The 144179-nt window shown below is 40.4% G+C and overlaps 3 long non-coding RNA genes and 1 pseudogene across 4 annotated transcripts; 2 read left to right on the top strand and 2 right to left on the bottom strand.

Moving 5' to 3' along the window:
• The first annotated feature begins 32890 nt into the window (after positions 1-32890).
• Positions 32891-96243, top strand: LOC111562265. Its single transcript, XR_002745340.2, has 10 exons — positions 32891-33002; positions 33751-34692; positions 35069-35141; positions 42188-42255; positions 42674-42753; positions 45452-45498; positions 47485-47590; positions 55334-55475; positions 83465-83671; positions 95862-96243. It is a non-coding gene; the product is annotated as an uncharacterized LOC111562265 (long non-coding RNA).
• Positions 84761-85973, bottom strand: LOC123380009 (annotated as a pseudogene).
• A 6519-nt stretch (positions 96244-102762) lies between the features above and the next one.
• Positions 102763-127802, bottom strand: LOC109503550. Of its 2 annotated transcripts, XR_006585219.1 has the most exons (5): positions 127659-127802; positions 118314-118455; positions 116457-116483; positions 107167-107284; positions 102763-103448 (listed from the first exon to the last, which is right to left on the bottom strand). It is a non-coding gene; the product is annotated as an uncharacterized LOC109503550 (long non-coding RNA). The 2 variants fall into 2 exon arrangements; XR_002162620.3 differs by lacking the exons at positions 102763-103448; positions 107167-107284 and having other exon boundaries at positions 115567-116483.
• On the top strand, positions 127245-132730 carry LOC111562362. The gene is made up of 3 exons (XR_002745577.2): positions 127245-128034; positions 128624-132162; positions 132396-132730. It is a non-coding gene; the product is annotated as an uncharacterized LOC111562362 (long non-coding RNA).
• The last annotated feature ends 11449 nt before the right edge of the window (positions 132731-144179 follow it).

Raw genomic sequence — 144179 nt, 5'->3', positions numbered from 1 at the left:
AGTCAGTGGGTGGGGGAGGTTCTGACTCAGGCTTTGCAAACAAGACATTGCTTGAACCCCTAGATCAACGCTGCCACAGGATTCTGGAGAAACAAAGCTTCCTGCTCCATTGCATGGCACCATTAACCTTGGGAATTCCGGTCGAGCTGGGGAGGTGGCGGCACAGGTGCAGGTCTCCTGAGGCACATGAATGGAATCTCCAGAGTTCAAAGAGGTTTTGAACTTTAGGTCTAGGCCTTTTAGCTGCATTTAGTCTATTTGGTAACAGGTTTAGGTCTGGAATTACTAAAACAGAAATTCCCCAAACTCTCACTTATTTTTTTTTATTGTTAATTTTAAGGAATCGGATTATGTTAGTGAACAATTGGAAGCCTCCTAGTATCCGATATAGGGGATTGCCAAATAAATTCTAATACGGCCATTGATGGAATAGTACGTAGCTAGTAAAAATGATGCAGAAGGTAATGGAAAAGTTTCAAGATATATTATACAAAAAAAACCTCCACAGGTTATAAAACTGTGGTACAATAGTATCCCATTTGCGGGGGGCGGGAAAGGAAAAGTATAGAAGAGAAAAAGCTCCACAGAGAAAAATTGGAAGGTACATTTCAAGATGTTAAAATGCTAGCATTAGTTATCTATGGGTGGCAAGATGGCAGGGAATTTAATTTTCTTCTTTTTGTGTACCTGAATTTTGAGATACAGAGAATGTGTGTTACTTTGGTAAAAATTATAACGATAATAATATAATTTAAGAAAAGAAACAAATTACATGGTGTTCTTTGAGCTTCCCACTTGTGCCTGGCGCTTGGCACCAATTTAACAAGAACAAAATGTGTGGTCTACTTGTGGAAGGATCAAATGATAGGAAACATGCAGAAATTCCCCTACAAAGCCATAGCCTCTAGGCCTGAGTATGTTGGAACTTGGCACCCATGTTCATTTGCCACATTATGGTAAATGGGTACAGTGGCAGGGTATTAGCATAAGCGTGCTGGTTTGAGATTTCATAAGTCAAGGGGAAACTGACTTCATCACAGAAAGGAAATGTTTTAGTCAAATATTTTTTGCCAATAAAATCTGAGGGTGCAAAACTTCGAGCCTAGATGTTTGAGGCTGAGCTAGTCCATTTTAGTGTGTACAGGTGTTTTGGTTTGTTCATGAGCTTTGCCAACTCTTTGCCCTATGGACGTGAGGAAGGTGAAAGGACAATTGGGCTTCAGATCTCATGAATGGGCAGCAATGTTTTAGATAAGCCACAGAACACAAATGCAGGACTCCTTAGTGTCCCTCAGCCAAGCGATCTCGAATCTGACATCTTCTGTCTTTCCATTATTTGCTTGAGTCAGCAGGGCTTTTGGCCTCCCTCCATGAAGAGGCAGGCTGTCATCTACTCATGGCCCACGTGGACCAGGCATTTCACATAGCTTGTCTCATCTCCACACAGACTCGGGTTATCCTTCCTTTAACAGAGGAGGAAACTGAAGCTCAGAGAACTTAAGTCATTAGGCTTGAAACTTGCTTGAGAACCCACATCTGTCTGGTTGAAAACCTGATGCTTATACAATCAATACAGTAGACTCATTATAATCCCAATCCTATGGCTTTACTTGATTATTTTCAAGTGACCTATTCAGATCCAGCTGTTAGTCTATATTATTTTCTCCTTACCTGAGCCTTATGCTCTCGTCCTTGTCTCCTCCTTCCTTTCATCTATTCCATTCTCTTTTTCGTATCTTTTAAGCAAAGAGACACGACATGTAAATTTAAGAAGAAGCAAAGGTGATTTCATTCATTGATCTCTACTCTGCAGCCTACTAAAGTTCTCTTTTAAAATTATGCGTGTATAGCTTTTCTCTTAAAACCCAGGCTATCATATTAGACTTTTACTTTACTAATTAAAGAAGAGCTAACATTTATTGATACTATTTATTTAAAAGAATCCTCTTTATTAAGGAAGATTTTAGAACATATACAAACGAATAGTATCATGAACCCTCACGTACCCATCACCACTCAGCTTCAACTCAGACCACTCTTACTTCATCTCAATCCCCCACTTCCCATATTATTTTGAAGCAAATTCCAGGCATCATATCATTTACTCCACAAATGGTTAAGGATGTGTCTCTAAAAAATAAAGGCTCTTAACAAAAACACACAATACTATTATCAGATCTTACAAATTAACAATAATTCTTTATCATCATCAAATACCTCGTCAGTATTTTAATTTGCAATTGTCTCATCATCTCATTAATTTCTTATTGTTTTTATGGTTTATTTAAATCAGTGTCCAAATGAGGCCACACATTATGATTTGTTGATGTTTTTTAAGTATCTTTTAATCTGTAGGTCTCTCTCTTTCTCTCTTTCTCCATGTGATGTGATTTATTTGTTGAAGAAACGAGGCCAGACCAAAACAGTCTGGATTTTGTGGATTGTATCTCTGTAGCATACTTCACATATTCCTGTATCTTCTGTCTATAGTTCTTCTAAAGTAGTGTTTGGATTTAGAGGCTTGGTCGGATTCAGATTAGATTTTTTTTGACAAGTTTATTTCACAGGTGGTGTTGGTTCTTTCATTAGGAGTACATATTGACTGACTCTTTTGTGAAGTTAGCAGTTGTTGACAATCTTTAATTCATTTAATTCATTAATTCATTAATTCAGTAGTGGCTATAAAATGGTGGCACTTGGATTCTATTATTCCTACTTCATTTATTATACTATTACTGTGGGCAGCATATATATTTATTAGTCAGAATATTTCTATAAAAAGAAACTCACTCTCAGCTCCTATTTATCGAACTGCTACCATACGCTGAGTATTTTCCAGATAATGTTTCCTAAGTCGAAGTGCTGGTAATTCTCCCATAAAATTATTCCCGTTGTCCCATAAAATTAATTTTTAGGCATATTTCATTTGGTTGCACTGTATTTCTTCATCTTTCCATCCTTCTTTTCTCCCTTTCCCCATTCCCTTTCTTCCAGTTCTCTTTGGAGAACTTTTTTCCAGGGGGGAACTCTCCCCCCACCCCCTTTTTAATGCTTATTTATTTCTGACAGAGAGAAAGCATGAGCGGGGGAGGGGCAGAAAGAGAGGGGGACAGAGGATCTGAAGTGGGTTCTGCTCTGGCAGCAGGGAGCCCAATGTTCAAGAAGAACCATGAGATCGTGACCTGAGCTGAAGTCGGGCACTCAACTGACAGTCCCACAGGCTCTCCTCTTTTTCCCCCTTGAAATTTGTTTCTGCAAGGACATAGTCACATCAGTGGTCACTACTGGATCATGAGGAGAGTTCAAGATTCTGAACGTGCAGAAATGAAAATTTAATGTTCAAGAAAATGTAACCTTTCCCAACAGCACTTGCCACATGCAGGTGGAGATGTAACTGCTCTGGTCAGGTTTTACCAGAATCTCTGATATTTGGAGGGTAAAGCTCATTCTGGAATTTATGTGTTCAATTTTACCTTTTTTGGGGGTGACTCACTATTGCTTTCAGCCCATTTATGATATTTATGAGTAGATATAAGTAAGTTGGTTGTTTTTCAGAGTTTAAATCAATATTTGTAGTTATAGTTGTCTGATACAAGATGGTCTCCAAAACCAAATCAAAGATTGCTGGGATTTCCCACAAAATTGCTCTTGGTCCACAGAGTCTGGGGTACTTTAAAAAAAATCTGTGCAGGTTGGGGGCTCAGTCCTTGTTGAATAGGTGGGGCCCAGATGTGAGGAAGAAGGGACCTTTTTAGGAAAATGAACTTTTAAAGAAAGGCAGGGCACCTCAAAGGCTGGGTTGAGTTAAAGCACTTCACCCAGAGTCCTGATCAGTCCAGGCTGGGGGAACCGGTCTCCTTGAGGTGAGCCTAAAGCAGAAACTTGAGTGAAAGGACACAGAAGTAAGGGCATCATGCAGACTTGGTTCAAGCGCTGGGACAGATACTTCCTAAGAGGGACTATAGACCGGAAGACTCTCAGCCTCAGCTTCTTCATTTGTCAAGTGGTGATAAATACGCCCTCACCACCTCTCCAGGGTTGTTATGTAAATCAAATAAGATAATGCTACTGTTTTGAAAGTTTTATAGCCTTGTTTAAATGAAAATATTTCAATGAATATTTATTTCTTTTAATAGTGAAAAATAGCAAAATTCGGAAAAGATTAAAAAAATATATATCTGGTTTCCTTAACACCTTTTTATTGTTGTGTATTATTTCTGGTCATTATTCACATGCCAAAGTTTTACAGACTTGACGTCATGCTAGAATACCATTGGATATTTTGCATTTGTAGTTAACATTTTATTGTTAATATGACTCGGTTGCTGCATTATCCTTATAATTATTGTTTCTTTGTTATAACCACAGTTGAACATTTAAATGATTTCACTTTTACACAGGAAACTGCCATGAACATCTTTGTACATGAATTATTTCCTTAGAATAAATTCCCAGGGGTGTGATGACTGGGTGAAAATATATGGGCATTTTTATGGCTCTTAATAGATTTTGCCATATTGCTTTCCAAAGGCTAGTAACAATGAACCTGACACCAGCAATGAATGTGTGTCATTTACAGTGATTATTTCAAATCAATTATTCACCAGCCATATGTGAAGGCATGTCCCAGGATCCCTGTCTGCCAGGACCTTCCATTTCTGACTCATTCATTCATAAGAAATAAGTAGATGAAACAAGGAGACTGTGTATGCTGAATAAATGAAGAGTTCTTTTAGTTAAGATTCTAGAAAAGCCAGAGGGTTGTTGTTCAATGTGATACTTGCTTGCCTGTTTGATTTTACAGATTTGGTGATTTTTTTGCAATTTTCCTGGAACCTACAGAGAACCAATACATGCCACTATCTAGAATCTTTTATACAAGCATATATAGAAGTAGGAGTTCTCATACTAGTTTTCAAGAATTTATCTTTTTTTTTTTTTTTTGATCAGTCAAGATCTTTTTTGTTTTGCTTTGTTTTGTTTGGGGGCTGTGGTTAGGTAGGTCATGATTCAAAAGCACAACTGAACCCAGAGTAGATATTAATATGTATAGTTTCAAACCATGGAATTATAATAACATCCACCATTTGTGAATACAGATCTTTTAACTTTCAAAGCTTTTTCCTGTGTGTGTGTGTGTGTGTGTGTGTGCACGTGTGTGTATTTTATTTGATCCTTGCAACCACTGTATATGGTAGGCCGTGGTGGCATTATCATCTCAGAGTGACTGAGATGGGGAGACTGAGGTACAGGAGCCTTGTCTAAGATCGCACCACATCTCAGCTGCCACAGCGCCTGACTCCCAGCTCCTGGCCCTTTTCACCCAAGTGTACGCTTTACAATAGTCTTTCGTATCAGTACAGTGCTGCTCAATTAGCATTTTAAAAATATATGGTCATATAGAATTAGCTTGTGGCTTGTTCTCTACAGCAGTTGTGGGGAGAAGGAAGTTTCTTAGTTAACGTTAGCAATAGTTAATATGATTAACCTACATTTTCAGTTAATGACAGCAATACCTGTCACATGCTGAGTGGCTAGTGTGTGTCAGGCCCTTCTTACCGTTTTAATCCCCGTCACAGCTCTGTGAAAGAGCAGGTGTTATCACTCACCATGTTACAGGAGAGGACACTGCAGTTTGGAGAAGTAAAGGAATTCTCCACTTTCATAGAGCTAGGAGGTGACAGAGTTGGGACTTGAACCCAAATCCGTCTCAATTCGAATCGAATGATTTTTCATCTGTACCGCACAGCTTTGCTCAAGGGCCACTTTTCAAATACTGAACATAATATAAATTAATTTTTTATTACAAAAGAATTATATGTTCACCAAACAGCACTTGGAAATATAGAACTTACATTTAAACAATGTCAGGCTGTGGTTTTTCATGCAGAGTACCCGATGTAAGATGCTACAAAGACTGGTATTTAATTAGCTGTCATCTCAGAGACAGAAGCATGGAGTTTAAGTGTCCAGTGAGCCATTTTTTGGCCGCCTCAAAGTCTACGTTTCTGTGAAGCTTAAAGGTTTAACTCGTTGAATCCCACCTACCTAGTTTATGTACTCTCTAGTTTCCGGTCTTGTACTTACTTTATTTGCTCACTTGGGAAGAAAGCAAACACAACAAAAAGAAATCAAGCTCTGACTTGGTACAGTAGTTAATAGAGCATCTTAAATCAACACAGCCAGGGGAACTTGTACTGATTCAAGTAATTACTTTTGTCTCTAGCATTTCACATTGTCTCTGCTACCAAAACTTCCTGATACGTAGACGTGGGACAATGGGAAGCCCAGCTGTTTATTGGCACGGCACTCATCTTCGGCTTATGAAAAGAAGATGCCATTCCCGGTCTTGTCTCCTAGACCTCCAGTGTCACACCCTTTCCTTTGACTACAGTAAAGTGGTAGCAGAAAGCATTCCTCGAGACACAATAGAGCACCTTAGCAGCCACTCCAGAGTTGGAATTGGTATTAGGTTACCATTCTGCATTTTTTTTCGTACCATACCCGTTTACAGGAAAGTTGGAACGAGGTCAGGGAAAGTGCGTAATTGTTATCAGCTTTGCTGAGGCCACACCTGAATGAAAAGTTTGGGGCTGAAACAAGATCGAACTTGAGTGTTATTTGGGACTTAAAACAGGAAACATCACCGTAGAAGTGAAACAGCCTCATAGAATTGTAAAGGGGACCAAAGCCCCACTGGAGCAAATTAACTTCAATTTGGTGGATGTTTCTTGTGGGCCTGTTGCGTGCACCTATTTGTGCTGTACAGCCCAGGGTGTGCCTGTAGAGCCCAGACTGGCCAAGCTGGGCGTCCCAGCAGTTAGCAGCTCAGGCCCTGGCTGCACGCACTCTCGCAGAATACTACTTGTTATCACGGTGATTCGGATCTAAAACAGATCTGCTCCTGTTCTCAGAAACAAATTCCATCCAGCAAAAGCTTGATAGAGCATAATTAACCTATATCCTGTTCTGTCCCCTGACCCCGGTGATATACAGATCTTTAACATTTTGCTCATATTCTAGCGGCTGGCATGCTGACTCCTTTAATGAAATTCATATCTGGTCTTGGGAGCTGTCATTAGATGAAAATTATTACTGAGCCTGCAAGCAACTCTCAGATGATTTTGAGAACCTCCAGAATTAATTATGTTTAGAGACACTGCAAGCTACATTGGGTCAATCTGTTTCTTCTCATTTCAATTAAATTGAATTTACCAAACATTCATTGCATTCCTACTGTGTGCCAAGCACTGTGGTTACAAAAATGGATGGGATGCGGTTTGTGCCTGAAGGAGTTCTTCGTCATTGAGCAAGTTTTGGAGTCTTTCTCCCTTGCTGCCATTACAGCCGTATTCCATTCTCCCCGCCCCCGGTCTTTGGGTGTGTGTGTGGGTGCTGTTTCTTTTCTTTACACCACATGTGGGTGGTTTCCCCCCTTCTGCTGTGGATAAAACTCTCCCCAGTCCCATTCCTAACTCTGCGGTAGTCTTCCTAGTTCTAGGGAATAGCAGCATTGGGAGGGTGGGCCTGTGCCTCTGGATTTGAAAATGAGGCCAGTTGTCATTATCAGACAAGTGGAGCCAAATGCTTGGCGAAACATGGGTTTGTCAGGGGGGGAAATAGTTATGCTGTGTTTTTTTGAGTTATGGGAAAAAAAAGTGGTTGTGATTTGAATTCCCCTAAAGCATTTGCAGGAAAGGAAGAAAATATGCAGAAGACTCCAGTCTTTTCATTTCTGTCTCCATTTAAAAGATTCCCCAAGTCATCACAGACCATTGGCTGGCCTGGCTAAGGATGGCTGTTTAGAAGTTTTAATTGAAAAGTTGGCTTGGATTTTTCAGTTTGGACCTACAGATGGGAATCTACATTTTGAGGCACAATTCAAAATGAGCAATTTGCCTTGAAAACAGGCATATTTTCCAGCTTCCTATGACTAATGGCACATGAAGGGAGTTTAGTAATCACATAATTAGTTTGCCATTACTAAGAAATCATTTTCAGAGACCAGGAGATGTGGTTTGCAATAACTTCAGTGGTTCTGCACCAACGACGTAGACTTTGGAGGCCTGCATTTGAAGAGAAAGGCCCAATTTTCAATGATAGAGCTCTGGGGAATTCTTCTAATTGGGGGATAAAGCTTGGTTTAACTCATTTTCTTTTTATTTTGTTTAGATTCCAACCCTTGGACCAGGTTTGGGGAAAAAACTTCTTAAAGTGTTTGTAAACTTTACAAATCTCAGGCCCTACTCAAGTTCATATATGTACATTGATTCCATGCTGAGTTTGAGAATTCGATGGATCATATATCTTTTGTAAAATTATTGCACCGTGTAATATTATAAACCATGCTTCCAAAAAGATGGAGCTCTGTTTTCAATTTTTATTTTTAAAACCGGCTAAAGGGAAGTAAAGTGTGAGCCGTATTTGTACGTTTGAAAATAATTCCTGGTATTTTTGAAATTTTATTCAGAGAAACTCAAGTGATCCTATATGACAAATACATTGAAGAGGAATTTATTAAAATTTAGGGTTAACCTTTAGAAGATTAGCTACACATTCATAATTATTGGAGCTCGGTGATGGATATTTGGGGGTTTCTATTTTCTCTAAATTTTGTATGTTTGAAATCTTTTATAATAAAAAAATGTAAAATTCCAAAGAAAGAAGAGTGATAAAGATATAAAAGGAAATGAGACAGAAAGAGAGAGGAAGATGAGGACGAGGAGGAGAAAGGAGGAGGAAAAGAGGTGAGTTAACCTGCAATCACGTGGGAAAAATACCACATCTCTGGAGCCACTGGTTGAATCAGCGAAAAACAATAATAGTTACTAATAACGGTCTCTGACAGAATACTTAACATGTACTGGGACCGAATGAACATTACCTCATTTAGCCTTCACAACACTCTTTGATGTAAGTAGCACATCAAGGTCTGCATTTTTTTTTAAATTTTTTTTTCAACGTTTATTTATTTTTGGGACAGAGAGAGACAGAGCATGAACGGGGGAGGGGCAGAGAGAGAGGGAGACACAGAATCGGAAACAGGCTCCAGGCTCTGAGCCATCAGCCCAGAGCCCGACGCGGGGCTCGAACTCATGGACCGCGAGATCGTGACCTGAGCCGAAGTCGGACGCTCAATCGACTGCGCCACCCAGGCGCCCCAAGGTCTGCATTTTTAAACTTGTAAGCCCCGAGGTTCGAGGTTCAGGTTCGGAGGGTTTACGTGAATTGCCCAGGGTCACACATCAGTAAATGGCAGATTATCTGCAACCAGAGCCCCGGTCCCAAGCAAGGGGCTATTTTACAATGGCCTCCTGCAGGGTGAAGGAGCTTGGGTGAGAAGCACTCCTCATTTAGAGTCATGAAGGTACATTTCCGTAAAGATATCCACCAAAGTGCAGTGGAAACACTGTTGAACTGGACTTTCTTCACCTTGAATCCTACATCTGTAGCTTAAGGCTGCGTGACCTCAGGCAAAATGGAGCACTCCTGAGCCCTAGTTCCCTCATCTGTAAAACAGCACACAGTAGGTACAGGGGCACAGAGTAGGCACTCGGTGTAGAGCACACCTATCATTTTCTTTTCATGCCCTGGCTCCGTTCCAGTGAGTGTCCACAATGTAGCAGCTTTTCATGGTAGAAGAGACCGTAATGAGTGAACTTTAGAATAGTTTTTGACCATGAGAAGAGGCTTAAAAATGGATCTTGCCTTATATTAATAGAATATGGAGTCTAGGTCTACGTGAAATGTACTTCATCAGCCACACAGCGGTATTTTTATAATTGCTTGTGAGACAATGGTGAATCATCTTATTGCTGCTGAATCATCTCTCCACTACTGGGAGAAAGATGAGCAAGGGCTCATCAGGGCTGACCTGAGCATTCCTCAGAAGTCTGGCAGTTGTTTGGATGGGTTTGATTATTTTCTTATTCTTCCTATGAGCCCCAGATAATTTTGGGGGACATAGTGAGTGGCATGGTCACGGTTACCTACTCAGTGGCTAAATGTGCTTATACTTATTGTTCCAATGAATAAAAACCACCCAAATTGGTTAATTCGGTAAAAAATTAGGTTAGCCACAGAAGTTGTTTGAAATAACTAATTTAATCAAAACAATAACTCAATAACCCCTACAGACCAGGCTAAAGAAAGTAAAATTAACTTCGTATTCTTAAATGTGTCATGCCACATGCTGAATTGATAAGAACATGCAAAAGGAGGACGTGTGAAAGACAGAGGATGCAAGTTTCTTAGTGTACCATGCTTATATCTACAACATCAGGAACCTCTCTTGACTTTACTTCCTTCACCACGATCCCCAGCCAGGACTGTGTTACTTAGATATGAGCTCTTAACTATCGGCATTTAAAGGGTTTTCTTCGAATCTCCTTTGAGGACTAGAACAAACATTTTCAGACACTTTGTTGGACAGGCTTTCTTCCCATATAAAGAAAGCAATACATAATTATTTCCAAGTGCTGCAGTTCACTTCAACTCCAAAATTTGGCTTGCCATGATGTGGACATGGCTTGTGGTAATAGGTCAAGTACTTAATTAAATTGGGGACATCCTAGGTAAAGAAGCTGGTGAAAGAATTTTTTCCTGTTTAAAACAGACATTTTTTTTTCTTGTAGGAAGCCTTTCATATTCTAAGTCATTTATATTATAAAACAGTTTCTTATTTACAGCTTCACTATTAGATATTGACAGGGTAGGAAAGAAGACAGAATAAAACATTATCAAGTAAAAGCAAATGGTGCCTCTTAAATATTACTTGGTAATTTTGAAAGTTTAATCTCTCTGAGGAGGGAGGTTTTTAGCTACTTTGCAGAAACCACTCTTGTTTATAAATTAACTACCTAACTTACTTCGTCTTTGCAGCATGATTTAGTAGTTCCTTGCTTGATCGAATTCCCCTAAACATCACTGGAAGTTATGACTCAGTAACTAGTTCAAAACTAGGCCCAAAGCAGATTTTTGAGTGGGAAAATTCTAGATAATGTGTGAAATTTTGGCGTCTGTGTGTCAGGTTGGGGAGGGGGACATGGAACCTCCTAGCTTCAGATAGTAATACACATTTTATTTCGGTCCTACATTTGGTGAGACTGCTACAGAACACAAGGGGGTTCCTTGTGGAGGCCACACGTGGTCATATGGAGAAGTGAGACTTTGACATGTGTGAAATCCTGAGAATTATCCTGAAAATCTGTTTTCAGAAAAAACAACCCTTATTCAACTGCCCTTCCCATACAGGTGGTCTCCCAGACAGCTTTTTCTGTGTGAACAAATGAACAAGTGGAGGAATCTGACTGTTCCATTAGTGAATAAGCTGCTTTTGCAGAAAAATGCAAACTGGATTAAGGCTGGATTTTCTAAGAAAGAGGATAGGATCTAAGACCTGGAGATTGGTATTTGGTTTTGACGTACACAATACCCTTTTAGCGATTGGTTCAGTAGTTGGCTGTAGATCTGGAAAGGAAGTGTAGGCAGCTCTCATCTACTTGAGAGGAAGACCCGAAACTAGCCCCTTGGGAGCCTGGATGCGCTTGAAGGTTAAGGGTTGGGCGGAGCTAGCCCAGGGCAAAATTGTGAAGAAGGGAAATCTTGATTTTTCAGGTGCATTCGCACTCCCAACCCAAGCATCCAGTAACTTCCAAAGCGGGTGCCAACACTGTCATTTCCTCCCTAAGCCTAGATCGCTTGGTTGGGATCCAGATTTCAAAAGAAGCAAGAAAATAATAAAACAAAAACAAAAGCCAACAGTTTATGTATTTGCGATTACAAAATAGTGGATGCTAATTGCATAAAACCTGGAATATTCAATAAAGAATAAAGACAATGATTACTCTCCACCCATTACTCAGAGATGATCACATTAGCTTTTCTGATTATTCTATTTCTATTATATGTCACGTACATTTTTAGTAGGAGTGAGGGTATCACAGTTGGCCCTTAAGATTATTTTTTACCCCCTTCCCAATAAGATTTATTTATTCTGAATCTCTCTTTTTAAAAAAGTGTATTTACTTATTTTGAGAGCAAGAGAGAACATGTGATTGGGGGAGTGGAAGTGAGAGAAAAAGAGAGAGAGAATCCTAAGCAGGTTCTGTGCTGTCAGCACGGATCCTGATGCAGGACTCAGTCCCATGAATGAGATCATGACCTGAGCCGAAATTGAGTCTGAACTTAATTAACTGAGCCACCCAGGTGCCCGTGTATCTCCTTCTTTTAAGATCCTGTTGAATGCTAGAGATACAGTCAGTTCTGTTCTAATGTGATATATGCACTTCTGAGAATATACATATTCAGCACAGCTGTACAATAAAAACCGTAGTCCTTATGAGAAAATGAGATTAAAGGGAAAACACTCAAAAACATTGTCAGTGACACATAAAAAGACAGAAACCCAATAAAGTGGTAGCACAGTTGTACCCATGTCAAACAGTGATGAAATGTATAAACACTACAATACATAGGGCACTATATCTAGAAAAAAGAGCTGATGTTTACTTGGAGAAGTATGTATTGGGAGGGCTGGCTCTTGTGAGTTATTATGAAATGCTACAAGAAAGGTTATCTAAAATGTTTTTGGTAACTTAGCTTAGGGAAAACTTGATCCAGTTTAGGTTCATTTGTCAGCACCTGGTTTAAACTGACGTAAGGCTCTTTGTTTTGCACAGTGTGAATATTTATACACTTTGCTGCAAAAATATTTTTGTATTTGACAGTTAGATGGTATCTCAGACCCTCCTGGAGGTTTAAATAATATACGGCATAAGCAATCTTCTAATATCCCCTAAATTCTGAATTCTGAAATACATATAGCCCCAAGAGTTTTAGATAAAAGACTGAATCTGAAGGGGCCAAAAATGTGTAACTCGTTTTAGATAACAGCACATTTCCATTGTGACAGGGACCTTCAGGGCTGTAACATTTAGGGTCAGCCATCTTGGGAAGGCTGTTGTAGAGAACGGTGTGACTGACCATTCTTCCCTTGTTGAAGCTGTCTTATTTGTCTCCGGGAGCTATATTCTAGTCCTACTTTTTCTACTCCAGCTGCTCTTTCTTAGATTTTATTGTGTTTCTTTCCCTCCGCCCATCAGTAACATTAGTGTTTTTTTTTTTTTAAAGATTTTATTTTTAAGTAATCTCCACACACAATGTGGGCCTCAACCTCACAACCTTAAGATCAAGAGTTGCATGTTCTGCCAACTGAGTCAGCCAGGTGCCCCCAAATTAGCATTTCTAAAGGTGTGGTCCGAGGCCTGTCAGCATCAGAGACATCCAGCAAAATGCAAACTTTCAGGCCTCAGGGCAGACTTTCTAAATTTGAAACTCATAGAGTGGAGCCCCGTATTTTTAACAATTTGCCCCATGATTCAGAAACGTAAATAATCGTATACCTCAATATCCTTTCCTGTATTCACTTCTTAGTCTTACTTTGGTCTCACTCGATCAATGGCCACGTGTATGCCGAACACTTTATTGTTTATGGCACGTCAGCATACAGTATCTTTATCTTTACTCCTGGGCTTCAGATTCCTATGAGCAGTTGCTAATGTGGATGTCTCAGGGGCATTGCAAAGTTAGCTTATTCATACTGGACTCCTCTTCTTTTTACATTTCAGTGAATGGAGCCACAACCATCCCATTTTCTCCAGCCAAAACTCTCAGCTCATCTCAGCTCTCCACTTCCATACCCTTCTTCCACTTTCAAAACATATCTCCAAGTTTTCCACTTTTCTCCTTCCCCTAACCTAGGCCACCACAATCTCTTGCCTCGGCTACTGCAGCAGCACAAGCTTCCCCTTCCAGACTGTTCTTGTCCAATCCATTCTCCATAATGGAGCTGGACTGATCTTGTTAAAATGTAAGTTAGAGCATATTAGTCCCCAGCTTAAAAACATTTAAGAGAATAAAAGGTCCTACCTGTTGTTACTTGCAAGAGCCCAAACGCCTTATCAAGACCAGCAAGGCCCTGGTTAGTCCTCCAGCCTCAGCTCTATGGCCCCTGTCCCCTGTGACACCCTGCCACCACTCTCCTCCCCCCGGCCCCCCACTGCATTTAGGTCTCCCTGCCATGTGCTCCTGTGGCACCTCATGCTTCCCTCTCAGAACACTCATTGAACTGTATGCAATTACTTGCTTAATTATCCGTTTCCTCCATCATCAGACTCTAAGCTCCATGATAGCAGGACCCTGTCTTTCTTATTACGGAGTATTCCAATGGAAAGCACTCAATTAATATCTGATGAACAAATGAATAAATGAATTATTTTGGCATGTGTGGATGTGAGGGCAGGGGTGGGGCCTTTTATGCTTCTTAAGCAATATAAGTGAGGATGGATGGCCAATTCAATTTAGTTCAAGACAACTCAATTTAACAAACAGTTATTATTGAGTATTTATTATGCTCTATTGGGCCTGTCACAAAGTTGGAGAAGACAAGGCCTCTGCCCTCAAAGACCACTGCCCTAACCTAACTTGTCACTTGCTGGCATCCTGCTGTTATGGACAGATGGCTCAGAATCACAATGCCACTGATGCCCTGACTTCAGGAACTGCCCACGCCTCTAACCCCCACTTGGTGTCCTGCCTGTTTCCACTTCAGGTGTTTGGCCAAACTAAGCCTGAATTTGCTACATTCATTAGCATGAGCAAAGAACTGTTTAATGACTAAATTTTCTTAAGGACATTCCGACTAACTCCCCACTGCTATGTGCCCTTGACCATTGGGCGACAAGCAATTTCCATATAAGATTACATTTATAGAGGAAGTTACAGCAGAAGCAGGAGTGAGGCAGAACTCTCAATTCCAACTTTTAGTGGTTTGTTGACCGTGGGCAAGTCTTGATTTTCTTACGTATAAATAAAGAAAACAATAGCCAACTCATAGATTTTTGTGACTTTTAATGCTGTTAACCAAAAATAATAATGGCAAAGATTTCTAGAGTGCTTATTACATGCTGGGCCTTGCCCCCAGGTTAGCACCAGAGTCCACGTCTGCCGTCACTGCGCTATTTCCTTGGGGGTAAGCTTAATTGAAGATGTGGATAACCTTCTACTCTGGTATTGGGGAAAATCAGCAAAACCTTTCTTTCTTTTTTGTTTTTAAGTTTATTTATTTTGAGAGAGACAGAGACAGCACAAGTAGGGGAAGGGCAGAGGGAGAAGGAGAGAGAGAGAGAGAGAGAGAATCCCAGGCAGGCTCCATGCTGCCAGCGCAGAGCCTGGCACAGTGCTCAAAATTCACCAAACCAAGAGATCACGACCTGAGCCGAAACCCAGAGTCAGATGCTCAACCCACTGAGCCACCCAGGCCCCCCAACAAAACATTTCTGAAGGGATTTATTTTATTTTACGTGAATTCTCTTATTTTCCAGGGCCCAGAGAAAATGTGCTGTTAAGTTTTTTACAGAACAAATGGGTGCTATTAAAAATAACATGCCACCGTTCATGTTATCTTCAGGGGCGCCTGGGTGGCTCAGGTCATGATCTCAAAGTCGGTGAGTTCGAGCCCCGCGTCAGGCTCTGTGCTGACAGCTCGGAGCCTGGAGTCTGCTTTGGATTCTGTGTCTCCCTCTCTCTCTGCCCCTCCCCCGCTCATGCTGTGTCTCTCTCTGTCTCAAAAATAAATAAAAACATTAAAAAAAAAAGTAAATAACATGCCAGTGTTCATGTTATCTTTTACTTGGCTTTTCCTTCTTATGTTACTGATGTATTATCTGTTAGGTGTAGTTGGATTCCACGTGGCCTGGTCTTACATACGTTCAGCCCTTTGGAAGTTACTTTGGAGTAACTGAGCATACTGAGGAGGGGAGGGGGAGAGAACGTACATCTTTTAGTCACTTGTTGAAGTAAGTTTAGCAGTCAAGTTAATTCTTGAGTCTAACGGCTGTCTTCGAGCCAGATTTTTGCTTTATTTGATATATTATTATCTTGATTATACAGCATAACTGGAGTAATTTTACATCACAGGAAGAGTTTTTGTTTAAGTGCTTGCAGGTATACGGTGACTCTAGAGCAACATTCCAGCTCACAGTATGGTCCAAAGGGAATTATACCAGTGTTTTAAAAAATATTTTATTTTTTATTTTTAAAATTTTTTTCCCAGAGGAATCTATCAAACATTTATTTTTATTTTTTAAATATAATTTATTGTCAAATTGGCTCACATACAGTGTATATACAGTGTGCTCTTGGTTTTGGGGGTAGATTCCCGTGATTCATCGTTTACATACAAGACACAGTGCTCATCCCAACAAGTGCCCTCCTCAATGCCCAGCACCCATTTTTCCCCTCTCCCCCACCCCCCTTCAGCCCTCTGTTTGTTCTCTGTATTTAAGAGTCTCTTATGGTTTGCCTCCCTCCCTCTCTGTTTGTAACTATATTTTTCCACTTCCCCTCCCCCATGGTCTTCTGTTCAGTTTCTCTTGGTCCACATACTCACAAGTATCTACTAGACACTAATGATTTCTAGATTATAAGAATTTGGGGACACAGAAGGCATATTAGTGACTGAATGTGGCTAACACCCATTATCCTAAAATATTCCTACAGTCTTACTTCTACAGGTTTTGAGCTTTTTTGGGGCATAATATAGGGCTTTACTGTGATGAGACACATTTAAAGGAGATAAATAGTTGGGTCGAAAGCCCAGTCCATGGCACGTAATTGACTTCACTGGAGTTCATGTAACCAAATTTCCTTGGTCACATGTAGCTCAGAATAACTGAGGCCAGCTACCTCCATATTCATATCGTGTTTTCTCTAAGAAAGATTCAGGATAGTGGCAGGAATATAAATAAATATGCTGTAACTTCATAAATCTATGTATGTGTATATATTTGTGTTCATTCAAGTTTGGATTAAAGTAGAAATTATTGCAGTAAATAAGTCCATCAGCAAAGGGTACCTTTCATCAAGTAGCTGCAGCATTTAAAGAAGTTAAATATATTTAGGCTTCTATCCATTTGAAGGCAGATTCTGAAGTACTGACACGAGGCCCTAAAAATAAATGTGAAAAGACATATGTACTAAGTAAATAAGATTGCAAATTTGGTGAGATTTAACATAAGCATTTACAGAAGCTGATGTGGAAGGAGCAGAGGCAATCTATAACTCAGACTATGGAGGGAAATGTCTCTTAAGTGGTGTTATGGGCTGAACTGTGTTTCTCCAAAATTCAGATGTGGAAGCCCTAATCCCCAGAATGTGATTATATTTGAAGAGGTAAATTTTAAAAAGATAATTAAGTTAAAATGAGGTCATTAGGGTGGCCCTAATCCAACGTGACTGATGTTCTTATAAAAACAGGAGATTATGATACATACATGTACAAAGAAAAGACCCAGGGGAAGACAGAGAAGACCATCTATGAGTCAAGGAGAAACGGTTCACAGGAAATCAACCCAACCAACAGATGCTTTGGTCTCAGACTTCTAGCGTCTGGAATTGTGAGAAAATTCATTTCTGGTTTTTGGTTTTTGTTTTGAAAGCTACGCATTCTGGGGTACTTTGTTATGGCAGCCCTAGGAAACTATACAAGTGGTTTTTACCACTTCTCACCCCTTGGCCCTCTTGCTTTGTTTTTGAAGACACAAGCATTGTTTCACTTCTACTTGATTTGGCTCTGAATATGATGTGACTCTCAGAATTGCTGATGAGGCACAAGAATTTCATTGCTACACGGAAATGCCGTGTTAGCTAAGTTTGATGCTGAGAGACCCTGTAAATATCTTCAAGTGTATTCTTGAATGGGAACAGAGAAAGATGCTTATTATATTTGTAGCTAACAAGAAACCAGACGGTACGGACCAACCCGAATCATCTTGGTTGGTTGAACAAGGAGCTGAACGGAAGTAGAGGAAAATTCAAAAAAGATAAGGATAAGCTCTTGAACTTGGATTTAAAAATGTCAATTGCATAAGCACAAGGTAGGAGAGAAATTGGTAAGCAGTAGTATGTATTGAAAGCTCATTATGAGTCATCTGATTCATGAGAATGCCCTCATACCCAGTATTCTTATAAGCTATCATTTATGGATTCCATGTTTTCAGGGGTGCCTAGTAAGAACATGAGCTGCCTTTGGAAGCAGGACTATGAATTTCACATGGCTGGAGGTGTCCAAGCAATAACTGGGCAGACACAGGGATGTGGCAGAGGATACCTAGTTAACTTGACACACTGGTGGCTGAAGTTAGACTCACACTAATTGCTGCCTGAGGAATTCAAGACCACCTGCCCCCACATAATTCTGAGTTTTTGGCATTGCTATCTTTTAAATATTAGTGCTTAGAAAAGCTGGTGGAGAGAAATGGAGATAGCCCTGAAAGCCAATGACACCAATATTAATTGATTTTTAGCTCCGTTTGCTTACATCTTCCTTTGAGATAAATCATTTATTTAAATGGGGACTTGGAAACAGTGGTCTTTGACTGTATCGAGGGTCTGTCCAGCTTGACAACTCCAGATATTGGGTGAATTTGATTTATTTGGAGGTTACTATCTTAAATGATGGTATGTTGATCTTGGTTTCACCTCTATCCTCTGTTGCTTTTAAGATAAGCAGAAACAGATTGATCCATAAACCATGTGTTTACCTGTATACACTAGTGAAATCTTATGCTGGGAAAAGTCCCCATTTTAATAAGCTTTAAACAAAAAATTCTACCTTAGGTGCTAATTAGAATCTAAATTCAGGTGTTAACCTCTTTGACTGAAAGTGCATGTTGAGTAATTGCAGGAAAGGGGCCAATTTCAGGCACAGCAGTAATTACTGAATTAGTAGAAAAGTTCAAGTAGGGCTTCGGATTTCAGATCATTACTGAGCTTTCTGAGGAACAGCTAATCCTGGAGTGGTTGGGCTTCTCACACCTGTGCGCGCGCACTTGTTTGTGTGTGTGTGAGCATGAGTGAGTGTGAAGGGAGCTCCACTTAGATTTCAAAGAAATAACCTCACAAATGACCACAGAATTGGATACCGATATTTCCTATTATTTAAAAATATAATTTTAAAGACCTCTGAGTTGACCTTTACTGCTTTTTTACCCTTTACTTCAAATCAGGGGAAAAAACAGAGTCTGTTTTATCTGATAAAATGGTTTTATTCTTAAATTTTAATCTGTTGCATTATTTACTTCCTTAATGTCCTGGGAATTAGCCTTTAATACGCCAGGGAGTATGAACCTCTGACGTACACTCTTCATTGAATTTAGTTGTTGCCAAGGGTTGATTAAGCCCTTAAACCTACTGTAGTGATATTCTCCAATGATGTAGAAGAGGAAAACATGAGAGACTACAGTTGCCTTGTTGGTACATGGGGTGCTTGCTGTTCAATCAACGTTCTCTTCCACCTTCAAACAAAATCTAATGGTCCTAAGTAGAAACAAGATCCGTAAAGACAAAATCAACCCAAATCTTCAGGGCACAAAATAGCTTATGCCCTCCTTCACTATGGTGACTGTTTCTTTACCTTGGGTGTAATTTCAAGTATTAGCTCTGATTTATAAAGTGTTAAATGGTCTGTAGTCTTGTAAAGAGCTTCTCGCTTACCCTAGGAACAATGGTGAATTATTAGCATCTATTCACTGACCTCAAAAGTCAAACTGTGGAAATTCGCGGTACCCAACTGTTTACGAGCATTTTTCAAGGAGACTCTGCACACATTATTTTTTAGTGTTTACAGCGTGTGATGTAGAAAAATATGCCATAGGCTTCATGCCCTGATGGAGAATTCATAATCAAATAAGATATAAATAAGAGTAGAGTTAAATAGTAATACCAAATAGAATAAAACTGAAATAAGGGTAGCTATTCATCAATATGGAAATTGATAAATAAATTATGGGACATCCATATACTGAATGGGATACTGTGTACCCATTAAAAAATTTAGGTAGGTCTACATTAGTATATAAAGAGCCTCAAGATCTATCTTTGAGATTAGAAAAAAAGCAGAATATGGATATAGAATTAGCTTACCTGTACGGTTTTTTTTTTTTAAAGAAAAGGATGTCTATAAATAATGTGTATGCTTATTACTTTTTCTTAATGTTCTATAAGTATTATGATAGTAGTTATTTTTAGGTGATTGGGGATAATTATGGGAGGACAGGAATGTGTGAATAAGGAAAGAATTACTTTAATTTGTATCTTTTGGTATGTTTTGATTTTTTTTACCATATATTTATTGATCTATTTTAAAAATATAAGTAATTTCTAAAAGGCATGCAAAGTCAGACTATATTTAAAATAAAATAAGGTGGTATATTATTCATTATCAAATGATGTTATACTCAGTGGGCATCACAGAAATTCAAGAGAGAGAGAGATCAGTAAATGAGCTCCTGCGTAATTACTCTAATAATTACTCCATTTATGGAACTGTGCTAACATCATATTTGATGTTTCTATCCATTACAGTTATTTTTTTATTTATTATTTTTTAATTGATTAATTTTTTTAACGTTTATTCATTTTTGAGAGACAGAGAGAGACAGAGCATGAGCGGGGAAGGAGCAGAGAGAGGGAGACACAGAGTCTGAAGCAGGCTCCAGGCTCTGAGCTGTCAGCACAGAGCCCAAAGCAGGGCTTGAACTCACGAGCCGCGAGAGCATGACCTGAGCCAAAGTTGGACGCTCAACCGACTGAGCCACCCAGGCACCCCCATTGCAGTTATTATCTTTATTGATTCTCAAATTATCTTTTCTTAAGCTAGTGGAAGCCTCTTCAAGTTGGGTCCCACATCCTTTTGATATAACCTTGGTAATCGTTGATAGTTTCTTGCAAGATATTCCAGGATCATCTTGTACATTTTCTACCCTACATCTGGAACTGGATTTCTCTCCAAAGAGCACTGGTCTGTTTTACTGAGAGATGGTGTTTAGAGAGGATGTCTGGACACTAGTGGTACTTATTGCTACAGGGTTGGTCGCTTTTTCTAAGCCTTTTCAGTGAACATACTTAGGAAATTGTGTGTGTGTGTGTGTGTATAATACATATTTATTTACATGGTAAAATACACATGAGTTCATACTGATATTTTCTATCAATAATTGCTTTAAACATAAATGGTTTAAATGCTCTAACCAAAAGACATAGGGTGGCAGAAAAGATAAAAAAACAAGACCCACTTATATGTTGCCTACAAGAGACTTATTTCTGACCTAAAGACATGGCAGAATGAAAATGAAACTATGGAAAAAGATACTGTATGCAAATGGAAAAAAAAAGTACCGATATTTTCAATTCAGATTCAGAGGTGTTTCTTAACCTCACTGATCTTACATATTTATCTCTTTTTATTCACACTGGAAATTCCAGTTCTCATAACATAATTACATAACAGTCTCACAATAACAATACCAACACTGCTACTACTAATGTAATTATGGAAAACAGTTAGAATTAGTGAAAACAGTTGTCTTTAGAGTATGTCCTCCCAAGAACATACGGTCAAATAGCTGTTGTAAAAGTCACTTGAACTAGCTCCTCTCTGTGAGGTTAGGCTGTCAGCTGGCCACACAGTGAGGTTCATTTGTTTTACCTTACTTTTGATTCTTCAAAGATGGCATTTTAAAATTTAATTTTGTTTATTTATACAAAATATTAACTTGGTGCTAAAGTCAAGCTATAAAACAATATATATCCAAAAATGTTAAGTACTAATGTCCCCTGTCCTATAAGTAACCTTTAAATTTTTTTATTTGCTGATTTGCTTTTCCTTTGTTTTATTTTTTAATTTTTAAAGTTTTGTGCCCTACCACCCGCCTGCCCCCCCCCCCCGTTTTATTTTTAATATAATCAAATGGGTATTTTAGGGAAATGGAAGCACATAAAATATTATGGAGATCACACCATAGTAGGAGGTAAAGATATCCTTTATTTCTTTTTGTAGCATCTTTCATAGCTTTTTGTTTTCTTTGAAGTTTTTAGTTCTCAATATTCCATTTTACCTATTTATTTTTTTACTTTGCTTACTTTTTCTAGGTATTTAACACCAATTTATATATCACACTCCCTAATTGTCTAAATCTTTCCTCAGTGTATTTGAGCACATCCAGTATTTCATCAAGTTCATCTCTGAGTCTTTCTCCCAGAGGCATCAGACTCTGATGGCTATCTGGTTGGGTAACTCCTCCAGCCTACTGCACAATTGCCAGCCCATCCTTTCCCATCTCGATTCACTACCATCTTGGGAATTTCCTCCTTTTTATTGAGTCAAATCACCTGCTTATTGATTCCCCTGTCGCCTTCCTTCTTGTTTTCCTCCCTCATTTTGATAGTGTGTCGTTAACTCCTTTGGCTTGATATTGTGATGAGGTTCATAAGTATTGTTCACTCTGTTTCATCTCCCATCACCCAAAACTGGGGCTGTCACTGGAGATTATCCCAAGGAATCATCTTGACCCATCCTGTGTTTTCATATGGCACTTAAATCATGTAATGTGTAAATGTTTCACAACTTGATTTAGATTCTACCCTTGCTCCAGAAGGCCATGACTTAAGGCTGTGTCCATGACAATTAACTAGGGAGTCATTTGCTCTAAGTTCAGATAAGCTTCTTTGCCTACTGCTGAGCAGTTTCTGATATAATTGGTTGAAAGCTGTTTTATGTACATGGTAGAAGTATGTGACACAGCCTAAACAAAGCCTTGAATAAGTCCAAGGATCTCAGAGTGTGATTGTTTGCATCAGATTATCAGTGTCTTTGTGGGGATGATGAGAGTCAATGATAGGTGTGATATCTTCACGCCCACAGCGCATGATTCTGTCATACAGGTACAATGAAATTCCCAGGTTGAGTTTGAAATAACGAGAGGGCATAAGCTACTGGAATTTAAAGCAAGTAAGCAAACAAACAAATAACAGTAGCAAGATTATTGTAAAGCGAGAGATGCATGCATGCATGGATGCTGCAGAAGAAAAGAGGAAAGACATTCATTGGTAGGCTTTTGGTTATGTATTTCAATAATGTACAGGGTTTGTGGCTTATAACATCATCAGAGTTATACAATAGCATTATATCCCTGAGAGTTGTGCAGTTATCTCTCCCTTTCTCTTTCCTTTCTTTGTATATAATGGGGGATCTAAGCCTGGATCCATGCCCTACCCAGGACATTTCCTCTTTGTGGCATGTGAGCCGTTACCAATGCTAAGATTTACTGCTTTGGGGATCGGTTCAGAACAAATGTTCCAAACAGCCGTCTGCCTCAGGCAAGGTAATTTTGGACAAATTCAACAAGACTTCAAAGGAAGCCACCTACTACAATGCCTAAGGAGGATAAAGACCTGATTTAAATGAATGTATTGCAATTAGTGGGTATTTACTTTATATGTTGCCAAGTTCTGATAGCTTTCTCTAACCCTCAGGGAAATAATATATATGTCTACTTCTGGTGAGCTGAAGAAACGGGATATGTGCTTTCCAGAGAGACAGGTGTTGTGAGCATACACAGATCTAAAGGAGAGAAAAGACAAAAAGTCCATGAAAGCTGGAGACAAAGAATAAATGCGATGTTTGTTTTGAACAGAAGAGGAAAAAAAAGGTGCATGTAAGTGATGTGCTCCCAGCATCCCCTTCCCTGGAAAAGGGGTAGCCCGTCTTCCGCAAAATTCTGTTTTCTTTGAAAACAGCTTGTATTAACTAAAGAAGTAAAGAGGAGGAAACATTTATTATCGGCAAATGTGGAAAAGCCACGTATCAACTAAAGGAGTCTTGGACCACCACGCTGACTTAGGTCCATCCTGAAGGGCTGGAGTTTAATCCAATCATTCAGCACGAAGCATTCCAGTAGTGGAGGAAATGAAGGATTAAATAGTGGTGGAAGAATGAGAAAGTAAGACGTTGGATGTATAGCCAGAGTGGACTTTAATCAAATCAAGCCAGAAACAGACTGAAATGGAAATCTAATAGCCCCATGTTCTCAGATTCATGTTCCCAGTTTCATTCCAGATCTTATTCTTAAAAGGGAGGTTTAGTGTAAGAATTGTTACAGGAAGAGACTAGCATGTTCTCTCAGCATTTTTCGCAGAAGGAATGTGGAGAAGGTCAGTCCCAAGTTTTGTCAAGAAGTACAAATAATACTGTATAGAGACTTCTATTTGGGGGTGAGGGGAAAGTAGAAGGGGCTCCATGCCAAAGTCTCCCAATCTGACTTCTCTTTGCCCCCAAAAGATCCCAGGAGAAGAGAAGCAAAATATACTCCCTCTCCTCTGTGCTTGTGTTTATTTCAGGCAGTACACAATTGAGCAAAGAATCTCTCACTAAGAAATCTACTCCGAGACACAGATTTAAAAGCAGATCTAGAGTTATTAGAAGTCTGTTAACCAGTAAGACTACCTTACTCAGATTTCCAAACCCTATTTATCTAGACAATTGTCAACCTTCTCTTCCACTGGAGACACAGCCATGTATTTCCATCATGTTTATCACTAAGCTCTTCCTGAATTTTGGACTCAAACTCATACTCCGATGTTTAGAACTTATCTGACAGATGAAGACGCTTTGTAAAGCTAGCCTCTAGAAAAGACTGCTCAAATATCGTTTTGATAATGGTGCTGTCTCTTGCTATCCGGAACACATTTCCTGATCTTTATCATTCGATATTCTGTGAACCAGCTGAATGTTTTTCAGTCGGTGGCATATTTCTTCCTTGATGTCCTGCACCATTCCTAGTCTGGGAGCTTTGCTGTTGCCCCTGAACTTTGGAGTTCTCTGAGACTGTTGACTCTGATTACTGGTGTTTCTGAGGAGGTGGAAAAACAGAGGAACCGTTTAGGAATGGAGAGTGGAACTTCAGGCGGCATGAGACGAGGTATTTCAATCAGTCTTAAACCATCTGACATGCGCTAATGGTTGAAACGGAGGTGTCTTTTAGGTGTGTGGCCTGGCGTTGCTCTCGCCTCCTGTTTACGTTAGCAGCTTGTCTGTCTGAAAGTTATGATACCACAAAGCCTCTTTAGGGTCTCAGAGCAAGATGCGGCACGCTGGCTCCGAGAAACAGCCCCCAGGGCCAGCTCTCTAAGCCGCTGCAGGTAAACGGCAGAGGTGTGGGCAGGTAAGCGTTCAAGGGAACAATGAGGAGGAGAGCAGGTGAACGCAGCCTGGCTTCAGCTGGACGTCCTGAAACAATTAGGCAACTTCTATCGGAAAAGGCTCTCCTTTGGAAAGATAAAGGCAAATCTGTTAAGTGACTACTGTCACGTCCTGAAATGCCATGCGATGCTGATTTCTCACTTCCTGGGCCGGCCATTCCACCCAAATCAGATCTTGCTCAGCACACTTGTTAGCAAAGTCAATCCTGTTGATTGGTGCCTTTTAAGTAAGGAAACTTTCTAATTTTTAAAAACACATTAGCAAAGGAATTTATTCTCAGATAAGGCAGCTTGAAGTGGCAGTGTAAACATAATGAGCTAAAGGAAAGCAACCTTTAAACCACAGAGGGGGGTGGATAAGAGATTTGAAATGATCAATTTCTTTAATCTGGCGGCCAGACTTTGGCAAATATGTTTTTGACTGCATCATTTCTGAAACAATTACTTGTAACACAATTTAAATTGTTTATCCCCCCACCCCTTTGACAGTCTGTTCATTTTTTTTTATTATACAGGTAATACACAAATACAGCGTTATTGTAAAAGATTCAAGGAATACTTCTATCCTGACCTCTTCCAGCCCTGCCCAGTCAGACATAATCATGCACCCTGTCTTTCCCCTTAGAGGTATGTGACTACTGCTAGAAGTTTGCTCTGTGTCATTTGAATTTCCTTTCACTATTTTTACATATAAATATAAATTCTTCAGAGGTTTAAAAAAATAAGCATAAATAGAAATGTATCTACTTTATTTGAAATTCTCTCTCTCTCTTTTTTTTTTTTTTTTTTTTACTTTAAAACATGTATTGGAGAGTTTTCTAAGTCAGTGCATATTTGATCCTTTGCATTTTTTTTAAATGTTTATTTTTGAGAGAGAGAGAGCATGTGAGAGCAGGGTAGGGGCAGAGAGAGAGAGAGGATCCGAAGCGGGCTCTATACTGACAGCAGAGAGCCTGATGTAAGGCTCGAACTCACAAACTGTGAGATCTGGACCGAGCTGAAGTCAGACACTTAATCAACTGAGCCACCCAAGTGCCCTGAGCCTCTGCATTTCTTAATGGCTGCATTAGTGTGGAGTTACTATTAACTCATTTACACCTCCCTCTGTTGATGAACGATGAGGCTGTCTCTCTTTTTTTCTATTATAGTGAAACATTTTCTCTTCTCCCCCCAACCCCTCCCATAGGTGTGAATGTATTTTTCGCTGAAATTTCTACAAGTAGAATCTTTGGGTCAAAGATGCCAATTTTGCTATCCTTTTCCAATAAAACTCATCTTTTAATTGATAAATCAATTACTAGCATATATTGTATACCTACTATGTGCATAGGGCTTTAGACAAGACATAAACATATATGTCTTAGTAGGGGATATGAATGACTCCCATATGAGGCCAAGGCCTTTTCAGACAAAAACCACCTTTTAATTAATTTTGCTTTCTTTGGTCACAAGACTGTCCTCTAATGTAATTAAAGACTGTGGGCCTTTGTTGTAAAGCCGACTGAGGCTACTTTATTATAACATAACAGTTTTCAATTTAGGACCTTGCATCGCAAGTTTTAATTGATATTTCAGTACAAGATTTCAAAGGACCAGTGGCTGTTTTTGTCTGGGGACTCCCAGTCTCTGAATATCTAACTATCCCTCATATATCTGGGCAGTGCAATCCTTAAAATACCTTGTGACCCCAAATCAGGGCTCAGGGACTAGACTGACAGCCCAGCCACGATGTGCAGCAGACTCAGATGGGGGTAGGAGGCGTGAGTCTGATGGTGTCTCTCCAGGACAGCCTGATATGATGGGACATCAGCTCTGGGTGAAGTGATCTGCCTTTAGCCAGTGAAGAGTACAGCAGAGACTTGAATTCAGGTATTTTGACACCACAGCCTGAACATTTCACTACTAGGTTATCCTGCAACTCCTCTGTTCAAAATGGGATTTTTGTCTCAACGGTGTGGCTGTATCCTTGTGTGCTTGCTTAGGGGGCCTCGTGCTCCAGCAAAAAGAGTCTGAGTTTGAAACCAGAAGGACCTGGATTCACATCTTGGCTCTGCCACTTTGTAGCTTGGAGCAAATTCCTGAATGAAGAGTCACTGGTCCCCGGGATCAAGCGGGGAGAGGCTGAGACCTGGTCACACTTGAATGCCTGGCTAATGAGCTTTGTAAGAATTTTTTGATTAATAAGTGAATGGAGTTTTCTGAGCCTTTATCTCTTCATCTGTAAAATGAGGATCATCAAGCTTATTGCATAAAGTCCTGCCTCCCATAAACCAAAAAATTGTGAATACTCTAGGCCCACACTAGAGACAGAGGCCTGTGCCACAGTATCTTGCTTTTCTAGGAGTTTGGTGATTAGAGGGGAATGATAATTCCTGGCTGGTTGTTATTTCAAAAGATGATTTTTTTTTTTGATTATTGGAGTAGTACACATTCATTTTATAGAGAATTTGGAAAAACTCAGGGAAGTTAAGAATAGAAGATAGAAAGTAAAAATATGTCACTGTAGGGCACCTTTTGGGATGAGCACTGGGTGTTGTATGGAAGCCAATTTGACAATAAATTTCATATATTGAAAAAAATAAAAATAAAAATGAATGATTGCAAAAAATAAAAAATTAAAAAATTAAAAACATGTCACTGTAAGATAATAGATATCAGCGTTACTGTTTTGGCCAATCTTCTTCCAAACTTTAATTATTGCTTTTCCTGTCTGAATATATTTTATGTAATGTAAATGAATGAATAAATGAATATAATGAATATAAAACTTTCTAACCTGTTTTTTTCCAAGTACCGTTTTATTATGAGAATTTCCCCAGACCTTAACTAGTCATTGAAAACAGGATTTTGAATGTCTGTCTAAAATTTCATTATATAAAGTATCCTTACATCATTGAAACATTTTTTTTTATTATTGAGCCATTTCTTGTTTTACAGTTTTTCAGGATTGTCAAGAAATGGCAAGAAACCACCTCACTCGTGGTGCTCTGAGGTTGATTCCGGGCTGACAACATTAGAATTACCTGGGTAACTTTTGAACTGGACCTTTCTGTCTTCCACCCTGGGGATCCTGAGCAGTAGGCTTATGGGGAGGGAGGTGTTTTTTAAGGGGGTTAAATAAAAAGGTTAGTGTAGGGTACCTGAGTGGTTCAGTCGGTTGAGCATCTGACTTCAGCTCAGGTCATGATGGAGCGGTTCGTGAGTTCTAGTGCCACATCAGGCTTGCTGCTGTCAGCCTGTCTGCTCAGAGCTGGCTTTGGAACCTCTGTCCTCCGCCCCTCCCCAACTTGCACTACAAACAAACAAACAAAAAGGGGTTGGTCTCTCTAGGTGTTCCTGTTAGAGATGAGGGACCGCTGACCTTGAGTTCCCTGAAGACTGGCTCGTGCACTGCTGGAGTCCCCATGTCCCAGGCAGTACCTGGCACATAGTGGGTACTTACTAAATCCACGTCAAACACATTGTTCAACACGTTTTGATATTGGTTACTATTTCTTTAACACAGAAACTTGAGAGAGAAATTAGCAGGTTAAAATTTTAATTAAAAATATCTTGAGAGTTTATAGTGCCTTCTTAAGAAATCAACACCTATTTCTTTTTCTTTTAAAATAAATAATTTTCAAGAGCAATATAGGTTCATCATAGGAAAATTATAAACTGCAGATAGGTAAAAAGGAAAAAAAAACCTTTCTATAATTCTACATCTTGGGATATAAACATTCTCCATCTAGTTCTTTTCCTCCATGGGTATATATGTAGAATATTATATGGAAAATACATATTAGACACATATCTAAACATAGTGTTTTATAATCTGCTTTTCCCCCCTCTTTATGGGTACCATAATCAGCGTTTTAAATCTTGGTTTCCAGTTTTTGTTACTAGCCTGTTCGTAATTAATTCCTAGTCTATTAAATCTGCATTCAATAAGGATCTCCTTTGATGGCTGAATTTAAATATTTCCTAAACAATTAGCAAACACATTAAAAAATAATCAGTGAAACATTTTGTTTGGCAAGGTGTAGATTGAAAGTTTTCACAATTTTTGTACTTAAAAAACTGGTAAATATCTTTTTGGGACCAGTGTGGAATTGACATGAGTAAAGGTATTTAAATAACCTAACTACCATCTACTACTGTATCACCAAAGGAGTGACATTTCAATGTAAAAAAAAAAAAATTAAATACTGGGGCACATGGGTGGTTCAGTAGGTTGAGTGTCCGGCTTGGGCTCAGGTCTAGATCTTATGGTTCTTGGGTTCGAGCCCCACATCAGGTTCTGTGCTGACAGCTCAGAGCCTGGAGCCTGCTTTGGGTTCTGTGTGTCTCTCTCTCTGCCCCTTCCCTGCTTATGCTCTCTCTATCTCTCAAAAAAATAAATAAACATTAAAAAAATTGTTTTTTAAATATGGGGCACCTGGTTGGCTCAGTCAGTTAAACATCCAACTTTGGCTAAGGTCATGATCTCATATGTTCCTGAGTTTGAGCCCCACATCGGGCTCTGTGCCGACAGCTCAGGGCCTGGAGCCTGCTTTGGATTCTGTGTCTCCCTTCCTCTCTGCATCTCCCGTGCTGATGCTCTTTCTCTGTCTCTCAGGAATGAATAAATGTTAAAAAAAAATTTAAAATAAAATACATTTACTTTTATGAAAATTAAGACATGCTCTCTGATGAGTGTCACCCTAGAATCACAGGCTTGTGCAGTGAGATGGTGTGTAGCCATTGCAAAAGATGAGTTGAGACTACGAAGGATAATATTGAGAAGTTTGCTCATTTTGCTTCAGACTGGCAAAAACATGGTCATTAAGCAGCTTTGGCCCCTCAGTGTCACCAAAGCAAACCCATGTTTTTTGCTTTTCAGCCATTTTTTTTTTTTTTTTTTTTGCTCACTGATTTGTGGGCTCCTAGAAGGCAGAGACCATATCTACTTCATCTTTCTTTGTTTTAAACATTTAAAAAAAAAACCAGACTCCAAGCTCTGAGTAGTCAGCACATAGCCCAATGTGGGGCTCGAACTTGTGAACTGCGAGATCATGACCTGAGCTGAAGTTGGATGCTTAACCAGCTGAGCCACCCAGGCACCCCTCTAACTCATCTTTCTAACCTCAGTGTTTAGGACCATGCAGTTAGAGTAAATGAAACAGTGGCTGAGGGGACGTGCTAAATAGTGGATTCCAATGAGAAAGCATCACTTGTTTCGGGAACTGCTTTCTTTTCACCTTATCTTTCAAGTTTCCTAAAGTTGCTGTTTAAATTGTTGTTAACAATTTGAGCAAAAGACATAGGTGGTAGAGTTGGGCAATAGGAAGTTTTGATACAGTATAAACTTGATTTTCAAGCTCTGGCTGAATCAGGGAAAGGTGTTTGACATGTATTATCTTTGTAGCAACTTGAACCATTAAAGAAAGGGACGTCTTCAAGAAAGCATGAACACATTGCTATTGTGCATATAAGGTTGAAAGTGCTTTGCCAATTTGGTCTCTGTTGCTTACACACTTCAATGTCTCCTTGCTATTTTGTTGTGTTTCCTCTGCCAGAGGGTCCAGGCTTTACCTTCCAAACTTCCTCCTCCTCTTTGAAAGCCCAGCTCAAATGACACTTCCTCCATGGAGCCTTTATCTCCTTCCCCTTCGGTGTCTCCAAACTGGCCAGATGTAGTCATTCTCATCTTTGTTCTCCCATAATGCTTTGTTCATGTCTTTGTTTTAACACATCACTGTGCTTTTTGTGTTAAGTGTATGTTTTAGTCCGTTTATGCTGCTATAACAGAATACCACAGACTGGGTGGCTTATAAACAGCAAACATTTATTTCTCACAGTTCTGGGAGCTGGAATTTCAAGCTCAGGGTGCCAGCATGTCCAGGGAGGGTTACAGACTTCTCATTGTATTGTATCCTCACAAGGTGGAAGGGAGCTCTCTGGACCTCTCTCTCTCTCTCTCACTCTCCCTCTCTCTTTTTTAAGTCTTTCTTTTGATTCTAGTTAGTTAACATACAGTGTTATATTAGTTCCAGTTGTACAGTATAGTGATTCAACACTTCCATGCCTCACCCGGTGCTCATCATGTTAAGTGCACTCCTTAATTCTCAGGCTTCTTTTATAAAGGCACGAATCCCACTCATAAGAGCCTGTCCTTACGACCTAATCACCTTCCAAATGCTCTACCTCCTAATACCGTCACACTAGGGACCAGAGTTTAATAGAGGAATTTTGGAGGACCCGAACATTCAGTCTCTAGCAGTGTATATGGGTCTATCTTGGCTGCCAGGTAGAATTCCCTGAGGGCCAGGAGGGTTATTATTTATCTTTGTGTCCTCAATATCTGGCACAACACACGATATAGAGTAGGGACTCCTGAACTTTGACTTTTTCAGGGCTCTTCCATTCAGCATCACCAGCTGTAAATATACTCGCTCTTTTTTTGTCCTCAGTGGTGGCTGAGCTGAACCTGCAATGATACACAGCAAAATCAGGATGTTCTTTGTGAATGGGCTCTGTTGGCTGGGTGGCTTCCCAGGCATCTTCCACCCATTGTTAATCCCCATGAGAAGGCGCTGTGGGTGGGGTGGGATGGGACTTTTGAAGCAGATGCGGGGCTCAAAGTCTCTCTCCCCCTACACTGTTACCAAGCAGGGAGGCTTGCTTCTCAGCCCATTGGTCTTCCAAACCCAAATGTGTTTAATCACCTACAAGTACCACTCATTAGCTGCCCCTAAAAACAATAATTAGGTACCACTTTTTAATGTGAAGTGATCCATGTTACTATTGTTTCCTCCACATAGTGACTCTCCCACTGCTGGTATTGTGACAGCTAAATAAAAAGGCCAGTAATATGTGGGTTTCTGTTGTGTGTGTGTGTGTGAGTGTATGTGTGTGTGTGTGTGTTTTACCTTGAGGAAACAAAGACTACCCTGACGTAATGAGATACTAGGAATCTCAAAAGAGTCAAGCAGAACAATACAGATTCTTTTAAAAATGTTTTATAAAGCCACCAAGAAGGAATTATTCAGCAATAATATATTGGAGACTGGTTATTGTTAGAACTTACAGTCCATGGGGAAGGGTGGGGCTTGGGGAGAGAAACCAAGCTGTTCAAGGCAACCTGTGAAGGGCGGGTGACCACACACACATGCACATGTGTTGTTAGAGTTGACACTGTTTTCCAAGGACAGACATGAAAAAAAAAGCAAGATTCCTAATAAGAATTGGCCAATGCACCTTTTCAAGAAAGCTCTCTAGTATTAAACCAACATTTTTACAAGAAGCAAACCTCTTTATTAAAAAAAGTGCTCTGGCGGCTCCTGGGTGGCTCAGTCAGTTAAGCGTGGGACTTTGGATTTTGGCACAGGTCATGATCTCACAGTTTGTGAGTTCGAGCCCTGCCTCTGGCTCTGCACTGACAGCGTGGAGCCTGCTTGGGATTCACTGTCTCCCTTTCTCTGCCCCTCCCCTGCTCGTGCTCAGACTTTCTCTCTCTTTCAAAATAAATAAATAAATAAACTTAAACAAAAAGTGTTCTGCCAAATGCCACTCTGTATAACATGAGTTTCAGAGTCCTCACTGGAAACCTGCTTGCCCTAACCTCCCTGGAATTTCTCCATTTCCTGGTTGGAAAGTTTGGAATATGTCAGCACCAAGATTCTAACTCATTGGTCTGAGGAGTATGCCCCTCTCCCTCAAGGTTCCTGCCTGTGCTCTATGGGGAAGACCCTCCTAACTATCATAGAATGCTCGGGTGACAAAACTGACATCTCATCATCTGATTGGCTTGGTGCCCAGAAGCACTCTGGGAAAGAATTTGAGTGTTCTGGGTGGTTGAGATTCAGACCCTGACAGTTGTAACTGATGGACTAGGCTGGGCACTGCTGATGAACCTCACATTCCTGAGAGAAAAATCATCCAAAGTAAGGCATTTTGCATGATAGACTAGACTCGGCATCAGAGCTTGTCACTGGAAAGATGTGGTATTTCCAAGGACTTGACCCCACCTAGACACCATACCTGAGAGGGCTCTGTGCCTTGTGAATGAGAGGATTATGAAATAAAACTGGAAAACAAAACAAAACAAGTATCATTTGGGTTTCCAGTCACTTGAGAGAGTTTGGCCCTAAAAGGGACAATGTTTCCATGTTGGATGGAGAGAGGTGTTAGGACTGGAGATTAGGTGGTGGGTGATGAAGAAATAAAGGCAGGGGGAGAACAGATAAAGCAAGGTCACTGGAGGTCAGGAGTGGGTCAGTACTCCCTCACGGGGCTTTCAGTTGGTACCAATCTTCACATTACAAGCCACTGCTCTGAGGGCTGTGGAAATTTTCTGGAATTAAGAGGACTTTCTTAATTTTAAAGTGAGAATAACCTATGTGAAAGGGTGGGACATAATGACCAACAGAGGGCATTGACATTTTATATTAGTACCAATAGTAAGAGCACTAAGGATCCAAAGGAAGAAGGGATTTCTGGGAAGTCATTTAGAGGGGGATTAGAGAAGCCTTAATAAAAAACCAGAGACACCATTTAGGTAGTTGGAGGGAGAAACAAGGGGGGCAAGAAACTGTCCTAGGAGCTGAGATGTACCTTGATTCTGTGAGTGATTTGGGGCACCTTCAATATCCCACCTATCTTAACCATTGTGTTTACTTTTTTTTTTTTAAGAGTATTCTTCAACTTTCTAGAAGTCATTATGAGGGGCCCTGACTAACTGAGGAGACTCATACAGAAACCCTTGTCCCCATCACAGATACCTGGTTACCATGTTCCTTCAAGATGGCCATCCCTTGGGAGGATTACCCTTGGGCCTCAGAGAAGAAAGAAAACCAAAAGGCATAAACAATAAATTGAAAATTGAAGGTGAAAGCCAAGTCTAAAGATTTAGAGTAAGAGTTGTAGGTAGTATGAAGTTATATCCTTAAAGGGAATAAACTCTACTTGAGGTAGTAGGACATTAGTTAGTTAATGAATTTTGTCAGTGTGGTTATTTGTATAATTCATGTGAGTGCACATTTACAACCTGAGATGAATTCCTTTACCTTGGTCTGCTTTTGGCTCTATCTTGGTATACAAGGCTGCTATAAAATGGAAGATGCAAACTAATTACAAGATTAGGAGAATTTTCAGATAGGTGCTTATCCTTGACCTGGCCCTACTAGAAAATGAGGATCACCTCAACATGCATTGGAGAATTAATATTCCTGGCAGGCTAATTCTACTTCTTTGCTCAATCCAGGAGAAAAGAGAATAAAATGAAAATCACAAAAATAATTTTCTCTCTAGGCCATCATTGCACTTTGTCCAAGTCTAGCAAGCACCATGTGACAAGTAAGGGGTCAGGTATTATATGGCTTGACACCTGTTCCCAGGCAGCCTGCTTAGGTGCCCACACTGTCCTGCACTGGAAGTTTTTCTCCCTGAATGATCCAGGCCGGCTCTCAGTGCAACATGAACTCACTGATTCTTTGCCAACCTCTCAGTTCCCTTGAAGTGGCAGGTGCTTAAAAGCCTGCCTCCTGTTGCAAACCTCTGACTTCCAACAGCATCCCCTTCTTGGCTACACTTCTGAATCTGGAGTTTTAGCAACCAAATATCAGAGGCTGGCAGGTGGGTATCTTTGAGTTTTGACTTCATGTTTGGACCAAGATGTCATATTTGAAAGGAAAGGTGTTTCTTTGGTATTATTTTTTAAAAATAAAAATAGCATTACCAGCATCTCAACTCTGCCATTCCTGACTAAAGGTTAGCCCCAAACAGGCTTCTGGGGTTTCCATCAGGTTTATCAAAGATACTGACACTATTAAGCTGTAATTTATGTTAATTTATTTCATATTCTGCCTTAAGATAGTTTAATCCATCCTTCCTCTCTCCCTCTCCCCTCCCTTCCTTCCTTCCATACTTTCCTTCAATTCTTTCTCCTTCCCTCCCTCCCTTTCCTCCTTCCTTTCCTTACCCTCTCTTTTTCTTTTTTGACAATCCGAAGAGATCTCAGACGACGTTCTCCTGGAATCACCTAGCCTGAGGGGTGCGTCCTTATGAGGTCAAGGCTTTCAGAGGTATGTGTGGCCTATGACTTGGACCACCAGGTGAATATTGTCTAATGGGCCCTGACTCATTTCAGGTGGCCACCACCTGGACAGTAGGTATTAGGAGGATCTTTTCTGTTCCAGCTGCTCCATGGACATAATTCCCCCCACCCCACTTTATACCCATTCAGCCTTTTATACCCATTGCCTGAAGGTCAGATGTAGAACCCCAGGGGCAGAGGGGAATTTTCCCTTCTATTCTCCCTTCCCTCCCCCAAGGAGGTCATTAAGAGCTAAAGGAGAACTGTGTCCTGGGAATAACCTTGGACACTGAAAATCCTGGGTCAAGTAGTTTAAGAAGGGTGACTACTGATTTCTCTGGAAATCCTTTACCCTCAAGACTTAGGAGATGGGCTGAGTGAAATGCGTGTCTGCTAGTGAATGGAGCCTAGAGCTACAAGCTTCAAGCTTGGCCACCGGCCGGGGGACAGGTTGTTGCTAAAATGTTAATGGCAACAGTTTAACATCAGTAAGGAGTTCACTTCCACACAGAGGAACATGTATAGACAAAAGATCTAAAGTAAACTGAGGCATTTACAGCTGCATGTGAGATTATAGTTGATAGCTTCCTTCTTTGCGTTTTGTACTTCCCAACCCACAAAGAGCATTATGTAGGGAAACAATGTAGGGGTAGGAATTGTGCTTTTTCATTTCATTCTTGCGGTTAATGTCTTCTGCAGTGGACACCTGGCCTGGCACGTGGGTTGTGACTTACTATGGAGACAATCTGGGGTCTCCTCTAGTGCTCCTTGGGCAACAGAAACAGTGGTGTCTTGGAGACCTGGAAACGGTCCCAAGATAATTCCCCGAAATGAAGTCCTTAGCTAGGGAGTCCTATGGACTTGTCATGATAATGAAGTTACGCTGCCAGCTTGCTAATTACAATGATAGAATCATAAAGTGTTAGACCCAGAAGGATCTTGAAGAATCATCTACTATGTGTTCTCATTTTTGTGGCAAAACCAGGATGAGAGTTTGATAGTAATGTTATCTTTTAGTAAGCATCCACTATGTGCCAGGAATGGTACTGGGGACTTTATGCGGATTAATCTGTAGTCATACTACTAAGGTCGGTATGTAATACCCCTATCTTGATTTTTATAGAGGAAGTTGAGGCATAGAGATTTAGAAGCTCGCTATGCCTCAACTTCCTCATCTATGAAGTAGCTTGTTTCAAATTATCCAACCAGAGTCCAAGGCGGGCTACCTGTTTGGCTCCAAAATGGGCTCTTGTACATAGTTCTGCCTTATTTTCAGCATGGGTTACCTGATTCCCAGTCTTAGAACTTTATCTCTCCTAGCCACTTAATTATTTTAAATTATTAATAATTTTTTTAAATAATACAAGTCTGTTTTTAACCTGTGTTAGCCGAACAGATCAACCCCCAAATTATAGTCCTCTTGTTGGGGTAGTCTGGTGCCGTGAAGAAGCCCGCTTCCAAATTTATAGGCAAATGCAATATGAGAACAGGCCTTCAGCCTGAGCTCAGATACACTTTCCCTTGCTCACCCACTGCCTTTCGTTTGTGAGTGTTCCCATGTATAGGCTGTGGGAATGCCCAGCCAGAGTGAGGGTGTGGTGACCAGGAGATTTTCACCAGAGCCGGAGCTGTAGGAGGGGAGCTGGGAAGAGAGCCTCAAGGCTGTCGCACCCTAAGGCCTCTGTTGGCAGTAGTTCAGGCTGTCTCCTCCTGACCCTTCTGCCTTCCCACTGTTGGAAGGTTGGGCTGACGTGGTCTTTGGTGAAGAGAGAACTGAGGGTTTTCTGAGGTAAATGTTGAGGGGAGGTAAGGCAGCGAGGTATTTTCTCTGTCAGAGGAAAGTAAAGACTTAAATCACGAAGTGAATCAATGTGGAGTAAGTTCTCCATGTTTCAGCCATGCCAGAGGCATTCTGGTTAATCACATATTCTGAACTAGGGTGATGGTGTGTGCTATGCGTGGCTGAATACCTTTCCAGGGATTATAACACAATAAAGTATGGGTAAAACCCAAACTACACTAAATATAATTAAATCTTTCTTTGATGATTCATAAGTCCTTTAGGATCCTGTAGTGCCTCAGGGTCACCATTATGTATATATCATCATCCTTGATGAGGCAGGCAGCTGAATAAAAATATAAGATTTTACGTTATAGGCCTCATTCTCACTCTGCCTATCTGGGTGGTCTTGGGCAGTTCTTGACCTCTTGAGCTTCAGAATCCTGTCCAAAATAGGGGTGACAACATCACATCATAGGGCTGTCGTAGTAGAAAACTATGTGCATGTTGTAATTATTATCATTACTGGTAAGCTACCAGGATATCAAAATGCTGGCTGATAGACAATTCTATTATATGTTTTGTTTTTGTTTTCCAACACGATTCACAGTAATTTAGTCTCCTTTTAAGGGAAACATGGTTTTCCCAGAAGCAGGTATTTCTGAGAAATGATTATTTAGTCAAGGGCTAGCAGGTGCATTTAAACTGTGTTTTTAGATGGCAAAAGTGGTACATGTTTTTGTGAAAAAAATTAGAATATTACAGAAGAACATATTAAAAAATAAAAGTCCACTCTGTCTTCATTGTCTCAATCTTCCCTAGAAGGAAACTTAATGTAGTTTAGTACATATATACTTGTGTGTGTATATTAGATGTAAATTATACTATTCGTTATTGTCCTTATGTCCCTATGACTATGCTTTTTTTCCCCCCACTTAACAGCATATCTTGGGGATCTTTTCATTGTTTTCATTACAGCTACATCTGCATGATCTTTCATAATATGGATGCTTCATCTTGTTTAACCATTGCTCTGTTGATAAACGTTAGTTATTTCTAGTTTCTTTTTCTTAAAAATTTTTTTTTTTAATTTTTTTTTTCAACGTTTATTTATTTTTGGGACAGAGAGAGACAGAGCATGAACGGGGGAGGGTCAGAGAGAGAGGGAGACACAGAATTGGAAACAGGCTCCAGGCTCTGGGCCATCAGCCCAGAGCCTGACGCGGGGCTCGAACTCACGGACCGCGAGATCGTGACCTGGCTGAAGTCGGACGCCTAACCGACTGCGCCACCCAGGCGCCCCTTAAAAAATTTTTTTTAATGTTTATTCATTTTTGAGAGATGGAGAGAGACAGAACATGAGTGGGGGAGGGGCAAAGAGATAGAGGGAGACACAGAATCCGAAGCAGGCTCTGGGCTCTGAGCTGTCAGCACAGAAGCTGACGTGGGGCTTGAACTCAGGAGCCGTGAGATCATGACGTGGGCCGAAGTTGGACACTTAACCGACTGAGTCACCCAGGTGCCCCTATAAATATTTTTTTTCTTAATCCATGGCTTATCTTTTCATTTCATTTCTTAAGTGCTGATTTTTGAAGAACACAAGTATTTAATTTTGATGAGTCTTAAGTTTTTAAATTTTTTCTATTATGGATGATGCCTTGGGTATCATATCTAAGAAATCTTTGCTCACCTCAAACTCACAAAGATTTTCTCTTACATTTTCTTCTAGAAGTTTTATAAAAACAAGGTGATTTTATAAGTTATTTCAAAGACTAGATGAAACTAATGTTTTCTATCGGCTCTTTCTTGACTGACATTAATGGGTCCATGGAGTTTAACCTACAGAGCAGGTCTTTGCTACTTTTTCACAGTAGTTTTTACGATTTGGCTACATTGTGTATCTACAGAATCAACTACTGTGGCCTTTATTACTGACTCCTTAAAATGTTTTCCCAAGAGAAAATGTAAGATCATATTCATTTAGCAGGATCAGGATAGGTTTCCTTTGAGGAAATTGTATTTATTTCCTATACCATGAATAGAATATTCTCTCTGTTACATCATTTAACAAATGTAGGGCAATATCTTTCAGTACCAAAGCAGTAAAGTCATTTCCTATTACTAGCTGTTTTGATATGGAATATTTCCACTTGCTTCTCTTTATTCTTTGGAACTCATTTTATTTCTCTGGGTAATGAAGCTATTATCTGTTAGCTCTTAACAAGGTTCTGTGTGTGTGTGTGTGTGTGTGTGCGCGCATGTGCGTGTTCAAGCACTATATTGCTCTTTTTTTTTTTAAATTTTTTTAACGTTTATTTATTTTTGAGACAGAGAGAGACAGAGCATGAACGGGGGAGGGGCAGAGAGAGAGGGAGACACAGAATGGGAAGCAGGCTCCAGGCTCTGAGCCATCAGCCCAGAGCCCGACGCGGGGCTCGAACTCATGGACCGTGAGATCGTGACCTGAGCTGAAGTCGGAGGCTTAACCGACTGAGCCACCCAGGCGCCCCTATTGCTCTTGATTATTAGGAAAACTTCAATCTCATTTCTTTCAAAGCTTCGTTGATCAGAGCACATATAGTTCTTCATCCCTTATTGGAAACTCTTAGAGCCAGATATATTTAAAAAAAAATTTTTTTTTTAAATTTTTTTTTTCAACTTTTATTTATTTTTGGGACAGAGAGAGACAGAGCATGAACGGGGGAGGGGCAGAGAGAGAGGGAGACACAGAATCGGAAACAGGCTCCAGGCTCTGAGCCATCAGCCCAGAGCCCGACGCGGGGCTCGAACCCATGGACCGCGAGATCGTGACCTGGCTGAAGTCGGACGCTTAACCGACTGCGCCACCCAGGCGCCCCTAAAAAAATTTTTAATGTTTATTTTTGAGAGACAGAGAGACAGAGCATGAGCGGGGGAGGGGCAGAGAGAGAGAGAGACACACAGAATCCAAAGCAGGCTCCAGGCTCTGAGCTGTCAGCACAGAGCCTGATGTGGGGCTCGAACTCCCAAGCCGTGAGATCATGACTTGAGCCCAAGTGGATGCCCAACCGACTGAGCCACCCAGGTGCCCTGAGCCAGATATATTTTTAAGTGAATAGTTAAAAATTTTTTTTCTTAGAAGATAGTATACTGAATCTCCAGAATGAATATAATTTCTCTCGAGGGTCAAGATAACTACTATTACATAACATGGATATATTAATATTTTAAACATACTGAATATTACAATATGTAAAATAAAGACTATAAATAGCTTCTATTAGTTCACATCAGGTTTTCTACCACTTGAATTCAGGTCTGGTTACTTCTGGGGGCAAATGAATTATTCACAAAGTTTCCATTTTAGAGCTTTTTTGGATTTCAAAATTGAGAGAGTAAGGGCTGGTGGATTTGTATCGCCTGGGAGCACACTACATCAGTGGCTTACTCCTTAGTAGTTGACCACTGCTGGTTCTGCACTTGGAGCCACGGTAAGTGGGTTCACATTCCAGGACACACGGACAGACTTTGGCAAGCCTTGGTGAGGCTTTCAGCCTGAGTTTTCTGAATGAACATTTTAAGGAGAAAGAATTTCCACTGTGTACCACGTTATGGTTGAGATGATTTTCTAGGGGGAGGTATTTTGTCATTCAAAATCAATATGTGCTAGAAAAAAAAAAAACCTTCTCATCTCCCACTAGTTCCAGTGCATTAATTCCATCTGCCTCACGGCACAGCCTCTCAGATCTGTTATCTAGGGGGTCTGGAGTCCTGGCTTGGGGTGAAATTATATCCTATAAAATGGAATTGAGTCAAGCTGTGATATATTTGAATCCTATTGAGAACTAGATTATATGGTCAATGGCAGCTCAGAAGCATGTTTTAATCACCAAGCGCTGTGGTGCTGACCTGACAGCACTTGTGGAAATCTCTGGCCCATGTCCCTGGGGAAAACGAGAGCTTCATTGTGCCCACATTTTTTTCCCTCATGAATAGGACATGTCATAGTGACTCATCAAATGGCACTTTATGAAATAATTGTAGGAGTAGTACCTACCTGTCATGAAATATTTGTACAAATGAAGGATAGACAAACGCTTCCATAAGTATACGGAGCTAAAAAACAAAGGAAAAGCCCCTTAATGCCACTGTCCCATTCCATCCCTTCTATCCTCCTCAAGGAGGAGGGGTGATACCAGTGATAGCAATTTGGTGTGTGTCACGCGAGACCTCTCCTTTGTCACCATGTGTGTACACACACAAACACACACGGTCGTACCTATAAACAAATGGGTCATACTTTTCAGATTGTTTTTAGCAATTCCTCAGAGACATCTCTTGGACACCACTATCCTTTTGATGTCCGCAGAGCATTCAGTCCCCTAGTGAAAAACCTGTAGGTAATTTGGGGAGTGTTATAAACTATGCTTTAATAACCTTCCTTATTCATTTATTTTTGGGCATATATGTGTGTTTTTATGGACTAGATAGAAAAAGGTTCATGGTTTTTGGTTTATCTCAAAGGTCTTACGCTCAACAATTGCTTTTAGTCAGCCTAAATGTCAGCATTGTCCTCTGTCCTTCTGTTTATCTAGAAAGCCATCTGGGGCACTGGTCATCTTTGCTGGACACATGGTGTCTCTTGCAGTCAGGATGGGGGGCATACAAAGAGGAGAGTTGTTTATGTTTACAGCCTTTGATACTTTTGATTTTGTCTGCCAGCTACTAACTGAGTGTTGTGTTCTTTTATTCCCATATATAGGACAGGTCAGATAAAGTAAGAACTTGCCTTCAGTTATGTACATTGTTACAAGCTTTTTGGAGAGCTCTTGACAATATCTACTGAAATTTAAAATGTTCATGCCTTTTGATCCTGCAATTCTGCTGCTACACGGTACTATAGAAATAACCTTATTTTGAGACCTGAAAGATTTTGTTCAGATATGAATCTCAGAAACTTACAGGAAACTTATTATTTAAATAGTTCCTTCAATGGAGTGAATGTTTGTGTCCCCCCCCCCAAATTTGTATGTTGAAATGCTACTCCCTAATGTGATGGTATTAGAAGCTTTAAATATCCTGTGATCTGACCTTATTTTCATAATTTTTACTAATACAAGTCAGTTGGTAGACATGCAGCCAAACTAAGAAACAGGTTGTCCTTCTGAACAGGAAAAAAATGGCTATTAACTTTTAAATGTAAATATGCAGTATTTTCCCATAGAATTGATGCTACTAAATATTATTTAAGACAGTGTAGTACTTGTTGAACACAGGCGTTACAGTGGAAACTACGGGTCCGGAGAGAAATGAGATAGAGCGCTTGTCCTCAAGGAAATTACCAGTAAGTAGATCATATTTTGGCTATTTTTTAAAAATCCAGTAATGCTGGGACAGAAACAGGGTCAAAGGATGAAATTGCATGGAGAAAGCTTTGGGCACTATTATATTATATTATATTATATTATATTATATTATTATTACTTTTTAAATATAACTTATTGTCAAGTTGGCTAACATACAGTGTGTACAGTGTGCTCTTGGTTTTGGGGGTAGATTCCCGTGATTCATATGCTTACCTACAACACCCAGGGCTCATCCCAACAAGTGGGCACAATTTATAGATCACCCAAATGGATCCAAACTCTGTCCGCCTTTGAGAATAAATGAGACCTTACTAAGATTATGGACCAAATTGTGATGACCCTTGATGCCCCCTTCGATGACTCTAGAACCATATCTCCCCTTAATGTCTCTTCCAGTTTCCAGAGTAGGAACAAGTTCATGCATGTTTTCCTCGTCTGGTAACCTGTCACGTCACTTGTCTCTGGCCGAGCTGCAGGTACCTATGATAACATGCTTCATTGGCAAAGGGTTCTTCTGCTGAGATTCTAGGGTTCCACAGAGGCACAGAGTCTGTGGCAGTGTCTGGGGAGGAACTGTGTTCTCCCAAGCCCTCTAAGCACTTTGTTCCCTCGACCCCACAGGTGCTCTGCTTGTGCCTCGAGTGTTCCAATGAGTGACTTTCATGAGAAATGTTCTTCAAATTCCCACTCTTAAAGTCTCCCTCATCATGTGGATCTAAACCAGTGCCTGTGTGTGTGTGTGTGTGGGGGGGTGGTTGGGAGGGAGGTGGGATGGAGTAATGGACTGAAATTGAACTGACTTTTCATGTCCCTGCCAGTATTTCCCCATTTTTCCTCTCCAGTCCCTGGTAGTTACTACTACTCTCTCCTTTAGAGAAACACACATTGTCCACACACATTCCTTAGGCAAAGATGCACCCAAGGATGTAACAAGCCCACCAGCTCCCCCAAACTACCTGACCCTGACACGGACCATGTCTTGTTTGACTTTGTATCCCTAGTGTCAGCCTAGTGCTTGCCACAAAAGCGGACCTTTAATCCTTGTGGAATTAATGAATCCATGTTGTTAAAGGGGGTAGATTTAAATATAATCTATGGATATCGAACAGAGGTTTCCCCAACTTCATGGTCACGCCCATGGGAGATGTTAGCATATGTTTGTTGACTTAATGAACAAACTGGTATCTTTCATGGTCCAGATTTAATGATCTCATGATTTGTGCTGCCCTGTTTTCTATATTCTTACCCTGTCACCTTTGTGACCAAAGAGGTAGATTTCTAAACCGTTTGGCCAGGATTAAAGGTATATATTTTCTGTATCTGTAAGATGATTTAAAAGGATTAATAGTAAGCATTTATTAAGAAAAACATGTGCAATTCAAATGCAGCACAACTGTTCTAGGCACTGGGGACTTACCCATATTATGGAAAGCAGCAGGCCCAAAGGAATGAAAGGAAACAGGGAACCTGGGTTGGGGGTGGGGGAGGAAAGGAGGGAAGAAATAGAGAGAGGGTGGGAGGCAAGGCAAATGATGACCACAGATTCATATCAGAACTCCTGGTTATCTAGATTCCAAGTTCTAATACTGGCACCGAGGTGAGCATGTTCACTTTTATTTTTAAAACGGAGTTTTTGAGGAATAAGTAATAGATTCACATGGTTTGACAATTAGAAAGTCTCAAAGTAAAAAAAAAAAAAAAAAAAATCCACTCATTTTTTTCTAGTCACTTGGCTCTTGGATAGACATCTTATCTCTCCCAATGCAAATGTAGCTCAGATTGAAGTCAAAGAGGAGATATAGAGAAACTTACAAAATTTTTTAGTCCCTTAGGCAACGTCAGAGCTGACAGACTTGTTTAGGAAGAATTTGTGATCTTGGTCTCATTAGTTTTATGTTCTAACATACGGAGCTTATTAGCCTGGACAGGAGCCCCTGATTGTTCACAAACCAGCAAAACCTCAGAAGTCTTGCCCTTTGTTTTAAAAATATTTCAGGGGTGTCTGAGTGGCTCAGTCAGTTGAGTGTATGACTTTGGCTCAGATCTCGCTGTTTGTGAGTTTGAGCCCTGCATCTGACTCTGCTGTCAGCTTCAGATCATCTGTCTCCCTCTCTCTCTGCCCCTCCCCATCTCGCTCTCTCTGTCTCCCTCTCTCTCTCTCTCAAAAAAATTTATATATATATAAAAAATATATTTATATAAAATAAATATTTGTATAAAATAAATATCATTTATATAAAATAAAATATATATATACAAACATTAAAAAAACCCAAAATATTTCAGCAACATTTGAATCTGGTGTTGGGTTGGGAGGATGTCCCTCCCAGGAAGTCCCTGTGACCATGCTAGGGACTTTCCCATGGTAGTCCAGAAGCAAAGCAGAGCCAAAGGCTAAGAGGGAGAGGGGAGGCTCAAATGCTAGAAGACCAAACATAAGCAGTCTGTGCACAGGGCCCCAGGCAGGTAAGTGGACAAGCGTGCAGGGCCAGAATTAGCGTAAAGGGTCAGAGGTCAGTGAGGAAAATACACCTCCAACATTTCACTTAACCAGTGAAAGAGCTAAGAGAGCTTAAGTCACTGCTAACCCAGCAGCAGAGCTGGGTGTTTTGGTGTGACCAAAAAGAATCTTTCAAGCTTCAATAAACATTTTAGCGAACTTTATGTAGTAATGTAGAAAAATGATCAGTTTAAAGGATTGCCACTAATTAGAAGGATTGACAGAAAAGTGACAGTCATGATTTTCTTCTAGTGAATACTTTGTTTTCCTCTTTCTGTGTGACATATTTTATTTTATTATTTAAGAAACAATTTTTTTAAGTTTATTTCTTTTGAGGGAGAGAGCAAGCAAGGGAGGGGCAGAGAGAGAAGGAGACGGAGACTTCCAAGGAGGCTCCACACTGTCAGTGCAGAGCCGGACGTGGGACCCAATCTTTTGAACGGGTGAGATCGTGACCTGAGCTGAAATCGAGTCAGATGCTCAGCCGACTGTGCCACCCAGGCACCCCCATGTGACATAATTTAGTAATTGTTGTTTGCCCTGCCTTATTTTCCGAAATACAAATTTATTTAGATATATAGCAATAGCCTGATTACATTTTAACTTTCAGTTAAATGTTTAAAATTTTACAGTGCAATTCAACTTTAAAAACCCCTGTTTTTGCCGTCACATAGCTTACAGGATGATCCTGCACCTTCTCTTCCCGGCACTTACTGCATCTGTGAGTAGCTAATGTTTGGTTTCATTTGTGTTTCCCCCACTTATCTTGTAAGCATCCTCAGGACAGAGCCATATCGGTGTTGCTCATTCAGAAACAATTTCTAGCACCTTGCACGATGTCTGGCACACAACATGCATGTAGTGTTTGCCAAATGATGAAGAGAAAGAGATCAGCTGCGGTGAAGTGGTTAAACCAACGAGGAACCCCTCATTAGAGGAGGTCCTGGTGTTACTGGCATACGGAACAGAGGCTGTTGACCCTGGCGGGAAGGCGGTCAGGGGAAACTTCTGAGAGGGCTGATGTCTGACTGAACCTTCGCCAGGTGGGGAAAAGCATGCCAGCGTGCAAAGGGAAGAATGGGAATATTGGGAATGCCACCCCTTTGACACTGGCTACAAGAGTGAGGCTCTGTGGTGAGAGGGGAGAGACAGCGGATGCAGTGAGCCACACTGTGGTGTAAAGGGACCCGTGTGTCAAGGAGCGTGGCATTCGCTGAGAGATGGTGGGGAGCCTGGAGGGCGCGGTGGCCACAGGAAGGTCAGACTGAGGAGAGGGAGAGACTTTAGGGAGGCTGCTTAGAAGACCAGAGCCATACCAGACACCCTTTTTAACTTCTTCTAAGTCTCTCCCTGTCACCTCCTCACCTCTCACCGACGCTTCTCAGCGCTTCTCAGAGGAGCGCTCTGTCCCCACAATCTCTTTCCTCCGTCCATTCCCTCCTTCACCTGCTGCAAGGGGCTTCCCCTCCTCCCATTCCAGACCTGTAGCCCCTCTCTCCCCATGCCCCCTCCCCTTACACTGCTGTCACCACACTCACCAGTGACCTCCTTATCCAGCTGTAGTCTCAATCTTTGTTTTGTGGGACTTCTGGACCACCATATTCCCCTTAAAGTATCTTTTCTTTTTTAAAGCTTATTTATTTATTTTGAAAGAGAGAGAGAGACAGAGAGACAGAGAGACAGAGAGACAGAGATAGACAGAGACAGAGAGAGCCAGCGGGAGGAGCAGAGAGAGAGGGAAAGAGAGAGAGAATCCCAGGCAGGCTCCACACTGCGAACACAGAGCTCGATGTGGGGCTTGATCTCACAAACCGTGAGATCATGACCTGGGCTGAAATCAAGAGTTACATGCTTAACCGACTGAGCCCCCAGGTGCCCCCAAGTATCTTTTGAATCATACTTTATTTATGATCCAAACCCAGAAAGCGTAAAAAGGAGTGAGTAGGGTCTTTCCCATCCTTGTCTCTCATTTCTCCACCGGCAGCCACTGCTCTTAGTTTCTTATGTATCTTTCCAGACATTCTTTATGCATATTTCAGCAAATCCAAATTTATTTGTATTTAGTGACAAATAGGAATGTGGGTTCTTATTTTTTCCCCTTCCTTACACAAAGAGTAGACTATTACACATCCTCTTCATCTCTGTGCTTTTTTCATTTAACAAACGAAAACAATACACATGCATGGATGCTGGGCATCTGATGCTTACCTTGTTCCAACTACTCATTACTTCCCAAACTTGCTTCTCCTACAGTCTTTCATACACTTGGTGTTGGTGGCGGTAGGGAGGGGTTAGGGCCATTTGCCGAGTCACTGAAGCCAGAAACCTGAGAGTCCTCTCTGACCACTCCTTCAGTGTCATCCAGAATATCCACAGGCCCATCATTTCCTTTTCTTCATTCCTACCACCACTGCCTGGATTGAAGAACTTTGTCCTTCAGGAACCCTTTGCCAAGATACTCATTATGATTCACCCAGTTGTTCATTCCCATAGCATTCTGTATATACCCACAACACTGAACATGTCATGATGACAGATTTGTCTGTTCTCTCACTAGACTGTGGGCCCTTGAGGGCAGAGATGTATTTACCTCACGTTTTACCCATAGAGACATAACGGATGCTAAATGAAAATATGAAAGAATAGATGTCCAGAAAAAAGTTCACTTGGTAAACTGTTTAGTGACTCTTTGTATGTTTTGGAGCAGTGAGGGAGACGGATGTATCTCAGAGGATCCCCGGTTTGGGGGCTGGATGCAATGAACAGAGATCCAGGTTCCAGGCAGAAGAACAGGTTTTCATTCTTCAGACCTGGTAATTTGTGGGTTATACATTCTGTAGTTACATATATGATTTGGTGGGTCATATACTTGTGTATGTATCAGTCACAGCTTAGAATAGTCTACAGAAGTAAGTTCGGAGAGTTATAAACACAGAGTGGCTGAAGTCAGGGTGTGATGAGATCACCTAAAGGTAATCTATAGTAAGAAGATGGATAAAGAGAGAATCCCGGAAGGCACGATCATTACTTGGTGAGTGAGAAAGGGGAGAAGAACAAGCGGTAAGTGAAAGATAAAAGGTAGGAGGGTTGTCGTGGAATCCCAAGGAGGAAAGGGTTTCAAGCAGATGGCGTAGGGGCTGACAGTGTCACTTGCTGCCAAAATGTTCAGCCAGATGAGGACAGAGAAGTAACCATTGAATGTGACAACTCTGAGCTCTTTGGTGATGATAGCAAGGCCAATTTTAGTGCAGGGGGGTGACTCTCAGGGTGAGAAAAGGAAGGCCAGGGATTGGGAGGATGCTTCCTTGTAGGGAGAAGAGGTGCATGTATGTAGAGTAAATGTAGGGTTTTATTTTTAAGCTTTTTTTTTTTAATTATAGGCAGAATATATATTCATTACTGAATATTGGAGCAGTATGGGAGGGTAATAAAAAGCCAAAAAGATCTATAATCCTACCACTCTAAACACTGCTGCTCTTTAAAACAATTTTTTGGGAGGGCATGTGGGTGGCTCAGTAGGTGAAGCGTCCGACTTCGGCTCAGGTCATGATCTCACAGCTTGTGAGTTCCAGCCTTGTGTCAGGCTCTGTGCTGACAGCTCAGAGCCTGGAGCCTGCTTCGGATTCTGTGCCCCCCTCTGTCTCTGCCCTTCCCCTGCTCATACTCTGTCTCTCTCTTTCTCTGTGTCTCAAAAATAAGCATTAAAAAATTTTTTAGAAATATTTTTTAAGTTTATTTATCCATTTTGAGAGAGAGACAGAGGGTGGGGCAGAGAGAGAGAGGGGGAGAGAGAGAATCCCAAGCGGCTGTGCACTATCAGTGTGGACCCCGATGTGGGACTCCTTGGGGGGGCTCCGTGTGGTGTTCGAACCCACCCATGAACCATGGGCTCATGACCTGAGTCAAAATCAAGAGTTGGAGACTCAGCTGAGTGGGCCACCCAGGCACCCCAACACTGATGCTTTTTTTAACCATTTCCTTCCAGTCTTTTCCATGCATTTTAACCAAGCTGGGAAGAGGCCAAATTAGTGATTACAGGTTCTGTTTTGCACATACAGAGGACTGGCTTTAGCATCTGTCCTTGCATTAATTACCAGGGTGGATTTGGCAAGTCTAATTGGCTAGACCGTTTTCCTCCCTCACTGCACCCTGGGTATTTCTCCATATGGAGTTATTTAATTAGACAGAGATAAAACTTCTCATTCATTCATTCATTCAACAAATATTTGTTAGCTGTCTACCATGTGCTGAGGGATGGAGCAGTGAAGCAGACAGACACTTATCTCATGATGCTTGAATAGTGTCACTTGCAGAGGACCTCTACTTCACCCTATGGCATACCCCTATTGCACTCACCTGCTAGATCTTACAGATAGGCTTTCGATTTCTTTTGTATAACTTTTCCACTTGATATTTCCTCTAACATTAAAAAGTTTTTAGAGAGCTTCCTCTTAATGTTAAATATTTAGCTTTTCTTTTCATATTTCTCCTTATAATGACACCTCCAGAAGTGTATTTGAAGTTAAGCTTGGTCCATAATTTGTACTATTTTTCAAGAATTAATTTTTGGAAGAGGAATTTGTCGAGTCAGAAGACCTGAACTTTTTATGGTATTTAGATACTTATTGTGAGATTCCTTTCCAGAGAGGTTTCCACGAATTTAAACTTTTTAAAAAAATTTTTTTTTATGTTTATTCATTTTTCAGAGACAAACAGAGAGAGACAGAGTGTGAGTGGGGGAGGCCCAGAGAGAGGAGGAGACACAGAATCTGAAGCAGGCTCCAGGCTCTGAGCTCCCAGCACAGATCCTGTCCCCAGGCTCCAACTCATGAACCGCAAAAATCATGACCTGAGTTGGGTGGGACGCTCAACTGACTGAATCACCTAGGCGCCCCTCCACTAATTTAAACTCTTAACAGTGGAAGACAAAGTTACCTTTTTCACCTGAGAGAGGGTTCATTTGTTTATATGCTAAGTTGACTCAGCCAGTATAAAGGGAAAGGTTGAAGATAAAGAAGATGGAACAAGTTTCCTGAGAAGTAGTGTTGATGAGATCTGGAGAAGGTGCTAGAAGGTACTCTTGAAGAAGAAAGCTCTCCTGTTGAGACTCACCCTGTTAAAGAAGGGTGTTTGTATATGTGTTGTACAAAGAGTGCTACAAAGACTTTGTATATGTGTTGAGAAATGGGGAGCTGAGGGAGTTTCTATTAGATGGACTCCATTTTCTTTGTACGGTAGGAGGCAAGTGCATCTGTACAGAAAGGAGTAGGGATAAGAATTAGGCTGATAGCTGTGGAGAGTGAAGATGGCTTGGAAGGGCTATGCAGAAAATGGGACACCCCTAAAAGGTGCAGTTGCCCAGATTATGTTGCATTTTGTTTATAATTGTAAGTGAAGGCTTGATGCTAGGACTCTGTTTACAGGGTATAGTGAAATTGAGAATTGGTGATTATTTGATTAATTTGATGAATGTTCCAAATTAGGAATACCAGGTCAGGGTATGTTTCCGACCTAAATTATACAACGCAGTTGTCTGCGATGATCAAATTAACCAGCTGATTGCCAAATCTCTATTTCTCTCTGTCCCCTGTGGACATAGCCTAAAGGACTAATAAGTGAACTGGACTCTGCCCCAATCTATTTTGGGATAATTGATGTCTTTGTACTTGCATCCCAGCAGCTTGGTATTAAACACTGAAGCTTTGTGGAGAATGTCAGTAGGCGATTTACTACCTCAAAAAGCAGCCTTTCTCTTAAAAAGCTTATCAGTCAGAACTTTGGAGGGAATTTTCCAAGCTCCCTAAGGAAAATCATATTTTACTGCTATGGAAAAATATTTGATTCCATGTGTTTTGCTTCATGAAATGAATTTGTTTCAGATTCTGAATGCTTATTTGTGATTTTTATTTCTGCCTTCGTGAATCACTTCAAACCAATTTCAGTTTTACATTTAAGTGGTTTTTGTTCTTAAAAATATTTATATTCACCGACAGTTGCATTTGTTTTTTTTTTCACTCACTGAAAAGTATCAGTGATTTTAACCTCTTGATAAGGAAAATCAATTGCGGTGAAGAAACATTTCATTTCTTACTGTTTAAATATTTCTTTCCTAAATTGGTGGTTGATGTAATGCAGGTTATGAAATGCATGGAGCCGGTTACTAAGGTAATTTGGGCTCCGAAATCCATTTTGTGAAATAGCAATGTAATCTGAATATTTTAGGAATTGACCTCAGTGTTCAAATTTCCTTTGTATGTCCTTAAACGATGCTGCGACGAGTCATTCACTTATGCATGAAAACACAAGTAACTGTAGTTGCTCCAACTTGGACTCTTCCCTCAGAGGCTCAGCCCACCTCCCCTTCTCCCGTTTATTCATCACCCCACAGGGCTGTTGTGGTGCGAGGTGCTGGACGAATAGGCCTGGTGTAACGTTTCCCTCCTCTCAAAGATCTCCCAACCTGTTGAGGTTTGCTAGCAGACCAAACTTGAACAAAGAATGATTCTGTTTCAGTGTGAATATTGGGCTGATTAAAATGTGGCCATTTATGCTGAGAACAGCTTTGGGCATTAGAGATTTGTCATGTGCTCTTACCAATTGTAAAATGGATAAGTAAGCAAAAGTTCAAGATGGTAGAATTGTATCCTTTTGCATCTGGATTTTTCTCTGTTCCTGGTCTAGGTCTCAGGATTGACAAGAATGACAAGTTGGGCTTGGCCTACTTATTTCTACAGTAGCTTGAAGGAAATGTGTGTAACTGAAGATACCTGGGAACACCTAGGCTTCCTCAGTTTTGACCTCCCACCTAGAGGGGGGAAGCCTCCAGGTTTGGGGAGCCCAGAACCCACTTCTTCATTTGTTTTGTTTTTTGAGAAACTAGTAGAAGTGTATAGTTTTTATAGAAAATCCATGATTTCTTTTTTTTTTTTAAGTTTATTTATTTATTTTGAGAGAAAGAGAGCATGCAGGGGAGGGGCAGAGAGAGACAGAGAGAGTGAGAATTCCAAGCAAGTTCCACACTGTCAGCACAGAGCCTGATGTGGGGCTCGAACTCATGAGTTGAGAGATCATGACCTGAGCCGAAACCAAGAGCTGGACGCTTAACCGACCGAGCCACCCAGGCTCTCTGGAAATCTATGATTTCTAAATATTGGTATCTCATATATACATGTTGGCCTGTTGTACCTGGGCCAGTTCAGCCTCAGGGTGTTGGTCTGTGACCTCTGAGTAAATGGTTTCCAAGCTCTCATTTTCTAGGTAAAAAGCCAGATTTCACTAGTCTCCTTAGAGGTCAATGCTTATGAAACACAAGGTGGAACATGCTCCTTTTCATTACTTAATCTGCTCAGCCTTTTTATGTTTTGAAGAATAAGAAGGGACCCGTACTTAAATAAAAAGGAAGGCAAGACTAAAATGCATTACACTGTTTTATTTCAATTTTTTGGTTAAATTAAACTGAAAGAAAGCATTTACTACATAGTCCATGGCATTATTTTTCAATGAACATATATTGTGATTTTTTACATTTATTTTTTATTTTTTAAATATAATTTATTGTCAAGTTAGCTAATATACAGTGTATACCGTGTGCTCTTGGTTTCGGGAATAGATTCTTATGATTCATTGTTTAACTACAACACCCAGTGCTTGCCCCAACAAGTGCCTTCCTCAATGTCCATCACCCATTTTCCCCTGCCCCCCATAAACCCTCAGTTTGTTCTCTGTATTTAAGAGTCTCTGATGGGTTTGCCTCCTTCTCTGTTTGAAACTATTTTTTTTCCCTTCTCTTGCCCCATGGTCTCCTGTTTCTCAAGTTCCACATATGAGTAAAAACATATGATATCTGTCTTTCCCTGACTGACTAATTTCACTTAACATAATACCCTTCAGTTCCATCCACATTGTTGCAAATGGCAGGATTTCATTCTTTCTTACTGCCAAGTAGTATTCCATTGCATATTTAAACCACATCTTCTTTATCCATTCATCAGTTGATGGACATTTGGGCTCTTTCCATGATTTGGCTATTGTTGAAATCACTGCTATAAACATTGGGGGTACAAGTGCCCCTATGAATCAGCATTCCTGTGTCCTTTGGATAAATTCCTAGTAGTGCTATTGCTGGGTTGTAAGGTAGTTCTATTTTTAATTTTTTGAGGAACCTCCACACTGTTTTCCAGAGCAGCTGCACCAGTTTGCATTCTCACCAACAGTGAAAAAGGGTTCCCATTTCTCCACATCCTCACCAACATCTGTTGTTTCTTAACTTGTTAATTTTAGCCACTCTGATTGGTGTGAGGTGATATCTCATTGTGGTTTTGATTTGTATTTCCCTGATGATGAGTGATGTGGAGCATCTTTTCATGTGTCTGTTGGCCATCTGGATGTCTTCTTTGGAAAAGTGCCTATTCATGTCTTCTGCCCATTTCTTCACTGGATTATTTGTTTTTTGGGTGTTGAGTTTGGTAAGTTCTTTATAGATTTTGGATTCTAACCCTTTATCTGATATGTCACTTGCAAATATCTTTTCCCATTCTGTTGGTTGCCTTTTAGTTTTGTTGATTGTTTCCTTTGCAGTGCAGAAGATTTTTGTCTTAATGAGGCCCCAATGGTTCATTTTTGCTTTTATTCCCTTGCCTTCAGAGACATGCCGAGTAAGAAGTTGCTGCGGCTGAGGTCAAAGACGTTGTTGTCTGTTTTCTCCTCTAGGGTTTTGATGGTTTCCTGTCTCACATTTAGGTTTTTCATTCATTTTGAGTTTATTTTTGTGTATGGTGTAAGAAAGTGGTCCAGTTTCATTCTTCTGTATGTTGCTGTCCAGTTTTCCTAGTACCATTGGCTAAAGAGACTGTCTTTTTTTCCACTGGATACTCTTTCCTGCTTGGTCAAACATTAGTTGGCCATACATTTGTGGGTCCAATTCTGGGTTCTCTGTTCTATTCCATTGGTCTATGTGTCTGATTTTGTGCCAATACTGTCTTGATGGGTATAGCTTTGTAGTAGAGGCTAACCTCCAAGATTGTGATGCTTCCCACTTTGGTTTTCTTTTTCAACATTACTTTGGCTATTTGGGGTCTTTTGTGGTTCCATATAAATTTTAAGATTGTTTGTTCTGGCTTTGAGAATAATGCCAGTGCAATTTTGATTGGGATTGCATTGACTGTGTAGATTGCTTTGGGTAGTATTGAAATTTCAACAATATTTTTTCTCCCAATCCATGAGCATGGAATATTTTTCCATTTCTTTGTACCTTCTTCAATTTCTTTCATAAGTTTTCTTTAGTTCTCAGCATACAGATCTTTTACATCTTTGCTTAGGTTTATTCTTAGGTGTTTTATGGCTCTCGGTGCAATTGTAAATGGGATCGATTTCTTGATTTCTCTTTTTTTTTTCTTCATTATTGGTGTATAGAAATGCAACTGATTTCTGTACATTGACTTTGTATCCTGTGACTTTGCTGAATATCTGTATCAGTTCTAGCAGCTTTTTGGTGGAATCTTTTGGGTTTCCTATGTGAAGTATCATGTCATCTGCAAAAACTGAAAGTTTGACTTCTTCTTTGCCAATTTGGATGCCTTTGATTTCAATATATTGTGATTTTTATTTGCTACTTTGCCTATTGTTTTAGTTAAAAAGAAAGGAAATAACTTATTTTGGGTAGTATCTATTTAAGGAATAGTTAACTAAGTAATGGTGAAACTTTACAAAGTGGGGCCTTCATTTATCCTGGGAGGTATAACACTTGCCATAGGAGGGAACGGCTCTTTCATTTAGGTGTTGAGTAGAACGACCCTAACAGTAGGATCAAATCATGCTGGAATGGACTTTAATGTCACTGTCCTCTCTGAACCATTCAGTTCCATAACTGATCCTGTTAAGATCATAGCCTGTATTTGCTTCTCGTGGTGAATACCTTAGAATGCTTGTTTCTCTCTTTATGTTTGTGAAGTCGTATAAAGCAGTTGAAGTTCATGCAACAAACTTCCACTTATATTAGAATGATGCAAGATTAGATGTGCTGGTGAATGAAATCTGCTTTACTGACTTTGATTTATTTATGAAATAAACATTTATTGAGAACCTACTATTGTATTGAGATTCAAGATCACCAAAATAACTGACAGTTGTGCAATTTATAGCACATATATGATAATTAAAATTATATTTTCTCTCCTCTGCCCTCTTGCTGATAGCAAACTATGTGTCTCAGGGGCATGATTTGGGAATAAGAGAGATAGGAAAAGCACTTTGTGGGAAGCTCTTCTTTCCTTGTCTAAGCCTGCTGAAGTCTCTTAAATAGTCTTCCACTGCCAGTTGGAGACTCATTTATAGGCTTGCAAGGGTGTCCTGAGAAAGTCTTCATGACAAGTTTGAGGAGCATCACTGCAAGGTGTCAGATGAGCTCATTCCGGGTGCAGAAATTTATATAACATTAATATCAGTGAAAAGAAAACCAGTGAATACATTCTTATCATTAAGGTTAAAAAATCTAAATGTTTTTGTTAATTGAATTCAGAGTATTTGCCTAGAGTGCTATGTGCTTTTTGATTTTCCAGTTAGCACTTCAGTGGTGAATACAGAAGACAAAATTAGTACAGATCAAGTAACATGGAAAAGAAAAAAGAGACAGCACTAGATACAGAAGCAGACAACAGGAGGAGAAAACTCAGGCCTTGGCAAAAGCCACATTACCGAACAGTAAGTCTTGCCCATGACACTCTGTGTTACAATAGTGAACTCTTACATGGCACGTAGTAGATTCCAGGCAGTTCTACAACTTTATATATGTCATGGGTGGATGCATAAAGAAAGGTACACAGGTAGATAGATAGATGAGAATTTAAGTTAGTTTTACAAGGGTTTTTTTTTCATTTTTTTCCCAATAAAGTCCATTTAGAGATGAGTTAAAGACCTCACTCAGGTGTCATTGAGAAGAGAAATCTCAGTTCTCAAGCATCTGTGGACATTCAGTCACTAAGCATGTGCCTAGAAGGAGTTAACCAGTTAACCATCTTTCAGGACTGAACTGCCAAATTTCACCTGATTCAAATCCATTGGCCATTAAAACTGTTCAGAAATGAGTAATCTTTGCTCTACCGTAAAACACATGAATGTCTTGCATTGTCAAGGGCTGTCAATATGAATGGAAATCATCATAGTGCTGTACTATAACAAATAGTCATTTGAGTTTTTAGACATTTGATATCAGGGAAATGGTTTTTCAGCGTCCATAATTGGTTATGCAAGATGTGTGTGTATGTGTATGTGTGTCTCTGTATATGTACGTGTATACATTAACATGTATACCCATGCATATGCCCATGTGTGCATGTTTACATGTAGCTGATGACTTGACCAAAGAGATAAAGATGAGAAAACTGTTGTAGAGTCTTAAAATCAATCAAAACTTACTGTTGCCTTGTAGACAGAGCACTGACAAGAAAGCTGGAATTCCTTATGCCTAAGGTACCTAAAACAGGAAGAGGGAGGCAGCCTACATGTGAGGATCAAAAGGTTCTAGGTGGGGTGGAAGGAGAATGCAGAGACCCAAAGCTAAGCAAGGTGTGACACATTAGGTATAACAGTGAATGATGAGGGGAGAGTAGCAGGGCTTGCCAAAGGCTGTGAAAGGTGGGAGAATGACATTGGGCAAAGAGGGAAATAGAGGCGATTGACCAGCATGACCTTCTCTTACATGAGATTTGTTTTGTGTTCCTGGCTCTTTTCTCATTGTTTTCTTGGTCCTGTTAGGGCTTGACTCGGTAGATACTGGCCCAGGTGATTCTGAGAACTCTGATGTACATATTTTAAAACCAAACATTATGAGGGAGATAACTTTATTAAGTAGACATTAACTACACATTGAATTGGGGTTTTGGACCATATTTTGATGTGTAGTCCCCTTTTCCCTCTTTTCCTCTTTGTGCTCACACGAGATTACACAGTTACAGACTGTATTTTTTTAAAAAAAGAGCTTTAAATAAATTCTTCCAGATGCTAAAGCCTCGATGCTTCAAACAAAAAAATACAAGTATACCAGGAAAATTCATACATTAATTCATTGATTCAATAAATATTTTCTTAGACTTTGCGCTAAGCCCGAGGGACATGGCTGTGAAGAAGTCAAGGGGCCTGTCCTCCTAGGGTTTACAATCCGGTGGGGGAGGGTGAACTTTTTATTTCTATTCTGTCCCAGGTCCTATCACACACACTATTTGAATCAGTCTTGCCTGTTTCAGAATCACGCATCCAGTATGGGAAATTCAGAAATTCATTTGGGAGTAGCAGTATTAGAATTTGAATTTGTCTCTGCATCCAGTCAATCATAGAATTCCCAAATGTAGTGTCTCTTTTTGACAATGGGATAAGCTTTCAGGACCAGATGTCAGTGTTGATAAGCCTATAGGCAGTGACTCAAGGCAGTGTCCTTCATATTTATGGGGGAACATAAATGTTACTTTATTCCCCCATCGTTAACGCACTCGACTGAATGAGGGGATACTTTAATAGCTAAAACAAAATTGTTTCCATACTTACCTCAGCTCTCATAAAAAGTTTGGGTCATTTTTATCAAACAACTATATTTCTTAATAATGTAAGCGAAGTATAGAAAATTTAGTTTTGAAGCAGGATAAGAAAGAAATATAATGCAGTTTTTGAAATCAAAGGAGATTTTCTTGTTTCTGTCTCTTGACCACGGCTCTCAACCCAAGTGTCTTGAAGGAACACATGATCAGCTTTGTATGAATTAGTGAAGGAACATTTCCATCTCCACTTAGTTCAAAATCTACATGTAATTATTAATAATGATTTATAATTCTAAAGAAAATTTTTCTGATAGTTGAAGGTACTTTTAAAAGACAGGCAACTTTCCAAAACCTGGGGAACCCCTTACTAGAAAGGATTATAGTTTAAGAGACCAACCTGCCTTACCCTAGTTGATCCATGTTTTCTCTTTATGTCCATGCCTGATTTTTAAGGCACAATAGATCTTCAAGGTCTCTAAACATAGCATACATTTATGGTGATTCCTTCATCATAATTTGGGCCATATGACCCTCTGCACCCATTGAGCTAATAGTTAACTGATCATTTGGCTTAAGAATTTCATTTAAAATAGTTCTGGGGTGCCTGAGTGGCTCTGGTTAAGTGTTAAGTGTTCGACTCTTGGTTTTGGCTTAGGTCATGAGCCCACAGTTTTGTGAGTTGTAGCCCCACATTGGGCTGCGCACTGACAGTGTGGAGCCTGCTTGACATTCTCTCTCTCTCTCTCTCTCTCTCTCTCTCTCTCTCCCTCTCCCTCTCCCTCTCTCTGCCCCTTCCCCACTCTCTCTGTCTCTGTCTCTCTCAAAATAAATAAATAAACTTAAAAAATTTTAAAATAGTTCTGAAGATAAAAAGGAATAGAAGGAGATGTTACTTGGCTCTTTTTGTCAGATATCCTCCATTTATTTTAGAAGTGCTTTTTCAAGGAATGGCACCAGGAGTGTGGCCACAAAAATGTATACAAGCATTGGCTGGTGGAACACTGAGGGGTTGAGGGAGGCAGGCTCTGACTCTGTGTCCTGCTTCTGCTACAACCTGGTCAGGCAGCCTTGGGCATACTTAACATCCCTCCTTCCTAGCAACTCATTTTGTTTGTCTTGACAATGTAGGCTTATGAAATGGGGTCCATCTACGGCTGTTAGTGTTTCAAGGATTGGGTTTTGGGGGATGGGTGTCTGTAAATCCCCATAAATAGCATGCATAATTCTGTTTTTGGACATTATTTTTTTTCCCACTGGGTCCATAACTTTATTCAGAGTCTCCAAAGGCTCTGAGATCCTTAAAAGAACATTTAGAGGATCACTCAAATCTTTTCAGTAGGAACATTCTATGGCCATTGGCTGTCTGTGTTCATGTGTGTGCACATTTTCTTCTAGACTATAAAAATGTGTTTGGCCTATTTGAAGGAAAGATTCTGATGAGGATATGGCTTAGAAATCCTTCTAGAAGGCCATAAGCTCTGATGCTGAGACATGGCTGGAAATCCCAGTTCCATCATACATAGCATATATAGGTATATATATACACGTGTATAGGTATATAAATATATATACACGTGTATATACTCATATATGTAAAAGTACTACATATATTGCATTAAAGGCAGCTCCGATCAAGTTTTCCAAAGTGGTTGCTTAGAATGTCAGTGTCAGACCTGACAAAGCTTTAACAACTTCAGCCTCAGTATTAAGCCAGTATGTATTTAAAAATCTTTCCTAATAACAATTTGTTTTAGATATGTCTCTTATAAGTAGCATATAGCTGTTTTTCCCCCCAACTTGACAACCTCTGTGTTTTAACTGATTAATTTAATTACATTTATAACTTATTTAATTATATTTATTTATTTAATTACATTAATTGCATTTATTTAAATTTATTTTTATTACTTGTATATCCTATTTACTATGCTTTGTATGCTTTTTTCTAATTTCTCATTTCTTGCCCTCCTTTGAGTCGACTACATTTTTAAAATTCTTCTTACCTGGGTTAAAAGTTTTAGAATCTATTTCTAGAGTTTTAGTCACTACTCCTAAAATTTTAACACCCAATTTATATGCTTTTAGTTTACCTTTGGCATTCTACTTCTTCCATTTGTATTTCTTTTTATTTCAGTAGTTCTTTCAGATTTCTTTAGCATTTTTTTCAGTGATGATTTTTGCATATTATGACTTCTCTAATCCTTATTTGTATTTCACTTTTGAACGACAGTTTTGTTGGTTATAGAATTCTAGGTTGACAGAATTTTCTTTCAACACTTTGAAGATACTATTCAATGATTTTCTTTTGCTACTGATGAGCAGTCCATATAGTGCTAAGTAGCTAAGATGTCTATTTTCCCTGATTGCTTTTGATATTAGATCTTTTTCTTTGACACTCTACAGTTGCACTCTGAAATGTTCTGGGTGCAAATTTGATTACGTGTATATTGATATTGATATTTATTTATTTTTAATTAATTTACTTAGTTTTAAGTAGACTCCATGCCCAACATGGAGCTTGAACTCACGACCCCCCATATTAAGAGTTGCATGCTCTACTGATTAAGCCAGTCAGATGCCCCTATGTATTTATATTTTCAGTAAAGTGCTATGCTGTATTAACTGTCTTGACATCTCCCCCAAACAATAAGTATTGATACAGAATATCTTCCCATGTCTATAAATATTTGACTACTCTGTCAATTTCAATTATTGCATTTCTGGGGCCCGTGGGTAACTTGGTCAGCTAAGCATCCGACTTTAACTCAGATCATGATCTCACAGTTCATGAGTTTGAGCCCCACATCAGGCTTTGCACTGTCAGTGCAGAACCTGTTTGGGATTCTCTTTCTTTGCTCCTTCCCCACTTGTGCTCTCTCTCTCTCTCTCTCTCTCAGAATAAAGAAATAAACTTAGAAAAAAGTTAAATTATTGCATTTCTGTATAGTTTGAGATTAAAATATTTAATCTCATTTTTTATTTGCATGAAATCATACATACACATATGCTAGAAAAAGAGGTCATAATGTCTATGTAAGTATTGGACACTGCTGATGTGCTGAGTAGCTTACCCATTCACTGAAGCCGCTCAGGCTGTGTTAAGGACTGCAGACTGTATGCATCTCCTCCCAACTCTATATTCAGTAATATCACTTTGGTCACAGTGGGAATATTTACATTATGAAAATCGACTAATGCTGCAAATCAGGGATTTTTTTTCTGGAGAATTTTTTCTTTTTTTTAAGTTTATTTATTTTGAGAGCAAGAGAGAGAGAGAGAGAGCACATGCATGAGTGGGGGAGGGGTAGAGAGAGAGAAAGAGAGAGAGAGAGAGAGAGAGGGAGAATCCCAATCAGGCTCTGCACTGTCAGTACACAGCCCAACATGGGACTTGATCCCATGAACTGTAGGATCATTACCTGAGCCAAAACCAAGAGTCAGAGGCTTAACAGACTGAGCCACCCAGGTGCCCCCTGGCACATTAGTTCTTAAACTTTCACCAACACACCACTAGTTATCTTCCTTCTAGTAGAAACTTGTTACCTTTTGCCAGCATTGATCATACCCATCTTCTGTAAGCTCAGCCTTGCTGAGATCCAGAAACACTCATGACTTCTGCAAGAAGTCAGTTGGTAGTCTCAAAGTCTATTAACTAGTGGGCCTTAAAATCATTCATTCATCTGTTAGTACATTTGTTTAATGAATATTTTTGAAGGCCTAATATGGACCAAGGAGCACGGTGGGCAGGAAGAACACAGATGACCAAGAACAGGACATCTAACAAGTCAAAAGTCAGTTTTAATCGCCAGTGTACCTTCTCTCTACCACTTGGCATGATCATTCGTTGGGCTGTATTGCTAAGGCCTAATGTGCCTCAGCCTAATCTTCCTGCATTATGACATCCATGTCAACTAAATGGGGGGGAAGATGTGGCCAGAAGTATGGCATGGGTTGGTTGCTTTTGTTTATAGGCATGAACTTCTCTTAGCAAATACTGCTCTAGCCTTCCAGAATAAAGAGTAGCAGAACCCACTGTTTATCCATAAGCTCTTATAACCTCATCAGGCGTCTCTAAGTAAACAATTTTAATTAAGTTTTCATCTATAGAATTACACATTTTGAAATAAATTTTAGAGGTTTGGGAATTGATTCCTACTTACCGTAATACCAAGAAGACTACTTAAAAATTTAAATTCTTGAGACATCAAGTACTCTTTCAAAGTTATATTTTGATGAGTTCAGGATAAATTAATAAAAAACAGATGAACGAAGTTATTCTGGAGTTTACATGGGCTTAAAAATTAAGCTAGATATATTGACAAAATATGTTTTGGCTTTTGCCAACTTTCCAGATTTTTTAAGAAGTTTGAAACATTTTGTTGAGCTGAAAATGTGACTGAAACTACTAATGGACTATTTAACCAGCAATAGTGTCTGTTAAAACAATATTGAATTTTTAATTGAATTGATTATTCCACTTTTACGAAGATATGATAAAGTTAGTATCTTAGTTTACTAAATTAAAAACAAAAGGAATTATATGTTTCATAGATTAATTATAGGTGTCTCATAATTAATGTGTTAGTAACATGAAAACATCAAAACTAAGATCCAAGTTTAGTTATTTATGACGCCTTGTAAGCTCTTCAAAATATTAAGCCGTTAGGTAAATTATTGCATAAATTAAGAAAACATGAAAATTCCAAGATGTATGTTACAATATTTCCTAAACATCCATAAACCTGTGAAACAAATCTATCTTTCACATTCAAAGTGGTTTGAGACAAAAACACGAAAAATCTTGTTCAAAAATCTTGAAGAAGTCATTCAAAATATTAGGAGAGGTGTCAGAAGAGAAAAATGTGATTGCCCAGAGAGTTTTTCAGTGAGCTCAAATGGTAAGGAGCCATGGAAGAACGGCCGAATAAATGAGGATTAATGCAAAAGGGGCACAGTTTTGTTTAGAGGCTAAAAGAAGGGTTAGTTTTAAAATCCATTAAGCCTCATGAAACACCGAAGACCTCAAAAAGGACATTGAAAGCAAGAAGAAAAAGATGTCTAGCTTGGGAATGACAGACTACCGGTGACCCTTGAACAGCATGGGTTTGAACTGCATGGCCCACTTATACACAGATTGTTTTATAGTACAGTACTATAAATATATTTTATCTTCCTCATGGTTTTCTTACTAACATGTCTTCTCTAGCTTGTGTTATTGTAAGAATACAGTATATAATACGCATGACATACAAAATATGTGTTAATCGACTCTTTATGTTATTGATAAGGTTTCTGGCCGACAGTAGCCTATTAGTAGTTAAGGGAGTCAAATGTTATATGTGGATTTTTGACTGTGGGGGGGAGGGGTTGGGAGATGGTGTTGGCCTCCCTAACCCTTACATTGTTAAAAGTTCAACTGTCATATTAACAGAAGGTGGAAAGAAGACAGATAAACGCTTTTCTTCCTTATTAAAAAATATAGTATTCAGATTCAAAAATGTAGGGTAAATATTCTAGGCAGAACACATGACTTAGGATAAGATAAAAAGTTTAAACAAGTCCATGCCTTTAAGTAGATTTGTGCCTCAATTTTTGAGTGATAATATGCAGGATGATCACTAGGTCTACAGATGTGACTACCAATCCATTCTGACAGAACTTAAGGAGATGTTGCCAGGAGTGGGGCCAGGAGACAAGAAATGAGCACATGCTGTTGCTGTTAACGAAAGGAGAGACTGTTGAGCTACGAAATTATAATGCTGATCCTGGGCAAGAATTGAAAAAAATTAGAAATCTAATGATTTCTAAGCACCTAATGGAAAAGCTGAGTTATTAGTTGTCAGAACCAAATACAGAAGAACCAAATACATTGACAAGCTGTTACCTTATTCTCCGCAAGATGATATAGTCCGTCATTAAAAACCTGGATGGCAGAAAAGTTGGTTGGATTAACAGCATGTGTCTGTGATTATGGAGAGAGATTCTTTAGAAGATGAAAGGGTCTTAACCTTGATCCTGTTCTGTTGAGTGTCTATTAATGACTTAAATGAGGGCATATATAATATTCATCACATTTGCAGAGAAGTCCAGATTGGGAGGGAAACAGATGACAAGTGTAAAAAGATAACCAATTCCTGGAACTATGGGTTTAAATTAACATGATGAAAATTAACAAAGAGTACTCTAAAGTTATGGGTTTAGGTTAAAAAAAGAAAAAATCAAAGCCTAAAGGAGGGGTTGGGAGTTGGGCATGGCAACAGTTTGTGTGAAATGTGGATGGACCATCTCAGTTACTCTGTTTCCTTATGAAAAGTCAAGTCACCCCGTGTTGCAATGGTCAGAAAGAACATTTTGATTAGAGTGTTCACTTTGGGGGAGGAAAGTAGTAAGGATGGGGATGATTCTTGTAGTTAACTAAAACTGGTGGCTGGTTGAATGAATGGTCGGACCTACATCCAACAGGCCAACTTACCTGTGAAAGCGTGGAACAGGCAAAGGATTTTGAGCAAGTAATGTTCTGGAACAGTTCCTGAACTAGACTGTTGGGTGCCTCTGTGTTTTTGAAGAAGTCCCATAACTTCTGTTAGCCTCAGTTTCCTTGGCTGAAAAGTGAAGATAAAAATACCTGCTTTGAAGAGTTGCCATGAGGATTATTGATGTGTAAGAGACCTCTCTCAGGGTCTGCCAGGTGTGTGCTTGGGAAATAGTAGCTATTAGTATAATAATGACCATTTCACTGGTTCTGGGCCATAGAATCATGTGTGGACTTCACAGATTAGGATGCCCTGATAGTTCACTGGTCCCCAGGAATAGGGTACATATAAACAAGATTAAGAAGAGTATGAGGACACCATCTTTATGAAGACTGCACTCAGGATCAGATTTTTAAATTTTGATGAAAGTGGTCTCTATTGGAAGCAAATGTTATTTGATACATATATTGTAAAGGAAGAGGACACCCAAACTCTGAGGTTTAAGGCTGCAGAGGATGGAGACTGATTCGAGACTAGGTGCTAATGCTAATAGAGATTTAACTGCTAAGGATTTTTAAAGGACCATTAATGTTTTTCTTAGTGCTCTGTTACAAAGCTCTACGGTTTTTGAGGGGTCTGCCTAACCTTATTTCCCGCATAAAGTCTGTTATTTTTCTTTTTTCTTTAAAAAAAAAATTAAATTTTTTTTTTTTTTTTTTTTTTTTGAGAGACAGAGAGACAGCACGAGCAGGGGAGGATCAGAGAGAGAGAGGGAGACACAGAATCTGAAACAGGCTCCAGGCTCTGGGCTGTCAGCACAGAACCCGATGCGGTGCTCGAACTCACAAATGGTGAGTTCATGACCTGAGCCGAAGTTGGACGCTTAACTGACTGAGCCACCCAGATGCCCCAAGTCCGTTATTTTTCACTTGCAATTTTGCAGAAAACAAGGTTTTCTTCAATTACACATACATTGTACTATAACAGAAATGCTGTAGATGGAATGTAGGAATGTAAGTGAAACCTGATATTTACTTGATACCTTACACAGAAAGTAGTGAGAGAGAACCTTGGTTTAAACCTTTGAGTAGCTGGGTTCTAATCTGAGTTCTTCTCCCCTTGGCTGTGTGTCATGGGCTGACTTGTGTATCCTGAAATTATAGTACTATCCCCAGTACCTCAGAATGTGACTGAATTTGGAGATAAGGCCTTTAAAGAGATATTTAAAGTTAAATTAGGTCGTTAGGGTGGTCCCCAATCCAATGTGACTGATGTCTTTAGAAGAAGAGATTAGCACCCCTACAGGCTCAGAGGGAGGACCACGTGGAGACACAAGGGGAGGAAGGCGATCTAGAAGCCAAGGAGAGAGGCCTCAAGAAACCAACCCCTCCAGCAACTTGATCTCAGACTTTAGCTTCCAGAGCTGTGAAAAAATACATTTGTGTTTTTAGCCAACCAGCCCATGGTACTTTGTGATGGTGGCCCTAACAAACTAATGTACTGTGTAACTCTGTAAATTTAACCTCTTCGAATTTTATTTCCTCATCTTTAAAATGTAGACTATGACATAAAAATTGGCGGCATTTTATTTTATTTTTTTAGGTTTATTTATTTATTTTGAAAGGGAGAGAGAGCATGAGCAGGGAAGGGGCAGAGAGATAGGGAGAGGGGGAAAATCCCAAGCAGACTCCACACTGCCAGCGCAGAGCCCTACTCCGGGCTCAAATTCATAAAATCATGAGATCATGACCTGAGCTGAAATCAGGAGTCAGACGTTTAGCCGACTGAGTCACCCAGGCGCCCCTAAAATGGGTGGTACTTTAAAATAAACAAATAAAATAACCTATTTCATATGGCAGGAGGGAGGGGAGATGAGCAAAAAATAGTACTGAATCATGGCGGCTTTTATATTTTATTTCCCTAAATGTCTGAGAGGGAAAATATATGTATATCTTGACTTGAAAAGACCAAAAATGCTGTGTTAAAACTAAATAAGTGAATGGTAATTATTTATAGGAAAAATTCCCAGTAGTGTGATGCCATCAATTAGAGAGTACTCCAAGGGAATTTCAATTATAATTTGATCCCCTCGCCCCCCCCCCCCCCAAATTTCAATTTGCATAAATCAGCTCTTCAGAAACACACCTATTGCATAAATCAGGACACACCCGCACTTGTTAAATACTCGAGGTTTGATTTATTCAAAGATTTCAAATGCTAAGAGCGGTCTAGGCCTGCCATTATTGTGATGCATGCATCGGCTGCAGTTGATAATCAGAGCTGTGTTGGGCATTCCACTTTGCACCTCCTAGGGCACCAATTTTCAGCGACTGTTAGAACCCAATAGAAAAATCTCACCTAAGATTCATCTGTGAGCTAAATTACAGGGAAGCCATTATCATTCATTTTACATGCACTATTGTTCTGGGGTGTCAGCCGAGCACCTCTAGATCAGAGGGAAGAATTTTGCTAGCTTTGAGACTCCTGAGAGTTGAAATGGTCAACCGAGGTATTTCTTTGTTCTTCTGATCAAAAAATCTTCTTAATTGAACCAAAAGGGTAAATTGAATCCCCACTAGATGCCTCGCCCTGGATGCCTGAGTTCTGGAGTGGGGATGGAGGAGTAGATATTTAAAATCTGGTTGGAAGAGACCAAACAAATACCAAACAATTAGAAATCAATGAAATATTAAGTTATATGGAATTAAGTGAAAAGGGATTTCAGAGAAGGGCAAGAACGGTGTAAACTTGAGGAAGTGGATGAGGCTGAGGGAGGAGGAAGAATTTGGATATGGAAATTTGAAGTAGAGGATACAATGGAGGTTATTTTGGGGTGGGTGCAATTTGAGGGGAAGGTTGTAAGCATGTGTTGTGTGTATGTGATCAGGCGCTGCTTTCTGCAGGGAGTGGTGAGGGAGCATGAGCAAAGGCATGTAAGTGAGGAACCTAGATTCCGTGCATAATGAACAAAGAAAAATCTGGCTGTGAGAAAAAGATGTGCAGTTCCATCCCATTTATTGCCAGGATTAAGAATGTGTTCTTTCTAAATCCTGAGAATAACCTACAATATTAAGCATTACCAGCCTCATTTTGCAGATAAAGGAACTGAGTCTTAGAGAAATTAAGTGACTTGCCTTCAGTCACACGTATTAAATGCACAGCCTCCAAAGTCTCCCAGAGGTTGTCTAGGCGTAGTGGAGCGTATGTAGGTCCGAGTGGGAATCACAAATGAATGGATGCTGCTGGTCCCCCCGGTAGCATCCACTTTGCCAGCTGCATCCCTCAGCTGCATTCATTCCCCGGGAGGATACAGCCCTCGAGACCTTGGCTAATGACCATTATGCATGGGGTACAAAAGGCCGGCCCCTTTGTTCAAGCTGGAAACCACTTTGTGATGTGCTTTGTGCTCCAGAGCTTTTTCATGGGCTCCGACTGAAGCTCATCTGAAGCTGAGATCACACTCTTGCGTTCTTCTCCTCCCTCCTCTCCATACACTCTGTATTTCATCCTTTACTCCCTTTCTGCTGAGAGCACTCCCCTGATATATCAAACCTTACTAAGACACAATCATTCAGCAGATAGGTCTCAAATCATGTTTGGGATGCGCAGTGTTATCACTGCTGCAAGTGCTAACACTATGTTTTGCGACCATCACCTGTCCGGCAGCCTGTGCCGAGCAAGCAGTGGGAGTGGTGATGGTGACCTCCACCTTCAGCCAGCATGTATATGTTAAGCACTGCACCTGCATCTTTGCACCTAAAGCTTACGACTAACCCTCTAAGTTAGGTTCTATGATAATGCCTGTATTCATATATATTCATAGATGAGGAAAATCTGGTCCACAGAGTATATGTATGTATGTATGTATGTATGTTACCTGCTTGTGATCACACAGCTTGTAAGTTGCACGGTCAGGATTCTAACACACTTGTGTTTAAAGTCAAAGTTATTTCCAAAAACTAGTTTGTGCATACTGGCACGTGTACCTTACTACATGTGTAATTGACTGAAATGCCTAGGAACCATGGCTCAGCACAGACAGAAACAAGTAGTTCCACTCCGTGTTGAAGGGAGCACCAAGTTATAATGGTGGGTCCAATCTAATCCCTGAAATGTGTCACTATAAATACAAAATGATTTGAAGTCTACAGAGCATAACAGAAGATGGTAAAGTGGGCAGAGGGGTATGAAGTAGTCAGGAGATACAGTGACCACATAACTGATTGTTCAAATTGGAACACTATTGAGGATGGTAGGAGAGGCCATTAGTAATCACACGAGGATAACAAGTGTAAGCCAAGACTGTAGCAAATGAGGATGTATGATCACCGCAGTAATAAGAGGCAACAGGGAGCTATAGTAGGTTCTTGAGCAGGGGTGTGAAAGAATTCTTCTGTCACTGGTATGCAACATGATGAAGACGAAGCCTTGGAGGTGAGAGAACAGCAGATAGTAGATTGTTCTAGTGCTACAGTGTGTGATGTGTCTGGGTTTCTGTCCTGGCTTCTCGTTTTTTCTCTAGTTCATTGTTATGAAAATAGTCATCCTTTCTGGACCTCAGCATGCTTGGCAGAAGCTATCAGCCAAGTGTCTCCAGGTGATCAGAACTCTGTCCAGGTACTTCTGACCATTGGATCTAACCAGTGGACTCTGCCTTAGAACCAAAATATCCTGGCTCTGTTCCCTGGAACACTGCATACCCATGGGGTGTCCCAGGCCCTGGAGGGCCTTGTAATTGTCCCCACGGACACTTTTGCATGAACATGAAGGGGAGGATGTGTGAGGATGCACACCTGCCATGAGACACTCAGGGTTTCTGCCTGGACAGATTTGTCCTAAAGGTCATTTCCCTCTGGGCTAAAGCAAGAAAGTAAATGGAAAAGGTTTGTATGAAAGGTCTAGGGTTTTTGGCTTTATGTTCCTCAGAGTTTACAGCAATCCTGGGTTAAATGATGAGGCCTCCTACCCTCATGTAGGGCCTTATTGCTGTCTTTTCGCTTGGGGTTTTAAATCCATTGCGTTACCTTTACAGAGTTAAGATTAAGGTCAATAGTTCTAATCATGTGGGTTTCAGAGGGGGAAAATGAATAGAGGACCTGTTATTATCGATGGAGAACTCCTTTGTAAAAAGGTAGACTATGGACTTGCAGCATTAAAGAGAGAGAGAGAGAAAGAAAGAATGTATCTCCAGCAAATCTCCAGGGTCTGAAGAGATCCTGTGTCATTTGGAATTGAAACACAGGGTTTTTCATGAAGCAGCATTCTGTGCCCTGGACCTTGGGAAAATACTGTCTCTTGGTCTGCTTTCAAGGAGAATAAAAGAAACAAGGAAACTGAGGAATAAATGAAGCAAATTTAGGGAAGAGCCCTTGAGGTGTGAACGTGGGAGTTTGCCTCTGAATGCAAGTTGATGGTCCAGGTATAAAGAACTTGAGCTTGCGAGATGGGCGTAGAGTGTATTCGTGTGATTTACAATGTAGTGAAATGCACCCAAAGCTTGGAATCCTACAGATGAGGGCTCAAATCCTATAAATATCATTTAATGATCTTGGGACTTTGGATAAGATCCCTAACCTCTAAGCTCTATATTCTGTAGCTACAAACTGTCAGGGGAAAACAGCGCCCCCCAGGTCATCAGGCCATGTAAATGAAGTGCTGTTTGTCACGTCTGGAGTGTGGAGCCTGGTGCTCAGTGAAGGGCAGCTTTTGCTCAAACAAGGTACTCATGGGCTGATTTCTGCCTCCTCTATGCTCCTGTACTACTCTGCACAGCCCACTCTTTTTTGTTTTTTAATTTTTTAATGTTTATTTATTTTTGAGAGAGAGAGAGAGACAGGGAACAGGAGAGGGGCAGAGAGAGATAGAGAGAGACACAGAATCCAAAGCAGGCTCCAGGCTCTGAGCTGTCAGCATAGAGGTGGACATGGGGCTCGAACTTATAAACCGTGGGATCGTGACCTGGGCCAAAGTCAGGCATTTAACTGACTGAGCCACCCAGTTGCCCCTGCACAACCCCTGTTAGGGCACGTATCATCCCATCTTATACTAGTTGTCTTGTGCCTCCTCCATCATATCACTTGTTTCTCCTTGTATTCCAGAGCCTGGCATAAAGGTGCTCAGAATATATTACATACATATATATATATTAATATATATGTATATTAATAATATATATTATATAATAATATATGTATATTAATATATACATATGTACATATATAATACTTATATATGCATGTGTATATACATATAAAATATATATACATATATGTTTTAATAATAGCTTCAAGGCAATATTCTCTTTAAATCTTGAATCAATAAAGTTTTCATTCCTTTTTTAAAGAAGAGGCTACTAAAAGTATAATTGCATTTACACGTGTTTTTTTGTTTTTTTTTTTTAAGATGTACACTTCCAACGCCATTTCCCCATAAAAAACAGGAGAAACTCACAGAGCTCCTTTTCGTCTGGGGTCCCTGTGAGGATTAAATGACTCAGGGTCTGTGAAGGGCTCGGCACAGGCCTAGTTCTGAGCAGGTGCTCAGTAAGCACTTGTGGTCATTTATGTTCAACTAGCTGTGTATTTGCTATTATAGAGAATAGCATTTGAGGTCACTTGATTTGTAATTTTTGTTTTTTAGAAGATACGTTTATGTTAAGAAACCTAATAACATGCTCACTACTGATTATTTGGAAAATATAGACAATGCTGATTCCTCAGCTTACTGAAGGGCTTCTTTTTTGAAGCTCTCGTGGAGTGAGTTTGGTGAGCAACACTCATCTTAGAAGACATGAGAGAATCGGAGGCCAGAACTGGGATCCCCAGACAGACCTGTAGACGTAGAAGCCCTCTGGCCCAGGGCCTTGATCTGGGCTTGGAGCACATTTTCTGCTGGGATTCCTGAATGGCTTTGGAGAACATGATCAGTGAGGGGCCCAGCTACATGATGTCTTTCAATCCAGTCTGTGTTTCCGAAGCTGTCTTAATGGAACCCGAGTGTTGCTCTGGAACCTCTGGCACGGGCCTGATTGTCCTGCCACTGCTAGAGTCCGCATCTGCACTCAGACTGCCTGGGTTGCCATCCGGCTGTCTGCTGCCTGACCCCTGGTTCGGGCGAGGTTAGTCGAATGTTGATTTGTAAAAGCCTGTAGGGTCAATTAGGCTATGCCCACATTTATGACCACTCTGTTGTCTCATCAGCTGTTTTAAACACATTCTCTCATTTTAAACCGCTCAACCAAATGGAGACCCTGCCCTCTCTCCCACTCATCAGACTGACCCTTTAGTAGCGGAACCAGTGACTGCATAGGAAATGTCCCATTTGGCTGTGTGGCTGCAACAAACCCTCACTGTCTTCTCATTCTTTCCACAAGTGAAGAGCATTACCGAGGATAGGACAACAATTACATTCTCTCAATTCAATCTCAGAAGGAGCTTCCAGGGGTGCCCGGGTGGCTCAGTCGGTTGAGCACCCAACTTTAGCTCAAGTCATGATCTCATGGTTCATGGGTTTGAACCCCACATCCGGCTCTGTGCTGACAGCTCAGAGCCTGGAGCCTGCTTTGGATTCTGTGTCTCCTTCTCTCTCTGCCCCTCCCCTGCTTTCACTCTCTCTCTCTCTCTCTCTCTCTCTCTCTCTCTAAAACAAATAAACATTAAAAAAATTTTTAGAAGGAGCTTCCAGATTGGCCCTTCCCATCCATCCTTATTGTCTAGCCTTCTTGAAGCCCTATAAATGTGCTCATGCCACCTTACAAAGTACTGGCCATCTTGTCCCAGCTCACACTTCCCGTCTCACTTCCTGGAAGGAGATGTGACCAGTATCCAGCTGCCCCAGGCATTTTGCTGCCCAGGAGTTTATCACAGTTGTCCGTAAGTCCATGTCTTTCAAATGTTGTTCTCTTTGCCTAGAATATTCTTCCATTTTGGAAAAATCTTGCTCATCCTTCGTTGCCAAACTTGAAAGTCATAGCCACGGCACTCTTTGTTGACTCTGGAAAAACAAAGAATTATCCACTCCTTCTCAATGCTCTCAGAGTTCTCTGTTTTGTCTCTGTTAGGGCCCTTATGGTGTATTTACATGTGTGCCTCCTCTCACTGAACTGTGGGATTGAGAATGGCAGAGATAGCTCAGATTCAGAAGGCCATCCCTAGAACCCAACACCTATTAGGTGCGGTGTTGGAGGAACAGCTACTGACTGGATAGAAGGTTCTTTTGCTCATATAAAATGGGCTTTACACTGCTGTACTTTGTGATTTAATGTAAAATGATAAACTTTAAAGAGGAAAAACTTTCCTGACCTGTTGCAACGTACAGCAAGAGATTTTATTGCTTATTTCTGTTCTCATCTGCCATATGGCTTTCCATTCACAAACTGCTCTAGTGAGAATTACTTTTGCAGGTAATTTTCTAATGATTGTCTTGGGATAAACAAATTTATCAGACTTGTTTGGCTAATGTATTCAAGGAGGTTCACAGGGGAAAAGATTAATCATCTAAGAAGCAAGCCGGTGTCTGTCATTAAGCGGAAGAGTCCAGAGATGATCAGAGCTGAGCGGGTGGTTGCTATGACTGCAGATACTTTTCTCTCCCTTTGTGAGGTCAACGGCAGCTCCCAAGCTGATTGGCTAAAATTAGATTATCCTGCTGACCAACCATGGGGAGTTAATTTCATCAGAAAGAGTGAAATGGTGGGAAATCCTGCCGTGATGCTACAAAGGAATTTTTTTTTCGAAACCCACAGAGTCCAAGTTTGCTTCTATTATAATTAATATGTTCTTTGTAATACAATAATTTAAGGAAAGCAGACAACAGCATTTGCCTATTATTTTGTATATCCATATAAGCTTTAATCTGGTTTGTCCTCAAACCAACTCTAAAAGCTAAAGTAACCTATCTTTTCCTGTATTACCTCCATAACCGAAGACAGTCATCATGTGTGTGTTTATATGATTGGAGATAAGCTAGTTGCGGAAAACAAAAAAGGAGCTGGCACAGTTAAAGGTATTTGCTTACAGGGCTCTTGCCCTAGGGAAATAGCATCACAAAAAACTTTAAGCAGAAATACCTACCATTGGATGGAGAGCATCATTCAAATCATTGAAGGGAATCCTACCCTCCAAAGGGTTCCCTCCTAGAAGTCCTATATGGCCTATCCTCCAGCTTTCCACTGGGTACATCTTTTTTTCTAGGAATTAATTACCATTGGCCTAGATTATTTATTTCTGTGCAGGAAAGATACAGAATGAATCTTAGAAACAAGACTAACTTCAGGTTCTGCTGAGCTATAAAACTAAGTGGATGTGAAATACAAATCAAGGAAAACCACCCCAGCATTTATTTGTTTCTTTAGCTCCTGTGTGACTATGGAAATAAAATATGATTAAGGAAGAAATGGAAAAAGAACTAATGTTGAAATTATGGGCAATATGCATGCTTCTATCTGTGTGATTGTCAAATCAACATATTTTAAAAATCAAATTAGCTTGTGGCACATTAGGTTCTGTGCCAAAGGGTCCATAAGGAGGGACCCAAAATGCCATATTCCTAAGAGCCACGTTGTGGGGAGTCGGGGATCATTATGTACATATAAAATGTAATGAAGAACTCTAGGCAGCATAAAAACACTGCCAAGCAATAGCTTCAAGCAGGAAGCACTATAGGAATTTCTAGGAAGGAGAGGACAATAGCACCATGGCTGAAGTCATCCAGATCCAGGCATTTCTCCCAGGGAGAGAGGAGAAAGATAAATAGATCCCCATCCTGATGTGTGTACTATTAGCACGTCACTGAGGATTTAGAAAACAAAGACAGAGCACCACAGTTCCATCACCCTTATAGTAATCGTTATAGTAAGCTTATCTGTTCGCTGCTTATGTTGTCAGCCACAGCACTCATTTACCTCCCTACAGCACTCCTAAGGCATCAGCTATTTTGTTGTTGTTATTAAATTTATCATCACATTATAGTTAATATGAGGAAATCGGTCAACAGAGATGAACCCACGTAACTTTACACAATTTACAATCTGGGAAGCCAGGATTGGGAAGCCAAGTTTCTCTTGTTAGCATTTTTCTGCATGTGTCTCTGAATGTTTGACATAGGTATTCATCACAATGTGCGTGTTTTGTTACTTTTTCCACTTGTCATTATATAAATTTAATAATCATTTTTGGTAACTGCATATGATTTCGTTGAGTGGCTGTACCACCATTACTGTGCATTTCATGATCGCTGAACTTTTCATATTTTCAGATTTGAAAAACATTTTCTATATAAAACTCTTTTATTTGTCCAATATTTAGGCTATTAAGGTTAATTAATTCCTAGGAACGAAAGAGTATGAAGGCTTTTCAAAAAACTATGTTGTCAAATTCTCTTGTCAAGAATATAAGGATGCTCTCGGTTGACCACATCCCTGCCAGCACTGGGAAGAATCATTAATAAACAAAACCAAAGATGTAAATTGATAAGCAATAATGAACTTCCTGTTTTAATATGCTTTTCCTGACCATTGATTAATTCATTTATCTTGGAATATATCAGTGGGCAAAATAGGTAAGCGATCATATGTCTGTTTACTAATTCCACTCAAGTATTTTTATTGGTCATACCACTCTGGCAGCATGTGGAAGGAAGACCAGTTAGAGGGGGGAAAGAGTTGAGGAAGGGAGGCTGGTTCCCATTCTATCTTAATAGGATGAATAAGCTAAACGTTCAACTGAGTAATTTAAAAGTGACAATTGGTGCATAGAAAATATAGTGTCACAAGTTCCACGAGTTATTTAGATATTTAGTTCTAGTGGAATTTCCTTATGAGGAAGATATTATCCAAGTCCCCAACCCAGGCAGTTACATTTGATAAAATCTTTGTAGGTAGAAGTGAGAGATTTTCAAAGCTCATCTTCACACTCATTTCTTTTCCAAACTCTTAAGACTGAGGCTGTTGGGTTGTCATGTTGAGTAGCTTCAAACTGAGGTAGCATGTCAAGCAGGAGTGATGTGGTTCTGGTGAGAGATGTTGAAATCTGAGTTTTGTAGCATAAGAATAAAATTGATGCAGCTCTGTCTCATGGCTCCCTCCCCGGGAGGGAGGGAGCTACATTTCTGGCTACAGTGCAAGCATCATACAGCCAGATGGTTTGTTAGAGTGTGGCTGTCACACAATGAGGGGCTACTTGAAAGCAGTCAGATGGTAACACAATCGATTATTGTCATCTTAGAGAGTAGACAGTATGAAACCAATCATATTCTGTTTCTAGACAAAAATAGCTCAGAAGATGTTTTTATTCTGAGATCATGCATGCTGGATACACACACATACACACACACACACACACACACATATTTAGCTCAGTGCCTGGTACAAAGTAAATGCTCAGTAAATATTCACCACTTTTGCGATTTACATTATGATTGTTTTATTTTTAAATTGCTGAAGTGAGATTTCCCCCTCATACTCTAAAAGCACCTAGAAATGAAAGGAAAAAAGGAAGAGCACTGTGGAAGATCATGAAAGACCATGAATCAGCAGGCAGGATGAAGGGGGGGGAGCTATTTTTAGGATGGGGTTGCTGCTGGAAAGCTCAGAGGAAGGAGCAAGAAGAATAAAGAGGCTGATGAGGAGGGCAGAGGGGAGATCAACGGTTAACTGTGTGGAGTTTCAAGAGCAAGGAAAGGTCCTGGACAGGAAGAGCACTTCTGTGGAAAAAGGAAAGAAATGTGAGCAAGTCAGAGCTCTGAAATCCCTAAGGACTCCAGCTGCCTCAGGCTAAGCCCTGGTCTGTTTCTGAAGCCACAAGGTGCTGAACAGGGCTCACAGGCTGCCTGCCAGGGTGTGTGCGGATTTGCAAATGAGAGCAGACCACTCTACTGTTATCAAGACTTTAAAGGCTGAAGCTTGGGGATGATGAGTTGATGGACCATTCGTTTGTTTCATTTAAAGCAAGATTTGCAACTTAATGCTAAGATTTCAGTTTGTTAACTGCACAGAGGATCATGTTCTGTTCTGCACAAAAGCCGAACTACAGGTTCCAAGATTTGGGGGCTGGTCTAATGAGGTGGCCAGGACCAAGTGAGCTCAGGTACTGAAGAGCACTCCCCAGGAAAAGATGACTTCTGTCTTCCTTGGGCAAGTTTGCTGACCTTTGCCCCTGCTGAGGGGAGAGGAGGCGGCATCTCACCTGCTGGTGGGCACACAGTTTATTCAGGGTCCCCAAAGAGATTTGGCAAGTGGAATCTCCACAGACCAAATTGTGTTTCAGCCAACGTCGCTGGCTCTGTGCTTGTAGTGTCAGCGTCTGCCAATGGAAGGGACACCATGATGGGTTCACGTAGGACATTGCCAACCACCCACATGGCTTGAAGCCAGCACCTTCACCCTGCTGTACTTCGGTTTCCACATCTGTAAGGTGAGGGGACTGGGGAAAGAGCTCCCTGGGTGTTCAGTCATGACTGAACTTACGCAGGTGTAAAGATAACGCCTGCAAGATGTGGGAGAACAGTTGAGAAATGTTCAACAGAAACGTTGGCTGAAATAGGAGGAATATGATCTTTTCCAATTGTATTTTTCCTGGCCCAGGACCAAGTATTTGTTTAACCCCTCTCTTACCTTCATGTTATAGCCTATTAGATATTGTTAATGAGCTCTTGCCTGTTGTGCGTGTGTTTACAGTTTGGGCTGTGAGCTATTCAAGGACAGGGATGGTTTTGAATAGGTAACACATTTACATGATTCAAAAGGAACAAAAGAGGAATATAGTGAAGCCTCCTTCCCCTGGCTACCCACTTCCTACTGGCTACCAAATATTATTGTTTTCTTGTGTCTCCTTCCAGAGTTGTTTTATGCACGCACACAAAATTACATATGTATTTCCCTTCCACTTGCCCCCAGTATCTTTCAGGGAAAAATGATAGTGTAGTATATGCACTGGTCTGCATTTTCTGCTCAATACTTTATTTTGAAGCTCTTTTTACATAGTAAATAATGAGTTCCCTCAGCCTTTTTTATAGCTTCATGGCATTCCATTTTATATATATATGTATATATGTGTATATGTATATATGTGTATATGTATATATATATACATATACATACATATACACATATATACATATATATACATATACACATATACATATATATACATATATATACATATATATGTATATACATATACATATATACATATATATACATATATATATACATATATACATACACATATACATATATATATGTATATATACATATACACATATATACATATATACATATACATATACATATATACATATACATATACATATGTATACATATACATATATATGTATATACATATACATATATACATATATATACATATATACATACACATATACATATACATATATGTATATATGTATATGTGTATATATATATACATATATATACAATTAATATATATATTTACCATAATTTATTTAAACAGTCCCAAACTGATAAATATTTAGGTTTTCAATCTTGTGATAACTAATACTATAATGAATAATCTGATGTATAAGTGATATTGCGTGTGTGTGTGTGTGTGTGTGTGTGTGTGTGTGTGAAATTTTGTGCTAATGAGAGAAATGGTAGATATCGTTTAGCGTGATTTGGGAAAGACCAATGGGGTCTCTCACATCTGGGCACTTAGCCCACCAACACCAATTTCATTTGATTTCCCCTAGTTCTACACTGGGACTCATTCTTTTGCTGAAGATTTTGTCTCCTATTGAAACACTAACCAGTTAAGCCTCAACAGTCATTTACAATCTATGATGAGATGACTAACCCCCTGAACAGCTTTGCTGTGGTTGTACCATGCTCCTGCTTAATACGCTTATTTCTGTGGTTGTCCCCACCTTCGGTCAGACACATTTGGCAGAGCACGCAAGGCCTTTCACAGCTGGCCCCTGCTCATGTTTACAGACTTAGCCCTTCTGGTTGCCGTCATACTTCGCTTCTGTCGCCTCTCAAGTGAGTGATGGCTTTCTCATCTCCAGGCCTCTGCTCAGGATGCACCTCTACTTGGATTATTTTCCCTACTACCTCTAGACCTGCCAGTGCCTTAGCTCAGTCATCGCTTCCCCTGGCTATCCTTTGCCATCTTGCCTGGTTTCAGCTCTTGAGGGTCATCCCGTGGACTCTTACTTCCATCCAAACAGAAGTTCCCCTAGCATTGCAATTGCTTTTAATAGTTTTTTTTTAAATTCCTGTAACTTAATAGACAATAAGTTCCTTATAATTAAGAACTTTTTTGTGTGATCCTTTTATTTTTAGTGCCTATAGCACAACAGGGACTTAGAATGTTTTGGGGATGATAAATGAATAGATTTTCTTTCAGTCCAAGGGATGAATTAACAGTCAACTGATCAAAAGGAATATGGGTAGAGGAACTAAAAATTGAATTAGATTGCCATCTGGATTATTTGACCTGGAGTGTCCAAAATCTGACAGTAGAGTTAAACATATACACTGGCTGGAATCCCTTACAGAACTAGCACAAGAGAGTCGTGTTTTACCAGTTCCTGCAGAGACTCACTCAGTCAGGGGATTGACTGTGTCCTTTAGCCACAGCTGTCCGAGGTAGATGGCATAGAAGTTGTCCTTTTGGGCTGCATTGATACTGTCAAGATGAAGATGCAACCGGATCACTGTTTCCCTTGTGGTCACATCGAGGGAACGAGGCTGAGGGGGGGCAGAGCACAGACATGAGCTGGCCTCATCTGGCATGACAGAGACATAGCCGAATGAGTCACTCTGGTGTCTCTCCCAGGATATTTGGCTTTGAGATGTGGGTTTGAGTTGGGGAAGTTTGTTTTTATAGCCCTAGGCCTTGGAACTATAAGGTGGAAGTAGGCATCCCTAAGCAACTTATTGTAGGAAGATTTTTCATTTGCATGTGCTGAGGGTTGGGATGACCTTCTACCTTGGATATGAGAGTTGTGTAAGTTTCAGTAACAAAGCATCACTTCCAAGTAGACCCATGGGACCAGCCCCTGTCATAATTCTTAAGCCATCTTTTCCTAGATATTATTTCCTTGATTCTTGGAAAGCTGGATAGTTCCTTAGATTTTTGTACAACTTACGTGGCTTTCGGTTAAAACTAGGCAAGCTAAGGCCCCAAACATCTTTAATTTGCTTATGTAAGCCCACAGGACCTCATATCATGTTGGTACTAGGATAAAGTGTTTGTTAATCTCATAAAATATTGGTGAGATTTCCCTGTATTGCAGTGTGTGTATATGTGTGTACATGCATGTGATATATGTAACCTGAGTGGTGGCCAGGATATCTGCTGAAGATTACAGCAATTTTCAGGGTTGGGTTAGGTTGATATATAGTTGACTTTCAGTCCTGGCTTCGTATTGGCATTATATGACCCATGGCAAATTATTTAACATTTCTGTCACTTGTGTTGTCATCTGTAGAAGAGGTTGATGATAATAATACCTTCTTGAAACATTTTGAAGATGAAATGAGGAAATAGACGTAAAGTGCTTCAACTGGTGCTTGGCACACAGTAAACGTTCAATACGTGAGAGCGATTATTATTATCAAGGCACTTTACGTGATCTCGGGCATGCTTAGTGGAGAAGACACAGTGGCCTGTAGAGATCCTGGTAGGGGTCTGGTGTTGAGAATATGCACCGGCTCTCACCGTTCTCTTACTTCCTCACCTCTTCAGAGGAGCTTGGAGATGCAATAGCCAGATCACGGTGACTTGGACATCCGTTGGACAAGAACAGGCCCTGGGGGATGAACCCAAGATGTGGATGGGAGCTTGGCAAGGCCACAAGTAGATTTCAGGAGAGTTCAGGTGCGGATGGGTCAACATGGTCAGCATGGGGACAGTCAGGCTGCCAGTGCCACGCTGCCACTGTGGGGCTGGGTTTCTCAGTGGAAACTGACGGGAGGAGGCAGACTGGTGGGTGAGGAGAAACTGTGCGGCTCAAGTCTCCGACAAAGGGCTGGTTTCTGTACTCTATAAAGAACTCTGCAAGCCAATGAAAAAAAGCCCCAAACCCTATAAAAAGTAGGCAAAGGATATGGACAGTTTGCAGACACTAAAAGAGAAATGGCTTTTAAGGACATGGAAAAGCTACTCAGCCCCACCCATAGGAAGAAAAATGCAAATTACAACAACAGTGAAATTTCATTTTTCACCTGTCAGATTGGCAAACTGAAAAGAGTTTGATAATACTGAGAAATGGCTTTCTGCCAATTGGTACAACTTCCAGAGAAAGAAATTTGTTAATATCTGTCAAAATGTAAATGCAAATGCCTTTGACCTAGCAGCTCTACTTGTGGCAATGCATCCCACATACATATTCTCAAATGTGTGAAACGATCCATGTAAAGGATTATTAATTGAGGCATTGTTTGTAGTAGCAAAGTTTCAGAACATTCTGAGAGTCCACTAATAGGATTGGTTAAATAAATAATGAGGCATCAATTTAATGAAATACTAACAGCTGTCAACAAGAATGAGGGAGTTGTTTATAGATATGAACTCCAAGGTTTCCTGTTTAATGAAAAAGAGCAATGTGCAGAAAAACACGTCTAGTGGGCTACTATTTGCTTAAAAAAGAAAAAAAAAGGACTATATATATATATATACTTGCTATCATATATATACATATATATGATATATGTATATGCATATGCCTAAAATAGGTAATAATTTGCCTAGTGAGTAGGGAATTGGGAATTGGGGGCTTGGGGATAAAGGAGGGAGAAACTTTCCACTTTGTACTATTTATAGTGTTTGAATTTGAATCATATTAATTCATTACCTATTCAATCTTTTTTAAAAATAGCAATATTGCATCTTGCTCCCTAATACGGCCATTGGATTTAATGTGAAAAATGTTATAAAATATTGATTAGTGCAATTACTTAATTCCCCACCACCTTACTCCTCCTGTTCCATTTGACACTCACTAATATTTGAACGGGTTTGATGTCCCAGGAAAATGCTACAGGTTTATCCTATAGCTCCCCTCATCCCCGGCATCCATACTCAACTATTGCTGGACGTGCCCCCTCCCCAGGGAGAAGAGGTTGTGGCGGCACGAGCACGGCTTTGCAAAAGACAGAGCTGGATTTGAATCCTGCCTGTATTATTCACTGGCTATGTTAACTTGGTTGAGTTGCTTTACTTCTCTAAACCTCAGTTTCTGACCTGTAAGTAAAGTAAAAAAAAAAATTAAGAAAAAAGGCGTGTTTACTGTTGCATCCGAAATCGATCGTGGCTATAGGATTTCAAGTATTTAAGGATCAAATTCATTAATAACAACAACTTTATTGTGGCCCGCCGCACCCATATCCCAATTGGCCTTTGCCAGAGTCATGGTGGAGCTGGCCAAACTCAGCGCTGCCCCTGGTTTCACTAACGCACTCAGTAATGACCTGGGACCACTGCTATCCTGCTGGAGTTGGTCTCTGTCCTTCCCAGCTCAGCCAGTTCCCCCTCTAAGGTACCGTGGCCACCTTGGCCCTAAGAGTTCCTCTTTGGTGTCCAAAGTCTCTGGCTGCTTTTGGACAGACTTGGTTATTTTCTCATGGTTGAGAGAAAGTTCCTAAAGTTCCTTTAGTATTGGGGTATGGGGGCCAGTGTGTGATGTCTGCAGCACCAGGGACCTGGTGACAACCACACTTCTCTTGTGGGGATTTGTGCCTGGTGCATAGGCGTAGGCATTTCAGGGGGGCGAATTTCAGACCCCTATGTGAACTTTTCATCCGTGTACGTACCTGTGTCTTGCCAACTGTTTATTTAAGCAACTACTGAGCCCTGTTAGTAAGTGATATCAAAAACTCTGAGGTGGTTGTTTTATAGTCAGTCTAAGCAATGGTAGAAGGTTCAGGTTTACATGTGCTCATATACTTGAATGGGGGGAAAAATTCATATAGGGTCAATAGCTTAGTTGCTATGGTGAGATAGAATGCTTTTTGAGAAAGTTTCTCTTTAAAGTCGAAGCTTAATCACGTTTAAGGCGGAGGAAAAACAGAAGGAGAAAAAAAAAACCAGACTGTGGTAGGCTAGATTTCCCCCAGATATTATTGCTGCTTCTGTCTCTACAGCCGAACATAACAGCTGGTGAGTAGAGAGAAACTGGAGAAAGATCTTTTTTGCCTTTAATCCAGTATGCTGTTTTCCTGTGCCCGTTTTACTGTAATTCTCAGCGGCTGCAGGACAAAAGCTGTTGACTGATACATGCAATTACCTCCTCTAATATTGCTCTCAACTGTCGGCCCTGACTGACAAAAGTGGATGAGGTTTAGTTAAGGTCTGGGAAAACACTCTTTTAATAAAAGCCATTCCCATCTCTATGATCACCTCCCTCCCTCAGACCTTTTCATCTGTTTTCTGGAAAGATAAGGCCTGGTGATGGAAAGTTAAAAAGTGGTGCTGAACTTGGACGATCACGACACCACCATTTACCCCATAAAAACTCTCACAGTGTGTGTCTCTGTGTGTGCCTGAGTGTGTGTGTGTGTGTGTGTGTGTGTGTGTGTGTGTGCAATTTGCATTTGAAATAAGGAAAATCAGTTTGGGTCTCTGGGCAAGTCTTTTCCCAAAAAGAATAGGAGGTGATTTTAGGAAGTTACACCACATCCTTTTTGGGCTCAGACCTCTTTCGGTTTTTGTAGGCAAAAGTAAGCCCTGAGGAGGTACTTTCCTCAGGGTCCTTCGGCGGATTGCTGGGCTTGGATGCTCTACTTCCTAATGGAGGATGTGCACAGCAAAACTGTGTTTAATGAACTGTAGGTGGAAACCTTCTCCTTCCCGCTGATGCAATGCTGTACGTTGAATGCTCACAGAGCACCACAATCCGAAGGAGTCAAGGCCCTCCCAAGGAGCCCTGGGCAACCCCAAAGAGGAAGAGGGGCGAATCTAGCGAGAGGGTTCCCCCTCTCCCCCGCCCATTCTCGGCTTAGAAGAATTTATAGTTCACACAGGAGGAGGGTGAGACACAAAAGTGAGGACGACACCCTATTTACAGGTGTGGTCTGGGAGACTGAAGTGGAAAGTACGGGAAGACGTCCTTATACAAAGCGAACACTGTGTGGATTGGGCTGTGTCCCTGTGTTTTGAAAGGCCTGCTGGTTGCTCTGAATGCAAACTGCTGGCCATGGTGCAGGCATAGGGGGTTCTTCAGGAGGCAGCACTTGGCACAAAGTCCTCACTGATCCCTTTGATTGGTGCGAGCAGAGCAGGCGGAGGGGGTTGGGGCTGAGGAGGCTGCAGTTTGTTCCCATGCCCAGAAGGGACCTAACTTCGGTCCGAAGGAAGTCTGCTCCCTTATCAACAGAATGAGGTAGCTTTGTCCTATCAGTTTTCCCCTGTGTTGGCACTCAATTTTCATAATACAGTTTGTAATGTGATAAGGTCTACACATTATTAATAGTAGCAATAGTATGGCAAGATTATTCCTATGCAGTTTTGGTAAAGAACAAAGGGCCGGGCTGCCGATGAAGTATAATTACCTAGGATTTTAGAACCAGGGCACAACATGTTCCTCTTTTTCAAGTATCTGCAGACTGTTTACTAAAAAAAATGCTTCTCTTGGAGAGAAACCCACCTTCTACCTCCACCCCACCCCACCCCACCCACATTGGTATGGAGACTATACATCAAGTTAACACCTTGGTTACTTTCTGTAGGGGTCGCAGAGAGTGTCAGCTGGGGTCAGATGAGAACAGCAGTCTGACTCAACATTTATTGCACTCCTGCTGTATGCCAAGAAATGCACCGAAATCTGGAAGTGTGTAACACAGGAGAAGAAAAGGCTTATTGCCAAGGAGCCCTCACCTGGAAAGAGAGATGGAATCTCAGCCTAAGATGGTGAAATGTTGACATGCTACCAGGAGGTGAGTCCATGGACACAGAGCAGGAGACAGTTAAACTCAGCTAGGTCAAGAATGACTTTCTGGAAGAAAGGGATGCTGGAGCTTTGTAACTAAGTGGCTACTTCCTTGGCATGCTTTACAGGCACTCAAAGGCCACTGCTCTATGTCCAAGGGACAACAAAATATTAAAGGGGCAGCAGGGTCTCCCTTAGGGCAGTAACATCCCAGTAATGCAGACAGGCATATAACCAAACAATGGCATTATGGTGTGATTCCACAGGGCCAGCAATATGGCACCACAGGGCACAGATGATGAAGGGGGTGATCTGTTTCAACTTTCATGATAACGAGAGGCTCACCTGTCACCTGTTTGTGCTAATAGTGATTGCACTGTGCTTTTCCCATGCCAAGCCTGGCTCTAAGTACTCTGGATATAGCAACATGTGTCATGTTCACACAACACTAATGAGGACACGAAGGCAGAGAGAAGTTCCTGGATGCACAGTTAGGGCCAGGACTTAAACATGGGTTGCCTGGCTCCTGAGTCCACACTTGTCACCATTCACTACTCGCCCTCCAATAGGGAGCAAGCTTCATTCTGGCCTTTCCTTAGGGGGAAGCAATTGAGCCCACTGTCTCATCTGGCTTCTGGGGAGAAGGCTGAGGAAACTTCTAGGCAAGGAATATTGAAGGAATTTTTCAGTTGTGGAATCCTGCCCCCAACCCCCTCCCTGCCACACAGAATCACATGTGCATTCACACCTGCACAACACATATACACCCTCTTTCTCCCCCTTGGCCCCCAATTCTGCCTTTGCATCAAAATCACCCAAATTTTAAATAAAATACCGATGCCAAGGCCCTTTCCTGGATATACTAAATAATTGTATCTGGGAATAGACCTTGAGGATCTGTTTTTTCCATTTTTAAGAAAATTAAATGACATGCATGCCCAAAGTAAAAATTCACAGTACAGAAAAGAAAGTGTCTGCCCCTTCCATCCAGCTTTCAGTCCTTCCTTCCACAGACAAACACTTCCAACAGTGACTTGTGATCTGTTTCCTTCTAGAAAGCAATGATCTCACATGCCCATCTGTTATTTTCCTCTCTCTCTCTCTCTCTCTTTTTGGCTGGGTATTTATTAATGGCACATGACAAGGCAGGTCTCCCCAAGCCCCTCCCCTTTATCAAGGGGTCTGGGATGGAAACCATATAGAGGTCAGGATATTCTCAGTGTGTTGGGGGATGGGTTGGGGCAAGGACTCCCCAGCAGCTGAGGGCTTCTCTTTTCCTCTTACTCTTGCTGGGACTGGTGATCCAGGGGGCTCTTACTCTTTGGAGGCCATCTGGACCACAAAATCTACCACCCAGTTGCCTTAGCCAAATTCATTATTATACCAGGAAATGAACTTGACAAAGTGGCCATTGAGGGCAATGCAGCCCCGGCATCAAAGGTGGAAGAGTGGGTGTCGCTGTTGAAGTTGCAAGAGACAACCTGGCCAGTGTAGCCCAGGATGCCCTCGAGGGAGCCCTCCGATGCCTGCTCCACCATGTCTTGATGTCATTGTATTTGGCATCTTTCTCCAGGTGGCAGGTCCGATCCACAACTGGCATGTTGAGGGTGGAGGCATGGAAAGCCATGTCAGTGAGCTTCCCATTCAGCTCAAGGATGATCTTTCCCACAGCCATGGTGGTGGCAGTAGAAGCAGGGATGCCGTTCTGGGCCCCTCCTTAGTCATCACACCACAGCTTCCCAGAGGGGCCATTGACAGTCTTCTGGGTGGCACTGATGGCATGGACTGTGGTCACGAGTCCCTCCACGGTGCCAGAGTTGCCATGGATGACCATGGCCTGAGGGTCCAAGCAGTTGGTGGTACAGGAGGCATTGCTGACAATCTTGAGAGAGTTGTCATACTTCTCACGGCTCACACCCATCACAAGCATGAGGGCATCAGCAGGATGGGCAGAGATGATGACCCTCTTAGCTCTACCCTTCAAGTGAGCTCCAGCTTCCTCCACGGTAGTGAAGACACCAGCAGACTCCACAACATATGCGGCACCAGCATCACCCCATGATGTTGTCGGGAACTTTCTCTTAGAAGACGGAGATGGGCTTTCTGTTGATGACGGGTTCCACATTCTCAGCCTTGACTGTGCCATTGAATTTGTCATGGGTGAAATCATACTGGAACACATAGACCATGTAGTTGAGGTCAACGAAGAAGTCATTTGTGATGACAATATTTACTTTGCCAGATTTAAAAGCAGCCCTGGTAACAAGGTACCCAATAAGGTCAAATCCGTTCACTCTGACCTCCACCATCATGTCTTGAGGATGCAGCCGGCACAGCACAAGAAGATCTGCTGTCTATTGAATGGGGAGGCGCAGAGAGCCCCCATCTGTTATTTTTTAACCTCTGTAGATGATTGTGATGAATAGTCAGGTGAGAATCTCTGACCTGTGCCCTGCTCTGTCCACCTCAAAGATGTTTCATCTGTGGGAAAGGAGGGCAGGAAGGAGGAGGCTTAAGAAGTGGGGACTTTTTGAGTAGATGAAGTAGAAGGAGAGCCAAAAGGGCAAAGCTCAGAGAGAGCCTACTCAATGTAGCACACTGCTTCAGAGTGAAAGAGGTGAGAATTCCTGTAACACACATTGAGTGCTAACTGCTGAGAGAGGCACAGTGGCGAGACACAGTCAGAAGTGAGTGGGGATCAATAAGGAAATGCCTTCCAGAGGAGACTTGAGAAGTCTCAAAAATGAAAGGAAAGGGTATTTGGGGTGGAAAGAATGGCATGGGATGTGAATGCTCATTCGCTCATGTATTCCGGGTATTTTTTCCTTCAGTCCTTTGGGATGCGGTAGGTGTAATTGCAAGAATATGCACTGTGGTTTCAGGCTGTCCTGGATCACAGGGGTTGAAAATATAGTGGGTATGGTGACGGTCATACAGGAGGCACTGGGAGTGAAACATGAAGTAGACACATCATTATGTTCAGTCTCTGGGGAGACAGACATCTAGAAACCCACTATTGTGATAAATATTTTCCTAATGGTGGGTAAGTAAGTGCAAGGTATGTGAAGGGTGGAATAGGACTAGTAACACTTGGTAATTTTTTTTTTTTTTTACTCTTGGGATTTTTTTTTTTTTTAAGAACTGAAACAGGACTTTCTTGGTCAGAGTCTTGAAATAGATCATCTTTTTGGTCCTCAGATTCTGGAAGGGTCAAAACTGACCTGTCACAGACAAATTTGGGGACATATAAGGTTTGGTGGACTTGAGCAAGCACTTGGTTATAGTTTTGTGGTCTGTTTGCTTTCCAGAGTCTCCATGAGTCACGGGAAGACACAAGTGGTGTGCCTGCATACCTGTTTGATAGCCCTTCCTCTTCTAAATGCAGGCCAAGTCTGAGTTAGAAATCAAAGGCTTAACTGAGTTTTATTATTTCCAAGACTTTTACAATTGCTTTTCTAACTTCCTAATGATACATTTTCATTTTCTGAAGACAATCTGGAAAGGATCATTAAGGATGCAAATTTTTTTTTTTTAATGGATCAGAAGGAAATTTTCATGTTGTACCCCAGACTATCCCAGATTAGGTTCCAGGATTTTTTCTGAATAGGATAGGACTGTCATAGGAGGGACTGTGAATCTTTTTTTTTTTTTCTTAAGCTGGAAGGACTTTTAACAGATCTTTTCCTTTTTAAATTCCTATCTCATGCCAATATGGTTGTCTATGCTTTGTCTTTGCAGCAGCACCATAAGGAAAGTAGGACCCTTGCCATCACTTTACAGAGGAGGGAAATGAAGACATCAAAATATTCAAGACTTTACCTAAGATCTTTTTGTTCTGATAAGTGGCTAGGCTGGTATTTGAACTTGGGTAACTCCACAGGAAAGTCCAGCTTTTCATTTTGCCAATGAGCCAACTGAAGTCCCAAGATGGCTCACTTCATTGGTTGCAGATCTTGGAGCTCAGGGCTCCGATTTTGTGTGTTTTGTATGACACGAGGGTCACCCCTGAGGAGCGACCTGTATCTTGGGTCTCTTTCTTCCCAATGCATCTCATATACAGTCACCCTACAGCCTGCTCCCCCCTCCCCTACCCCCACAAATCCATGCTTGTGGTTTCCCCTAAACTGCAGATGATGGTCCCAGCCTCTGTCTATCTTGGCCTCTAATATCTCTGGCATTGACCCCACCATCCAGCCAAACCAGAGACCCTACGTTCCCCTACAAGAACTCTAGATACATACTTTCCTGTCTCTGTCTTTATTCACCATTTCCCACTTTCTGGTATGCCCTCTTCTTGTCAGATCCACAGATCCCAAGGCTACTTGTCTTTTAGACCCATCATCCAAGTCACCTCCTCTATGAAGCTTGTGAGGTCCTACAGTTATATAGGATCTGTCACTGTTGCTGAAGGATAAGAGACAGGTTGGAGAGGAGAGGGAGGGGAGAAAATTGTTGGAACTCAAAAGACAGTAGATATGAAGCTTGGAGGTGGATGCAATGATGGATGAACCCAAGGCTAATCAACAGCCACGGGAGTTGTGGATTGTTGAGTGCTTACCATGTCTTGGAGCAGTTAAATGCTGTCATCTCCTTCAATTCACAGCAAGTCATTGGGTTGCTGCAGCTGGGAGGCAAGTCTAGCTCTGGGTGAAGTCACAGCTTGTGCTCTTTCTTGTTATCATGCTGTTTCTGGACAGCTGGTTGTGGGGCCCGAGAAGAACAGAGCAATCTCCGAAATGGAGGAGTAAAGGGATGAAACAAAATTGAGGTCATGGATTGAGACAACGCAGTGAGAGATACTGGAATCAAAAGGGTTGATTGAGGGCCATGGCAGAGTGGAGCTCTCTTAAGGATATGGCCCTCGGTCCCTGCACCTTTGTCATAACAAGCCAGCTCAGCTTGTGGTGATCATCTGGGCACTGGGGGTTGCACTTGTGGCTTGTGTCTTGCTCTGTGTTTCAGGGCTTTTGGTTCCCAAACTCCCTGAAGGCAGGGACTGTGTCTATGCCTTTTTAAAGTAGAAACATAGTGCATCCTACCAAATGGCCAAAAGGAGGTGGGCAGAGGGACAGAGGGACAAGCCCCTTGCTCTGCCCAAGGATGTGGGGAGGCTTCACACAGAGATGAAATGTCCAGGCAGAGAAGGGAACAGGGTGAGGGAAATTGGAGGAGGAGGGCAGGGCACGTGTTCAGGAGGGAAGGCCCAGAAAGGCCTGGGAGTGGTGTTTAGGGATGTGACAGTGAGTCAGGAGCAGCCAGAGGGGGGAAATAAGGCAGGTTGGGCCTGGGCCTAGATGTAAACGCGGCCCCTCACCCTGCCCTGCTGTGTGTTTTCGACACACACACACTCCAGACTACTCCCAGCAACTTGTCGTTTGACACATTACCTTGTTTGTGAGTCTTGTGTAGGCCCAGGAGAGACCCTTCTTACTCCTCTTTCAAGGCATTTTAAGCACACGTCCTGTGAGGCCTGCGTCAGCACTCTCAGCTAGAATTCACTGTCTCCCGGCAAGTGTCTTTTCTCCCTCTCTGTTCTAGTGCTGGTCATGCTGTTTTGTCTATCTTCCCTACTATTGGGAGAGCTATTTCCGGGGGAGGAATTTTGTCTTCTCTTTGCACCCCCGATGCTAGCGCATAGTAGGTACTCAGCACGTTTTGATGATCGAATGACTCTAGACTAGCATTCATGTTTTTCCCATAGACAGTGTAAGCGGTCAGTGGGGCCCCACAACTCCGGGAACAGTAGAGGGGAATTTCCCTATTTGCTCCGTGAAAGCTAGTGGGCGGCTAGCATCCCGCTCACCCTGACTCCCTTCAGCCTCCGGTACCTGCCTACCCCACCATGTCATTGCTCTGCATTTTCTCCTTTATCACTTTTTTTTTTCTTTCCTTCAAGGAGTGTAGCAACCCCTCAGGAGTTCGATTATATTGCAACATGAATAAGATATTTGATATGCTGTTTAAATGAGTCATCGCACCCCTAGTGTAATTGTTCGCCCCCTGTCCCACTAAAGGTGATCTGCATTCCCAAAAGAATGCTTTGGTCCTGAATAGGGAATTGCTGAAATTGTGTGTTCCAGTTCTCTGGCTTATCTTGTGCATTGCAGGGTGTGTCATTTGTTTTACCCCCGGGCAGATGTGAACTTTTAAATGGTTACTCAGTGGAGCTGCTGCTATTTACAGAAAGATGTTGAATGGTAGGTAGCGCCCAATGTTCGTATATGTGTGGTGTGTGTGGAGGGGACAGAGAACAGCAGAGCGCAGGCTGGTGTGGAAGACGTTGTCCGATCTCCGTGAGGCAGTTTCTCAACATAGAGGAAAGCTTAAGCGGAACCGATTTAGGTTTTGGATTTGTGGTCTGAAGTCTCCCTGTTCCACATTTCCTTCATATGAATTTTGGTCACTCTAAAATATTAGCCTGCCCTGATGTCCTCACGCTGGATGGATCACCGAGGTAGCTCGCTATGCCTTAGCACTTCTTCATCTCGAAGCTGAGTTATAGGATAGGATTCGTCTACTCCCCAAATGGAGTGGGCACATTTCCCTCCATTGTTCATTTCTTTTAATGAAGAGAACATGATTGATTGTCAGACTGTCAAACATAACTAACTCCAGAGCCACCACTCATAGTCTGTGAAGGTCTCAGGAACTGGTGGTTATGTTGTCTCAGACATTTCAATTACTCAGACCTCTGTGCATTTGAGTCGGGGCAAGGCCCACACTGAGATAGACAGGAATTAAACTTTCCAAATTAAGGGTGAGCTCTATTCCTAAAATGATAGGTAAAGTCAGGTGTTACATTCATTCAGCATGCCCATGAGTCAGAAATACGCTCAGGGACTGGTAATATAAGAGAAACAGGCCCTGGAGGCCCCTGCCCTCAAGAAGTTCACAGTCTAGTGTGGTCGACTGGCATGCAAATGGTAACAATGTAATGGAGGCATGTACGAAACACTGCTGGAAATCGGTACAGCAGAGCCTGCCCGAGGAAGTTAAGCAAAATTTTTAAAAGGAGGAGATACTTTTGTTGGAACTTGAAAGATGAGTAGTGGTGTTTATGAGGGTGCACAATTTGGAGGTGGGCATGCTAGGCAAAGGCTAGGGTGACTAGAGCCTCATGGATGGTGACTGAGATGAGGCAATTAGATCATGAAGGGCTTTGTGTACCAAAAACTACATGCTAGTTTTGCACTGTAGATGTATTAGCATGTGTTCATCTGCACGAATGGAAACCTCCAACACTACTGACTTAAACACTGAAGAAAATTGATTAGCAAATATAATGTGCTCAAAGGCAGGAGGTTCCTAGATGGCTGAATTCAGTGGCTCAACTCTGTCATTAAGGACCTAGGCTCTTTCCACTTTTTTGCTCTGCCATTCTTGGTATGATCCTTTATCCTCAGACTGCTTCTTCTTTGGATCGCAAGATGACCAAAGAGGAAGAGAGGTTTGTTTGTTTGCTTTCTGACTTGATCTGTGTCTTTCTAATGAGGGAGGAAAATCTTTCTTAAGATGCTCCCCTGGCAGACTAATCCTCATGCCTCAGTGGCCAAAACTGCATTACATGCCCAACCCTAAACCATTCACTGGCAAGGGGAATGCAACCACCATGACTGGCTCAGACAAACCTGGACTCGCCCCCTGGAGGGGACAGACCTACTTCTTCTGAAGTACATGGCCAGGTAGAGAATACTGGAACAAATTTGGGCCTCTGAGAAAAAGTAGGGGGAACAGGACAAATGGCTGCTGAGTTGGCAACTGACAGTGTTTGCTACAGTAGGTGATGAGAAACTACCAGATGATTGAGCAGGGGGTGGCATGGTCAGCTTTTCATATTTAAAAAGATCACCCTGTCAGGGCGCCTGGGTGGCTCAGTCGGTTAAGCGTCCGACTTCAGCTCAGGTCACGATCTCACGGTCAGTGAGTTTGAGCCCCACATCGGGCTCTGGGCTGATGGCTCAGAGCCTGGAGCCTGCTTCCGATTCTGTGTCTCCCTCTCTCTCTGCCCCTCCCCTGTTCATGCTCTGTCTCTCTCTGTCTCAAAAATAAATAAACGTTAAAAAAATAATTATATAAAAAAAAAGATCACCCTGTCATTAGTGTAAACTTTGTTTTTATAGACAGAAAACTGAGAACAAGTGGAACAGTCTTATGAGATAGCACGTCATTGATCAACACTTGTGTTGAACTGGAGTTCAAATTTTCCTTGAGTCAGGCTCTCCACCTTAAGGGTGGGAGGGGGGGGAGGGGTGGGTTCCGTGCAGAAAAGAAACTTTCCATTCTGGATTTGCCAAGAAGTCCTTTATGGTATCATGGCAAGCATGCTATCTCTTTTAAATCCAGATAATGTGGTCCACTCAAAAGGGCCATTATAATCCTAGAATCCCAGCATGTTGGAGCTGGAAGTGACTTCGAAGGGATCTAGTTCAAGACCTTCACTTTACAAATGGGGAAACTGGGGCCTAGACAGTGAAGTGACTTGTTAAGTTCCAGTGTCTGGTGCATGGCTGAGCTGGAATCACGCCCACAGCTTTTCTTGACTCTCGCCCTGTGCTCTTCGTAATGGTTTCTCAGGGCCACCTTCTATGGAGGCTTATGTATGCACTCAGGAGTGCTAGAAAGGCTCTGCAGGACTTCTTCCTGTGTTTCTATTATCCTTGAAAACTACCCTATTGGATTTTTCTTTTTAAAAATAATGCTTTGGTTTTTATAAAATTGCAAACAATACTGGTATGTATGTTGAAGTTCTCTTATTATTCATTTATGATATGATATTAGTGTGAATGTGTCCCTCTGGTTTTTTCTTTGAAGCAGTTTTAATGGGGAATGAGGAGAGACCTTCTGGGCCCTGGCAACCTCAGAGACGAAAGGAGACCCTAAGAAGAAGCTTTAGGGTGTGAAGTGGGAGGGGCACCTGGGTGGCTTAGTCAGTTAAGGGACCAACTTTGGCTCAGGTCATGATTTCACGGTTCGTGGGTTTGAGCCCTGCATCGGACTCTGTGCTGACAGAGCCTGCTTCGGATTCTGTGTCCCCTCTCTGTCTGCACACTCCATCTTTATTTCTTTTAAAAATGAATAAATGTTAAAAAAAAACAAGAAATGATTTTTTAAAAAAGATATGAAGCGGGAGACTTGAGGGGCTCATTACTTTGCTGGGACTTTTCTTATGACACTAAGCCAAAAAAGGCACTAAATAAGATCTTTGATATCAACTGAGACATTAATACATGGCAATTGGTTTGCAGGTGTTGGGTGGAAACTCTGGCCCATTTTTCTTGGTAACTCAAACATCCATTCACGGTGGCCGATCGCACCCTGACTCCACTCTTTCCTTTGACTTTCAGGGTGTATGTGTCCACCCCCCCCCAGAACATACATATGTCTTGGCTAAAATTTTTACCCAGAAACCTCTGAAAATTCATCCCTGTAGACAGAGTGGTACCAAGAAGGGGGGCCGGGGTGGGTGGGGGGGGAAACAAGTAAAAACTAGAAATAGTTCCAGAATCAAGATTTTACTGACAATGTGCTACATGCAAAGCACCAAGCTTAACCAAAGACTGATAAGTCCATTTATCTCAACTTCGCTTTTGAAAATAGTTCTACGGTATATTGGGTTATCTTTCTAGCAGCATGTCGAACATCATACAACTTAGTTCTTGATGTAGAAGGTGGAGAAAGATTAGGCTGAAGCTGTAGGGACCAGGGCATCTTTGGATTTTGTGTAAGGTGGTCTCATTTATAGAAGGATAGATGGAGTTGCTAACCTAAGTTACTTTGTTGAGCAAAGTGGGCGGGAGACAAGGGCTGGCACAGGCCATAATGTAAGACAAGAAAGGGACTGAAGACGCATGTGTATGGTGCCATTTATATCAATTTATCTTTATATGTGGGTATGTATACAAAAAAGTAAATAAAATGCTTTTAAAAAGTGACCTGGGTAATCAGGAAACAAGTGACTGTAATCTTCACGTGCATCTAAAGCGATGACATGCTTCAGGTGATTGGCCGGACTGTGGGATTGTTAAGGGGGCCTCGCTCAAACTGGCAACGTTACAATTCTCTAAAATCGGAAGTGTGAACATGTGGCTGGGGATGCTGCTCCACCTTGATTTACATTTTTGTTCTACTTTCACCTACCGATTAAACAGTTTTTCATCTCATTTCATTTTTTGCCATCTTTGTATCAGTAAAGGCTGAATTATAATAAAAACATGAATTGCAGATATAATTATATACATAGTTATATCTAAGTTTATTTCAAAATTGGGTATACTTTGTTCTACAGTGTGAATTTGTCCATCGTAAAAATCCTCTAGTATTTTTATAATGTCCTGATTTAAAGGAGCCCCTCAAAGTGTTATGGAGAGATTCCTGAACAGGCTGGTATCATCTGACATTTTTAATTGAGCTCTTGTGAACCCCTTTCACAAAGTGTGCCTAATGAACTGAAACTGCCTTTGGGATCAGCCAGGACGTTCATTTGGCACCCTGATTGGGCAGAGGCTAGAGGCAAACCTCCCTTTCCTCCCAGCCACAACCTAAAGCACCTCCCAGAACACACAGGAAGGCCAACACCATTTATTAAGCACTTATGTGTCGATACTTTCCTCAGGGTAAACCAGCAAGGACGTATATTTTATGTCCATTTAATAGATCAGGAACCCGAGGCCCGAGGGGTTTAGTAATTTATTCAGGGACAAATGAACTGAGCCAGTGTTTAAATCCTTAGCTCTTTAATTGAATAGGACAGTTTTGTTGTTTATTTTTCTCTTCCCATACCAATTCAGCCAATCAGGAAAAAAAGCAAACTGGAAGGGTTTCCTTACTCTGAAGACTTCCCCTTTTTTTGAGGTTTTTTTCCCAGCCACGGCTTTCAAGAGGTGGAAGAGGAGATGGGAAGTGAAAGAACAGGTGGGGACAGAGGGGAACGATCTCTCTCCATTCAAAGGTTAGGTTTTGCTAGGAGAAATGCCAGTCTAGAAATGACTGCTCTAGAATAGCTCAAACTTGGGGTAACTTCCCTCTGAGAACCACATCCATTCATTTCTGGAACCAATGCCTGGTATCAGTGACCTGGCTTCCAGAGCTTTCTGATCTTACTTAAGACCATTTCATTCTTAGTGTGTTGGACAGGGAGTAGAGCTTCTGAGTGTTCAAAGACAGAAAAATAAGAATAAAACAAGGGGAGGGGGTCTTGATGTGAGCAGACAAACCTTTCCCAAATCTTGGCTTCTTAGAGGTAAGCTTCCTTTTGTTAAGTAGCAAGAGTTGAAAGAAACTTCCACTAAAAGGAATATTCACTATAATCTCCTATGGCCTACCATATATTTTTAAATTTATTTATTGTTTAATTTACATCCAGGTTAGTTAGCAAGTGGTGCAACAGTGATTTCAGGAATAGATTCCTTAATGCCCGTTGCCCATTTAGCCCAACCCCCCCCCACAACCCCTCCAGCAACCCTCTGTTTATTCTCCATATTTAAGAGTCTCTTATGTTTTTGTCCCCTCCCTGTTTTTATATTATTTTTGCTTCCCTTCTCTTGTGTTTGTCTGTTCTGTGGCCTAAAGTCCTCATATGAGTGAAATCATATGATATTTGTCTTTCTCTGACTAATTTCACTTAGCATAATACCCTCTAGTTCCATCCATGTAGTTGCAAATAGCAAGATTTCATTCTTTCTGGTTGCTGACTAATACTCCATTGCATATATATACCACATCTTCTTTATCCATTCATCCATCGATGGACATTTGGGCTCTTTCCATTCTTTGGCTATTGTTGATAGCACTGCTAGAAACATTGGGGTGCATTTGCCCCTTTGAAACAGTATCCCCTTTACCCGTATCCCTTGGATAAATACCTAGTAGTGCAATTGCTGGGTCGTAGGGTAGTTTATTTTTAATTTTTTGAGGACTCTTATGGACTACAATAAAGTGGAAACAGGGCAATATGGATATTTTTTCTCTACCAGTTTGGACCCTCTATCACCCCTCAGATTCAACTGAGCACGTGTTTATTCCTCTCTGATACATGCACTTTAGGATTAAACTACTCTGAGTTTGAGTTTGTTAAGGGGAAAAAATCCATTTAACATTTTAAGTCATTACTTATCGTGTAGGTTTTATCAGTTGTTTTAGCAGAAGGCTTTTGGTTGCTTCCCACATATATGATTTTTTTTTTTTTAACCTTTAAATAGGACAAAACAGCAGAGGACTAATTTTAACTTCCTGTTGGCTCAAGCAGGAAACCCAAGCCAGACTGATTCCTCCATGTTTGACTTACAACTTCCAGAGCGTCTAGCCAGGTATTCTGAGTGCCATCAAGCAAGTAACAGCTGGAGAACGTGCAGCGAAAGAAACCACACAACAAGGAGCCAAATCACATTTTTCACTTATTACGGAACAACTTTAGGATAAGTTGACACTTAACACATTGCAGTCCGGTGTTTGCCACCGTGTCTGATACACGGTACTGTGTGTGTATCATGCAATTATGTTCTTCACATTCATAAACTTTGTTCACATAAACTTATTACATTTTGGAACAGATACAGCTAAAATAAATCTCTTTTGAATTTTCAGCAGAAAAATGCTATTGGTTAATACCAATTAATATATGATTAGACTATGTGTAGTTGTTTTGGGCATATGACACTAAGGGCTCTGCACCTAGTTCCAACGTGTGAATTTTTCCCCTCACACCAAGCAATGCTCCAACACCCGCTAGGTATCCCACAATTCAGCTCAATAGGTTTCTCATGCTGTCTCTACAGAGATAGTCCCACAAGACTGCCCTCCACTTCGAATAGCTTTTGGCAAGTCTAGGCTTGCTACTTTTGCTTCTGACAGACTCAGAGGTTCCCATGACACCCTCATTTTTTCATTCTATTTTATTTTAATATTTATTTTTGAGAGACAGAGAGTGCACAAGTGAGGGAGAGGCAGAGAGAGAGGGAGACAGAGTCTGAAGCAGGCTCTGGGCTCTCAGCTGTCAGCACAGAGCCTGATGCGGGGCTTGATCTCACGAACCAGAAGATCCTGACCTGAGCCGAAGTGGGACGCTTCACCGACTGAGCCACCCAGGTGTCCCCCCTCCTTGGTTTTGATTAATTTGCTGGAGCTGCTCATAGAAGTCAGAAACATTTTACTTACTAGGTTACCACTTTATCAAGAAAGGTACAACTCAGGAGCAGCCAGATGGAAAGACCTACAGGACGAGGTTCGGAGAAAAGGCTTAGAGCTTCCGTGTCCTTCCAGAGCAAGTCACCCACCCCAAACTGCCATGGGTTCACACACCCGGAAGCTCTTCGAACCCAGTCCTTTTGGATTTTTATGGAGGCGTCATTACACAGGCATGATTGATGAAGTCATTGGCCTTTGGTGATTGAACTCGATCTCCAGCCCCTCCCCCCTGCTGGAGGTCGGGGGAGGGGGGGGGTGGGGTGGGACTAAAAGATGTAACCCTGGAATCACAGGGCTGATTCCACAGGCAACGAGCCCTAATTCACAGGGCAGTCCAAAAGTCCCTTCATTAATATAACAAAAGATACCTTTGTCACTATCCTCACTTATGACATGCCATGGGTTTTAGGAGCTCTGTGTCAAGAACCAAATATGTATGTCTAATTATAAAATTGCAATATCACAGATACCCATTCTCTGACCATTTCATACTGAAATAACTAAATTATGCAGTAATAAATTATTTGTTCAGACATTTTGAAGGACAAGAGAAAGGTAACCTAAGATATTTTAAAAGGTAGCATCAGAAAAAAAAGTAATTGTAAAGTAGAAACATAGTTAAGCTGGTGGTGGTCCGACCTTCAACTGCCTTCTTTTGCTTTCTGATTGAGTAGTTAAGGGACCTTGTAAAGGCATCTCTACCTTCTTTACCAAGGAATTATCAGCTTTTGTGTGAATAATATCAAGGTGCTGTGATCTGTTGCCCTCTGCTATGATATGCTCTCAGCAACTCCTAAGACACTGTTAAGCATGAAACAGACCCAGGCTCATTGAAAATAGTGATCTTTATACTTTTTAATTCAAGGAAACGAATAGCTAATTTGGGGTAGGAAAGCATAACAAGACATGTTTACAGTTTCTTCTTGATGATAGGGGCAATTGGTACCAAAATTTATTCAACCACTCTCCTAGTTTCTGAATTTGGGGCTGAGTCATATGCAAAAGTAAAATATTAGAGCCTTTGAATAAATTCCTTATTTAACCTTCCCTTAGAATTTGCTTAATTGGCATGGGTTCTAAATTACAAGCCACAGAAAAGAATATACTTCTAATTTTTTTGTTTAGATGTGATTCACATATAAAATTCACCCCTTTGAAATGCACAATTTAGTGATTTTATGTGTATTTACTAAGTTGTACCACTATCACCACTATTTAAGTGTATAATATTTTCTTTACTCCCCAAAGAAATCCCATGCCCATTAGCAGTTGCTTTTCGTTCCCCCTTCCCCCGTCTTTGGCAACAATCACTTCACAGTCTATTCCCTATGGATATGGCTATTCTGGACATTCCCACCTTTTTGATAAACCAAGTCATGTTGATTATTCTTGTCTCACTTCTATCAAGAGTCCTCTGCACTCTCTTAGAATGTACTCTTTCTATATGGAAAGCCTTCCCTGTGAAAATATCTGCATAAAGAACTTATGATTTTATTTTTATATCTTATTGTCATATCCAGGTTATTAGTTCCAGGAGATCAGGGAAAATATCTTAAGGTTTAGCGTTTACTGGGGACTTCTGTGTTACCAGGACTTCACCGAGCTTACATATTTATCAGGCACCTACTGCATGTTAGGCCCTGTGCTGTGTGCTAAGGATACAGTCTCTGCCTCAGAGTTACCTAAGCCTCATCACAACCTTTGATGTTTTATACTGTTCATGCAATCTTATACACAATGGACTTGAAGTCCAGGTTTTCCCAACAGGCAAGTGAAGAAGAAGGATATGAACCCAGGTTTGGACAGCCTTTCCAACGCACACTCTCCCCATCATGGTCCCCATCACAATCTTTATATGAAGATTCACCACATGGACCTAATTCACTACTTATCACTCACTGTGTTGATCCATGTTACTGTTGGTGTTGGTCCTCTTAACACAGCCCTGTGGTAGACAATTTAAGAGTTAATAAACTTGTTTTAAAAAGAAGTAGAAAAATGTTTAACCTCACAAATTGTTAGAGAAATGCAAAGCTAAAGAAGAAGGAGGCACTATTTTATATGTGCTAATAAACATTTTTAAAGTAACAATATGCAAGTGTTTGCAATATCTTTACATTTGATGAAAACGTGAATTCTTAAAGTCCTTTGGAAGACAATAGCTGCCCAAAACAAACAAACAAAAAAAGTTCAGTCCCCTGACTTAAAGGAATTTAATGTAAAGAAATAATCCAACAGATGAGAAGAGTTTTATGTATGAAGATACTCACTATAGCATTCTTTCCAATGGTAATGCATTATTTAAATGTCCAAGAATAGTTTAATAAGTGGCATAGTATGGCAGATATTTTTAATGGAACATTATACAGCCACCAAAAGTGATAATTATGAAGACCTGAAAAATGTTTTAAAACAATGAAAAAAAAATGGTGTTTTAAAAAACATATACATAAAACATATATACTTATATCTAAACCTTGAATACAATTATATAACAATTGCATGTACAAACAAGTTTTAAAAACTGAGGACAATATCTGGCACATGGTAAATAGTAAATATTGGTTGAATGAACGACTGCCTGAACAGAAATAGAGAAACACTCTGCATGGTATGTAATGTCCTTTTCACAAATTACGAAATTTAAATAGTGTATTCTGGTTGAAGAAAGACTTTTAATAAGACTAAAGGCTATGTAGTGACTCAGGAAATGTCGATTATAAAATATCATTGCAGGTCTAGAAAACATGTAATATTTTAAATGATGCATGCATACAAATGATTTATAACAAAACTTTAGAACATGTAGAGAATGTTAGTGAATATATCAACAATCATAATAGTTTCATTAATGTGGTATAATAGTGTTTTTGTATTTTTAAAATAATTTATCATCTAATTCCCAAAATAAGATAGATTGGCTAAGAGTAATAATTAAGAACACAAAGCCATCTGCTAGTGGAGAAAGGAACCATGTAGGAGAAAGGAACAGAGACAAGCTCTGTTCTGCAAAGCCCTGTTCTGCAAGCTGTGAAGCTGAGCTTGTTGCTACAATAGACAGAAGGGAGAGAGATCTGTGGTGGGTTTCATAACAATCCCTACCATTTATTGGATGATGACGCTGCCTGGCTTATGCTAGAAACATTCCATATGCCATCTTGTATCCTTATGGAAGAGTGTGGTAGATATGGAGGCCACCTCCCACTTACTGTATGACCTTGGATAACTTCATCTGTAAAATGGGAATAATAACAGTATCCACCGCACAGAGTTGCTGTAAAGCCCAGTGCCTGGCAGGCAAAGTGTTCAATGGTAGCTATTCCCATCGTAACTCGGAAAGATATTATTATTCCTTTCTTACAGGAGAGTAAACTGAGGTTTATAAATATCAAAAAGAGAAGATTCAAACCCAAACACATCTGCCAAACACAGAACCCAAACATTTCCCACCGTACCTTGTCAAGTATATTGCTGATGGGAGGGAATGTTCATTTCGAGGAGACCTCAAAGGGAAGCACATCCTCCGCTCACAATTTTACACGTTTGACAACCGGAAAATTTCCCACAGACCACGTTCTAGTTTCATAAATTTGAAACTGTGTTACTCCTCCGTTGCACAGGTAATGCTGGGGCCAGCTGCTGCAAGACACATTCATGTAACAATATCTGCCTCTTAACTTTGCTTTGTGATGCAGGGTGTCAGCACAGTAGTGGTAGGCATCAACTGGGAAGCCCCTCTTTATACTGTGATGGCCACCAAACCATATAAATACATCCTATTAAAATGAAACAAAATATTTCCCCAGATTAACTTCCCCTTAACTGGATCTCAAAAATACACGTACTCTAAGGCCAGCTGAATGAAACAAGGAGAAGCATGACAGAAAGGAGGTCAGAGTGGAAAGACACCAGGGTGTTAACTGATCAAGATTAGATCTCTTTTTTCGAAATTGCTCAAAGCACATGACCACCTGAACACTACCAGGGCCGCTCCCAGAGCCTTCGAAGGGGCCTGTGCAAATGAGGGGTCCTGGAGCTCAAACCTCATTAGCGTCATGATACACCTGCCTTTGACTGTCACTTCCTCAATGAAAGGAAAGAAAGTTTTAGAGAGACAGAGACAGAGCCATGAGTGGGGGAGGGGCAGCGAGAGAGGGAGCCACAAAATCTGAAGAGGCTCCAGGCTCTGAGCTGTCAGCACAGAGCCTGACATGGGGCTCGAACACAGGAAGGGCGAGATCGCGACCTGAACAGAAGTCAGATGCTTAACCAACCCAACCACCCAAGCGCCCCAATGCTTGTAATTTTGAATGGTATAATCTAAAAACATTTTATTGTATATAAAAAAAGACATGCACGTATAATGCACATTCCAAAAAAAAGGCCTTATTTCCGGGGTACTGGAAAGGTTAGATAGCACATTAACTAGCTCTGGCAGGAGGAGAAGCTTATTGGTCATCACAGCCTCTGGTTCTTCTTTTATCCTACATCTTGGAAGTCCACTCCTGGGCCTCTCCCCACTGTCACCACTGCGGAACACGTCTCCACATCTCTTCAGTTCTCTAGTTGCCATTGCTAGGATGCTCATCACCCAGGGGTGCCTCAGTCCCTAGAAACAGCCAGAAAGCGACTCTGCCTTTCTTCGCTGTTGCACTTTTACCTACCCAGATCTATCTCAATCCATAGCTTTGCTTTAGCTTCTTTGCTTCTGACTTTTTGCAGAGTAGAAATTAACTCAAGTTGTTAGAGGGGGAAGAACTGTAAATTGTAGCACAAAAATAGTCTGTCAAATCAAAGGAAAAGGAAGCCGTTCTAATTTTGGCCACTGCAAATACATTAAACCACTTATTGAAGTTTTCTTGGTGCCTTAATATTACATGACCTCATGGCCTTCATTCCAGGCACCCGAGATTAATCAGCTCTGTAAGGAAGGTAGACAGTGTCAGAAACTAAACAGGAAATAGGGCACCCCAAATCTGGGGACAGTCACTGTGAGACTAGAACATAACAGCACATCTGAATTTTGTAAGGTCACAGAATAGACGATTCTATTCAGGAATCCTTTAGTAACAAAAGAAGGCTGTGAGCAGCAAGTGGAGGAGGAGGATAAAGTGGATAAGACCCTTCGCCTACATTAATTGGGAAGATATGTGGACTCTGGGAGTAAGACATGTCTACAGTAGTTTTTTGAGGGGATTAGTTACCTCTCTAAAGTTATGACTTTGGGAAGAAATCAGTAGGAAGTTTTGGTGACCAGGTGGCACTTAATTATGACATTTCTTATGTGGCAATAGTTGTTTTTAAGCTTGAATTTTATTTGTACTTAGTTATTTTAAAATGCAAAATAACTTTCGTTGTTACTTGGAATGTTACAACAGGGACCTCAGTTAAGCAACTACAGGTATTTCGCTTTTTAGATATTGTCCGATAACGCACACACCATAAAACAAAAACTCTCTGGCTTCACCTCTCACCTGGGTTAGCAGGGGAGATATTTTCAGTAACTTCTGGTATCTGGCCATACACCTTAGGGCCCCCTACCTCGTCCCCCTCACCCCAGAGGAAAGAATCACCTAGATTTTCCTCTCGGATTTGATATGTGGATATGTAACCTAGCAGGTCTCGGGGGCCTGTGGCTTGCTCGGTTTCTAGCAGAGCATGCCATCTTTTCAGTTTGGGGTTCAACATCAAGCTTCAGGATGATAAGCGTGTCTCCTCCATTGAAGGCAAGTACTTTGCTCTTCTGGATTTCATTCCATAGCGTGTATACACTCCTGTTCATCTCACCCGGCTTCTGCCCACCGTATAAAACTAAGAACATTTAGTACCATATGCCAAACCAACGTGCGTTTGCAGCAGTTTCAGCATCACTAATGGTTGAATCAGAAATGATGCTAGCACTCCCTATCAGCTATATCCAGAGAGTAGGCTGGTGGTACTCACTGTGCCCTGCCGTGGGATTTGATCTTGACGTCCGGTCCATTCCTGTTGATCCCAAGTCCAGAAGGAATGCCTAACCTGATGGTAGCTGGTCTAGGACACGCTGTGTATTGGGGTGATTTCTTTGTAAGGGTCTTTCACCTAATGGATGGTTCTTTTTATCAGTTAAAATATTCCTGTCAGAGGATTAAACTTGGGCCCCAGAACGTGACCTGATCCAACAGAATTTGCTTTTTCTGAATGGGTGCGTTTTTCTACTGAGGCAGCAGAAGGAAGTCAGCCAGAAAAAAAAAATGTGAAGAAATTAGCCTTTCTCGGTGTGAAGGGGACTTGGCCGTGGGGCTTGGTATCTGAACCACACACTGGACCATGGATTGTTATCTTTCAAAGACTTGGGACATCATTTGGTGGTTTCAAGGCAGATCGGATCTATGAGTTTAGGCAAAGGTAAAATGGTAAACTGGAAAGACAATGACTCACGAGGAAATGGAGGTGGTGACGGAAATTTCGAACCAAAAGGTAAAGTGGGCTTGTTGTGCTCTTTATTTTCACGATGAAACTTTACACAACACTCTAGTTGTTCCTGTTCAAGGGATCTTATTCTTTTGTAAGCTTCATTGCTAAGCTATTCTCCAAAGTCCTCTGAACATTGGGATCAGGATCTAGTAAGGGAAGACAATTGCAACTGTTATGCACGAAAAGAGAGCATCCAGCTCCCACTGTAGGTCAAACCAACAAAGAGCAATCGTGTCCAGAAGATGAAGTGTGTGTTAGTGTGGCAATGTTTCATCATTTCCAACGAAAGCGAAGAGACAGAATGATGATTCAAGGAAGAGAATTTTTGTCCAGGTTATTGTTATCTCAGAAAGAATAGCACAAAGTTGTATCCAATGCTGTCTTTATATCCTAATACTTCTCTTCCTTCTTAAAATCATACTGTCTGATCTGATTCCTTCAGGATTGAGATGGCAGATGTGGATTGATTCTACCTGCCCACAGTGCCTGGTGGTATTCTTGACTTCAGTGGGACTTTTGTCTCAACTTCCATACTTGCCATAGCAAAGTTGAGAGAGAGAGAGAGAGAAAGAGAGAGAAAGAGAGAGAGAGAGAGAGAGAACTAGACTAATTTGTAAAATTTGCAATCCTGTGCCCTTTTCAATTTGGGAGAGGGGGGAGGAAAAATTCTATACAAATTACCTCATTTTTTGTGTAAATCAGATTTAAAATTTGTGGGTGAAAATGTCACCAATCAAGATACTGAATTTTTCTGATCACAGTATAATGTTTTATCCTGGCTCTCACCACTCCCAGGATTTTACTACTGTATGAAAGCTCTGAATTTGGGAAAAGGAAACAGAAGGCTCTTGTAGCAGAGCTAAGACTGGGGCTGCTGCATTGACAAAGTAGAAACCACTTTTGTGAGTATGGAGAAAGGAGGACACTAATATGTGGTCAAGACATGGGGGCACAGCACATGATTCTTGTCTGGGACTGAATTTATAGCACGCCTAGTGGAAAGCATATAGGCCCTTAGATCAGACTAAACCTTGGTTTTATTGCTTAGATAAAAGCTGTATAGCTTTGGGCAAGTTGATTTATCCATTTGTTCTCAAATTTTAGCATGCATTAGAATCCCCTAGAGAGGGCTATATGCATACAGATTACAGGGACTTGTCCCAAAGTTTCTGATTTAGTGTTGGGTGGGGTCAGGAATTTCCACTTGTAGCAAGTTCCTAGAGGCCCGACTTTGAAAACCATCCGAGTAACCCAAGCTTAGTCTCAATCTTTTCATTTGTGAAATGGTGCTAAGGCTTAAAATAATATCTAACTTGTATTGAGTGCTTACCATATGCCAGCCAAACACTATGCTAACTATGTCACAAGTTTATATCATTTAGTTCTCAAAGAAACCTCACAAGAGTTGGTTTTCTCTCACAGAAGTGGTAACTGAGACATGGAGAGTTTGCTTAAGGTTAAACACCTAAGAAGCAGTTGAGGCAGAATTTAAACCCAGGAAGTCTTGGGACCAGAGCCTATGCTCTTAACCACGCCTCTATGCCAACTTTTGAAATGAAATGAGATCATATGTAAGGTATCTATTATGGTGTTTGGCTCACTTCATACACGTAGTGACTGGTGGTAATTTTGAATTGTTCTTTCTTGAACTAACCCAGGGGTGGTAATAATAATAATAATAATAATAACAATCGACAGAGTACAGGAAGATGAAGTGCCTGTGTTCTCAGTGGCTTCTTCTATCATAAGGTGCCAGGCTCGTGGCTTGGCTCCCTGAGCCTCTTTTCTTCCTTTGCTTAATAGAAATAGGTATGTCAGAGAGATACATGGGAGACTCAGCTTTCAGAGGCTCCACCCTACCGTTTTGTCTGGTGTGATGTGCCACAGTTACAAAGCCCTAGATTTTACTCTCTTGGGTTGAGACAAACCCACAACCCCAAAGCAGTTTCTACCATCATCCGGATTGGCTCAGGGCTTGGCCAGAAGGGAGTGTGTTATCTAGAGCCAACCTTTGGCATTCTTACTGGAACCTGAAACCACTCAAGTTCAAATATATCCCCATGAGCCAACTTTGACTATCTGGCTAAAGTAATGATAACATTTAACAAATATCACCAGATAGGGCATGTAACTGCTCTGAAGATAAAAACTGATGAAGAGCATGAGAAGATCCTGCTTATTTGTTGAATCATTTTATCTTTTTTTTTTTTGAATGTTTATTTTTGAGAGAATGTGAGTAGGGGAGGGGCAGAGAGAGGGGGACCAAGGATTGGAAGAGGGCTCTGCAATGAGCCTGATGTGGGGCTCCACGCCTCAAACCATGAGATCATGACCTGAGCTACAGTTGGACGCTCAACTGACTGAGCCACCCCAGATGCCCCTGCATCATTTTGCCTTTAATGAAAGTCAGTGGAATGATTTTTGGGGGAGTGGAAGTCACTTCCAGGACTGGTGCCCCAAGTTGTCACTAACTTTTCCTAAGAAGAAATCATAACCTTGATGTTTCTAAGCTTATAGACCTCAACAAACACCAAACTAAACTTTGAATTAAGAAAGATTTCCCTGGTTCAATGCTTTGTTAATTATCAGCAGCAGCAGGAGAAATGGTGACTTATCATGGGGGATATTGTGATGTATATTTTCTATATTTGGCTCTATTTGGAAAAAAAACCCTTTTTAAAAAACTGGGTTTTTAAAAATGTTTATTTCTGAGAGAGAGAGAGAGAGAGAGAGAGAGTGAGAGAGCAGGTGAGGGGTAGAGAGACGGGGGACAGAGGACCTGAGGCAGGCGCCACACCAACAGCTGAGACCCAGTGTGGGGCTCAAACCCATGAGCCATGAGATCGTGACCTGAGCTGAAGTCGAATGCTCAACCTACTGAGCCACCCAGGTGCCCCTGGAATAGAATGCCTTTAAAATCAAACCAGGCCTGCCGCTTTGCTTTTCTGATATTTCTTCATTTACATCTTTAAAAAGGTTAGTCATACAGTGCAAACAAATTTAGTGAAACTTATATTGCAAAAATCTGACATGTATAAAAAGAAGGAAATAAACCAAAATCCAATTATTTGTGGTTGTAATTGGAACTAGTCCAGTCCCTCAGGATTGAACTACCATTCCCTTGAGAAGGCAATATGGATTACCAAAGATAAGAACGTGATGAATGGGGATGTGGCTTTTATTTCTGGACTGCGACTATTAAACATACGTGTACATACATTCATACATGCATATGTTTATGTATATCTACAGCACACATTTTTCTTTTGGTTATTACATCTTGAAAACAAAGAGGAGAAATTCAGAATGGAAAATGTAGTTGACAAAATTGGACCCTTTTCATCAAGAAGAACAATGCATCTTTCTGGCTCTGTTACAATGCTCTGAACGAGTTGTCCTAGTCCTGCACGGACACCCCTGACCTCCAGAAGGGGACCTTATGAGGATTATCAGGACAATGTTAGCAAATGCACGCAGAGTTCCCTGGTTAGGAGGCAGCATTGGAAATCAAAGCACCATTATGTTTGGCACTTTTGATAATCTAAGGTCTATCTGACTTCTCTAAGGCTTCCTATACATAAAACCATAAATATCGGATCTTGGTGCCTGTAAAAATTCCATTGCCGGTTACTGCTCTGCATTCATGAGCTGGGGACCTTTGATGTTTTCAGTCTACAGAGTTTCTAATCTTTCTGCGAAGTAAACGGAGCACTCATTCTTTTACCGTTTACATTCGGTGCTTTAATTTTGTAATTCCACCTTCCCTTCCCCCTTCCTTCCTACTTTGCAGATCTCACAGGTGTCTGGTCAGACCTGTCAGGTGGGTCTCTGTTTGCCTGTCATTTGGGAAGCTGATGGTCTTACCTGGGCATGGCTGATTGCACAAAGCGGAACAGGGGTTAGTTTGAATTGCAGGTGTGAGCAATCAGTGTAGATCAGCACTAATCCTTCAGATATTAGAACTGCCAAGCTGTTGCAGACACTGCAGAAAGAGCCAAATGCTGAGTGTGACTGGAGGTGTCTGTGTGTGTAGCCAATGGTTTCCAGTGTTGAGGGATTTTGTGTTTTTAGAGCATGGTCTCCCTGACTCTTACGACGACATTTCCTTATTGGGGCCCCATTCTGTTCATGGCTGCATGAGAAATCATGGTGACCGGAGATAAATAAGAAACTGATTACATCTTTGGGTAGTTTGTAACCCAAGGGAGAGACAATGATGCACAGCCTAATGGTACAAGCTCAGGCTACAGAATTCTGAGTTCAAATACCCATTCTGTCATTTATTGTCTGCTTGCCCTTGTGCAAATTTCTTGTTCTCACTGGGCTTCATTTCGTCATGTACAAAATAGGGATAATACCTACTTGGAAGAGTTATTGTCTCTGGCACATAGTAAGTGCTAAATACATGTTAATTGTTGTTATTGCTATTTTTTACTAGTATCATTAGAATGTGGTCAAAAACCTGAGTGGTACATATGGAGTGAGAATAGGAAGATACCACTCCCAGTCCGGGAGCACAAGGAAACTTACAGGAGGGTTGGGATGCCAGGAACCCGAGCCTTGAAGATCCAGACAGGATCACAAGGAATGGCCTTAACAATGCCTGGTGTGTGGGCTCTGGGACCAGCAACAAGTTCATTTGGATTGGTGTGATAGAGACAACTGTCCAAAGGGTCCAGTTTGTCAAGGACTGGCTCATAAGGGGTTTGTCCTTTCAAAACCAGTTCTGAGATATGAGACCTCCAGCAGTCATTTGTCCAAAGGTTTGGTTGTAAATACTATCGCTGTGATACACCTGTTGTCAAAAAGCCAGGGCACATCGGAGGCACACTTTCCTTCTTGCCAGTGACTTTGATTGACTATGTGCGCATTCCTCAGCCAAGGGATGTTAGAAGTAACTGCTCCATCTGGAAGCATTTGCCTTTGATAATTTTAAGACTGCAAACATGAGGGGGAGGTTGCCCTTGGGATCCTTTAGTGTCTTTAAGCTTCATATAAAAATATAGGGTCATAAACCCATGAGGTCCAGGAAGCCAAAGACAGCTTAAGGCTGAGATACACATTATGAGATGATGGATGTTAACCAAACTTATTTTGGTAATCATTTCATAGTACACATAAGTCAAGTCATTGTGCTGCACAAAGTGCTGTATGCTAGTTACAGCTCAACAGAAACAGAAAGAAATGTTTTTAAATAAAAACTCGAGATATGTAGAAAGGTGAGTTGTGAACAGAAGGATTGGTCACGGTATCAGGTGGAGAGTAACAGGTGAAGTCAGGAAGTCTCTGTCATTTATTAATGGGGAGACTCTGGGGCAAGTCACCTCACCTTCCAGGGCCTCAGTTGCCTACAGAAAATTAGAGTGTCATCCTGATCATTAGCGGAAATAAATTTTTTACTTTAAGTCTTTCTTAGGCAGCAGCAAAAGCCGTTTTGAAACCGATAAATCCACTCCAGAAGAGCAAGGCATACGTGATATAAATGCAGAGCAGCTCCGGCTGGTGGGTTCAGGGCCCTGCCAAGGCCTCAGGGTTCTCTCTTGCAGACTGGGGGCAGCAAAGGACACCTGGGTTTCTGTGCCGATGGACTGCAGGATCACTGAGATTCCTCATACTTCCAGCGTGCTACAAACCTCCCATAGCTTAAATTTATGTGGCAGTGGGGGGGGTGGGGGTGGTTGGGGGTTTTAACTGAACTGAAAAGTTTTGTAGAAAATAAACTCATAAAAAGCTTCTCTTGTAGCAGATTGTATATTTACGTATGCAATGGTTTTCATTCACAAGACATATTTTGTTTTATTAATGATGCCAGAGCTCCAACACCAAGTGCCCTGATAAGAAGGGCTTTGAAAAACTGCATCTTATTGCAACTTAGAGATATGCTTATTCATATGGGAAGTTGTCTTTGTTAGGAATGATACCCAAGTGCATGCAGTGAAACTCTTGCCTGGCATTGAAATAGAGGTGAGGAAACTTAAAGGAAGAGATTTTTTCTTTGCAGTAGAAGAGGCTTCCCCTGGAGTTGGTTGATGCTTGTCTATTGATTATTTGCCAAGCAAGAGTAGCATGGTGGTACAGAAGGGTAAATGCTCTATCCTGGAGAAGTCTGGGCATAAAGGAGAGTGACTGAAAGACACGGTCATCTTAAGCATTCAAAAGTTTCCTAGTCCACTCCTGCCTCTGTTGGAACAGTCAACACTCGGCTGGAGAAAATGATGCCTTAAAGCTTGGACATTATGTAGCTCCTGGCACTGTTATCCCCCGGCAGCAAAGCATCCGTGGAGAAATCAGATAGTGTACCTATAGTGTCTCTAATGCGACAAAAACTTGGACTGTATGATAAGCAGGATAATTATGTACACACCTGAGGATTAATGCATCATAGAGAGAAATCATATCCGATACTCAGTCACCAACTGCTGTCATAGAATACCCGTGGTCAGTTGGCATGCTCCATCTCAGAGGAGCAGCTGTATAGATCAGAGGATTCCTATGACCTTCCTGAGCCACTCAAACACCTTTGCAGCTGGGAAGCCTCTGTGGCTAGCAAAGGGGTGTCACGTTCTCCTCTGTGCCTCCCTGCCTCATTTCCATCATGTATTCAACGAGTAGGTTTCCTCCTAGAAGATTTTATCTTTAGAAAGTTCCAGGTTTATCAATAATTCCTCGAGAGTTATGCTTGAAATTCTATGCTAATTTCAAATTCTATACTAATATTGAATTACTATGCTAATTTTTTCATGCATCTAAATGCACATTATTATACACATTATAAAAGGAAAGCAAAGAAACAAGTCCTACCAAACAGAAAAGCCAATAATAGCGAGCTGAAGTCTGTGTGTTGGCTCTCCCAGAAGGGACAGCTGTATAGCTGTATTATTCCTACTGTGTAAGGATATTTTAATTCAAACCTTAACACTATGAAAAGTCCCTCTCCAGTCTTCCTGTAGGAAGTAATAAATGGTATTTTTATTATTGTCATTTTTAGTCTCTATTTGTTAACTGATTGATCCTGTTGATGATTGTGTCTGAACCATGAACTCATTAAATACAAATTACTTATCTGAAATTATCTAGAAGAGTTACCTTGTCTAGGACTGGGTATGAGTTGTCCATACCAAGAGCACACACAAGAAGTGGCCCACAGTCAACCAGCTAATGATACATTGACTTTCTGTAAATGGGAACCCATTATAAATGAATTCATTATAAATTTTAAACAAATAAATTATTATAATAAATAGTTTAAGATGCTCCTGAGGCATGATTAAGACTTTTTGGAGGCAATTCCAATATAACTCGGTTCAGACCAATTCCTAAAACACATGGGATTAATATTAAATAAACACACTGGCAAAGTGATAGGAGTTAAGTCACTTTCTAGACTTGCTAGCTTAATGCTAATGTGGACAAAGCTTAAATGGCTAATTCTACCTAGAAAGGAAGGTTTGAAGAGCTATCGCCTCTCTATTCTTTTTGACCCCTTTGCTAGTTAGGGTGTTTTTCTTAGCTTGAGTGGAAAAAAAAATACCCCCAAAAGATTGCTAGGTATTTCTTTCCTTCGGTTTACTGTTTCAGCCAAAGTATAAGACCTTACTTAGATGACTAGCAATTAAGGAATTTTTGTGGTTTATTTCCTGATCTAACTGCTTACTTCTGAAGAAAGCAATTCTGACAAGTTTGTGTTAACCTGGATCTGACCAAAACTGTAGATCCAACAACATTTTTGAAAGATTTAGTAGAAGAGTTGGCCTGGAATTTTAACAGTAACATCCTTCTTAATGTTGCTCTTCCTTGATCACATGGACTTTATTTTCTCTCTTTAGGTACTGATTTTGTAGAAAATGTATTTCCTGTGCATTAACTTAATATTTTAATAACATTGGAGACCTGCAGCTGAACTAGAAGTCAGATGACTAGTAAATCAATGATGGTAATTCTACTTACAATAGTATTTTGAGTTAATAAAACCCTTCACTTATAAAGATCTCAATACTGTTTTTATAAATTTGATTCATTGTTTTGTTAGCACTCATTGAATATGGACTTAACTTTTAATTATTTTTCAAAGCATTATTATAAGGAAGAAAAAAAAAAACGTTTTAAAATCCACTTTCCAGGGCCTCCTGGGTGGTTCAGTCAGTTGAGCCTCAGATTGCTGATTTCAGCTCAGGTCATGATCTCACAAACCATGAGATAGAGCCCCGTGTCAAGCTCTGTACTGACAGCACGGAGCCTGCTTGGGATTCTGAATCTCTCTCCCTCCCCTGTTCTCTCACTCTCAAAATACATAAATATTAAAATAAAATCCATTTTCGAGGAGGAGAAACCCAGAGTGTCACATTCCGTGTCAAGATGCAGAACTACATCTTTCTGATTGTTGGTTATGATGGATAGTTGTAGTGTCAACTGAGGCATGCATCAGCAGCTTGAGAATACCCCAAGGACCAGACACTTTCAGGTCTCTGTTTGCTGATAGACGCATTGGCTTCATCCTAGGATGCTTCGCTAACAATTGCAAGATGGCTGCTGGCAACTCCTATAGTTGTTTGCTGCCTGGTTGACACAGCAGATGAGCATGGCCATTTTTGCTTCAGTATTCCCTGCAGAGATTCTGAGGTCACCCTTACTAGACTGGCTTAATCACAGTTTAGGGAGCCTCACGCACCATGTCCACTGGTTATGAGAATGCAAGGTGCTCATTGGCCTTGTTAGAGTCACAGGCTCTATGTCTGTGGTCCCAAGGCAGAGTTAGCAGCATCCAGAGCACATGGTCTAAGACTGGGGGAAGAAATTCCCCTGGAGCAAATGTCCATGAGATTGATTACCACTTTACACAGCCACACTTTGAGAAACACTGTGGAAGGTGAAGGGGGGTGGGTGTGGAGAGGTGGTAAGAGAGTGAAGGTGCTGGGGGCTCTTGAGCAGGAATGTGGCAGAGTCAAAACAGCAATCTAGGCATTTGAGAATTATGATGATAATGATAATATCTTATATAACTAGTGCTTTGTATTTTCTAACGTGCTTTCACTTACCTGATTCAGGTCTCAATTTTTGATATACTTTCTTTTTACTGCATTATCATTTACAATAGAAGTTATTGCTCCATCAGCTTCATCAAAGAAGACTACTCATTTCGAAGGTCCCTAATTCGCTCACAGAATATTTCTTGAATGCCTGCTATGTGCCAGGCATCACATTAGATGTAATAAATCCTTTGAATTTATTAAGAGGTAATAACAAACAAGCCACCATGTTGAGTCATTAGTTACATGAAAGCACAGGGTGGCAAATCACTAACCTAGTCTAGAAAGAGAGGAGCTGTCAAGGAAGATTCTCAGAGTAGATGATATCTCAACGAAAATCTCCAAGACAAGTAGGAATAAGCCAGATGGAAGGATGGAAGGCCAAGATTGGAGAGAGAGTAAAACCTCCCAAAAGAGGGAACAACATGTGCAAAGTTCCTGGGGTGAGAGCATGGTGTGTAGAAAAACTGCATGCGGTTGAATATGGCTGGAACACCAAGAAGTGGGTGCTTCAGTTGCGGAGATGAAGGAGGCTGCAGAGATTGGTTATGGACACAGTGTGGGGTGTCTTGAATGCTTTGAGATTTACCCAAGGGAATGCAGGGACATGGAAAGCTTTTAGAAAGGTCAGTCAGCATATAGAATGGAAAATGGATGGGAGCAGGAGGGTGGGGGGAAAGACATGGGACAGGAAGACCACCATGACTGTTTTAGTTACTGAGGAGTGAGGTGATGATGGTCTGACGTAAGCTGGTATTAGAGGAAGGAAAATAAGTATTTTGATTTGTGTGATATTAAAATGGCAAACGCACAAAACATTATTTTACCTCAAGAAATAATAAGTGGCCAGATTCAGAACTTTTCTCTCCTCATTCAAGTTTCTCTTAAAACAAATCCCATGGGACCTCCTTCATTCAGCAAGCATTAATTGAGCACCTGGTGTAAGCAGATTATAGCAAATATTCTACCACTGTTCAGATGTGGGCATTTTTGTCAGCTTAAGTTGTTTAAAATATGTACATTTGCAGCTTTTAGATATATCACAAAGTCAGTTTCTGTCCTGTTTTACTTCATTTCAGATTGTTCTGAATTCATATTATTTTGAGTGCAAGAGAAAATGTTTTCAAAGGGAGCTGCGGGATAACTTGTTTTTTAGCAACTTTTCCTAAGCTAAAAAAAATCTCGTTCATTTTTCTGATAGTATCTGGGAAAGAAAGATAAAGAAGTGTATCCAGAAGATCACTTTATCACTTTGTAAAACTGTGCAAAATCACTACAGAAATCACTCCCAATGCATTTTGTGGGGCTTGCTCGAATTTCAAAATTAGGACAATTCTGTATTCCAACAGATGCAAATGAGGGAAGGTATTTAGCTCCTTCAGGGAATAAAAGGATTTAGGCAAACATGCAGGATGTGTTTACCAATTAATTCAGCTAAATTTTGATGATGTCCGATGCTTAAAAACATTCTATTTACTTACAGAATTAAAAGTCTCTACACTTCTTCATTATCAGCAGTCTGGTATATTCCTCACCCACGTATCAAGCTCCCCTAGTAATCTCTAAGCTGTTGCAATGCTTTACAACTTGGGCTGATAAAGGCAATTCTAATTTAGTGCTCACGTTAATTATCAGTAATATTAAATGAATATATTGGAGCTATTTACATGTGTCATTCATAGTTGCTGTATTCTAAAGAAAATGATTATAATTGTTCTTACTAGTTATCATATTTCATGCTTCTACAGTGAAGTTCTTCTTTTTCTCTCTCTCTTTCGTTCTTTCTTTGTTTTTGTTTTGGGGGGGGTGGATATCTTAATGAGGAAAAAGGCTTACAATATTTTGAAATGTTCACAAAGCACCAAATAGCACTTTCTAATTCATTAGTCATAATTTATTGGACAATTCCTTTGTGTTATTTTATTTATTTCTGAGCTCATGTAAACCAGATTAAAAAAGAAAAATGGGGCAGCCAGTCAATCTTCTTTAACTGATAACTGGCAAAGAGATTAGAATACAGAACAAAAAACAGAATACCTCTGAGATTTGAAAAAGTTTACATTTCTCTGCATTTTGTTCTTAGTTTCATTAGAAATTAAAATATGAAACATGAAGCATGACTTTTGTTCCCTAAATATTACCCAATTAGAATCCTGACTCATAGTAAACCTGAGGATAACTTGTTTTGATAGTACCTTTCCCCTAAGCCAAAGCATTTCACCCTACCTATATTGAACAAAAACTTATAATTTCTAATATGTAATTACCTGCCTGCTATAGATGATTGATTAAATTTCAAAGTTGATCCAATATTCTGAACTTTGCTATGACAATAAAAGTTGCAGGATGTTCACTTGAATTGACTTACATAGAATAAAATCTGTTATTTAGTGCAATTGGGGGAACGAGGTGTTTTCAAAAAATGGATTGTTTCCAAATAGCTGAAGTTCAAATCTTTAAATTGTTTTTCACCCTGAGCACTCCTATTTATCATTCAAGGCTCAACTCAACATTGCCTTTTCTGGAAAGCTTCCCCTAATCTCTCTGCCAGCCACAGTCAGAGTTCATGCTCCCTTTTTTGTGACCGCACACCATTTTGTATTGTAAGCATCTGTTTTACTCATCTGTCCTTATCAGCCTCCTTTCTCCTCCCCCTCCATTAACTGTAAACTCAGTGTGAGTTGAGACTGTCCTGCTCATCTTTGTATTTCCAATGCCTCACACCATGTCTCATGTATAGCCGGTAGATTCTTACCATGAGATGGAAGCCATTTGTGAATAGACCATACATTTCCTTACCTTCTTAAACAGAGTTTATAATGAATAATAATCGTAAAATGTTTAATTAGTTAGACTTGTCACCACAGGCCCAAGATGTTTGTAAACCCTGCAAATACGTGTCTGTCAGTCTCACAGTACACGGCCGAGCTGCCTCGGGTCTGTGTGCCCTCTACGAGCTCCTGGGATGAGATGGGCTCTTGGTGCCAGATCTCTAGAGTTATCAAAGAATCCTGTGGGGTCCATTGAGGTAACTCCTAACAGCAGGGTGTCTGCTCCTCAGTGCTTTAATTGACCTTCATCTCTGTGTTATGTCGGTCTCAGCCTCTTGATAGTGATGCTATGGCTAGAAATGTCAGAGGCACTTGCCAGACCTGTATTTCTGGTAGCGAGCCCCCACAGACGTGTTCCTCACAGGCCCTTGTGGTTGCAGGATGCATTTCAGTAAAAACCATGAAGGAACTTTGAGGAATGAGATTTATTATTCACAAGTCCTGGAAGGTATAAGACACACCCAAGGACTGCACAGTGAAGTCAGGGGTAGAGAAAGAGAGAAAGCTTGGACCCAGGGCTCTGCCTTTAGCAGGGCCCCAAGGTAGCAGTCTCAGGTTTCACAGGTACACTCTATTGGGTAGTTTGTTTATCTATCTATCTATCTATCTATCTATCCATCTATCTATCATCAATTTTTATTTGAGAGAGAGCACATGCACATGCACAAGCAAGGGAAGGACACAGGGGGAGAGAGAGAGAGAGAAAGAGAGAGAGAGAATCTTAAGCAGGCTCCAGCCCTGCACTGAGCCGTGCTCAGTCTCACCATCCTGGGATCATGACTTGAGCCAAAATCAAGAGTCTGATGCTCAACTGACTGAGCCACCCAGGGGTTCTCTATTGGCTAGTTTAAAGCATAAGAGTGGGACTTAGGGCACAGGAAGGGGAAGTGGGGTCACTTGGGTGGTCAGTTCTGTAGGTCACCCAGGGCTTTCTGAAGGAGGGAACTTCATGGGTGGGGGCAGGCCCATTCCTTAGACGGTTGTTTTGCTAGTAGCTTTATCATACAGCTAGCTGTATGTTTATTCAAGATGGATGTCATATGAGTTGGATGCAATTAAAAGCTTAATGCCAGGTACTTCTACTACACTCTGCTACTTCCGATGGTCCCTTTGTTTCTCTTTTCTCTTCTTTTTAGTTTAAGCAATTGTTGGCTCTTGAGCCAAATGTCCTGGTTTTCAGAGCAATCTCCATCCTTTCCTCACACTGTGGAAGCCAACAACTCCCATTCCATCTTATGGCATCTTTCTGGTTAGTTTCATTAATGTTTGTTTTTCGAATTTTCAATTACTCGTTTACCTTTTCTTCTCTCCTGATAGAGAAAGCCTAATTAAAAAACAAACAAACAGACAAGAAAACCAAAGAAACAATCAAAACTCCAGACTCATTTTCATTCTGAATGTTTAAGCTGAATGTTTAATGTTTACAGAAATCTGTTTTCTAGAAGATAGAGGTGTGACTACAACTGATTCCCATCTCAAATGATTCCTTACAATTTAATTTGTATCTAGCAGAAAAATAAATGTAATTCTGCTTGGCAAATGCAAGTAGGATATTCTAAAGGTATCAAATTCATTTCAAGTAATTCTATAAACTTTTTGCTTGGATGAGTTCTTTGTCCATTTCCTTTAAATTCTTTCAAGACTCTCAATGGTCTTTATTTTTGTAACTCATAACTCTTACATCAGAACATGTTTTAGATAGTTAACCCAAATATTTCTTAGAGTGATTTTGCCTTTTCTTTACTGCATGATTCTCAGTGAAAACACAGATTCTTCATTTAGTACCAATCTCGTGCAGCCCTTTAAAAACTTAATGACTCCTCTAGCCTATAATTGTTAGAGCCAAAAAACTCATTAGTTTTTAGCATTTACTTTTAGGACTTACATACAAATTTGCTAATTTTTTCCCCTTAATTGTCCCACCTTTCTTAAAATAAGATCCTTAGATCACTTGCATCAGAATCAGACTTACTCAATAGTATTTACTGTAAAGGAAAAGTACCTCAAAATCGCACTCCACATACTCATTTATACAGTATCTCACTTTGTATAAAAATAGAAGTAACAACAACAAGGTGAGTATTCTACTGATAACTAAATCCAGATTGTAGTCTACTGTGAGCCCCTAACCACCACCCCCTTTATCTATTCAAAGCCAGCTTGTTTTATTTTAATTTGTGTTGAAAAGGCCCCATAGAGGTCAAGTAATCTCTGTCAGTTCCTTTTGAGGAATTCTCCCCCTTTTCTAATCTCAGTTTTGATTCTCCTTTCTATCCATACTCTCTCTGGTTAGCTGCACCCAGTCTCATGGCTTTCAATAACATCTATAAGCTAATGGCTTCCAAATTCATAACTCTGGCCCAAACTTCCTCCTGGACTCAGGACCATATATTTAATTATCTACTTGTCATCTAATGGGCATCTCACATTTGACATGACTAAAGTTTAATTTTCGATTCCCATCTCAATGTCTGGAGCCCATATTTTTCAAGTCTTCCCCATTCCAATGAATGGCATTACATTCATTCATTTTCTCAGCCAAAAACCTAGGAGTCATTTCAGATTATTCTCTTTCTCTGGTCCGTTGCATCCAGTCTTTAGCAAGCCCTGTTGGTACAATATCCAACATACATTCTGAATCTGACACTTCTTGCCCCCTTCATGAGTACCATGATGGTCTAAAGCCACTATTATCCTTTGGCTAGTTGTACAACAGCCTCACCACTGTTCTCGTGGCTTTCACTCTTACTCTCTACCCAGTGGCAGAATCACCTTTTAGCTTTAGTCAGATTGCATTGCTCCACTGCTCAAAACTCTCCTTGGGCTTCCCACTGTACTTAATACGAAACCTAAAGTCCCTGCCATGGCCCGCAAGGCCTCTCTCCCATCTCATCTCCTGCTACTCTATCCTAACATGTTCCTCTGTCAGGGTCTTTGCACTCGCTATTTCTTCTGTCTGGAATGCCCTTGCTCCACAGATCCACCCAAATTCCTCCATCACTTTTCAAGTCTCTGCCCACCTATCACCCTATTCAGGGTGGGGGTGGGGGCTTTTCTGTCTAAACTGCCACCCTTCCATCACTCTTCATTGCCTTACCCTGCTTGACTTTCCTTCAAGACATGTATACGACGTGTCATTATATTACATACTTACTTTTTACGTGTCTGTTGTCTGTTTTATTTCTGTCTGTGTGACTCTACTGGATGCACTCCTTGCTCACAGCTGTTCAGGGCCTACAGCAGGACCAGCACATAATATCTGTCGAATGTATGAATGTAATCCAGGTCCCTTCTTCCTATAATAATTCAGATAAACTATGGCTGAGAGTTTGAAAGAAACCATTTTGAAAATGTTCTATGATCTAAAATAACAATGAGATGACTCAGCATTGGCCGATCGTTAAAATAGCATGTTAACCTTTCCTTTCCTTTTCTTGTTTCAAAGTATTTCCTTAAGTCTGATCAGCTTTGTTCTCTTATTGAGATTCCTCTCTTTATATCAGCTGAGTCTCTTAGGCCCTCTGCCAACCTAACCCAAATCGAAATTATAGCACAGTCATAACTGTTTTTATTCTTTGATCTGGCATGTGAATCTGTGGATATAAGTTATCCACAGCATTTCCTCTAACAAATTTCCTGATCTTGTTTCCTAATTTTATAAGTTACATGTATTTTGGACATGTATAGTCATATTTTTACTCCCGAAGTAGCAAAGACATATGTTAAATTGGTATTAGGGATATTAAAAGCTCTTTTTTCTTAGTTTGGCATTATTAGCCATGCTTATGTAGGTAGTTGAATAATTATGCCCAGAATTTAGTATATGCATTAACTATGATAGAGTTCACCAGGAAATGTAAAAATAGAATAAAATACAACACTTTACTTGCAGATTGGAGGTGAGGTGATTGGTATGTTAATTAAAGGTGACCTCAGCACTCTTAATATTAACCTCCTGATTTTCTCCAGTGTTTCAGGTAGAAAAAAAAATTATTCTTCAATATTCCTAAGAATGAGATTGGATAAAGGACACAAATGAAGTCCAGACCAAGTACAAAAACATGAGCTCCTTCTTCTGGCTGCTCAACTAATGCAGACTTAGTCTGGGGATGAGATAACTATCTCAGCAGCCATTCCATCGCTCAGACTTCAAATTATAGTAATTATGACAATTTGTGCCAATAGCCATGAGGTGGGATTTTTGATGTGGTTAAAAATAACATCTGTAAAACCCAATAAAAATTACATTTTGCTAATTTTCTGATAAGATACTGTTTTAACTATACTGTGTCTTCTGCTGCTGCCAGTTTTCAATTAGAGCATTCCTTTAAAAAAATTTTTTTTAACCCATTTTGTCTCCTGGATCCAGTGCCCTCCTCAGCAATGCATTTGTTTTAATGCTCTTAATTAATTGTTTTGTGTGCATTTTCCCTTTCAAACTGATACTAATCTTTGAGACTTTATTAACTGGCTGATTGCTAAATCTTGATACAAAAGGACCAAGCACAGGACCCAGTTTGTTCTTTCTGGCTTAGACAATGGAGTTCCCATAGAGGTCTGCTCAGCCAAGTCAGTGCCAATGATGCAGTGAATAATGGGCCTACTAAGACAGGTTGGGTCTGCGGTTCTGTCCACCTCAGAAATTGCTGGCCTACCCAAGAAACATAGTCATTGGTGATAGCTCACAAGCAGTTCCCCTCAAATGCATTGTAACAGTGCCTTGTGAGTCTTCCTGTGCTGGGTTTCCTTAAACCCTTTTCCTCTTGGTCAACTTCTGATGAAACAATTACATATTTTCTCATCTTCATACTGCATAGATATAAATCCGAGGTTCAGAGAGCTCAAGTGGCCTGTCCAAGCTCGCCCACTTGGAAATGAATACTAAAGGCAGGGCTAGCACAGGGTCCTTTAGATTCTTCTTCCACTGGCCTTTCAATCAAATTGTGTCTTTTCTAAGCTATATAAATGTGTGTGGGTAGGACCCACCACTGGTTCCCCAGAAATCATTCCCCTTTACCTTTGCCCTTGTGTCTACTCCTTCTAAACAAGCCAATGAAACTCTTCCTTGATCCAGCACCTCCTCCAGCCACCACCTCAGCTCTTCCCTTCCCTTTGCTTTCTTTTCTTTTCCTTCACATCTATACTTTTTTTTTTTAATTTAAAAAAAAAAATTTTTTTACGTTTATTTATTTTTGAGACAGAGCATGAACGGGGGAGGGTCAGAGAGAGAGGGAGACACAGAATCTGAAACAGGCTTCAGGCTCTGAGCCATCAGCACAGAGCCCAATGCGGGGCTCGAACTCACGGACTGCGAGATCATGACCTGAGCCGAAGTCAGTCGCCCAACCGACTGAGCCACCCAGGCGCCCCACATCTATACTTTTAAAAAGGATCAACTACTCTTGTTGACTCCATGTTCTCGCAATCACTGGACAGCATACTGCTATTCAATGGAGACTAGTAGGTGACAACATTTCTCAATTCCAATCTTTCTTCTCTACTTGTACCTTAATTGCTCCATTTCTGGTTCTTATCATCTCTCTTCTGATCAAGCGGGAATTGGGTAAGATGGGAAATGGGAGTTTATTCATTCACCCATTTATCAACTGCTGAGGTCATTAAAGTTAGCAAGAGAAACACAGATCCTGTCCTCACTGAGCTTACAATTATCTTGGGTCTGTCCTGAGATGAATGACTCAGCTTCCTTCTCATTTTCTTTGATTTTCTGTCTTTCTGCCTCAAGTTGTGTATATAATCCTCTCACTCAAAAAGAAAACTTCATTTTACTATAAAGACCATAGGCCAATAATTATATTCTCTTATATCAACTTCTGAAATATATCAGCTAAAATAATAGCCTAGTTAGGTATCAAAACTTAAGTCATATTCTCTAGCAAAATTTTTGACCTCCAAGATTGGTGAACATGTATGTGTATATGTGCACACATGTGCATGGTCAGAGTTTACATGTATTATTTCATGTGATAACTTCTCTAGTTGCTATTTATATATGAAGACATTTTCTTTGTCATTACTGACTACTTTCAAACACTCAAGGGTGTCTTTTTAAATATCAATATTCAGGTTTTACCTTTTCATTCACTTTCTCCTACTTGCAATAGGTAATCTCTTGCTGACTGGGAAAAACCTAGATTTTAATACATTGCATTATCATCTAATTCTTCAGCAATCATTTTTGTTACTTTAAACTTTATCATTGGCAACAGATAAACACTTCCAGTTTATTTTAGTTTAAGTCCAAAATACAAATAGTATCTTTGGAGTGACTCAACATTTTGTTATTGTTTCATTTATGTTTTTGTTCACTCTACTTAGAGCTTGAAGATTCAGATATGCTGAGAAATTAGCCCTTCCTGAAGGTTTGAGTGGCTTGTTAGGGAACCTGGCTCTGTCTGTGCCTGGCAGATAAATGAATATAGCTTGAACAGTCCTGACAATTTTAGGAACCACTAGAGCCCTAAAGGATCCTTCCATATCAATCTTAAAGATATCGAGAAAGAAATAGCCATCTTCCATTCTTATCTCACTGACCTGCCACACTGAGATTTGACTTCTGGAGAAAGAATGAACATGAGCCATTGTTTTTCAATCTCAGTCAATCCAGGGCTCACCTGAAATGTTTTGAGAGTAGAGTTTAGGGAACAAAAGGAGACAGTGAAGAACAGTGGGAATAGAGTGCTTAGAGATTCATTCCCCAAAATTTGCCCAGGGGATCAAGACTTAAGGGCAAGTAGGCCACAGAAATATGAGGACAGGGGCCAAGTGTGCTTTGTTTTCTGTCACATCCTTTCACCTGATGAACATTTACCAGTGAGAGGGGTTTCAGTGCTTTGGTGTTGCAAAGTCAATGGGAGGTGAAAATGAGGACAATCGTGATCTGTTCTTTAATGATATTTGTTTGAGTAGGAATGAAATGATGGCTAGAGAAGTTGTGGAATCAGATGAGGTATTTGTTTTTGGTGGGAGGGGGGTGGTTGAAAGCATCTTACACATGTTTCTGAGAGTAGCAAAGAAGTAGAGGAGAGGCTGAAGATAAGGAGAAAATGTTGATAGATCAAGACCCAAGAGGAGCAATGTAGGATGTGCTCACACACTCTCTTCCACACACCTTAACAAACATATGCGTCTCTTTCCCGTATGGTGTAAGAGTATTAGACTTTGGAATCTTTTGACCCTCATAGGAAAGTCTTTCTCTTGCTTTTATTTCTTAAGACATCCTGGTGTAAAATTCCTAATTCTGGAAAAGTGAAGGAAAAGGGAAAGAGAATTCCACCAAAGCACCGGACAGAAGAAATAAAGCTAGATGCACATATATATTAATTATATATGAATACGTAATGTATATATAAATTATACATATGAATTACATAGAAATTTATAAAATATATATCTATTAATATGAGTATCTCTAGGCAGAGATATATACTGAAATATTATATTATGCCTGTATTTTGTTTAAAATAATCTAGGTTGGGAGAGACCAGAAGGGGCATAGATGAAACAAGATTGATCATAAGAACGCTCCACTATTGTATATGTTTTAAATTTTATGTAATGAAACATTTTTTATAAAGCAAAAGTCAAATGTCCATTATTCACTCACTCCTTGAGATTTATTTTGAAGATACCATATTTTCCTGAAGAAAGTAAAGTGTGTTCGCTTGTAAGACCTTGGCTAGTCTATAATGATAGTTCATTGGGTGTTTTGATATCTTTGGTAAAAACTGTACCAGGGGACTTAAAACATTCTCAATCCCTTTAATTTCATGATCTGATAGAAAACAGGTAAGTTAACTGTTTTTTTTTTTTTTAACATTCATTCATTTTAACATTATTCATTTTAACAGAGAGAGACAGGGCCTGAGCAAGGGAGCAGCAAAGTGAGAGAGAGAGAGAGAGAGAGAGAGAGAGAGAGAGAGAGAGAGAGAGAGAAAGAGAGAGAGAGAGAGAGAGAGAGAGAGAGAGAGAAAGAGAGAAAGAGAGAGAGAGAGAGAGAGACAGACAGAATCCAAAGCAGCCTCCAGGCTCTGAGCTGTCAGCACAGAGTTTGACGCAGGACTTGAACCCACGAACCATGAGATCATGACCTGAGCCAAAGTCAGACGCTCAACTGACTGAGCCACCCAGGCACCCCAACTAATTGCTTTAATTGTTTAATTATTAGTAACATTGAATATCTTTCATATGCTTATTGGCTATCCGTATTTCTTCTGCAGGTGGCTCTTTTCTATTTTTTGCCAATCATACTAGTTTCCTGTGGCTGCTCTACCAAATGACCACAAACCTGGTGGCTTAAAACAACTCAGAAAGGTATTTTCTCGCAGTTCTATAGGCCAGAAGTTAAAATCAGTATCACTGGACAGAAGTCAAGGTGTCAGCATGGTTCACTCCTTTCGGAGACTTTCAGGGCGAATGTGTTCCTTATCTCTTCCAGCTTCCAATGGCTGCAATACTCCTCGGCTTGTGGCTGTTATCACTTCAGTCTTCAAGGTCGACATCTCCAAATCTCTCTCTGCTCTGTCTTCACACCATATTCTCCTGTCTATAAAATTCTTCTGCCTCTTTCTTATAAGAATATATCTGATCAAATTTAGGGTCTACCAAGATATCTATGATAATCTTCCTATTTCAAGATCCTTAATCATACTCTCTGAGAGCACGTCACCCCTCCCCCCACAAATAAAGTAACACTCAGTTGCGGATATCTTTGGGTGGCTAGTTTTCAGACTACCACACAGTTTTACATTGTCTTTTTTAAAAAGTTTTTTTTTTTTTTAATTTTAGACTAATTTTAAGTTTAGAGAAACATTGCAATGACAGTATAGTGTTCCCATACATCTTTACCCCAGCTTCCCTAGGATGGTTTTTAAAATGTTTTCTTTCTTAAAAATTTGTTTTTGCATTAGGTGCTAATAAGACTGGGTACAGTGCTTGTTTTTAGAACAAAATATGTTGAAAAAAGCCTATGTGGTACTTTTTGTTTGTTTCAATTGAGATCCTCATTATCCATATCCTACTTTTCCAAAGAAGGAGGGAGAAGACCATGATTCTGACTAACAAATGAATTGATTAATACAAGCATGGATCCACACAGTTCCACTTAGAGTAATAATTGGGAAGAGTCATGATTGTCAATTATGAGGAAGATTTATAGTAATTTTAATAGGGTATACCCCAAATTTATTTTTTTACCTTAATAATAAATTTCCATAAATATTTTGTTTCATATATATCCAAGAACAGCTTCAGATATTTCAAGATTTCTTTTTATTAGAAGAGGAAATGAAAAATAAAAGTTCATTTTGTGAGTCAGTGAACAGTGAGAAAAAAAAACATCTTAAGTGTCCCATTCACTGGGCCGATGCTAGTCAATTAAATTATACATTGAAAAAAAAAATTAAAAAAAAATGGGGCGCCTGGGTGGCGCAGTCGGTTAAGCGTCTGACTTCAGCCAGGTCACGATCTCGCGGTCCGTGAGTTCGAGCCCCACGTCGGGCTCTGGGCTGATGGCTCAGAGCCTGGAGTCTGTTTCCGATTCTGTGTCTCCCTCTCTCTCTGCCCCTCCCCTGTTCATGCTCTGTCTCTCTCTGTCCCAAAAATAAACGTTGAAAAAAAAATAAATTAAAAAAAAATAAATTATACATTGAACTGTACATTGAACATAGTGAATTAAGTATGTATTGTTTATTGGGATTTATCCAGTGTGATCTGATCTAAACTCTAAACAACGTTCGTACATCTAGGGAGGTTAGCTAAGTCCGTATAAATTTCATTCAATGTAAGCCATTTGAAGGTGTGGGCGAATGAGCCACTGCTTTCATTTTCCTTTTCATTCGATTTCTGAGACCAGATGTTTGTCATGATATATATTCGGCCATGGAGATCTGGGGATCAGATCTTTGATCTCATTTGATAGGATCACATAGACAGAAGGCAGAATTCTACCTGAAGACTGGGATTTGGTGATGATGATATTTTTAGCTTCTTTATGACCATTTAGTTGATACTGTGGAGAATCAAGCTGATGCTCTTATTGTAGGTAGCAAAACACCCCATTTTCATTGGGACATCTGGAGAGAGATATTGGCTCCATTGCATTTCACCCGATATACAGAAGACTAATGAGAGAAGCAAACATTTTATTAAAGTTTGAGATCTCAGGGCTCCTCAGGCCACCACCGTCTTCAGATATTGTTTTCTTGATGGCTTTGGGCCAATTACTTAGCCTCTTTACCTCAGCTTCTCAATTGGTGAAATGGGAACTGTTATAGTGTGATTAATTTATCTCCTAAGGGGGTTGTTTATATTAATTAACTGCTGTTAAGAGCTTTGAAGATGAAAAGTGCTAACTGCTTATGCCATGATTAGCCATGGAAGAGTGGAATATGATAACTGCTTCACTAGATAAATGACTAAACCTGATACACACAAACTGTGAAATCTGTGGGAGGAGTTAAGACCCAGGGCAACGAGACAGCTGATGAACCAACCTCATCAGGGAATATATTAGTTACACTTGAGCCTTGGTTTAAATGGTTTAAACCCACTTCTGAAATATATGTTTAAAATGTCATAACAGAGGCACCACAGTTTGCTTTCTGAGTGCTGTTACTGATATTTCTTTCCTGGATATATTTTCCCCACAAACCCAACTAAATCTACCCTCACTCATATTCTAAAGACTATCGATTATTTTCAAATACCCTTTACTTCTGCACTTACATACAACCCCAGACAACATGCAAATTCTATGGTTGACAAGGTAGAACATTCTGCCTTTTATTTGTATTGTTCAAACCAACGCAAACATGTTAGTGGAACATAAACTGCCATTCCTTTGAGCCAATGAATATTTAAGGATATTAATTTACTTCCTTTAATAGTCTTTAAGAAATTTTAAAAATAAACATATGGAACAAAGGAATAAGATGTCACTTTAAGCTTGAGCTCTGGCTGAGGACTGTGTGTTTTGCCATTGACCGTATCATTACCTACCTAGTTATGAGGTCATACCTCTGCACAGTTCATTAGAATTTATCTTTGATTTTATGGCACCATAAGTGCAAAGCCAAGATACTTTGGTCAACATTTATTGCATTGGTATATTTATCTCAAAGGCGTATGCTAAAAAACAAAAACAAAAACAAAAAACCAACAACAACAACAAAAAACTAAAGGGACAGGGTCTCTCCAAAGTTCTTGGCATTAGGATTCTTGGTAATACTCTAAAATGATATTTCATTTGGGATAGCATTTTGGGAACCTCCTCTAGCATTCTCATGATTCACAGATAATATGTAATCCCATTTTGTTTTAAGACAACTTATAAACTTTCATTAATTAAAAAAAATTATTTCCTTGCTTATTTATGGATATGCCACATTATTTTAAAGGGGGATTTAAAAACAGTCTCCTTTATTAGGGGAAACACCTTTTCTATATTATAGTTTAATCTTTAAAGCTTGTATTCTGGAGTAGGATATGGGAAAGTGCAACCTCAAGTAATTCTCATTTTAAAAACAACCACTAGAATCCTTAATATTCATGTCCAAGGGGTGTCACAGTATACTGGAAAGAATACCAAATTTTGAGTCAGAAAACCAAATTTTACATCCTCGCCCCAGCACTTCCTCAGCAGTGCATTTTTGACAAATCATTTACCTTCAGTATTTCTATCTATGAACTGGAAATAATAATATCTTTGTCATAGATTTACTCTATGGTCGGAATGACCCATGTTTATGAGAGAGTACCTGGTATCTGGTAGGGACTAGGTAACGTTTTACTTGTCCTCTTTGGCCCGTTAGAATCCAGTAGAGAGTCTTGCCAAAGAGCCATTATAGACTTTTATCTAAAAGCTCACGTTTGCATCATTTCTGTTTCTGAGAATAGTTTATTCTTGAAAAATTTCCACAACTATAATGTGGCTGGAGCTTTCTTATGCTGAGTCATAAGATTCATATTAAAAGCTAATTTGCGTTTAAAGAATTTAATCTTAAGAAAAAAAAAAAAAACCCAGATGTATCCCAAATGATTCTTCAAGTGAGAAATCAAGGATGTGAAATCTCACAGGGTATTTTGTTATTATTAAAAGAAAACAGATACGTTTTCAGAATGGTCTGTTAAAGATTTGACTACGCAATTTGGGTTTGACAATTTAAATTGTTACAACTTTATGTGTCCCCAGATTCACCATTTTCAGGCTCCAGCTACTATTTCAATAAATAAAACATCAGTCCCTTAGGACAAATGACAAGGAAATCCTCATATAACCTTAAACAGAAGTAGAAGGGAACGGGGAAGTGCTTAAACCTAACAGAGGAAGAAGTCTTTTCGGAATACAAGCCCAAATAAATATTTGAACAGGAATGGTATCTTCATGCGTGTGGTGAAAAATAGTCCTTTTCAGGCTGTACAGTTTGGCAGGCTGGCATGTTGACTTTATCACCTCGGGATCTCTGGGGTTTCAGACACCTACCCGCAGGCGTCATCACGAGCATGCGCACACCCCTGCCCAGGGGCCTGAGGCTGCAGGCTGGGGCCTGTGAGCCGCTCCCAGGAACATCCCCGGGGCCCAGCCCTCCAGTGCCAGGGCGAAGTTCTTTATCCCGCCTTCGACACCACCAACGCCATCGAATGCCATTTTAGTTGCGTCTACTTCATATCCCTGGAATTCAGAACTCTGGTATAATAGGTAGAAGTGACAACCTTTCTATCCCGGGATGAGTTGTGCTTCTCTCATTTCACTTTTATGATAAAACTCCACACATTTGGATTGAGAGGGAAGGCAAGAAGCAGTTAAAATTTTTGAGAGTTTGGATGGCAGACTATACTAAAAGGAAGCATAGAGCCTGGTAAGTAAGGATCTTTAACAAGTTCGGTTTCTTTATGTAATGCAGGGGGCAGGTTCAAATGCCGTTTTGGAGGTAACTTAATATAAAGTGTGGAGACTGCCCAGGTTGTTCTTTTTATTGGTTGGCATTTAAGAAGAAGGTGGGTTCAAGAGATTATTTCTGAGGGTAAAAACTCTGCTTGACGGACAGTATTGAGATGCCCACCAGGAGTGGTCCCAACCCCATGACCTGATGTGACAAATGCCCAAAAGTTAGTTGGAAAATTTTATTATACTCTGCTAGGAAATAAAAATGCCAGAAATAAAGTACCGTCCAAATGAAAACCATCAGTTGTTTATAAGTATTTTTAGGTATTTGCTGTGTTTTCAGAAAATAGTTTTGTTTGCTTTTTGAAAGTCATTCCATGATGAAAATGGTTATGTCACATGTTCTTAGCTCAACATCCATTCACTATTAGAGCTTAATATTTCTAATTATTATGACTATTATTTTTAAATAACATAACAAATCATTGTGTATCATTAGTACTTTGATCTCCTTGCCTTCCTTAATGGAATGTCTTTACTCACAGTATACTTTGTTCTTTCAGGTTGACCTTGGGAGAGTTGGCAAGGCCTGGGTCTTCAAAGTCAAATGATTGTCAAAAAGTGAATATGATGTACCAGTACCTAGTTTATTACTTAGAGTAGAGGCTGGAATACATAACTGATTTTAAAATAAGAAGAGTGGTTAAAAAAAAAAAATAAGACTCTTAAACACAGAAAACAAACTGATGGTTGCCAGAGGGGAGATTGGTGAGGAGATGGATGAAACAGATAAAGGAGACTAAGTTACAAACTTTCAGTTATAAAATAAATACGTCACAGGATGAAATGTACAGCGCAGAGAATACGGTCAATAATATTGTAATAACATTGGTGACAGATGGTGGCTACACTTATTGGGTGAGCACTGTGTAATATATGGAATTGTTGTATCAGTATGTTGTACACCTGAAACCAATACAACACTGTGTGTTAATTACACTTCAACAAAAATAAAAATTAAAAAAAAAAGAAAAGAAGAGTGGTTTAATTTTCACAAAGTATTCACCCAGATTTGCAAAGCTAAGCTCTAATGAACCTTTTCTTGACTTCATGGACAAATTCTGAAATAGTTTCCAAAGGGTGATAGAAATAATCAGATAATGTCCATAAAGTGCTGAGCACAGGGTCAGGCACACATGAAGCGGTAAATAAATAAAAGCAGTTATAATACTGTTACGAAAAGCCTCCAGATATCATTCAAATCAGCGCGCGAGAGAAGTAGAAGACCATGCCAACCATTGCTCATGTAGCTCTCTGCTGTGCTCCAGTGTGTAATACACAATGTAGTCTGGAACTTCTTGGGTCACTATGGAAAGATTTCCCTTCTTTATACGATTCCAGCACAGCACTTCTCAAAGGGCATTGGCTTGCCTTGTTCTGGCACCAACTGTATGCCAGCAAGAATAGTGGAAGTTTAACTGACAGAAGGGTAAAGTTCAGGGGGCATGTTATCATTCGTGTCCTTAAAAAGTCAACATCAGTCTCAGCTGACAGCTTCCCTCCAAGCTTAAGTATACAGTCTGGGTTTTCCAGGATATTGTCATGAGTTCACAGCTTACTTCATTTCCCTGACCCTATCCTTGACCAACCTGCTATGTTAGAACTATGGCTTCCAGTGGTTGCTCAACACTTGGCAGATGGGCTGAACTTTGAAATGGTGTTTTACATGAGGGCAGCCCTTGCTCTGGCTGGCTCTGTATGCAGAAGCTTCAGTGGGGAGGCAAATTATTTGAACATGTATATGTGTGTGTATAGAGGAGCGGAGGCAGGACTATGGCTGCCCAGCCTGAAACTAGCCCATATCCCAGACTTCCATTAACTTTTCCAAAAGTGGACTCGAATTCAGTGACCAACAACCTCAAGCTGACCTTTAAGACATGACAACAATATCAAAGCTCTAGTTCCCACCAGAACCTGAATCACCGCCAGAGGCATTTGGCCTGCAAAGTACCCATCCATTCCACTTTTGGAGCCATTTTGATTTCAGGAGACCAGTATGCCAAGGTCTGAGGGAGGCAGATGGCTCCAACAGTCTTTTTTTTTTTTTTTTTTTTTTCTTTTCCTCAGAGAATAACAGCATGAGAGCCATCTTTTATCACTGTACCTTCTGGTTTTATGTCTTCATGGGTAGTGTAAGGCAGTAGTAGGTGAATGTGTGGAATGGGGTGGGAATAGGGAGTAGGGGAAAACAGAGATTAGATAGGGAGAAAATGGGCTTAAATGGAGAGTACAGATTTCATGAGCCTATACCAGGGTAAGTGGGGAAATGAGGCTAACCTAGAAAACTGAAATTCCTAGTCATGCCTGAGGCCAGTTTGAGGGCAAGTTGTTGGGTGGGGGGTGGTGACTCTCCCATCCTTTTCCCTAATCCTAAATCCTTTTCTTCCCACCTGACTCCCTTCACTTCCACTATTCTCTATATATACATATTTTTGTGGTCTTTTAAAAAACTAAAAAGATATGCACCAGTCCGTTAATACTAACTAATGTTGGAGGCAAGAGGGATGATATTCACTTTATTTTTTTTGTTCTTTTTTTTTTTTTTTTGATAATCACTTTAAAAACGATATATTTTTGGATTATAGTACTTGTTGCTTTACACATTTAATATTTTTAAAATTAAAAAATAAAAACGTTGATAAACACATTTTCCTTCCTCTACTGCTCCCCTTCCCCAAATCTTCTAGTTCAAAAGTGAGTCTTCCTTCCATTCCAGCCCAATCAAAATTTCTTTTTGTTTTATTTTATTTTGTTTTTATTTTTGGAGAGAGAGAGAGACAGGCTCAAACTCACAAACTGTGAGATCATGACCTGAGCCTAAATTGGGTGCTCAACTGACTGAGCCACCCAGGGCCCCTCCCCTCAATCAAAATTTCTATTTCCCCAATGTTAGGTAGCTAGGCAGTGATCAAACTGTTTGGTTAAAGTAATTCCACTAATGTGTGTTCAAGAAGTGCTGTTGGGCGCTATTGACATTGATGATCAGGCAATAAGTGGGTGAGGGTATCAGAAGAGTGGTCGACCTGGGTGATAATCCCATCACCACCTCAAGCTTCGTCTAAGACTTTGAGCATATCATTTCAAATGCCCATATCTTCGGCCTATTTTTTTTTTTTTTTTAATCTTACATGCAGAACTAAGAAAGTAATACTACCATTCTTGTACTCTGAAAGTTTTGAAGAGACATTTTGGGCTTAGTCTGTGAGTTTTCACTGCATTGTCTCCTAGGTCCGGTGGCAGTGGTGGTGGTGGTGATGAGGTGCAGGGAGATGGAAAGAAGAAAATACCATTTCTCTTTACAAAGGAGAAAAGATATGCCCCCATTGACCTAGATGTCATGAGTCTTTTTTTCTCAAAGAGAAATGCAGGTTCCAGAAGCACCTTGTAGTTGGGAACCACTAAAACTTAAAACACAAACTACTTTGCTTTGTACTCTTTATAGACGGATATGACCTAAAAATGGTTCCGTACTGTCATTGCACTTTCCATAGAACACCATGAGGAAGAACTGGCTTCCTCAAGGACATGTTTTCCTTTGCCACACTGAGTACTTACCTTGTGCTTAGATTGTTCTTATACTGGGCTCTGTGGACAAAACAGAATTTCTTAACATGAGAAATGCTCAGTTAAATGTGCATTTAAGAAGTGAAATGAGAATGAAATTTCAGTCGCAAGCAAAGCCTATAGTATTTTTAAAAACAAGGAATCAAATGAGGGAAATGAAATCATAACCTTTACCTGAACCAGTTCATCCTCTTTTTTTTTTTTTTAACTTTATTTCTCTAGTAGGAAAATAATTCATCTGGCCTGAGTGTGTTCCTTACCACATAGCCGGCACGGTTGTCTCATGCCAGCACCAAGACCATATGAAGCTAAATCAACAGACCCTGATTTGTTGGCTCAACCAAGTATAAAGTAGCCACTGGAAAATCGAGTTGAAAACATAGGACAAATATATGAAAGAGACAAGCCACAGCTTGCAGGAGAGAAGATGTTTGCAGAAAACTCCAGCATTACAGGTTTATCTAAGGTGTGGTCTCAGGTAAGCTGCAGTAATTACCCAGGATACCACAGCTAGTGGCTGAAAAATGAAGTGCTTCACAAACTTAACCCTTTCATTTCTCCCCAGACAAGCTTTTAGAGGAATTCACTCGATAGCCAGCTTATAGTAAACTAGAAGAATCGTTTTTATTGTGATTGAAATTGTTTTTAATCATTCCTATATCCAAAGATATTTCTTAACTGTGGCCTTTCTTTTGTTCTTTCTACATTTAGCTTTACAAATGTACAGGACTTCATTTTTTGATGCAGCATAGTTGAAGATCTTACACCACTGGGGGCTTTGTGGTTTAAGGATGATGTGGTTAAAGAAGCACAAAGAAGGTTAAAAATTGCATTCTGGTAAAGGCCAGTCCCTTTACAACTAGGATCTCAGTTTCCTCATCCTATACAAGGCATGACATCACATGGTCTCTGCAGGCCCTTTTTAGCTCTGACCCTTCATTTTTCTATTTTGTCGAAAGTGTGGCATCAAGAAGCAGTTCTCCAATCAATCCACAAGACACATCTGAATTATTGATTAATTATAGCATCTGAATTTAGAAAAGCCATTATGTATTGAAATTGCTTTATTTTTGTTAAGAATGAGAAAAATTTTAAAGTGCCTGGTTTAGTTTGAATTGTGTACAAGCTAAAGCTCTTCTACCTACTTAACTTCCCTTGAAAATGATCTGGTTATATTGTGTTTTACTATGTATTTTGGATTTTCACATAACATTAGCACTCTATGTCCCTTGAATATATTTTCATGCTTTTTTTCAGATGGTTTTATCTTTGCATCACATTTAGAATTTAAGAGAGAAGATGCCTATACCTATAGCTGTATTCCTTATAGACTCTGTATTTCATTTTGCCTTCGCACAGTAAATAACCCATTCCCAACAGAAACTATGCAAATACCTATGGCTAGTGGTCCATCAAATCCTATAGTTGGAAGAAAAGTTAGGCATAATCTTATCCAGCCTCTCACTATTTTTATGATAATAATAGTATTATAATAATGAATAGCTATCATTCTTTCAGTACTTACTATAAAAATATAAAGCCAGATGCTGTGCTGGGTTTGTTATGTTCATTATTCATTCAGTTCTTAAAACAGCATTGTGAAATAGGAGTTATTATTCCCACTTTGCATATTAGAAAGCCAGAGCAAACAGTTTAAGTAACTTGCTCCCAAGTCCATACACTATTGGTACTGAGACTTGAACTCAGGCCTGTCAGACATTAAAGTCCCTTGATTTTCAGCCGTAGAATAGAGGGAGGAAATCGAGGCCAGCCAGAGACATTAAGTATAGCTCAGGGTAAGAAAACTGCACATGCTGCTTCCTTTGTGTGCAGTACTTTTCTCTCCTGCTCTCCACCCCCTTCTTCAAACTCCAACACCCCTTTGGAGAGAGTGGTCTTTTTTAAGATTGCTATCCCTTCCTAACAGATGGTGTCAGTCTCCCAGCCACCATTTTGTTGTCTCAGGACCGCTTTACTTTTCCTCCATGGCACTTGCCACAGTTTGCAGGGAAACATTTTTATGACTATTTTATTGGTGTCAAGTTCATAGCACTTCTCACCATCTAACATATTATACAGTTATGTGTTTCACTTATTGTCTATATCTCTACTAGAATGTGAGCTAGATACCTCTTGAAGATACTGGGTATCTATCATCTATCTCTCTATCTATCAATCTATCATCTATCTGTCTGTTATTTATCTTGAAGTCTCTAAAGATGGGTAGTTCTAAAGAGTCATACTTGATGTATGTTAGGACAACAATGATTATTGCAAAAGAGTCTGCCATTTATTCACTAATCCTTCTTGATAAGAATTTCATTGAGACATGCAAATGCTGCAAAATATTTCTTATATCTGCTTCTGATTTAAAAAATTCTTCACGTACATAATCTTATTTAATCCTCCAAGACCCTGTCACATAGGCAGGATAAAATGCCCCTGGATGAGGAATTGAGGTTCAGAGAAATTAAATAATGTATCTCAGATCACATGGTTTAAGGGGTGGAAGTTGGGATTCTTCTCTTAGACACTGTATCTCCCTGGAGCGTGGACAAAAGGCATCTGGAGTTCATGGAAGCGGGGGTGAGATGGCAATTACTCCAGTGAAGTTAGACATGGCAACCAGGGCCCTGAGGCACCCTGCACCTCAACACACACACACACACACACACACACACACACACACCCCTGGGAGAATCCCTACTACTGGACAGAATGAGTATGACTTTGTAAAGAATAAATTCATGTCTTTGATATAATCCACCCCACATCAGTGGCAAGTATGGCTGTGATAAGGACAGAAACAAGAAAAAATCCCATGCCTCTTAGCCATCACCATTGGGGAATCACTCTAGAGCAATTGTCCATAAGCCCACACGGTTTGGCCTTCTTCTCTTTTAGGCAGATGAGAGAGTATAAGCGGGGTCCAGATACCACTGGAGGGCCCCTCATGAGCAAATTCATGCAGGGGGAGGGTATGGAGAGAAGCAAAGGGGGAAGATCAAGTGATGTTAAGGGGGCTTTGCTTTTAAGGACTATTAGGTGAACTGTTCTGTGGGTGTTGGAGAGCAGGGTTAGGGAGTAAGTGGTAGGGTAATCTGACTGGCAGTGTGTATTCAAATATGCATAATGATAGATTATCTTGCCTGTTATAAGGAAAATTTAGATTCAACTTTATAAAACACATTAATTAATAAATATAACTTTGTTCAGACTTCCATTATGTAAATATTCAAATGATTCTTGAATCAGTTCCAATGAGATTATGAGTTGTCCTTAAAAGCCCAGAGTGCAAATTAAAATTGTATCTCCCCAACTTCCACAACACCTGCCACCCTCCTACCACGAATGCCTTTAAATACGTTTATAACTATTTTATTTGGAAACGTTTTGGAGGATTCTCAGGGACATTTTAGCTTGGCCCAGAAGTTGCTGTGGTCTTGACAAAGTTTAGACCGCTGATTTTGACGGAACTAAGCTGCCTATTTTCTTAAGTAGCTTCCTATAATTTTGTTCTCTTCAAGATGATGTGAATGGAATGATTTGCCAGCCAGAAGAGGCTGTAGTGAGAGAAACTGGGTTAACATTGAACACACATGACACAATGTATTCCCATCTATATTTACTACACACATACCACAAGTTTCTTTGGTAGAAATAGGGGGGTTAGGGTAGATGATAAAGAAGGGGAAAAATGAGAAAGAAGATTAAGGATTGACATTTCTGAGTCTTGGAGTTTTAGTTATCTATTATTACAGAATGATTTGTCCCCAAACTTAGCAGCCTAAAACAATAAACATGTATTATCTCAGTGTTGGTAAATCAAGAATTCAGGAGCTTATCAGGGTAGTTGTGGCTCAGGCTTTCTTACAAGGTAGTAACCAAGGTGTTATCCAGGACTGGAGTCATCTGAAGGCTGGATTGGGGCTGAAGAATCTATTTCCAAGATTCTACTTACATGGTTGGTATGAGGCTGCTGACAGGCAGCCTCAGTTTTTCCCACAGGCTTCCGAGGGCTGATTGAGTGTCCTCATGGCATGGCAGTTTGTTATCCCCAGTGTGAGTGATCTAAGAAGGTGAGACAGAAGCCTCAATGTCTTTAATGATCTCACCTTGGAAGACACACTTCATCATTTTGGCCTTATCTTATTAGTTGTATATGTCAGTACTATTTGATGTGGGAGGAGACTACACCCAGTGGGACTACCAGGACCTCAGTTACCCCACTTAGTTTCTGTGTTCAAAGATAATATTTGCCCAGCCTGCCTCATCGTGCGGTTGTGAGAATCACATGACATAATCGATATAACACCTAGACACAAAAGAGCATAAAAGTATCGTATGTCATTATAAATGTTATTTTAAATGATGGAGAAAAGATTTACTGAGCACCTGCCATATTCCAGGCCCTTGGTAAATGGTAGTGAATAAGATGGACATGGCCCTGGCTTTAGAGCTTACCTTCTGGGAGGAAGAAGAGAGTGTAAGAAATAAAAGAACAAACAATACTTATGACATTGTGTTGTTTCTATGGAAGAAGAAACAGCATTCTCTGATGGAGAGAAGTTGGGCACCAAAGCTAATGGGGCACTATGGAATGCTCCCTCAGGATTTGACCTTTCAGGTGAGATTGGAAGGATAAGATGGACACAGTCATACAGTGAGGGCTCAGATATCCCTGGAATAGGGCTCACCAGCTGAACAGATTTGTAGAGCTCCTAGGGTGAATCCCATAAAACACCAAACCATGTAAAAACCCAAATGAGCATGAGTTGCCCATAATGCAGGGTATTAGTCATCGTCTCAAACGCTAGAATTATAAAGTGTACTCATTGTGTTTCCCATTTAGGGAGAACTGTCGCCTGCCCTGTCAACTAGAGGGGTGGCACCTAAAAGAAACAACCCAAAAGATGGTATTTACATGGCTTAAGAAACATCTGAGTATCGGGACCCCCCCCCCCACCTCACCCCTGCCCCACTGCAATGTTGCCAGCTTTAGAGTTTGCAGAAAAATAGATTACAATATAATAAGCACAACAGTACTGGTTTCTGGGTTCTTCCCTAGTTAATTTTTAAAGACCATGCTCTTGCTTTAATTGTTTTGGTATTTTTTGATCAGAGCAATAGAAGTAATTCTTCCAATTCTCAGCCTTACTAAGTAAACACAGACCTGAGTGGAGAGAAGGCTACCTGTAGTTTTGGGGGAGAATAAAAGATAAAATGAAGTATTTCTATCAAGTCTTGGCTCAGAATTGTTTTTTTTTTTTTTAAAGGTTTGTTTATTTATTTTAAGAGAGAGAGAGAGAGGGAAAGAGAGAGAAGGAATCCCAAGCAGACTCTGTGCTGTCAGTGCAGAGACCTACACGGGACTCAGTCTCACCAACCATGAGATCGGGACCTGAGCTGAAATCAAGAGGCGGATGCTCAAATGGCAGCCACCCATTTGGCCAAGGCACCCCTTGGCTTGGAATTGTTCTGACTGAAGTCTCACAGAATTGTCTTTTGCATAGGAAGATTTCACAAATGGATCACTCAAAGCAGAAAACATTTTGGGGTTCCTCGTGAATGTTTGTCCAACAATTCACCCCACCTGTATCAGAACAAGCTGAATGATAATATAAAACAACACCTGAGCAGCTGGTGAAAGGTGGGCTTTGGGCCCACAGAGGCTTTAAAAAGAAACGCAAAACCTTACAAAACAATTTTGTTTTAAATATGTTTTTCATGTTAATCTCAGTCACAAAAGATCCAAGTCAAAAGAACGCACTATGGAAAATTGCTGTAAAGCACAATGCAACAAGGTGCTGCTTGGCCAAGAGACATACCTGACAAATTGTTTCAGGATCATGCTGGATGAAGCCTCATGGTGGTTATTAGACATACGATTTAGGGCCACGTACCACTTTTGATCTAGCCTACCACTGTCACTGTTTGCAAACAGAAGTCCTGGTTACTGCCACCCAGATCCCAGAGCTCACACTCATTAGAAGCCTGACAGTCTGGCATCGTGTCATGGGCATGGACATTGATGTCAAAGGGGCTGGAATCTCAGCTTTGCTGCTTCCTATCTTTGGAACTTTGGGCAACTGAAATGTCTCTGAGACTCACTTTCCAATGGGAAAAGATATAATATATACTGCCCGGGCATGTTGAAGATTCAGTAAGATAATGTTGATAAAACATCTTTCATAGTAAGTGTTGGATTACTATTATTGTTATTATTTTTTGTGCATTATTTATTATGTAGAATTGTTAATACCACATATTTATTATTCACCATCTTTCTGTTCACCGTCCTACATTTCGAGGGGCCAGTTATGGCCTCTGGCAGATAAATTCTACATCTGCTATCATTTGCATCTTTAACACTCCTTTTCCAAGTGAGTTTCATTGTTTTCTTTTTAGAGTTGATAATAACAAATCTATCCAGCAGAAGACTATAGTTTTGCCTCAGACCTCTATTCTATAGGCGGTAGTGCTGGAGTTATACTGCTATTATGTATTTGGACAACCTCAATAAAACTGTTAATGAATGAACATAGACCAGTGCTGAAGTCCAGTGCTAACAATTCCATCCAGGTGGGATGTTTTTCAGGCAAATAGTGTTCAATTTTGCAGTCATCTCAGCTGTGTGACACTCTTCCTATGAGCTATTTTATTAGTGTAGCCATCATTTTTAGAGACATTACCAAAAGATTTTGTATTATTTAAAATTCACCTTAGACTATCGAGGAAGGGTTGAGCTGATTGGAAAGGCAATGGGCTCTTCAAGTTCAATGTAAATTGGCAATGTGGTTTAGACAAATTAAAGACCTCTTTAACTTCCCTGTGCTTAATAGGAAAAGCATCCAGACTAATACAATAGGTCACACTTAAATGATTCTCTCCTTAAGAATTAAACTGTCTTTGCACTATGCATTGGTGGCAGAAGATAATAAGATGCAGCTCCCCTAACTGAATCTTTCTTAAAGGAACTGACCAGGTAAAAGAATGGAGTTACTGTGCATGAAAAAAGAAAAATACAAAAATAATTTGACCTGCTAAAAGAATCAATTTTTCTGTGTACTGGAGCAAGACGCTAACAAGCATGACAGTAGCCCTTCGGCTATTGAAACACTCTGTAAAGGCTTTGCTTCAGCACGGAAGGTATCCGCAGGCCCGATTTCAATGTGGATGCTTCTAGCTGCCTAGGTCTGAATTCATAAAAGAGTCTTAGATAGAATGTGTCTGTAACTGCCAGGGGTTGGGGTTAGTTGCAAGATTTTATGTGGTGGGGAGAGGGGTTATTAGGATACGGAGGATTTAACCCCGTAAAGAAGCAGACTATCACTTCTATCGGAGCCTGCCAACCGCTCCTGAACACTTAAAAAATGTTTTTAAAAAGTGGGCATGTTTGTTAGCATTAACATAGAAAGAGCGCAGTACTAAATGGGGTTAAAACATTTAATTTCTTCCAAATCAGGTAGTATTTCACCCGTGTCAGGTGATAGTGGGTGGGGATGGAGTTGGGAAGGGACTCTATTTTTGTAATGGGATTGCAGAAAGCTTTCTGAAAAATTGTATCATATTCTTCGGTGAATGAGCCTCTTAAGTTCTTTATAAATTTGAAATTATTTCATTCCAGCAAATAAATTATAGCTGTATTGCATTGACTGTGTGAGGGGCACTCTTCTTCTTTTTTTAAAAATTTTTAAAAATTTTATTTTAGGGAGAGAGAGTGTGCATAAAAATGTGGGAGAGGCACAGAAAGAGAGAGAGAGAGATAGAGAGAGAGAGAGAGAGAGAGAGTCTTAAGCAGGCTCCAAGCTCAGCGTGGAGCCATCCCCAGGCTGGATCTCACACCTTGGGATCCTGATCTGAGGGGAAATCAGAAAAGTCTGGAGCTTAATGTTTAACCAACTGAGTCACCTAGGTGTCCTGAGGCTCTGTTCTTTTATCCACATTTTTAGACAATGCCCATAATAACCCCCTAAGGCAGAAGTAGGTTTTCCCAAACAACAGATCAACAAACAAAGCCACAGTAAGTAACAAGGCCAAGTTTACACAACACTAAGTGGAAAATAGAGATTTGAACCCAGGTCCTCCAATTCTAAGATGCTTTTATGATGCTCCTCACCATGATGCAATTATTTCAATTCCTTCTGGTCCTCTGTGTTCCATGGTGAACTGCAGGATCCCCGTAGTTGTTTCTCAAGGGAGAGGACTTCCTTCATGTTACGGCACTACTCAATTTAAAGAGCTGAAGTGTGTGTCATTTTTGTATGTTTTGAAATGTTAATCGTAAAAGTGCTTATGGAGACACAGAATAAACTATTTTAAATTGGAACTAGCAGACAATACTGAATGCCTGGTCACTCTAATTTCAAGACATGTAACACAATGCTCAGTGAATGGTACTGCAGTTCCTGGGACCACAGCAGCCAAAGTGGGATAGGTGGTTGAGGACATATTGAGTATTAGATGAATCTCTTTTCTTGTATATGGTCAGCACCACTTAAGATTTGAGTATGGAACAAGGGACTCCAAGCCTTAATAAGGCCTGTCCAGCCTCAAAGACCTTTAGACAGCATCGTCCCTGGCTTCTTGCCTTTAATGGCAGTGCGTGACTGAAACCAGACAATGTGAAAATGCTGATTGACAAAGTAAATACTGTGAGCCCATCAGAGAAACTGCCAGATCCGCAGAGTGACCCAGGCGACTGAGAAGTGCCAGCACGAAGCCTCCTGTGTTTAGCCCCTCCCTCCACATCAGTACCTGAGGGCCTCCCCTCTGGGGCCGTTTTCCTCATTTCCCATCCCTGAATGAAATGTCTACCAGCTAGTTAGCTAGACTCCATCTGAAAAATGAATTCATCTATTCCTACCAAGGATATTTTAAATCCAACAGGTTCCAATGAACCCAAATTCTCCTTGCAAAGAAGAAAAAAAAAGTATAAAAAAACATATGTTTATTTAAAATCTTTCACATAAGGGCTGAGTGGCGGAAGGAATAGAAAGCAGAAGCCAAAATGAATACTACCGGCCTCAGTATCTTATTAGGACCATTTGTTTGGAGAAGTGCAGTAGGGAAAAAGCCTAGACCTAGATGGTGATAATAACTTTTTACTAAGTGTTAAAAAATAAAGAAAAAAGAGAGGAGAAGGAAGGAGAGAAAGGAGAGTAAGGAAGGGAGGGAGGGAGGAAGGGAGGAAGGAAAAGGAACAAGAAAACATGTCAATACAGTAGGTGCCACGAACCATGTACTTGTAGCAAGTTAGTACAAAATATGCATTGGATTAAATCTAGGTTGGCACCTAAAAATGTAAAATCACCATACACTCAAATGCCTTCAAACTTTGTGAGCTTCATGGCAGAATCTTGGAGGGAGAAGGAAATTAACCAAAGTTGTTATTGTCATTTATAGTAAGTCTGATGTTAGAGACCAGCACAAATCTCTGAAAATAGACTGGATTTGCTTAAAAGCAAATGGTTTTTGTTAGGGGTTATTTTTTTCATGTCAAAAATATGAAGTCACACCATAAAAGGAAGTGGTAAAACCTATATCACTCAAAGCCTTGCGGATGTATCCACGTGTTCCCACATGCTCAACAGTTATTGAAAGTGTGATTCTCATTTTACCTGTTAATCCAATACTTGGAAGTATTCAACAAGCAGCTTAGCCTTCTCCTCAGTTCTGATTTCTGAGCAATTGCAGAAAACACATTGGCCTGTAAAAAAAAATCTCAAAAGTTTACAATCCCGGAAATCGTTTTTATGACCAACAGTGTGTTACGTGACTCATCCACTGTGAGAACGAAGCACCAATTTCCAATTAATATCCAATTAATATTATATATAATATAATATTAATATTCAATTAATAAACCTGACTTCAGGTTTCTCTGAAGGGAATTCAGGAAATAGCCAATGAATTTATTCATTTATCTATATGCATCTCTTGAGAGGCTCTGTGATATAGGGTAGTAATGAAAACAGATTTTTCTGGATGAAATAAATCATGGGGACAGGTGTGAGAAATAAGAGAGAAGCAACTCTGTTCTGAAATTTTCCAGATAATTGAGTCAAGTCAGCCTTTCTTTTCTGCAATCTCACACAGCTTTTTGGACTTTTGAATGAAAGATAGGGAGAAACATGCACATTTTCATTGAGATCATGAAAGATCTCAAAATAGAAATTGATCTTTAATTTTTTAATGGTACTCTTTAAAAATTTTAAACGTATTAGCATTTAAAACTATTTAAATATAGGGGCGCCTGGGTGGCTCAGTCAGTTAAGTGTCCGACTTGGGCTCAGGTCATGATCTCACGGTTAGCGGGTTTGACAGTTTTTGGGTTTGAGCCCCGTGTCATGGGGCTCTGTACTGACAGCTCGGAGCCTGGAGCCTGCCACGGATTCTGTCTCCCTCTCTCTCTGCCCCTCCCCTGTTCACGCTCACTCTCAAAAATAAGTAAATAAATGTAAAATAAATGTAAAAATGTAAATGTAAAATATGTAAATAAATGTAAAAATGTAAATAAACGTAAAAAAATTTAAACATAAAAAAGATATCAATTACTTCTGCTGTATAAAGAAAGCAGGAATATTGAGTCACTCTTTATTAAGCCACTTTTCGCACTGTATGTGTACACACACATGTATACATATATACATATATATTAGTTTTTTCATTAAAAATTTTTTTTTAGTGTTTATTTTTGAGAGAGAGAGAGACAGGGCATGAGTAGGGGAGGGGCAGAGCGAGAGGGAGACAGAATCCGAAGCGGGCTCCAGGCTTTGGGCTGTCAGCACAGAGCCTGACATGGGGCTCAAACTTATGAATTGCAAGCCGAAGTCAGACGCTCAACTGACTGAGCCACCCAGGTGCCCCTTATATATATTATTTTTAAGGCAGTATCAGGGAGCAGTTGATATCCTTTGAAATTTCTATATAGGCAAAACTCATTGACTTCAAAAGTTGTCCCTTGCTGATTCCTGGGTCTGGGATTTAAGGGCTAAGTGGAGCCTGGAGAAATGGAAGCACCAGTAAGACAGGGCTGACCTGGCTCTTAACATGACTCTTCTATACTGATTTGGAAGGGAACCTCAAGGTCTTTTGAGAAAAGTAGCAATGGCATTAGTTACAATAAAAGGCATTGACTATGCTTTACATGGATGGAGTACCCAGAATTTCTGTGGGCTTGCATTTGTGTTACCTAATTTCTGAATTCAAGTGGTGGGTAGGGTGCCTTACACTGTCTACCTAGCTGCGGGACTAAAACAAAAAGAAAAAAAAATAAGCCGTCAATTGTCTTGAACCAAACAGCCATTCTAACTGAATTCTAGTTTTCTTCTAGTACTAAGAAACACTGGTGAATGGATCATGCTTTTTGCATACAATTTCCCTAAAAGATAAAATAAAGATGGCTATTTCTGCTTATTTGGGGCTTTGTCATGGAAACATGCTATAAAAATAGGCCCTAACCACTTGGGACCAATCTTCCCAAATGGATATACTGAACATACTGTGGATTCAGGCTGAAGCATTCACTCAGCTTAGTGATTATCTAGCATTATCTCAGTGGATAATGATTTTAATACTTCATAACACTCATTATGGCATTAGTGGTTTCATATTAATAAGATATTAGTCTTGTTATTCAGGGAATCTAATACATGAAAGTGAAAAAATAAAAATCACCTTAAAGCCTTTGTTACCCAATGGGAGTTTTATTTGTTTGCTAATATCAAAATGCCTTTCCTTTTTGAAACAATTATTTGAGCTTTCCATAATTCTATCTCACTATTCTTAGCATTAATATATTTTGTTCTTTGACAATTTGATCCTTGTGACTGCCATACTTTGCATTTGGCTATAGTTGATCTGGGGGAACATGTTTAGATTATCTCATTTTAACTTTTTACTTAGTTTTTTTTTTTTTAATGTGAAATGACTTGATCTTAATGCTTATCTTTCATTCTGTGCAGATTAATTATAAAATATACTGTAGACCAAAATGCAATGTTTTAATGATAAATATCATTCTGTTTGGGACCCAGTGGATTTCAGAGGTTATGAATTAACAGAAAGTCTTTTAATATAACATCACCCATCTTGTTCTCATGATGAAGCATGAAAATTGACACAGAAGAGTGCCGTGTCAAGGTTTATGAAAGGTCTGGTGATGTGGATGAGGACTTTTACTATAAAGACTTGGGAAAATTGCCTGAGGAGAAGTCTTCCTTTAAAACCATAATGTTTTCCAAGGATTTTGAGAGTTTTGAATTTAATTCCAAATCAAGAAATGTGAGATCTGTATAAAATCTTGGAAGAAAAACATAAATATATGTAGCTCAAATACGAGGTTAGCTCTAATAATTAGGTTAAGATGTCTAATACACACTTATAAATAAAAATGGGACTGACTCATTCAACAAGTATCTCTTGCAGGCTTACTGCATGTCTGACACCAGGCTAAAAGTTAGGGATAGGATTACAGTTATGAATAAAACAGTG

This window comes from Felis catus, chromosome C2 (genome assembly GCF_018350175.1).
Source record: "Felis catus isolate Fca126 chromosome C2, F.catus_Fca126_mat1.0, whole genome shotgun sequence".
Classification (NCBI taxonomy): Eukaryota; Metazoa; Chordata; class Mammalia; order Carnivora; family Felidae; genus Felis; species Felis catus.
This window is presented reverse-complemented; position numbering and strand designations above follow the sequence as displayed.